This window comes from Amphiura filiformis, chromosome 3 (genome assembly GCF_039555335.1).
Source record: "Amphiura filiformis chromosome 3, Afil_fr2py, whole genome shotgun sequence".
NCBI classification, from domain to species: Eukaryota; Metazoa; Echinodermata; class Ophiuroidea; order Amphilepidida; family Amphiuridae; genus Amphiura; species Amphiura filiformis.
Window position 1 is genome coordinate 17,005,569 of NC_092630.1, and position 126,908 is coordinate 17,132,476.

Consider the following 126,908-nt stretch of genomic DNA (forward strand, 5'->3'; position numbering starts at 1 on the left):
TACCAGACCTTTAGACATTCTCTATTTGCTGGCATAGTGTATGTTAGAATATGGCTGTTGCTAGGTCAACTTGCTCACGCTTTCTTTGTTTATACGAACCACTGATCGAAATGATCACAACACAAATCCTATAGCACATCATAATTTGGAATGGGTGTATGTGCCTAGGCTTGAACAAGTCCCATTATCAATGGATATTAACGTGCACTACGTCAGTGAATAGACATTCCAAGACACAATTTAACAATTACAAGGTGCATGGTACGAATGCATGGTAACACATAGTATCTTCTATCTCACATTATGGCACATTTCCCAAACATTCTTATTCCAATGCTTGAGTTGCATGATTTGAAGTACCAGGCCTTATATCAGATTCTATAGACATCTCGGGACATAATTTAACCATAAAAATGTGTGTGATCCACTTGTAACACATGTTTTCTATCTCATTTGAAGCCCATCATCCAAACATTTTTATTCCAATGTTTGAGTTGCATAATTTGAAGTACCAGGCCTTATATATCAGATTCTATAGACATCTCGGGACATAATTTAATCATTAAAATGTGTGTGATCCACTTGTAACACATGTTTTCAATCTCACATTGAGGCCCATCATCCAAACATTTCTATTCCAATGTTTGAGTTGCATGATTTGAAGTACCAGGCCTTATATATCAGATTCTTTAGACATCTCAAGACATAATTTAATAATCTAAAGGTGCATGGTCCGATTGTAATACATTATGTTTTCTATCTCGCATTGAGGCCCATCACCAAAATTTTCTTATTTCAATGTTTGAGTTTAAATTGCTGCAGCGGTTTGTATTTTAGAAGCAAAAACACATTTCATCACCTGGTAAATTTTAAATTGTCATAATTTTAGTATGTGTTTATTTCTAATATTTTATTCGCGATAGAAAGCACCTTGCATATATATATACATAGTTGTGATCAAGTTAGTACATACAGATGACAAAACCCTAATTCATTTACATGCATATCATAAGCAAAACAAAAACATTTCATTTCACCAGTAATAACATTCATTTACCATTAAAAAAATAATAATAAAGCCAACAAAAAATTGTTGTGTTGCCCTCAAGTGGAAAAATGGGAAATTTGGGTAGGACGGTCGGATTATTGTTTTATTTTTTAAATTTTTTTTTCAGTTTTTAAAAATCCCCTCAAATATTAAATAATGCTTGTTCAATTAGGGGACATTTGTCAATTTTGACTTCTGGATACCTGTTAGACAACAATTAAAGACTAGTCTTACAATAAAATATTAATTTTAAGTGAAAAACATTGAGTTTTTGAACAAATCTGTAAAAATCATCATTCAAAAAAAAAAAAAAAAAAAAAAATTGCGACCCTGATTTTTTCAGGATTTAGGGTAGGATGGTTGAGGGCAACACAACAATATTTTTTTTGGCCTAATAATTTGACTATCAGTCTATCACAAACAGATCACAACACAATTTGCATGAATTTGGCACACAAAATATACTGAGTACAAAATACACTTAAATCCAAGCAAAAATACTTTATGGTAATGTAGGCTTTCATCTAAGACCATTTTGACAGCATTAATTTCAAAAATGACATAATTGCTCATATAATATTCTGGCATAATTTGGAAAAAGCCATCACACATCAAGAGAAGGGTAAAATGGATGCATCCAGAAACCATGTTACCCCTTGTGCCTAATTATCCCTCCCTTCCTCTCCCCTTGCACACTTAAACTTTTTTTCCTACTTGTAAAAAAGTTTTCTGGATCTGGATCATCTATACTCCCAATTAAGCAGTGAATTCTGCATCACACTAGAGTTGAATAAGTTTTGATAAAAAGATTGATGGACATTTGAAACATCAAAATTTAGCAAAATTTTATACCATGAGATTTTATCTAGTTCTCATTTCTTCAAAATGACAAAAACTTTTAAGGATGGTGTCAAAACTCAATCGCCAGTCGACCACTGATGCCTGGAAGAACTGGTGGTTGACCATATTCTATTAAATCAGGCCCAATAATTACCGGTTCTGTGAGGGCGTTGGCAGTCAACCGGTGGTTGATCTTTGAAGGGACAACAGAACATGGTTAAACCATCGTTTCTACCATGGTACCTGCAATCAACCAGCGCTTGGCACTGGTGCAGATCGGGGTAAATCCCCCAATAATGTGATAAGTGGGATGGTCCATACAATCATCCCCCAGACTTCTGACCAAAATAACCTCATATTTGGCCATTTTAGTGCAAATTTTTTGCACTCTTCGTGCAAATTTGATCCACTTTTGTACCATGCTCACTAATGGGTAATCTATTCTATTGAATTTAATATGGATTCTATTTGTCATAGTAGATTCACCTCTCTACTTTTAATTAGAGATAGAATTATCAAAGAAGGAACTTATGAAGTCAACTACCGTATTGTTTGTAATAAACGCCGGGGGCGTTGCATTTTTTCCAAAAGGGGGCGTTTATTGGAAGTGAATTGTCAGTGAAAAAGCTTAAAAATCATGTTCAATTTCCCGATGGTGCTCCTATTAAAAGGAGGGATTCACACTATACATGATGGTGGCGCCACGGAAAATGATATTTTCGTGGGAATACAACAAAATTACACCTGTAAGTGCATGGAATTAGTGAAATTCTACCATAATTAGGCAGTGAAATGGATGGGAATTGAGTCATAATAGGTTTTGTCCATTCAATTTAGCGATCGTGACCGACATGACTGATGCAAGTTTTAAGCTTACCTACACGATATGTCATGGAAATGTTCGCATTTTTGTAAATTTTTCACAGAAAAATTGGAGGGGGGCGTTTATTAGAGGGGGAGCGTTTATTACAAACAATACGGTATATCAATAATATGCATATTTATGATATTCCATGTACACACTTATGATGGGAGAAAACAATTGATGATAATCATGAATGTCATCTAAAAGTTTCCTAAAAATTCACTAATATTTGATTAGTACATATATAAAAGACATATTAACGTACTATTATAGTGTTTGCAAACAATTAATACCGTTGCACAGCTTTTAAAAGCTTTTTAGTAGTTGACTAGTTGCCACAATACTCATACAGTTGTGACTATAAATATGATAACTACAATTTTCTTATCCATGCACGTTGAGCACATTTAGATCACCCTAGGTCACAAAAGTCACAGATACCATTAATAATCGCAACTGTGACTATAGTCAACTTTGATATGCAACCATATAGAGAAATAGTACATTGACACAACTTTGGCATTTGGAAAACTTATTTTATCATTTGAATACCTGAAGTCCAAGGGTGAAAATAAGAGAGCTTGAACCAGGGGCCACTTTGGCAAAAAAAAGTGGCCCATGGTTCACCAAGATTTGGAAGAACCAGGGGCCATTTCCAATGACCAAGGGGCCAATAAAAATAAAGATGTGCTGGATGAGTTAAATAAGCACTACATGTATATGCTTGTAATTTGATATTTTTGGTTCACTATCAAGGGACCAGTTTTGTGAGAAAAGTGTCCCCTGGTCAACTAAAATTGAGATGGAACCAGGGGCCATTTCAGAGTTTCTGGGGGCCAAACGGCTCCCGTCTCCCACTTAATTTCGTCCCTGCTGAAGTCGTGCACAAATATGTTTCCAATGTGGCACATTTTGAAAGCTATGTGAAAAATATGCGCGCTGGTTGATAAAGGATTGTGTCTATATAGTCCATTTCAAATTCATTTGGAGTAATTGTTACTTTTGTGCAGGTGTTATTATCAATTGAGGGATTCACCAACTCCACACAGGTTAGGAACAGATCAATAATACTTATTCTGTTACCTATTTCGGACAATGGTCGAAGTCCAATGCCCTATTTATCCCAATGCTCCGATGTAATATGGAATCTTTTATAATGCATACAAAGCACAAAATATAGCCTTAAATTAAAATATGTTCTCAGATTGAGGTAAACATGGTATATTTGGCTATTCCAGTTGAAAGACATGACCTTAATCCATTTTAAATCTGCACAGTGTGAGATTAAGGTCATGTCTTAGCGGTGTATAAGTTTTAACTGGAACAGCCCATTTATGACTTCAAGATTTCCATAAATCACACACACTCAACATGATTGCACCATACTTTCTATTACAGAGGTCATACAGCCATTGGCAGTGTAATTTGCTCCTCCTCCTCCTCTTCCTCCCTTTCCTTCCCCTCTCCTCCTATAGGTCCTCTACCTGGCGGAAGTTGTGTCTGGATACGTTGGACTCTTCTAAGTGGCCACACAATGTGGGAAGCTTTGGCATGTACTAATCCAAGAGATACCTTCAAACAAGAAAGAAATGTGTCATGACTCATGATCACAAAATTTCAAGGGATAAATGCAAGTTTTATATTGGATCCACAAGTTCCCCCTAATGCTTTTTGAAATGAATGGAAAAATATTTTACAAAATGTATATGTACAATGGTATGTGTAGCCTATTTGTTTTACACATCTGGACCAATTTATAGTGTAACACATACATCATTGCATTTGGTCACAATGATTCATTATGTAAAAAGATCATTTTAAAAGTTGCACCTGAGTCCATAGGAGTCAACTCTCAAACAATACAGTAGGCCAGGTCTATTCATGTGTTTGTTAAGCGTATAGGAGTTATTCGTAGAGTAAAGCAATACCTTCCTTTGAAAACTGTCAAAATGCTTTGCAAGCCCTTGTCTTTCCTCATTTTGACTACTGCAGTTCTGTTTGGTCCAATTTCAGTGCCTGTCACAAAAATGAGCTCCAAATTTTGCATAATAGGCTAGCCCGTGTTTTGCTCTCCATGAGACATCAGAACTTCAGTAGACAATATGATGAGGGACCTGGACTGGGTTAAACTTAGCTGTAGATGGGAGCATCAATTACTTATTTTAACTTTTAAATGTCTCACACAAATTGCTCCTGAGTATCTTTCTTCTAATTTTACCTTCACTCATTCTACACATTCTAAATGTACAAGGGGTCAATCTCAAAACAGCTTGGTTGTTCCAATATGGAAAACCTCTTCTGGAAAGAAAACTTTCCTTTACAGATCTTCAGTTGCTTGGAACAAGCTTCCTCCCAATCTTCGTATCAATTTTAATTCAATGAGTTTGGGTGAATTAAAAAATGCAATTGGTCTGTAAGTTTTGTATAATAATTTGAGCTCAACATTGCTGCATTTTTGTTTTGTATCATGTTTGGTTCTTTCATTCTGTATAATATATTTCTATCTTGTTATTATCATGTTCATGTATTGTATATAGAATTATAATCAGGTCTTCCAGGGAGACCAGTACATTTGTATTGATGGAATTTCCTGAATAAATAACGAATAAATAAATAAATAAATAAATAAATAAATAAATAAAGGAAAGTGTTACATTATGTCACATAAACAACTTGCTCAGGCTAAGTACGCAACTTATAAACTTGACATCCACAGAGGTACTATAGTAGGAAACTAGGAATTTCAATTTCAACAGCTGTACATGATCTAACCGTATATCGTGTATTTCAAACAACAACGCGAACACACAACCATGGATACAATAAAACCAATCACGAAAGCGTTGGCATGGTTGGATTCACTTCAACACTATGCACGCACAGTCGCACATGCAGGCATACATTGCGCAGGCTGTGTTCATTCAATTGAAATTTCCACTGTAGTAGAAGGTACATAGATTACGCCATGAAAAGGGTAGTTATATATTTGCTAACATTAAACTTAAATTACATATATGTTCAAAATGCTACATTAATTGGTAATAATAATAATAATAATAATATGTACACTTGTAAAGCGCGCAGATCCGCAATAAACGCTCGTGGCGCATACAGAGCAAAACAAAATATACCAGCAGGAAAAATGGAAACAAGGAACAAATGCAATCAACAATAGTACATTTCAAGATACATGAAGTAAAAAATAACATAGTAAACTACAAATTAATCCAGCTCATAAGCAAGTTAGAAAAAATGTTTCTTGAGTGAGGATTTGAATGACTCGATTGACGAGCAACTGCGAATAAAATTGGGAAGACTGTTCCATATGCGAGGGGCTGCCACAGAGAAGGCGCGATCACCCCATGACCGAGATGATTTAGGTTGAACAAGGAGGGTTTTATTTGCGGAACGGAGACCGGGGCGAGAAGGGTTGTAAAAGTCAAGAAGTTCATATATGTATGGGGGTACACCCTGTAAAATACATACACCATTTATTTTGTACAATACAGATGGACATTCTTGCCAGTTCTATGTTTAATTCCAGCTGAAAATAATATATTAAAATCCAGTTGAACTTTACACAAAAAAATGGCTTTAAAATTGTTTTGAATTCCAGTGTATTCCAAACCTTTTCCACGTTATATCGATAAAAAAGGTTTGAATGTGGAATTATTTAAACGATTGAATTTGGGTTAGCCCATTATTATCTAGATCTAAGACAAGGTAAAATGGGATATTCCGGTTGAATTCCATACACCCCCTATAAAAGACATGACCATAATCTCCCACACAGGGGTGTAGATTTCAAAGGAGTCAACCATTCACATATCCCCATTTGAATTTCTCACTCCCTGTGTGGGAGATTAAGGTCATGTCTTCCATAGGGGGTGTATGGATTTCAATTGGAATAGCTCAAATAAGATACTTACAGGACCAAACACATTGCTGTCCAGACTAACACTATTATGATCACCTTCAATCCAGCAGTGGCCTTCAGGAACAACAAGATAGCGGTTCTTATAAGTCAATGTCCTAAAAGAGAATTCGATATCATCATAGAATCAGTTCTGTTAAATTAGGGAAGAGTTATTTATTTTTTCTATCGTGTAATCCCACTCTAACCCATACCACATTTTTGTTAACACCATCTAAAATGAAACATATCTATTTTAGTCAGGTAGTGAGAAAAATATGAGCTTTCTTCTGATACCAATTAAAACCTCAGTTTTGATGAAGAAAAATGGGGGATGAGGCTATCGATTGGGTCACACCCCTTGAAAAGTTACAAAATATATTACCCTTTATGCTGAATATGTTGTATGTCCTTTTATATTTCATTATACTTAGAATATTGATTGATTGAGTAGGTTACCTGAATGGGTGACTCCATTTGAAATCTTTACCCCCTGTGTGAAAGATTAAGGTCATGTCTTCTGCAGGGGGTGTATGGGATTTCAACAGGAATAGCCCATTTCCACTCTTTAATATTGGTAAAATAAAAAGTACATGTATTCCCTTGGACTTCCAACTTACTTAATCCTGTCGCCTTCCAAAGCAATAACACGCTTGATCAGAGTCTCATTGGCTTGCCGTGGAGACCTAAGAATAAGAATTATAACAAATTCAGTGGTGACTGCTTCCAAGAATAATTTCTACACCAACTCCAACAAAACCCCAAACAAGTCGCCAGATATTGTTTGAGTTACAGGCCTTTAAGGTGGTGTGGTACTACATCACTGGAATTTCAGTGACTCATACAAGACAATCGGTGCATTATTTATGATAAAAAAAGAGGTACAGCTAGAATGTACCTCATTTCTTGACATACTGTATATAATGAACCACTTGTCTTGAATCACTGAAATTTCAGTGAAGTAATTGATTCCTTGCCCCTATAATATACATAACTTTTGTTACCAGTGTGTAGTTATTTTTTTGACAAAAATGCAAAATTGATCACAAAATTTATCAGGTTGGTATATACATGTAATAGTACCACCTTACTGACCTTAAAGATGACATTCCCATAAAAAAAAAAAAAAAATTGGAATTCTTAATTTCATGGTTTTAACTGTGGGAGTAAGTGGACTTTCAAGTCAATAAATAACAGTTGAACTATGATAATCCCTATTCAATCCTGTGTAAGGCAGGAAACTAATTGGCCCATTACCCAGAATAGCTATTTGGAAAAAATATCAAGGCATCATTTACAAATTTATCCATATCTATATCCATATCAGGTATTGATGCTATTTATATAATTTTGGTATCATTTTAAAGCTTATTGTTTAGTGCTTATATTTTTATTCAAATCATGAAATGTCAAAAATGAGGCTTGTTCCTGGTTTTATCAGAGTGGGTCACATACATGTAGTTGTAAAAGTGGTAATTTTTGTATACATGTGTAATATTTTGTGCTCTGCTGAGTGCTGATTTGGAATGACTTTGCCTGTTTTTAAATTCACCACATTGGTGCATTCTTATCTTCTATGGAAAACGTACCCTAATCTCCCACACAGGGAGTGTGAATTCCAAATGGGGTTACCTGAATGGACGACTCCATTTGAAATATACACCACATATGTGGGAGGTTAAAATCATGTCTTCCATAGGGGATGTATAGATTCAACTGGAATCAGCACATTTTACAAACGGACCAAGTGCCTTAGAATTAAAGCCCTGATTTGTTGCTTAAATTTTTTTACTTACGCTAAAGACACAATATCACCTCTCTTAATGTTCCCATCTCGTACTCCCATTCGACTAAGAAATACCACATCTCGACTTGGTGATGAGCTGGGGTTGAAAACAGGCTGCAAAGAAAGAAAGATAATTGAGTCTTATTTTATTTTGAAAATTCTTATTCAGGAGGGCCATAGCAAATGGGTGGCATACCCTGGCATGTCCATTGTTGAGTTGAATTGTTCTTTATTCTAAGTTTCTTTATTTTCTAAATGTCATATCAAATTTAACACAGGAAATGTATCTTAGCTGAAAGCACTCCGGTGAGTGTACCAAATTTGAGTACCATAGCGTGGAAGTATAATTTTGCTTTCTATTTACATTTACCACTACATTTTGAGGGTATTTTTTATATGACCCAACTGATGTTTTTGGTCCACTTTCCCTCATATGGCAAATTTTATAATCAAATTTGACTTTTATTGCCAGTTAGTACTACAATGTAAAGGATTGCGACTCACAAGCTATGTTTCATTTGGCAAAACAGGATAATTAATTTTTAATTATAATTCTATACAATTTGTGCTGTATTTTTCTGGAATCGGGAGTAATTTAAATTACCTGCATTGATTTTCCATCAACTGTTGCAAGGTATCCCACATTATCAAACAAAGTCAATGAAGCTACTGCACCAACTGCAAATCCTCCAGCAAATATCTTGACCACTTTGCTCCCTGTTGCCGCCATTGCTTAAATCTAAGTCAGCCAACACATACGTCTGTCAGTTTGGTGTCTACAGCTTACACACTACCAAATGACAAAAATAGTAATAATATTATATACTAGGCGGTTACCGTACCCGTATTTGGCGGTTCTCAGCTGTCGCGATTACCTGGCTGATGGTGACTGTACCCACCAAGTTTTATGCCCATAGGACAGTTTTTACTAATTTGACCTCAGATGACCCCTTGTGACCTCAAAATGACCTTCCAAAATTTGGCAATGTTGACTGTACCCACCACGTTTCATGCCCATACGACAGTTTTTAGTAATTTGACCTTGGATGACCCCAAAATGACCCGTCAAAAATTTGACTCTAAAAGTTGACTGTACCCACCAAGTTTCATGCCCATACGACAGTTTTACTATTTTGACCTCAGCAGACCCCTGAATGACCTCGGGTGATCTTGGCCCACTTACTGAAACAAACTTGTTCTGTCTGAGGTCCAGATGCACCCACCCATCAAGTTTGAGGAACGTGCGACCCCTAGTCTCCGAGAAAATAGGCGGAAAACAGTTTGTACTAATTTGACCTCAGATGACCCCTGGGTGACCTTGACCCACTAACCAATACAAACTTGTTCCGTCTTAGGTCAAGATGCACCTACATTGTACCCACCAAGTTGCATGCCCATATGACAGTTTTTACTAATTTGACCCCTAGATGACCTCTGGTGACCTCAACCCACTAACCAATACAAACTTCTTCTGTCCCGGGTCAAGAGTCAAGACGCACCCACCCGTCAAGTTTGAGGAACGTGCGACCCCCCGTCTCTGAGAAAAACAGTTTTTACTAATTTGACCCCTGGATGACCTCGGGTGACCTTGACCCACTAACCAATACAAACTTGTTCTGTAAGGGGTCAAGCTGCACCCACCCACCAAGTTTGAGGAACGTGCGACCCCCAGTCGCCGAGAAAATAGGCGGACAGACAGACACACACACACACAGACAGACACACAGACGATGCGTATTATTATATAGATTATAATACAAGACATCATTTCTAGGATTCCATATCTTAGATTAGAGCAAATTTTGAACAGTGCTTACTGAACTTCTGTTGCTAAGTTACAGTGTCATCCTTCATCAATTTCTACTCTATTTTAATAGCTCGGTACTTTAGTTTAGATGCCCTTGAATTCTAACGGTGAGCAAATTTGAAGCTAGACTTCTCAAGCAAAAACCAATGCTCAATGCTCATGGTTTATTATGATGGCTCATGCTTAGCATTTTAAGATCACACGTACCATGAACAATAAAAGTTCTTACAAACAAGTAATGCCAACACAATCATATAGCAAACTTTTTTTAATTTCATTGTTTTGTATGTTTGTTGGGTGTTGATCAAGAAATCTATACTCAATCCAGGCCACTGACAAAAGACGATGGATAGAGCTTGAAGTTGGAGCTACCTCAAATCGCATCAGAATCAGCAAAGCATATCACCATGTAAAGCAATGGAAATTCGGAAGTAAACAACGCCAATCACGATGGGTATAGCGACCGAAAAGGTTGCTCAAATGACACGTCAGCAAATTGTTAGCATGGCTAATCTCTTAAAAAATCAAAATGAGCAAACTTTGCTCTGAACTTGACGATGCAGATAAGTCATCAAAATAAATTTCAGTAACATTAAACTTACACACAATTGTTTTAATGCGTTTGAAAATTGGAGACAATTAAGTGACTGAATTTATCGTTCCACACTCTATCTACATGCAGGGGCGGCGCCAGGGTATTTTGATAGGGGGGCAAAACAATTTTGGAAATTTGTTATGCAGCGCGACAGCGCTGCCCGTCGCGCTTGTCTGAGGGGGGATGTGCCCCCCTCAGAATTGGAAAAATTTTCAAAATGAAAGCACAAATGAAGCCATTTGATGCACCATTTTCACCCCCTTTTAGGGTTATTTATTTATTTTCTAACCGCATATTTTTATGGATTTCATTCACGGGCCCGACTTTCAGCCCGCTGGTTTTAGGCAAATCCAGCACCTTTTGGCAACAGAATAAGTTCATGGTACAAATGTGCGAGAAGTGAAATATGGTGGAAATGTAAAATAAAAGTCGTAAGCGTGAAAAAATTGGCACTTTTTGGTCTAAAATGGCCAAATATGAGGGTACTTTAGTCAGAAACCAGGAGCGTTGGAAGGTGCCCCTATGATCACTAAAAGCGAAAAGGTCCACTTTGCGGCGTGGCGAGAAAAAAAATGCTTTTTCAGTCAGAAAAGGACAAAATTGCCCATTCGCGAGTGTAGCGGCTTAAAAATTAGGTTCTTTATGCTTTCTTGGTCAAAATTTTAGGAAAAGGTCCAAAACAGGGCCATCATTTCAAAATCAGCCCCAATAAATCCTGGCTACGCCCTGGCCGTCCGTATGAAGCCAATTGCTTATTTACGCTCGTATATTGGTGCATAATGTTTACACTATTTCTGATACAATGTGATGAAACCCCGTAAAAGTTGTGTAATATCGGACTGAAAGTAAACTTATTTAAAATGATTAATTGCTGCATGACACAGACTTGCATGTATTGCCGCGCCAGGAAAATGACGTAGCCAGGATTTTTCCAAAGTTGTGGGGAGAAAAGGCAAGAGAGAGGCCATGCGACTTTTATGGGGAAAATTTGCGAAAATGGGTCCAAAATATAAAATCAACAACTTGAAAACCGCGTGGGTCAGCATTCCACAAGGGGCAAGATCCGAAGGGGGGAGTTTCCTCCTTTTAACCATGGCCAGGGAGGGGAATTTCTCCTTTTCTTCTTCTCCCTCCTCTCTTTCTCTCCCCTCCCTTTTCTCTCTCCTTCTCTTTCCGAGTCTTTTTCCTTTCGTTTACCTCTTTTTTGAAAATTATAGGGGGGGCAATTGCCCCCTTGTCCCCCCTGTGGCGCCGCCCCTGTCTACATGTACTGTACTGATCCACACCAACTATGTATAATTTGTGGATCCCATAGTAGACAGATTTCTCGGTCAAGTTGGGTGTTGCTCGAGAAGTCTAGCCAAGAATTTGCTCACCGATAGCTTTACATTCTAGGCTAGAGACCATTGCATTCAAAATCTAGTTGGATTCGCTGAAGCATGACACCGTGTAAAGCAATGGAAGCTCAGAAGTAAACACAGCCTAGTCACTGTTATTGGTTTTCCCTATAGCCGTGTACTCGCTGCGTAGTCCCTAGCAGTCTAGTGAGTAGATTTTCTTGCAATATTTGGCCTATTTACCTTCAAATTTGATCCTTACATGTACTTTGATTCCAGCACAATATCCAGCGTAGTAAAAAATAAATTTTTGGCGTTTCTGATCGTCACGATGAAGCATTTTTCAGGACAAAAATGGTTGTTCGGTTCTTCGTCTCATTTGTTTAGTCGTCGGTAAGATGAGAGGAACTTCCGGTGTACTTAATTGATGGGAATGTTCTATTATGCGTATGGGAGGCAGATTTATATTGTTGTGTTTCGCAAAGATGGCTTATTTTTTAATGTGCTATGTGCATATATGTATATATAAAGAAATACAGAACTGTATAAATTATTCCTGAAGGAAGCTGACAACACTTTATATCTCTGAAATGTCTATATCTGTTTTGTATTTTTCCCCTATGATGGTTACGATATCGTTGATGCTGGCATATGCTATTTTCGTGACACAACTATGTCAACAATTACATGAATTAGCCAAGTGACTTGCAATCTAGTAGATATAGAAATAGTACATGTAGGCCTACCGTATTGATAAAAGATTTTATTTAATCATAATAATATTATTGATATTTTGGGTGGTACACTGATTAAATAATGATATTGGTGTGTTTTCGATATGTGAAAATTAGGTGGCCATCAATTTTAGCGTTTATATTTTCACGCGTGACCTGGTTGTTAATCTAATTACCAGTCGTTCAAATCCGTACTTATTGCTGGCATTTTGGGCTTATTTATTGTTACATTTGGCAACCCGGATATTCCTTGTTGTTTCCCGCATCACGTATGTCACCCACTGAATTATGAAGTGTTCCTAGTTTATCTCACCATTTTTGGCGCTAACCTCAATGCTTAGCAATTAGTGCGACTGGTAAATTTTATGTTTGCGCATGCTTAATAGCATTTGTTGCATTCAGTTTGTGATCATTTTGTGGGCCATGGTGAGAAAGACGGCGTCGTAAATCATCTTTATTCGCCGAAATTCCAAATGATATTGCGTTTCAAGAAGTTGGTAAGAATCCTCGCAAATTTTTGATTCTCAATATGAGAACAGTTTTGCATAGTCCAAATTTCAAAGAAATTTGTTAAAATGGAAAAGCGGCGCAAAGTCTTAAGCGTGTAAATCAAATTTACACACAAAATGGGAAATACGAGGCTGATGGACATAGGAACGGCGTCCATGAGCCTCAGCGAGTCTAACACAGCCGATCACAACAGGCGACTGAATCAAAAATGTTGCTAAAATTACACTTCAGCAAAGTTTCAGCCTGTCCAAAATAGGCAAATCTTGCTCAAATTACAGTTGACCAATTGAAATAGCTTTCATACAAATTACAACCTCTGGTGCAAAAAAATGCACCGCTGTCCGAGTGTCCGACCTAAAAACGATAGCAAAGCACTCTAGCTCTCTAAATCTGTGTATTATTAATGCGTAACTACATGTATCGTGTACAAATTCAAAAGCTAGAGTTCTCGAGTATGAGTAAGTTGGGTGTTGTTCATTGTCTCATGATTAGCATGATTAGTGGCAGTAGTAGTAGATCGTAGCTCCTGCCTATATTAGTAGGCGCACCCCTGAATCACAGGGTAGTCTAAAAGTTTGTGTTAAATTAAAGCCAAATGGGAAAGGTTCAACAAAAAAGTAAACACAACATGTGTTCACTTTTTTTTTAAATCCTCTACCAACATGCACCCAACTCTAGCTAAAACACTAAGCTACATCACAAAGCAACATGTCCACTACTACTACTAGACAAAATGTATGGGTGATCAGCTTCAATTGCTGACTTCACATGAAAAACAAACAATAAATATTTTAATTTAATAAGCTTACGTGCAGTACGTGCACGTACAGCACAATGTATCCGCCGCTAAACTAATGGTAAATGGTTGTGTGCAATCTTGTAGTGCATTAATTTTTGACTCACCATTCAAATAGCTATTTGTTCCTTTTGGTGAAAAACTGAGCAATAAATCTACACCTGTAATTTTAGCTCAAAATATAAATCCGCAAAAAAAAATTTTTTGTTCGGTTTTCGAGGGTAAACACAGTCCGTCTCCCTAAAAGCAAAGCTCTAGCCGGACAAGAATTCCTTTAAAATGGTAAATTTAATTTACACTATTTTGGCCCATGAAATAGCAGGCTCCTGAGTCCCTAGCTTCCCTTTTCCATTTCCATTACCTTCCCGATTTTATTGTTCTTTTTTTTTTTTTCAGAATGGCACTTTTCTCATTTCATCCGGAAGGGGGGGGGCACTCCCACTTTGGAGGTGACGCGTTATGTAGGGCTCCCGGGGTAGGGCTGTTAAAGACCATAGATCCCGGGGGTGATGAGGTGATAAATCCCCCCCCCCCAATATTTTGCTGGGGCGGATGATCCATACAATCACCCCTCCAATGTTGATGCCTATATGTGGGTTTCTGACCAAATTAACCTCATATTTGGCCATTTTAGCCCCCAAAGTGCAAATTTTTGAGCGCTGCACACAAATTTATTCCACTTTTCAGTACACAACATTTCATCAATTTAACTTCAATATGGCAAATTTTTTCACGCACAGTTGTACCTTTAACTTACTCTGTCGCAAAAAGGTGCTTGATTCACATTACTTCAAGAATTTTTTTCAACCCCATCCCCCGGATGTCAAAAAGAAATCTACGCTACTGGTTAAGACCCCCTTTTTTTCAGCGTCGCTGTCACCCAAAGACCCCATTTTTTTTATGAACACATGTTCTGTCACCCTGAAGACCCCCTATTTTTTCATTTCATCTGTCACCCTAAGACCCTAACTTTTCATGAACAGCAACTTTCATTTATTACTTATTTTGAAAAACAAGGAAATTTGAAGCCATTTAGAACTAGAAATTCGAAGTTTGAGGTTTCTGTGGCCCTGTTTCAGCTCTCACCCAAAGGTTCCATAAAAAAAGAAAGTCATGCCCCCCACCAGTGACCCCATATTTTTTACATTTTGCTCTCAGTCTCACTGAATGCCAAAAATCATGCTCTCCCCCATGACCCCATATTTTTTACATTTTGCTCTCACCGAATGCCCCTTACTGCAAAATTACCAGCCTTACACCTATATCCATTTCATATTGAAGTGCCCCCCCCAGCTTTTCATTTTTTGTCAGGGGCACTCTGGCCCATCTGTGCCACCCCACCGCTGGCTACGCTACTGGGGGAATATGTTCCCCTCTTTTAAGTACCTGCCAAAAATCTTCCCCCCCCCCCCCCTTTGACTGCCAACAATTGCTTGGCCCCTTTTACCCTGCCAGAGATTGCTTGCCGCCCCTCCCATGGGGGGGGGGGGGACAAATAATTATTGCACAGCCCCTTAGTTGAATGCAAAAGTCTACTGGCAGTGGCAGCACCCAGTCGGAATCAAAAAACTCCCAATTGCTTCCCACCTTTTTGAATTGCCAAAAATTGTTCAGTTGGCTCCTTGTTTTTACCCAAATTTTACCCTCTCAAAAGGCTTATAAAACAGTATGAAATGCTCACATCATTATATATCAAGACCATATTGGGTTTGTGAATTGGGTTCCCCAAAATTTGGCATGTGCAAAAGGGGAAGATTTTTGGCCTCTGGATGATTGAAAAAATGGGGTCTTTGGGTGATACAGGGTGTCCCCCCAAAAAAGAGAACCCTCATTGTGTCCTATTTTTCTCCTATATCTGAAAAGTTGATCAAATATATTTTGGTATGTAAAGAAACCTTCAATCGTTAGCTTTAACAAACCAAAACAATTATTTCAATCGGCTTGCAACTTTTGTTTTGTTTATTTTTCCCTTCCCTTCTTTTTTGGTTTTGGTGGGGCGGTCTTAGAGGTGCCTGGCACCTGTTCGCTCCAGCCATTCACTAGACTTTTTAAAACAAATGTTCCTTTCATTATATTGTGTAATTTTTGATGTAACTTATGTGCAATATTATATATTTTTTGTAATTCTGTGCCAGTGATAAAGTGTAATAAATAAATAAAATAAATAAAATTTTGAAGATATGCCCAGAAAAGTACCAGTTTTTCACTCTGACCACGGATTGCAAACAGAGTGGTTGGATGGGTCATGCTTTCGAGTGGCCTGCAAGATCACTAGACCTCACACACTTGATTTCTTCCTTTGTGGCAAAATGCAAGATCTTCGCAGACATATTACTGCTGCATTCGCAAGTATCCGGCACACAAGGATGGTATAACACAATTTGATGCAATGAGGACCAGGGCTGAAACCTGTATTCGTTAAGGAGGCAACCAGGTAGAGGGCAGAGCAGCACAGTAAACTCACTTCAGAAGAACCAAGGACAAACCAAACAGCCCTTTTCAAGGCTACCTTTTATCCTAAAATTATGATATATGCGGGGATTTATGTTGTAAATAAAAAGAAAGCAAGAAACAACAAAGTAAGAAAGTAAGAAACATAATAAAAGGGTGCAATGAGGGTTCTCTTTTTTTGGGGGACACCCTGTAGATGCTGAAAAGAGGGTCTTAACAGTGGGAGTGGCTGGAGGGGGGGGGGCATTTTTTGGCAGGCCATTTTGAAATTTGCCCCAGGGGACAGATAATTATTGCTCACCCCTAATCCTTCTTTTCATTTTTTTTACTTATGTTCATTTCCTCTATCTCCTGCAATGTAATTTTTCGCACTTTTTCTGGAGCACCCAGCCTAACAACTCTAAGTCAGTCCTCAGGCAAAGTAAATGGCTGGCCACCCTGATATGTAAGACTTTTAGCCCCTTTTCATACTTTTAGCCCATTTTTGTTAATATTTGCCACCCTACTTAGTTGGCTCCCCCATCATCAGATGGTACCATCGAAAGAGGAAAGGTGGCCAAAATATCAATCAGTAACATTGTAATAGAATTGATAAATAACAAGATAAAAAGCCCAAGATCAAAATATAGGATATCAGGAAAAAGAATAAAAATACCAATATGGAACTCACATACACACCCACAATGAAGGGACACACCATTGCAATACCCACTCCTTTATGGCTGAAGACAGTGGGAAATAAAGAAGCAAATTACCAATCACTTTACTTCAATACATTTTGTCTTTATTAATGATTATATCATTTACACACTAGCTTTTACCATCTAACACATTTTTTTTCTCCAGGCTTTGATGTTAAGGCATGAAATCGTACGTCCATTAAACATCTATTTGTCAATAGTGATAACTAAGGCGTACAAATAATTATCATATTATCAGATGGTAGAAAACTATTATAGTACAGGTTTAGGTAGGTGTGCGTATGTGTTTACTGACAAACAAGGACACACACATGACATTTCACATTTCAACAGTGGATCACTCTGCAAAGGGGGACCGTCCTCGGTGTTGGAGGTCTGCAAATGACCACAATTGCATGTATTGTAGTCCTCTTGCTCTATGAAAAAGGATGTTTATCCAGGACCAATTACTAATAATTACCCCCTTTGGCCAATTTCACTCCCAGCTGGACAAGCCCACCCCAATGATAAATCACAGTAGACAAGCCAAAAGATAGAAAATTGTTAAGTACCGTAATAATGGTATTATGGAATCTGTTGGCACACTTTTCACACCATGTTGATAGCTATATAATAGGGCATCAGCAGGGGATAATTGGAGGGACCACAATATATAATGCATTTGTGAGATACGCCCTTTATTGTGCATTAAAAATACCGTCAGCATTTGCTAGGTAAAATTGCATCTCATACACATACACACACAAAATGGTGAAAAACGTCCATGGTTTGAATATTGAATGCGGTTTCAGACATCCGCCTTTGCATAGTCCTAATCTGTGTCCACGTTTGGAGGCGCACACCTATATGAATATGTGTGTTTGTGTGTCAGTGTACTGCAAACCATAATATTTCAAGACATAAAAAAAAATTTAATCACTTGATATCAGATCGGTGGACAAAAGTTATTTCAGTTGAGCTTTAACAAGAACTCGTGTTGTGCAATGTGGGAACTGTTAACAGAGCCAATGCCAAAGTAATATCACTGTGCCTGGAACTTTGACCCTCAACATAATTGATATGCTAAAAATGATTTATATATACACATGAGGTTACAAAACAGTGCCAACAAAAGGCATTACATTATTTTATAATAAATATATAACATTGCACTTTCCAGTAGCTACTATTTACATTGGGTAAGGAGGATTTCCTATACATCCCATCTACCATAGTCTTCAATATCTGTGTATCCTTGTGAAAGATATTCATGAGTTAGACTAAAGTTTGTTTGCTTTATATAAGGCAGAGAAAATAAGACTCATAACACCCGCCGCATATTGACATAGAATGGCAGGCACACTGTTGGGTGCAGTGCTTATGCTAGTTGTGTGTTGCGTAATGCATGACTGGTGCACGCTTATGTGAATTTACGCAAGCGCGAGTTAGGACTTGACTGATGCGCGCAGTAACAAAACGCAAATAATTTCCGCCTTATATAAGCCAAACAAACTTTAGTACAAAGACTCCAGTTTATGGAATAAAGCTGTATTAAAAGCAGCTTACCGAACAATGCTGTACTCTGTGCTAGGCTAATTCTGTGGAGTTTCACACCAAGGATAAACCTCAATCTGGTATAAATGCTTCTCAAAACCACACTTTTCTTCAATGTAATGGTGTGATTTGAATCTAACTTTATACTCTAGGCCAGTACCAAGTAGTGTTTGATATATTCTTAACATCATGAATAGATGCAATAAACATAATCCAATACATTACTTTTAACACACTTATCGCACACATGGTTGTGGGTTAATTAAATCTCACACCGACTACCAAGTACCTAAATTTTAATACGCACATCAATAATCCGCATATGCGTGTCTTTCCTCAGCGCAAAAACAAGCGCGCATAATCACTTTGCATAGCCCCGTATTATGCATTGAGTACTGAACATAATGACACAGAAGATTTAAAACCATTACGGTAGACCATAAATTTTATGGTCTACCTAAGATCCATAAACCCCATGCTCCATTGAGACCTATTGTTAGCAGTGTGGACTCGGTCACGTACAATGTAGCTAAACACATCGCATACATTATTGGACCGCTGGTTGGGAAATCACAACACCATATTATTAACTCCCAGGACTTCGTAAACAAAGTTCGCGATATTCGATTGGATGATAATGAGACTATTACCTCTTATGATGTGTCAGTGTTGTTCACCTGTGTACCACCGAAGGAAGCGATAGACTGTGTTAGAGAATTTCTAAGGAAGGATAACACCTTGAATGAGCGCACGAAACTTAGTCCAGACCAAGTTTGTGAACTTCTGGAACTTTGTCTTAATACCACCTATTTCGTCTATGATGGAAAATATTACAGACAACGCCATGGATGCGTTAATGGGATCGCCGGTTTCACCGATTGTTGTAAACCTGTTTATGGAACAGTTTGAACGGTTGGCTCTTGCATCATATACCGTCACCCCCCCCCTACGCACTGGTTTCGATATGTCGACGACACATGGGTGAAGATTCGTAAGGATCAATTAACCCCCTTCTTTGATCACATAAATAGTGTCAACGAACATATTAAGTTCACCCAGGAAGAACTCAAGGAAGGCAAACTTGCCTTTTGGACTGTTTAGTTACAGTGGAAAGTGATGGTCGCTAGAAACTTCTGTGTACAGAAAGGAAACACACACAGATCAGTACTTGTTATTTGATTCCCACCATCCACTGATTCATAAGCTCGGAGTAATACGGACACTATTTCATAGAGCGGACACGATTCCGTCAAGCGAGAACGCAAAGGAAAAGGAATGCGAACACCTTCAGAAGGCCTTCAATCTTTGCGGATATCGCGATTGGACTTTTCACAAGGCTCTCTCTCAAACCAAATCAGCTGATAAAGTGTCCACCGCACAAGCTACGCAAGGTGACGGTGAATCTAAACGTGGCAGGAACGTGACTATACCATACGTATCTGGACTGTCGGAGAAACTTCGCAGAATTTTCAAAGATCAAGGAATCCCAGTGTCGTTCAAACCTAAGAACACTTTGCGGCAAGCGCTGGTCCATCCCAAGGACAAACAACCAAAGGACAAACAAAGCAACATTGTGTACGCAATTCAGTGCAAGGACAGTGGATGCGATGACCTTTACATAGGGGAGACCAAACAGACTCTAGCGAAGCGCATGTACCAGCATAGGAGAGCTAGCACTGGTTGCGGAGACTCTGCGGTTTACACGCACTTAGATAGCACTAATCATTCATTTGACAACAAGGACGTCAAGATATTAGATCGCGAAAAGCAGATGGTTTGAGAGAGGAGTCAAGGAAGCGATTTATGTTAAACGGAGGAGCCTTCACTTAATAAGGGAGGCGGGCTACGACACAACTTGGCAGGGGCCTATTGTTCAGCGATAAAGAAGATCCCTCAGAGGTTGGGCTCATCTTCGACCTGTGACGTAACATCCTCTTCACAGGTCAACAAACTTTTGCCGCTTTAACATCAGTTGGCCTGATGATGCATCCGAGATAGGATGTGAAATATTGCCACTCACAAAAACGTAAGTCCAGTAGATCAGATTATAATAATTTCATAGTCATTACGGTAAGGTACAATTTGAAGAATACTTTAAACAACAAAATCTTCTTGTTTTTATCAAAGCATATTTCTGAAATGGTGGTAATGAATGACAATAATTACCGTGCACTACCTGTTTTGAGGTCATTTTGTGAAATAGTCGGGGTTATTTTAGACCCTGGTATTTTTCCTTAAGAATCCAAGCTCTCCGAAAATACCCAAATCGAACCCCTTCATAAACACAATCTATGAAATCAAACACTAAATAATTTTAATGCTCAATATCAAATAAGCTTGTTGTATCTAAGCAAGATGGACATTCCAAACTTGTACTTTGTCATCATAATATGAGCAGTGGCGGCGCCAGGAAATTTTTCGGGGGGCATTAGGGGGAAAAGTGCATTTCAGGGGGGCAAAATCAACAAAGTTTGCGTAAAATTACCGTAAAAGGGGAAATTTTCGTAATTTTGGGTTTTTTCTGGGGGCAACAGGGGGCAAGAGTTCTGACTGGGGGGGCATTTGCCCCCCCATGCCCCCCCGTTGCGCCGCCACTGAATATGAGGCCAGTTATAAATATTATCTTTTATCAAACTTGGATACACTAGTATGATAATACTACAGCTGTTATAATAGGGCAGGCTAATATGAGGGACTGAGAATATATGATTCCGGACAGGCTACAAAATCACACTCTAAGAGGTGATTAAAATCACATCTAGCAGTCCAGCACTGTTCATTATTTTAGAAGCGCCAAGATGTGCTTGTACTTTGTGTCCATCTTAAATAGGTATTTTACAAGATCACTCAACCTAGTACTGTAATACCTGTATTCCTAACATATTAACCCTATGGCTTGCATTCTCCACAGGTATGTTCCTATGATACAACACATATGTTAATGGCTTAGCGGCAAAAAGACATATCTCCATTAGCTGCTGTGTACATATGTCCCTGCAATATGCACAAGTTCACTAGTGCGCACTCAACAGGGCATGCACAGTGCATTGAATAAACTCGCATACCGTGAAGATTTGCCTAATGGTGCACTTGGGCTCCTTTGCCTTGGGGTAAATTTCATGTGAAATAGAGAGCTCTAAAATTCTAAAAAGAATAAAGGTTCTGTGTCCTTATTTGCTGGTTGGAATTTTACAGGAGGGCACTTTAAGGTTGAACCTAAAATTCCACTTATGTATCAGGAGCCCAAAATGTCATTAGGCGAATCTTTAAGGTATATCACATGTAATCATACACACAGCAGCCAAATGGAGATACATCTATGTGCCACTGAGACATTTATGTTATGATTAGCAATGGAAAAAACACAGTATATACATGCATGATCCTCACAGAGAGTGTGATTTAAGTTGCACAAACTTCACACCTCAAGGTAAAATACTATGACCAAACTTGCATTTGGAGGTTCACTGAGTGTAGACATTGGTCACACTGAATTCAGTGGATTGGTTACGTTGACATTTTGGTTCCATGGTTTGGTCAAAAACAAAAATACTCCTGAAAACAGTGAGGCAATCAAAGTTTCATCAATAAAACAGAGGAAAATGTCTTGTCCCAATAGATATTCATTGAACTATTCCATTTAAAGTCAACACCACCCCAGTTGAAGATGTTGACAAATATTCCACTGGGAGTATGAATTTCAAATGGAATGGACATTTTAGGCAGCTCCATTTGAATTCCACACACCCTCTGAGAAATAGTCCACCTGAATCTTCCACATTCAACCTGAATCTTCCACAGAGAGAGGGTGAGTTTTAAATAGAGTTGGTTAATGTGCTAATTCAATTTGAAATTCGTACTTCAAAAGATATTTCAAAATTCTTCCACAGAGGGAGTGTGGACTTTAAATGGATTAGCCCCTTACTAACTTGTTTTGATTTCACTGATGTCAATTTCACACATATCATCAATGTGACGAGTAGCATATTGTACTTGATCGGGAAATTTATATTCAGACGTAAGTCGTATATTTGTTGTGGCACAAATATTACATAATTATGTCCACGCACTGTGTCAACATCAACTCTGCAGTGACATCCAGAGTATTTGAGACACGTAAAAGCACTACGGTAGTGATGTCCCGGTGCTCGACTCCTTCAATACCTTCATATACATATTTTATCTTTAAGCAGCAAGTCCCAGTTGATTTGAGTAGAAAAGACTTCCCTGTCTAACCACACCTCATAAAATCTTTTAAATTCCTCACTTAGTTCTATTTTCTGGCTTAGTACGCTCTGTAAATTATTATCAAATGGAAGGAACTCGGGATCTTTGATGCCGATTGAGTCGTAGCGTCTTGCGTTGAACCTGTCTACGCATGCACGCAGGGCGCATTCCTCTGCTTGGAAATCCCACGGTCTGGCATCCATGTCTGAAAAAGGAAATGAGAATAGTCTTGAATGATGTTTCTGAAAGCATAACGTTTGCAGATGGGTAAAACTTCAAGCTACATCATGGAATTTTGTACACATTTGGGCTGTTGTTTGGCCCATTTCATCCAGATCACAGTGCTACAGTTTATTTGGATATTAGAATACAACCTTACAGGGCAAATCATATCAGATTTTAGATTGCCAATACACAAACATCACTCTGCCAGACCAGGACAGTTGATCAAATAATATAACGTTTTTGGTAAAAGTTTTAATGATAACAAGGGTTATACCAGTTTCCGATGGAAGCTGTATCCAGGGAGGTACAAAAATGACCATACCATGACCTTCCCTGCAAAGCTGCAAACCATCCCTGAAATAATGTTTGCTCCCTCTACTCCAACAAAAAATTTAGAGAACAAACCTTGACCAATATATTGCGTACCATTGCCATAAGCCCAGTCATCATTGAATCTGCGTCTCACTTTGTTATAGATAGCCGACACTGGTCTTCATGTTGCTCTTGCACTATTGTCCCTGAACAGGGGCTGCCAACCATCCCTAAAATACTGTTCCTCCCTCTACCCCAACAAAAATTTAAAGATACAACCCTGACCAATATAACCTACCATTGCCATAAGCCCAGTCATCATTGAGTCTGTGTCTCACTTTGCTGTAGATAGCTGACACTGGTCTTCATGTTGCTCTTGCACTATTGTCCCTGAACAGGGGCTGCCAACCATCCCTAAAATACTGTTCCCTCCCTCTACCCCAACAAAAATTAAGGAATACATCCATGACCAATAACCTACCATTGCCATAAGCCCAGTCATCATTTAGCCTGTGTCTCACTTTGCTGTAGATAGCCGACATGGTCTTCATGTTGCTCTTACGCCATTGTCGTCCCAGATACTTAGTCTGGACTTTGAGTAACTTGAGGACATAGAGTTGCATCATAGCTTGTTTGACCTTCAGAGCTCTCTTGAGGATTGGGGCTGATTTGAATACTACTAACATCTGTGGGAAAGAAAAATACAATTGGTGAATAGCATTAATTGAATCACCATGTATGTTATTCATATCAAACTGTCAACTTTTGCTTTTTAAAACCAAGTGAAGTTTACTCAATGTAATTACTAGTTTTAGAAAATCAGTTGTGGTAAGATTGAAGTAAGCATATTAAGCCTGTGCCAAATGGAGCTAATTGCACTAGCAGTTTTGATATTAGTAGCAAAAATATCTTTCACAACGGCTCATTGAACAGTATGGTGGTATCCAACCAAAACCGATGAGGATATCACTTTTTCGTTCACAACATTTAAAATGGAAAATACTACAGGCCTAACATTTCACTGGGATTATGAGAAAAATATGAGTTTTCTTCTGATGCTAAAATCTCCACTTTGATAGGATAAAGTGGGGATGATGCTGCCAATGTGATAACACCCCTTTAAAGGGAAAGATTGAAATTTCATCTTTCCCTGGGAAAAATCTGACATAAGGCCAGACCATGGCCAGACAGTAACATGAGCAGGTTCACCTTGGAAGGCATGGGTAGTTTTGCAAATATGGGATAACTTTCCCTAGGCCATCCAATATGCCTGAATTAGTAGGACTACGACTGGTATTTAATGGTCAGTTTATACTCTTATTTCCACATCTGTTAATTTTATGTGTGGCTTTAAGTTACTGTCGTCATCTAATATTTAAGCCCTTTACAATTATTTTATTTTAATATGTATATCAGCTTGTTTGATACATATAGCTGGCACTGGGCTATTTCAGTTAAAATCCATACACCCCTATGAAAGACATAACCTTAAACTTCCACACAGGGAGTGTGAATTTCAGATGGGGTTACCTCAATGGGTGACTCTATTTGAAATCTACACCTTCTGTGGGAGATTAAAATCATATCTTCCATACACTTTGTCCACTCTGAAGTACAAAGTGACAACGCACGCTTATACAGTGTGTTAACAGAGCCAGCACAAAGTCGGCACAATGTGTGCGTCGCGTCGGTACTTTGTACTTCAGAGTAGACTGATTGTAGGGGAGCATGGATTTCAACTGGAATAGCCCATGTGATGTTGTCAATTCAACCTTACCATAGTTCTTGAATGCTTCCATTTTGTCAACTTATTAAGTATTCTAAGTAAGTTGATACATGAGAAGAGATTCCTCCAACAGTATGGCACATTGTCACCAGCCTCCTACAGATACAATGAACACACACGTAACAGTTATTTTTAGGTTGTAAACTACGACTACTAACAGGAACTTGTAGTTTTGAACATAAATGTAAAGCCATGTATGATTTCCATCAAATTTTAATTTGGTTATTGTTTAATTAAAATGCTGAAATAAATAATACAAGTAATACCTCTGTATAATCATTAAAGACAATGGTTGTGACATATATATGGTACTTACAAGACTATCTGCTGTCAAGTCAGCCTGATCCCCAATTACACAAGAGGGAAAATCTATAACATGGATGCTGCAATGAACAATAAAGACAGGCAAATATGGCTGTTATCTTGAAGCTGCAGCCTATATCACTTTGTTCAGGGTTAGGGCCAGGATTTGGTTTAGGTTTAGGTCTTAAAGCGTTACAGTTACAGTTAGGTTTAGGATAGGTTAATTGATGAAATGACATGGACAAAATAGAGCATTCCCTTCAAAATCCGCAATACTCCTGTGGATGATTTAAGGTTGGTCTTAACCCTGGAATTAAGGAAACTTTTGGGGCTTATTGCCACATTATTGGTCTAAAGTACATAAAAGTAAACATATTTAGAATGGCAAACACTTGACAAATCCATCCATAGAAGTTGACTTACTTGTTCTTTGCACTGACATAGGCCTGGATGTTTTGATTGAAGAACTTTAGTACCAATGGGATGCAGTTGGCAAACACTAAATGCTGACTCATAAATTCAAACTGAAAAAAAAATAAGAGAAAATGAAAAAAAAAAAATTATAGCAATTACAAAATGTGAATTCATATCGCCCTAAATTAGTGATTTACAGTTAGAAATACACAAAGCGGTGATTTTCGTATAATAGCCCAGTGTGTAACACTGTGGGAAACCCACCAAATTGAATTGTCACACACAGGTACCAAATTACTCTTGCATATCTTGGTGAAGATCTGAAATCCATGTGCATGCATCACTTACCGTATAGGAAACAGGCACACACATAAAATCCAAATAGATTGGCTGGGTGCCTGAAGTACACAATTTTTGTCTCCATGTGGGAGTTTGGACTCTCTTGGAAAAGATTATTGAGTATCGTTTTTGGACCTTCTGACCACTATGCATGCTCAATTTGGCTGCTTATGGACCACCTCTATCTCACTCGCAAAAATAAATAAATAAATGACTGCTTTTTAATTACTAACCTGATAGACATGGTTGAGCTTGAAGTGTTTGAGTAGTAGCAGTAATAATCCAGAGATTGCCTTCACTATAATCTCTTTATGTCTGTTCACATCAATACCAAGCTTCATAGACTGTAGCACTGTGATCCTGTAACATAAATAACAACTTGTTCATCATCGTACTTCTAACAATCCAATACACACGAGACATTATGTTGTTGTGCTGTCATTTCCTGATTATGACATGAAATAAATGGAAGTAGCAGTCACATAACGTCGTGAACATTTCTGATCACACACACACCATGTCAATTACCAGGTTGTCATTATAATTTATAATAGTCAACATCATGGTTTGATGTGTAAACATGATTAAGGCGCCCAAATTGGGCCACACAGTAATTTTATGTACCTAATTAGGACATTATCATGCTACGACGGGCCTAATATGAAGTGTACATCATTGGCTGATCATAATACACCAACATCATCACGTGCCCCCCCGGGGTGCCCCCCCCCCATCGCATGCAAAATAAATCCCATAGGAAAATTGCCAAAAAATGGCTTGTGCCCCCCTCCATCCCGGTCCTCCCTATTATGGTCGGTGCCCCACCCCCAATATGATGACCTACGCTATAAGCCACTGTTCTTGGCAAAGACCAGTATAAAGACTTCTAATCAACTTACGGCATTTCTTCCGGTAGTACGTCGGCGAGGATATTGATGGATTCTGTCTTAGCTTTAGATGTAGGTGCTGCAGCTAATAGAATCTTGAGTAGTGAAATCTGTTAAGAAAAAAAGTTACATATTTCATGAAAAATGTAGGCTTTGACATCAGGAATTTTTAGAAATTTGTTAAGTTTTGCTGTGGTAATATTACTTTTAAAAGAAACACATACAATGATCCAGGCTGGGAATCAGGAAGCAAACTCAGGACCTTGCAACAGTAAACTGTTCAAACCTTGTGAAATGCATGGATTTCTTTCATAATTTGCAACAACCTGTGGCAATAAACCAGTTGAAAGGGTTCTCCATATGCCTATCAATGGAGCAATATTGGGATATGATGACATAAATTGACATCCAACCTCACATTTTCATCAAAGTACACAACTGACTTACACAATGTGCCTTTGTAACTTACTTACTTACTGCTCGCTTCACTGGCTTGGTCGGCGGGGCACCACTGATGACCAAGCCGGTTAAGGGAGCAGTAAGTAAGTAAATTAAAAAGGCACATTGTAACTAGATGGCAGGTAAAAGGACTTAGCGACTTGGATACGATAGTGGTTCTTTTCCGCAAAGAAATACATAATTTTTAACAAGGGTTAATATCCCTTTTCAAATCTTACCATGTATTGTGGTAGGTTAGGGAGCATAGCTTGGTACAAAACTTCTGTCGCATTCATTGGAATTTCTTCCTCACCCTGTATACAAACAAATATGTCAACAATAGATTATTCTGTGGCAGTGAAAATTACTTGGGCATAAAAAAGTTTGTTTCCTGCAGGTAATTGGGTTTTTTCTTCATTTGTTAAGGGGTACTACACCCTCTATAAATTTGTGTCTATTTTTGCATTTTTCTCAAAAACTAATAACACAGTGGTAACAAAAGATATGTATGATGTTGGCAAGGAATCAATTACTACACTGGAATTTCAGTGACCCAAGACAAGCGGTTCATTATTTATGATAAGAAATAAGGTACCGCTAGTATGTACTTCATTTCCTATCATATATACTGAACCGTTTGTGTTGAGTCACTGAAATTTCAGTGTAGTAATTGGTTTCTTGCCCCAATAATATACATAACTTTTGTTACCAGTGTGTTATTATTTTTGAGAAAAATGCAAAAATAGTCACAAATTTACTACAGGGGTGTAGTACCCCCTTAATAGAGTTGGGATTTATGATAACATATACCTCAATTTACTAAATTTTTATGTCAAATCAGTACAGAATAGGCAAACTATGAAAATTCTAAGTTCTAGGAAAATATATATTGTGAACAAATGCACAAGAAAAATTTGATGAAAAAGTAGTTTTCATTCATTTTTTGCCTGAAATCTTCTGTATTTCTCAAATAAAAATAAATAAATCTCAATTCAATTCACAACATTCAGACTGAGCCATCAGCAATGCTGGTCTAGTTTGATTCCTGTGTTAGCATATTCTCCATTATTATTTGGACTTTGCACCAACACTTGTTAATTATGTTTGTCTGAAGTTTTTAATTGTAACACATTGGATGGGTTAAGGTTAGCAACTATTTTAAATTGTTGCCCTTTGGTAGTTCAGAGCATCTTGCGAATGGCAGTGAGCTTTTGCAAAAATTGCATTGTTCATTTCATAGCAAGTGTGTAGAAGAATTCAAATATCACAGATATACTTTTGTAGGTCATGTGGTTCTTGAGTTATGTTGTAAAGAAGGCTGAAACAACAACACTTTTGTAAAATGTATATAAGTCATTAACAACAATAAATCAAGCAAGTTTTCAAAGTATATGATTTGTAGAATAAACTTTTGCAAAACATCAAAGTGTTATTTTTCAATAATATATATAATACAAATCGATACATCATGTACCCTTAAACTAGCCCTTTCTTATTTGTATTTCATTTTGATATCAAAATAAAAGTTGAATTGAATATCAGAATTTCTCACCTGTGACAGTGGATTTTTGTTGATTTCCTCCTCCTGTTTCACTTGAAGTTCTGTGAGTGACACATACACATGCTGAAACAACACACACTCAATGGTTAGTACTTTGTTCTGGGCTGGATTTACATTTCCAGGGCCCTGGCCAAAGCTAAAATTTAGGGCCCCTGGTTATCCAGATCAATGTGTATAATACCCTAATCCACCCCCATCTCTGTAACCTACACTACTCAAATTTTTTTTTTAAGAATCAGACTTATTAGTTATCATATTTTTTTCAAAAACAGCATTAATGTTGTAAATCAGATGAGCATCCATTTCATTTGTTAACGTTCAGACAACATAACACTTGTACTACGAGTAATGAAGTCCCATTACACTGAATTCTATTACCCCCACGACCCATTATTCAAAATCACGCACTGTGATTTGTTGAAACGTGTCACGTGACAGACCATTAATTAGCGATAAAGTGTCAAGGGCAACAAACTTTATGTTCTTATATCATCACAGCGCACAGCACACCTGCTTATGTAGGGGAGAATGGAATGCCAGGGGTGTGTTATTGTATGTGCATACCTGCTTATAGGGGAGAATGGAATGTTAGGCTGTGTTATTGGAATGTGCATACGCTTTGGCTACGTGTAGGCGCTACACCTTGAGGTAAACAACTTGAAATATTTGGGCAAAAAATGTGACATTTTCTCTTTAAATCGCACTATTTTGTGGTAATAGAATAGAATAGAATAGGCAGCATTATCCTTTACACGCAAATAATGTGTCCTCGGCAGTAAAATCGTTTAAATAATGGGTTCGGCTGCGCCTCACCCATATTTACGTTTTTACTGCCTCGGACACATTATTTTCGTGTAAAGGATCATGCATTACCCTTTATTTCTTAAATATACTTAGGGCACCATGAGAATAGATGAAGAATGAAAATCAGGATTGTCAGATTCTGATCCTTGAAATATTTTGAGAATGTACATCTCATTCTAAAACCAGTGCTTCATCAACTTTTTTTTAAAATAATTTTATTTACTTTATCCTATCAAATTTGTTTTTCTGCTATGTATTTGTATTTTATATATATTTTTTAATCGTCTGGATCAATTTTATGATAATAGTGTACAATATAAATGCTAGTTTATTACTATATTATCACTATATTATTATTATTGGGCCATGGCTTTTCATCTCCAATACATCCAACTGCAAAATTTTAGCAGAATTCAGTTAAAATAATATTAAACTTCCTGTACCTTTTTCAAAATCTGTACTCCTTCATGAATGGGTTGAGGCAGTCCTGCTAGTGTACTTCTGTCACTGTGGACAAAAAGGTATGCAAGATATTATATTAGGTGAGAAATGGGCTATTCCAGTTGAATCCATACACTCCATATGGAAGACATGACCTAAACCTCCAACATAAGGCGTATAGATTTCAAATGGAATTACCCTGCGTGGGAGATTAAGGTCATGTCTTCCATAGAGGGTGTATGGACTGGAATAGCCCAATATCAATTAGGCCAAAAAAAATAATTGTTTGTTTGTCCTCCACAGCTTTGAAAGAGGACGTGCGGGCGGGCGGATTTTATTTTCTTCTTTAATATGCAGTTAAAGTTATAATTTGTGTTCATGTCATAGTCTTTTAATGATTTTGTGGGCTTTTTTTATTTTCAACCATGAAAGATCTTAGCATTTAGCTCTAGCTAGGTCCAGAGATACTCCAAATCTGGAAAAAAATTGAATTTTACTTATTTTTTATAAAAAAAAAAAAATAGAAAATTTGGCCTTATGGAAGAGAATGCTACTGCTATTGTTTCATTTCTTTTCATTGGACAGCCAAGCAGGTGACCATAAAATGTCTTCATGAATCTGGTTGAAACAATTTGTTTCTATCAACAAATCGAAGGAATTTATTGATAGAATCAAATTGTCACAATCCCTCAGCAGCCTTTATATACATGACAAGTATGATGCAATTATACAAAAGACAAAACTCACAGAGTATCAACTCAGAATTACCCCAGGCAAAATGCTATGGTAAAGACACCATATTGGTTTGTCTTGCATGAAGACCAAAAATAGTGTACCTTCGGTGATTATCAGCAAATGCGATAGACGATCATTTGTACCTTTAGATTGAGCATTAGAGGTTTGCGTGCTTAGCACACTTGGTGTGTATCATCACCAGAGTACACATCCAATTTCTCACTGGATGTACTCTGGAGCTACTCCGGATTACCCCCAGGGCTACTCTATAGCGGTGTACCGTAACGCGAGTCAAAAATCCGTGGACTACTCCTATCCGGTTTTCCACGGTGTACCTCCCGTAGAGACATTCTATAGCGGAGTACCTCTAGAGGTACTCCGTAAAAAAATGTGTGATGATCTGTTGCCAGATTTAATGCTATTTTCTCAATTTAGCTTTATTGTATGCTTTTATTTGGATATATTAGGGATTTTTGTTCTTTCTTTCTTTTTTTTATTATTATTTTTCAAATATATGTTAATATTATAATAAATTAATAATCGAAAATAGTAAACAAGTAAACAGGCCTACAAAATACATAAACAAGTTCAGAAATAAGCGAGTAAAATTAATGAAGTAAATAACTGACTAAATAAATTTACAAATGAATAAACAAGTAAATAAAATAATATGTAGGCCTAATTAAATTAACAAGTAAAAACTACACAAATAAGAAAGTAAATAAGTAAACATGTAGGCCTAAATAAAACAAAATGAATAGTACTCGTAGGCCTAGGCCTATAAAATAATCAATAATAGAATGCTAATAATTATCATGAACTTGGTTGTTATTTAGCTTTTTAATTTGATTACCTGTTTGCTTACATGTTTTTTCATTTGTTTGAGTAGGCCTGCATTTGTATGATTTTAAGCATTTTTCTTTGCATATTATACTTGAATGATTGGTCATTTTATAGCTAATATTTATTTTAGGACCCCACTTTTATTCATTTATTTTTACGCTTTTATTAAATTTATTATTAGTTTTATATTTATTATTTATTTACGTGAATTATATTTTACTTATTTACTTTTTAATTGTTTAGTAACTTATTTAAATATTTACTTTTTAATAAATAAGTGACCAATCATTCAAGTATAATAAGCAAAGAAAAAATATTAAAAAAACAAACAAAATACGGCCTACTCAAACAAACAAAAAAACACATATCAAACACGTAAGTCAAAGTAAAAGATGAATAACAACCAAGTAAAAAAATATGAAAACTGTGAATAACATCAATGAAAGATGAAGACTAGTAGGCCTAAGGCCTAGCCAAACGAATCAAAACCAAACTGTATTGCAAGAAGGTGTAGGCCCCTATTATAGGCATAGGCCCACGCCTTAAAAGTAATGCGGTGCAAAATGTTAGGAAAACAGCGTAAGAACAAGAAATTGAAGAAGTATAAATTTTAACTGTAATAATAAACCCGGTACGGTAAATAAACAAACAACATGGGAAAGTGGAACCGCGAACCGCGCGAAGTATGAACACAGGAAAACAACGTCACAAAAGCATCTCAAGTTAACAAAACTAAAAACATAACAAGAAAAAAAAAATTAAATAATGATTGAAAATGATTTTAAAAACAAATTGAAAAGAAGTCGTACTGGTACTGTCGTAAACAAAAGAACAAGTTTCTACAAACGAAACAACCACAAAAGAGAAACAAAATGTCTCTGTGACATCGGCAAGTGATTCTCGCCCCGTCATGACGCCCTATGCAAACATGGTCAATCAATTAATCAAAACAACAAACGCTCGCTTTGCTAAAATAGCTAGGTACGCCGCACTAGTACGCGCCGCTTACGCTGCTTGGCGAAGTTGTTTACCGCTGCCGGTCAATGACCCGGTTGGCTGCGGTTGTACACCGGAGCTGACTTCGGTATTACTCCAGGGTTGGCTCGTGGCTGACAGCTATCAGATGTACTTCAGAGTAGCTTCTTAAGAGTACTTTTGGAGTAGCTCCGATATGGCGTATCCAGAAGTTGGCACTAGTGTAGCACCGGAGTTGGCTTCTAGACAGACAATGGATGGAGTAACAGCGAAGTATCTCTGATATGGTGTATCCACTATGGGGTTTGCTAAGGTGTAGCTACTTTGGAGTAGCTTCAGAGTAGCTCTATTAAGGTGTAGCTTCAGGGCTACACCAGGTGTAGCTGCGAAGGTAATCTGCCGCGGGGGTAAACCGTGAATGAGAATCTGGTATGTTACACGCAGAACAGAAACAAACCACGCTTAAATTCAAAGTTTGCTGGGCAAATGTTGAAGCAATACAGAGGTACAGTATTTTGCCCACCATGAGCGCCATGCAATCATGATGGAGTCAGTACTCTTTAGGTCTAATCTCTTTGTTTTTAACACCTTTCCTATCAAGTAATCCATGTTTTGAAGGTGAAGGAACATTTGGGCACTCAAATTGATCAAAATAGGTCATCCGACGATATGGGTAGTGAACGTCACGCAGAGTAAATATTCATGTGATACAATTTTTTATTTTTCATTTTCAAGTTGACCTCAAATGACCCTTCAGTATCCTTACCTTGGCACCTGAAAACCAACAAATTTACTTCTGGTATGATCCAAAAAAGTATCCAAGTCTTTTTGCCTGAAAAAAAAGAAATGTAAGCCACAATAGGATTTAGATAAGATTTCAAACAACACATACCAAATTAAAACTCATTGCCCCCAATGGGGGTTTGCGCCATGTTGCTAACCTCCATGTTTGGAATCTTATTCAACCTCTTGCTTGATGCCAAGCTCCTTCTCCTCCTTGCTTAACACCATGATACTGTCATCATTACAAAGAATGTAAGAATCTGTTGAAAAATGGAACAGCACATTGTGGAACTACCTTGCAGAAAATCTGTTGTTAAGGTAGAAACATCGGCTATGGTGTCATGCACAGATTTGGTTTAAAATGATACAGGATGTGTAGTTGGGTAAGAAAAACTCGCCTGCCAAATTTTAATTTTTGCCAACAAAGCGTTTGAGTTATGCCATTTTTTATCATTAGGAAACCCCATTGACTTTGCACATAGAGTGGTTTTGACACAAAGCCTTGTTCACTAAAATTGGTAAAAGTTTGAAAATGGATACTATGTTTAGATATTATTTTTTATCCTTTCTATCCCCTTTATAGAACTGCTTTTTGGATCTTTTTATTACAAAAATGTTACCAAATAATATTAATTACTTTTTTCCTATATATTGGCCAGTAATAAAGGGGATATTTGAAGGTAATGTTAGTACTTGCTCAAATTTTCTTGATTTGATCTAGAAACACTGAATGACCCAATTTCATAATTATTGTCTGAGCTAACCATAGGGCCAATTTTAACAAACAAGGTGTCATATGAAAGGTTATTAAATTTAGAAACTTTTCTCGCCAGCTTTTTTTTTAATAAAGTGTTTCTATTTTAAGTTATGGGTGTTTCTAGATTTCCCTAATTTAAAAATAGAAAAAATGATTTTTCTCAAAAATTAAACACTTGATCAAAAAAAATCTGGCGAGAGAATTTAGATATTAGGCTTATTAACCACCCCACAAACTATGGAAACCATATCACATTCCCTCTAGGCTAGCAATAATTATTAGTAGAAAAAATTAGGGAATTTTCAAAAAATAAAGAAAAACATAAGAAATGCTTAAATTTTCATGAAACGTTAAAAATAAGTGGAGTAAAGACTTATATTAAATTGGTTATATATTTGATATGGATACATAATTTTGATTTGATATAGTGGCTATTTTCCTGCATGGGCCTATTATCCGATGCTCCTACCTTAAATATCACACTCTTGCTTCCTTCAAACCTGATATACTTGCCTGACTTTAGGTGTCCACGGTAAGGCATGGCATGGCTCTCTGGGTGTATCAGGTGGTCTGGTGCCGTTCTCATCTTCCTCCTCACTCCCTCCGTTTCCATTGCCATTCCCATTGCCATCGCCGTTCCCATTGCCACCGTCATCTTCATCTTTGTGATCTGGGTCCTCTGGCATGGGTTCATCGATGCCGTTCTGCTTCACCAATCCCTGCAAATCAAAACAGCACACAATGTGTGTGAATTCCTGGGAAAGTGTTGATTTCACGCTACGTTATGGTAAGTGCACCGCATGAACCAAAATTACATGACAATGTTTGCAAGTAAAGGCTATTAACATGACAGGATGCATCACAACTCCCTCAATCTGTGTTATTGATTTAATCCATCACAATTATTCTCAAAAAAGTGTACATTTTAACGATGTGCCATTCCATACACCCCTAAGGAAGACATGACCTTAATCTTCCACACAGGGAGTGTGAATTTTAAATGGAGTTACCCGCATGTGTGAATTCATTTGAAATCTACACCCCTGTGTGGGAGACTAAGGTCATGCCCAATATCTGAAAAGTAAATAATGCACTTTTTGAGAGGTTTTTCTTTCAAAATAAAACAAGCAAATGCAGTTTCTAAAAGCAATTTCAGAAAACTTTCAATAGATCTTCCGTTTGATTTAATAGAGAGATTTACCTTCAGTAAATCATTGCCACACTGATTGTAAGTCTTTATAGAATTGGCCCACACCAGAAAAAGTTGTGATGCTTTTATTCAGTGTCTTCAAATAATTCCCAGTGATGTCAAAACTATTCAGTGCCAAGGTGTGCCTTAGGCGCCTAATTGGGCTGCTTGGCAATCTCAGAAAACCATGCCGCTACTTGCCTAAAATTGGGCAGTAATTTTATGTATTAACGTTAAATGTAGCCAAATTATAAAGATTATGAGTCTCTGAAGCTCCAAATTGCAATAATGATGGGTTTTGTTGATCAATCACTTTTTTAAAGTTCTTAGAAATTGGGCTACAATCAACACGGCCTGGCAAGCTAATTCCCTGTGCATTAGCACTGAAATAGTTTTGGCAACACTGATAATTCCTCCTACTATAATTCCTCCTACTAAAAACAAAGCTTGAATGTTGGTTCAAATTCATAATTGCTCAATCAAATTTCTTAACAATCAGCTTTCTCCATAAAGTTACCATCAAGGATGGATGTATTTACATAATATTTAAGGTCAAAAGCACATTATATCAATTCTGTGAGTAAAATAAATATGTTTATGATGTGCTGAAGTTGGCAAGGCATGGAAGACACAATTGGAAAGAAATCAACTGTGAGAATGACAGCACATTTGGGCTATTTTCTTTGAAATCCATCCACCCCTATGGAACACATGACCTTAATCTCCCACACAGGGGGTGTAGATAATCAAACTGAGTTAACCATTCTGGTAATCCCATTTGAAATTCACACTCACTGATTAAGTCATGTCTTTCATAGGATTGTATGTATTTCAAGTGGAACAGCCAAAAGTTAAAGGATGTCTCCGGCAATCACAACATTATGCCTTATATGTTAGAAAATTAATTATCAATGACGAACAACATGGTTTTAAACAAATTCATATTGACTATAAAAACGAATTAATACAGCCGTCTCTCAACACACGATATTCAAAATTCCCGGGCGCCAAAATTGTCCAGTGCAATGACGTCTCAGTAATACAATGAAGGCGGCAACAATTAAGCACAAATAACAATGACGTCATTGCACTAGACAATTTCGTGGCAGGAATTTTGAATATCGCGTGTTGAGAGCCAGCTGTTATTATTCGTTTTTTTAGTGTCAATGTGAGTTTGTGATTCATGCTTGATAATAATATTATTTTTCTAACATATAAGGCATAATGTTGTAATTGCCAGAGACATCCTTTAACCAACTTCAAAAAACTGAATGGACAAAATGTACTGCTTATCTGAAATTCTGTATGCAAGCGTGTTGATTGGTAATAAATGTGATATGCTGCACAATATCACATGCTTTCTAGATGCAGGTATTTTGTCCACTCAATTTTTGACTTGAGAGTTAGTAACATTTATGATCCTGTGTATTTACATATTTACAAATTCCAGCAAATGATGACATTTGCATGGATGTAAAAGTATGAGTGCGTAGGCACACTGATGAGAAAGTCAGCACTGAGACAGAAGTTTGTTTAATACAAACATAATTCAAAATGAGTGTTACAGCCAAGGGTGAAAATAAGTGGGAGACAGGATACCGGAGCCGTTTAGCTCCCAGAAACCCTGAAATGGCCCCTAGTCCCATCTAAATTTAAGCTGACCAGGGGACACTTTTCTTCAGAAACTGGCCCCTGGTCACTACACCCAAAAATTCAGTTCAATAGCCATTAATGCATGATGATCTTATTCAGAACAAATATTGGCCCCTTGTTGATTAAAAGTGGCCCCTGGTTCCATGTTGAATGAAGTGAACCACCATTTTGTGCAAAAAGGAGCCCCTGGTTCATCATTTCTTATTTTCACCCTTGGTTACCGCAGTGACAGAGACAGAGACGCCCAACATTGAGACCAGGAATAACAGACAAAGAGTCAGATAAGTGAGAATGAACGGTGTTGGGCTATTCCAGTTAAATTCCATACACCCCCTATGGAAGATGTGATCTTAATCACCCACACAAGGAGTGCAGATTTCAAATGAGATCAGATTTCAAATGGAATCTCATTTGAAATGCACACTCCCTGTGTGGAAGATTAAGATCATGTCTTTCATAGGGTGTGTGGAGTTCAACTGGAATAGCCCAAAAGAGTGAGAGAGCGAGACACACATAAGAGACATATAGATACAGACAAAGAAAGAGAGAAAGGAGAGAACATGAAAAAATACAACTACATACAAGAAACAGATGAACACAGCATTAATTTACAGCAGTTATATTGCAATTAATGAGAATATTAAAGTATAAAATTAAAATGTCAGAAACAAAATGTGTTCAATTTTTGACAAAAATGTTTGAAAATTTGTCTGCAAAGACAAGGAAGAGATTTTAAATAAGTCACGCAGAAGAGGACTGAAGATTCAGTTGAATGGATTTTTTTTCAAATAATGCTATTCTAAAACTACCATATCAATTTGAGTTTATCTTAAAAGCTTTGTTAGTTACTATTAAATATGGATAGCTTAAATACTTGTATCTTATACTTAAAATGTTAGCATGTTTAGCATGTTAGAGATAAGAAATTTTAGCATGTAAATATAAAGAATCATATGAATAAATAATACCCCAATTAAAAAGAAGCATAATGTTTTTATCCAAAAACAAACCCCAAGTTAGTAGGTTTTCAGGATTTGGAATGGTGGGTTTCAAGGTAGGAAGTACTGGATGACAAACACAAGCATTGTCAGAGGTTTGTCAAATGTCTTACACCAGGGCAAGGTAGAAATTAACCATTATACCCTTCTCCATTTCATGTAGTCTGCACAATAAATAAGATACTAGTTTATGAACTTTGACCTCACTGCCATTTTGAAGAGAGGATACATTTGAAAATCAAGGTGACCACAATGTGTGTAAGGAAGTTATCTTGAATATTTTGAGATATCAATGACAGCAAATGGTGCAGATATCACACAAAGTTATGAAACAAAGATTGATGGTAGGCAAAGATTCAAAATTGCACTTAGCACTTTCTTCAAGCTTTACCGCAGCAGACCGCATTGTCCGTACTCACCATACTTGGTACTTGATTGAGTAAGGTTATTGTCAGTATAATTTGACCAGCTCGTAATCGGCGATCCTTATAACATTGCGGACTAATATCAATATATTTCATTTCATTCATATTTAATTGCCGACTTATAACATCTCGCCAGAAGCATCACAAATTATTAATTCAAGTTGTATAATTTCTGCTTTCTTTAATACGCACAATATAGAGCAGATAGGTCAACTCTATCACTATTAGCATGGGTCTACTGTTTGGTGTAGTTGTAAAAGCCTAGCCGATGTTGTAAAGTTGTAGTTGTAAAGCCTAATTCCCACTGATTACGAGCTGATCAAACTGTAGGCCAATTATGATGTGTACAAATCAGTGTAATCCGCTACACTGAAAAACATGAAAAGTGCCACTTTTTAATCTATACAGTACCTTCCATCTGTTTTCATTGCATAACTTCCTTGCGCACATTCATGCATTGTGGATCGACATGATTTTTGAAATCTACCCTTACTTTGGACGGTGGGGTCACATTCATAACAAGGCACCTTATTTCTTGTGCAGACTGTAGTTAACATCATTGGCACCAATAAATGTTACACAGTCATGTTGGCTAAAATCAGAATGAACCTGGTGTCCACATCTTATGGAACATGCCCATTGCATAAACAGCATAAGATGCAATGGACTCAATAATGATATTGAACATAAATAAATAAATTTTGGATTTATAAAGCGCCTTTCTCCAGATCTTAGAGGACTCAAAGCGCTGTAATTTCGCTGCAATGGTGAATCATCACAATCAGATCGCATCAACTAGGCCAGTTGCTGCCGAACGGCGCACACCTATCCGCATTTAGATTGTAACATCCACCAATTATCTGTGCAGCTCCCCAAATTCCATTGGGTGAAGGAAGTTTTGATAACCAAACAACTAATCACCGATTTTTGCGATACAGGAGGAAACCGGAGATCCCGGAGAAAACCTGCAGAGCGAAAGCATGGAATCGGATAAACCAAGTGCACATGAGTCCTTGGGCGCGCCGGGCTTGAACCGGGACCTCAGTGGTGCAAAGCGAGGGAATTACCGCTGCGCTAACTCGCCCTCACAATAATTGAAGTGTACGCCTGCCAACATACTAGAAAATATTTTGGGAAAAGCACCAAATTAATCAAATTAGACACATTTTCATTGGCAGTGTGATTTCATTTCTGCCATAGCTTTTCAAATCTTTCTGACAATGTATTAACAGTAACATGTGTGTGTCCATCTGAATCTGCCATCATGCATGATTTGGGCTATTCCAGTTGAAATCCATACACCCCTTACAGATGACACGACTTTAATCTTCCACGTAGTGAGTGGCAATTTCAAATACACTCCATATGTGGAAGATTAAGGTCATGTCTTCCATAGGGGACAGGTGATCCATAATCCAAACTGGACTAGCCCACATTAATTTCCTGAAGGCATTACTCATTACTGGCTCCTGCACCAAGTCACCATTATATTGTAATGTAAATGGAAAAAGATGATGCCCAATTCCTACCTCGAGTAGTTCAGACAATTTGATAAACGCCTGACAGGGACACATTTACATTACTGTGTAAAACGAAATATTAGTACAAAAGTGTAAATCCATGCATTTATATTACCGCAACCATTTTCTTCTTTTACTGTAGTTTTTATATGCAGAAATTAACATTCCCTATTCTAACAAGTTTCTTTCATTCCTTCACCAACAAACACACGCACAAGCATTTAATATAACACACACACACACACACACTTCAATCTATGCTTGAATTCATCAAGATGCCTATCATGACATGAGCTATCTAAACTAAATTGGCATGCTGTACACTAAGTGAATAAGAATGGAACATAAACACAATAACAAAAACACTACTTATATTCCGATGTTCTACTTGGAAATACGGTGATGGAATTGCCCTGATCCATTTAAAGTCCACACTCCCCCTGTGGAAAATTTTGGAAATATTGCCAACAGGGGGAGTATAAATTTCAAAAAGAATGAGCACATTCACCAACTCAATTTGAAACTTTGTGGAAGAGTCAGGTGAGATCATTCACAAAGGGAACATGACATTTAAATCAAGTCACCTAATGAGTTCATTCCATTTTAAATCCACACTCCCTCTGTGGAAGATATTTTAATATCTTCCACAGGGGAGTGTGGATTTTAAATGGATTAGCCCGATTATTTCACCTTGAAGCATATTCCCCATCACATAAGGCATCATAATGGATAGAAGACTACTTTTGATTACGAGAAATGTCATCTAGGTAAAAAGCTAAAGAACAACTACTGACATTAGTCCACATGAAAAATGTTCTTCTCAGTCAGAACTTGTATGTTAGTCAACTTTAACTAAGGTTGGCATTTCGGGGGTAAACGGGTACCACCGAGATTACATTACCCGGTAGGAAATACCTCCCGGTACCAAATTCAAAAAAAAAAAGAGTCTAGGTCCAGGGACACTACAAAACCGAAAAAATAAAAACTTAAAAAAAAAACTTTAAAATTTTTTTTTTTTTTTTTTTTTTTTTTTGTATTGGTACCCGTTACCCACCAAAAAATGCGGCGGGTACCCGGGTACAAAATTACCCGAAAATGCCAGGCCTAACTTTAACCCACAAAATTTATCACATTTGCTTTCACTTGGACACATCAACATAATGATGAAGATGGCGATGATGAAAGTGATTGTGACCATTGCAATGATTATGCAGTCCAAAATTTGAATCTTCTTTCATCTCCTTTTCTTTTCCTGGTATAATTATTTGTGCATGCACAGCATGGACGAAATGTGCCGTGTATGAACATCACCTTAAGCTTCCAAGTAGAACAGAGAATATAAACAGCATATCTGGGCAGTAAGCCAGTGGCAAGAAGCTTGAAATGGGCTACTCCACTTGAAATCTCCCACACTCCTGTGGATGATTTAAGAAAAGTCTTCCACAGAGCGAATGTGTTTTTCAATTGAAATTGACAAGTGTTATTATTTTTGAAAGCCATGCTCCCCCAGTATATTGCTTTACATATACCACATTTGTTCCAATAAGCATCCATGCCTCAATAAGCGCCCACCCAGGGTATTTTCAATTTGCTAAAGGGTACCATTAATGTTGAAGTGACGGACAGACGTCGATACCGTGAAATACCTGGGGGATTAGAAGTCCTGTGTAAACTTGCAATACATTTCTGCATCGGAAAAGCTACTAGAACGTCTCAGGACCCTTTTATAACACTAGCGGGATACCAGGCTTCGCTGCTGGTCCCCGCTAGATGAGTAAATGGGAGCGTTCACTATAACAGGAAGAATTACTGGACAGGTAGAATCATCGAAAAGATACATTTTGATTTTTCGCTTCCATGTTATTTATTTATTTAAACCCGCTCCCATTTATTTCTAAATCTGTTATTTGTTACATTTCCTTTTAGCTTCATTTTTATTTGCTGCTTGTGATTTCCCGCTTCCATGTTTTTTATTTAATTCTGTTATCATTATTATAGCTTCATTTTTTTTTTTCTTACATTTCCTGATTAGTTTCTTTCCTTCTTTGTTTCGTTCCCGTTTCATTTAGTTAATTTAACCCGCTGGCCTAATTACTCGTACCTCTTTTGTCATTTTAATTTCATTTTTCTTTATAGTATAGGTCTACCGCTTCATTTTGTTTATACAACACACATATTTTTCCCGATAACGCCCTCTCAGAGCGTGTATGCGGACGTGTTCATCTTTATCATAATCCCGTCACCCGTCCATGTACCTTTTTGTCCTTTATTTTTTATTTTTCCTCCTTTCTGTATTATCATGTCCACTGGTCTCTGGCTCACAAGTCGCGTGGCTCTGCGCGTTCTTACTGCCAAGATTATGCATTACGCTGCATGCTACACGACGCGCTGCCTGCCAGCTGCAGTGACGCGCAGGTTGGTAACTGATTTTCATAACAAAAACCCCGTTTTTACCCATATTTTCACTGTTTTTGCAGCCAATTCTTAACCGATTTCAACCAAATAAAGTCGAGGCAATTTCCGTATATTCCTCGATCTCCGTATGAATTTGGCGACATGTGGATCGAAACTGACGGAGCCTTTTACAGAAACCACATACATACATACACACACACACACAACATTAGCCTATTTATAGTAAGATACATAAATTCGTCTCTAATGAACGCCTGTTAGGAAAAAATTAGGTAAACAATGTTAAACAATAAGCGCCCACCCAAAATGACTTTGTTAAGCGCCCTGGGCGCTTATCGGAATGAATATGGTATCTTCCACAACTGGAGTGAGTATTTGAAGTTTTCCCAATCAAATTTTTTCTATTTTATTTGACATACTGAGGAAGACTTTTGTTAAATCTTGTGGAGTGTGGATTTAAAATGGATTAGCCCAATCATGTATGTAGCTCTAAAAGACAATAGCAATAAAAGAAACAACACATATTTCTAACAGGACAAAATTTATCCCAAAAAAAAGAGCAGCACCATTGCCACTAAGTACTGTATTTTTGATGGTATGCAGACCAATACTTAGATGCTTTTCTGTAAAAACATTTTCTGTAATAGAAGAGGTGGCATAAAACCCTGCTGCAAAATTTCTACTGTGTTTGCTGCAATGGTGCATGTAAAACACTGAGCTATGTCCTGGCCTTAAAAGGACAGATTTGATGAAATCCATACACCCCATGGAAGACTTGCTCTTAATCTTTCACACACAGAGATGTATTTCAAATTGAGTTACCTAATAAACGGTTGACTCCATTTGAAGTCTACATACGACAGCGTTCAAGCTTTGACTTACGTTTGGCGGACACGCGTGTGAAAAAAGTATTTAGGGGTGAAAACAATAAAATTCTTGATTGTTTATATGTTTCCAAGGGTAAAATATCATCTAGTTTCAGATTTTGGCACTTAAAACTCCCTATCTTTTATAAATTTCAAGAAAAATTAAATTTTATGTCCGATTTTGGCCAAAAATAGCCGTTTTGGGGTGACAAAATTTTGACTTGCAGATTTCCTGTGAGTGTATGAACATGAAAACTATCAAATAGTGCCTAATTTTCTATGCTAATTGTGTAACAAGGGTACAATTGTTATATTAAAAGCATTGAATGGGATCCATATATTTCTTTATTTTTGTAGCAGGGGTAGAAACTTGAGGGTTCGGGTGACAATTGATTTAGAAAAAAATACAATATTCGCATCATTTTCGATTTGAAAAGGCCATATCTCCACAATGGTATGAGCTATAGGGATGCTTTAAGTGTTTGTTTGCTCAGTATTTCAATAGCTAAATGGTGATATAACAAACAAGTAATCTAGATATACAGAAAAGAAAATAACTTGCAAAATGCTACCCCCACCCCTAAGGATTTTGAGGTCGTGAAAAAGTAATGGATTTTGCAAAAAAAATAAGTCCTTCAAAACTGGGAGGTTTGAGGCTAAACAAAAGACATGTTGCCCTTACCAATGCCTCCCTCTAGAGCAACATGTTTTTTGTTTAGCCCTTAGTATCCCCATTTTGAAGGACTTATTTTTTTTGCACCAATTTTCGCTCAAATTTGAAGACTTCAGGCAGAAATATGCCTGTACAGTGCTATGGGGAAAATTTTCAAGTTGATAACTGTGCATTTTTTATGTCAGATTCAGTTTCTACACAAAATTTCACCCTATAAAATGTTCCTTTAAGTAGGATATCTTTCACTTTAAGTTTCCACCATTCTGTCTGCCAAACGCAAGTCAAAGCTTGAACGCTGTCATACACCCCTGTGTGAGAGATTATGGTCATGTCTTCCATTTACGGAGTGTATAGATTTCAACAGGACTACATGTAGCCCATTTTGATCAATAATAATTTGTGATTTTTTCCAGAGTTACATACACCAGTATAAAAGATTGAAGCAGGATGTACTGGTTTTGAAACACATACCGTCACCCTGCTGTGATAATTGCCTATCAGTTTTCAGCAGAATTGAGCTTTTTGCCAAAATCATTTCTGATGCTGGAATTTACATTGTCCAATCATAAAGAAGATTTTGGGGTGAGTTAGGCAATTTTTACAGGTGACAAATGGTGAGTTAGGCATTTTAACACCAGAATTTATGCCTAACTCAGCCAAAGTCACCGGCCAAAGTTACTAAAAGTCACATGCATAAGTTATGTTATCACCCTAATCATTTCTGATAATTACTTTTAATTTGGCTCATTATCATTTGTTCTTGTCCAAAGACTGGTAAATACATATGTTTATATGCATGCTTGAACCGTATTTTGTACCTTTTCTCAAAATTACCAAAAATATGTTAGGAAGTTATCGTAGCAGGGTGACGATATAAAGCAAATGAATTATGTCAAAAAAACAAAAACAAACAATGAGGACTGTTCTACTTCTCTCGTACGAGATGTAAGGACGAACGCAAGATGATAGGTATCGTGTGACCAGAGTTTACGAGGGACAGACGAAGCGGGCAGTTGTCGGCCGCAAGCACACACACAAGACCCCCAGCACCGGATGTCAAAGTTCATAGTTCAGAGGTCAACCAGGGTTGGCGCAACAGGGGATACAAGTTGACACATCGGTAGAAAATAGAAAATAGAAACAAACAAAAAAAAATATACGGGGCATTTTGTGGTTAAAATGACATGGAATTGTAAAAACAATTTAACAATAGCTAAATAGCGATCCACTCCTTTGTGCACCACTCTGATACAAATGGACTCTTCCACTTGAAACCCATACACCCCCTATGGAAGACATGACCTTATTCTCCTATACGCAGGGTGTGTAAATTTCAATTGCAGGCACCCATTCAGGCAACCCCATTTGAAATTCCCACTATCTGTATGAGAGATTAAAGTCATGTCTTCAAAAGGGGGTGTATGAACTTCAACTGCATCAGTCCAATCGCCGCTCACTACAAATGAGATATGAACAGAGGCAAGCATTATCATTAGAAAGGTAACGCATAATTATATGACCACAAAATGAGTGATTGTACTCTTTACATTCACCCTACCAGTAATTATTATTTTGTCTCCAAAATTTCTCGGAAACATTCCCGATGATTATCCTATCTTTTAGTATCAGTTAAGAAATGACATCTAACATGTGCACGGAGCTTGAAGATGTCAACACTGCACCTTACAACCACAGCACAAATTTCCAGCACACAAAGAGAGTGGAGAGCCATTTGAAGCTGAACATAAATATATCAACCTTTAGTACAACATATTACTCTTGAGCAACGTAAAATGTAATGTATAAAGAAAACATCAAAATTCTGGACTGGGAAATGCAATAAATACTTGCAAATATCTTCATAACAATAATATTGAAAACTGATGCAAAAACCATTTCAACCAAAATTGTATTATCCTTAAATTGGAGCAAATCTTGCAAAGAGGGTATTATTTTGCTTTGATGTCAAAATGCAAATTAGGCTATTATGCAAATCAGAATCATAATGCAAATTAGGTCATTATGCAAATTAGAATACTCTTTCTTAGCATAGCTTACTTCCCAATCCAGAAAGGCTCATGGTTTTAAGGAATGATAAGGATTGATTTTTGTCAAAACCCAGCAATATATGTTCGCACTTGATTCAACATGGGTACACAAAATGTACTACCATTTATCGGACTGTTGTAACTAATTGACTAATAAATATATATATAAACATGAGCATTCTAGAAAGCAACACTCTAAATTACTCAAATTCATGAACATAATTCGGACAAATTTTTCGCAATGTTATGACATATCACCAATGCAACTCAATTCTTAGGTGGATTTTGTTAACTTTATAGAAGTTGGCCAACATCTTCAACATTGTTTCTCTTGGTCTTTGTAAAAACAGTTTAACCCAAACGAAAATATATATCGAATTCAAGAATGTGGACGGCATTTGATATCTACTGGCGGAAAAGAATTGGAGGTATAGACTGACCTAATTAAATCAACTTTTGGGTAGTACTTAGTACCCAAATGCTTCCTGGAGCAACTTGGCCGCAACACGCGACTTACAGGTCACTGATGCATGAGTTAAATATCATTTTTGCAAGTTTTTTTCACAAAATGAGACCTGTTCTCATAAAATGAGCGCACTGAACGGAAAGTTGCCAGGAACAAAGGATACGGTTCACTGAACATGGCAAAAAACAATAGAAAACAAAAGAATTCTGCTTTGAAATATTGACCTTTGAACAGCAAGTCAAGGAGCAATCCTGGCAAGTTATATATCATTCCACAGCTTATGATCCAGAATCTGGACATATAACTCAAGATTAAAGACTTGCAACTTTCCTCTCATTTTGTGGTAACAGGTCTCAAATAACGTAGTCGTACTCACATGATCAAATTCCAACATGACGCAGCCACAGAGTATTCACTACAGTTAATCCACTTTGAAGTACGAAGTAAGGTAGGCACATTTTGCGGAAGCGTATCGTGCATCGCGTATTAAGACGCTCATGCATTTGTGTGCGGCTAGCAGTGTGTTAATTCCTTTTGACATTACGATGCGCCGTAACTGTGTAATTTACTGCGTACTTTACTTCGTCAAAGTGGACAAACTTTAGGCAGCACTGACATGGTGATATATCATATCATTACATACAGAATATTGAAACAGACATTGGTATAACAGAATAATTATCCTCTCTAAAACATGATAATTATCTGGTCTATATACGAGTTATGAAACATGTCCATAATGCATTTATCTGACTCGATATAGTTCACAGGTTGACATGTCTATTACATGTTGGTAATCCAGTTGAAATCCATACATCCTTATGTAAGAGATGGCCTTAATCGTCACACAGGGGGTGTAGATTTCAAATGGAATCACCCATTCAGGTAAGCCCCATTTGAAATGCATACTCCCTGTGTGGAAGATTAAGGTTACATCTTCAGTAAGGGCTGTGTAGATTTCAACTGGAATAACCATTATTTGAAGGTGGACTGTGGTACTCAAGTATGTTTTACATTATCATTGAAAAGGGCAATTTTATCATTTCACTTCAGATACTTTTAAAATGATGATACATGGAATTACTCCTATTAGTTAGATGTGTTTAGTTTCAACTTGTGTATTGTGCAGTGGGGTTAATAAATTGTGAAATAAACCTAAATGAAAGTTTAGTAAATAAATTCAAGAAGTCTGAATTTTCTGCTAGATTGAGGAAAAAAAGAAGAAGAAAATACTTCAATCAAAATTTGATCTGAAATTTCCAACTATCCTTCATATTGGAAATGCACAATGAGAGGGTGAAGTTAATAATAGGTTGGGGTTAGTTCAAAGAGGCTACACTAGGAGAGACCCCCATGTATATAATGCTATGAGAAATCTATCATTGGATTGTCATACATGGTGACCGAAATAGTGTACTCTGGCTCTAAAGCATAAGTGTACAGCAATTGTCACAATGTAGACCTTACTCTAGATCCCAGTAATATACAGCACTAATTTTTAGATTAAAAAAAATATTATCCAGTTTTGCCATATTAATGAAAAACAGGATATTTTTTTTAATCCAAAAAAATAAAAGCTGTACTTTTCTGGAATCTGGAGTAGTGTCAGTAATCTAAAAGATAAAGCTAATAATGCTCACACTTGAACTCAAATGGACACACAGTGAAATAATAGTGGTACGCTCTATATGTGCATCACACAAATGTGGCAGAGTGTTGACTCTCTAGTCGATCCTCCTTGAACACAAACATGGCAAAGTTCCGACTCCCTAGTCAAACCTCTTTGGGCATATAATGGGTTTGGGTTAATTCTATGGTTAAGGTTTTATGATCAATTCAATCATGGATCATATTACAAGTGAATTTGTTAGTACTGTGAATATGGATGAGTTTGACGCATTTCCAACATGAAGGAAGCAGTCTTGATGTAGTCTACTTTTAACTGTTAACAAAACTTTGGTCTTTAAATTGAAAGAAGATGAAAAGTTTATATAAATGGCAATAAAATGTGAATTAATAGGACAAGAGTCTACTCCTCTTATCAAGTTATTTAACCTTATGACCCTACAAAAACATGTTTAGGAATAGAAAATTTGATGAAGAATTGTAACTTTACATCTCTAGATTAAATGCTAATACCAAAATCACTTTTGGGGGGAATACATGTAAATCTATAAATTTTTGGTAATATTTGTCGAGCAATGTAAGAACATTTCAAGAGGTTTTTGTATTATTTCTACAAAGTAAGCCTTTGACAAGTAGTGATTCCACCTTACCCTCCTGTTTGGTCTAGGTCTTCTGGAAGCTTCCAAGATATCCCCGGCTGACGCCGGTGGGGAAGAAGCCCGCAGGTTTTTAGTGACTTCTACGGTGTCTTCAGATACCGCAGGGACACCTGCTGCCTCCCGAGCTGCTCGTTTCTTGGTGCTGTATTCGTCAATGCCTCCCAAGGACAACTGTGAATAAGACAAAAACATACAGCTATATAAACACACCGCTGAACAGTGGCGGCACCGGGAAGTGGGGAATTCCAGTCAGAACTTTTTCCCCCAGTAAAAAGCCCAAGCCACACTTGTACTAAACAATTGAAATGTGTGCCATATGAAAATTTGAGACCAGAGTGAAACATGGGTGTAATATATTTGAATGGACCGAATCCCCCTTGTATCTCACCCTTCCCCATTCTCAATCTTTCATAGTTAGAAAATCTCATAGATAGCGCTGACAACATGGCTTTGACCAACATTGGATTGGGGGAATGGGGCAGCGATACCAAAAGACAAGCAAGTGTACCATACCTGCCAACTACTCCGATTTTCGGCGGAGTTACTCCGATTTCGAAGTTTGAACCCCGAAAATCAAGTACTCCGATTTTCTGGAAAAAAAAAAATTAAAAAAAAAAAAAAAAAAAGAAAAGCAAGGATCATTCACAGTTAATTTGAAAACAATTGGAAAAAATTACAAAAAATTACAGTTTGTTATCTTAATATGCAAACCACTAACTAATGTTTACCCTTCATCTAGCACATATTATAAAATGCATGGAAAACCAATGCATGTATAATATTGTGATAGATGAAGAGGTAAACATTAGTTAGTGGTTTCCATATTAAGGTAGTATGAACGGCTACGGTGTCATGCTCAGATTTGCTTGAAAATGATACAGAATGTGGAGATTGGTGAGAAAAACTCACCTGCCAATTTTTATTGTGATTTTATTTTATTTTTATTGTGATTGGAAAACTCCATAGACTTTGCACACAGCATGTTTTTGGCATGTTGCCAAGTTCTTCAAATCAGCTTAATTTTTGAAAACAAGTAATTTGTTTAAATGTGATTTTCTCTCCTTTATACCCAATGCATAAATCTGTTTTTTAATTAATTTTATTGCAAAAATGCTACTTAATAAAGGACAGCAATTTTTTCCAAGATATTGGCCTTAACAAAGGAGATATAAAATGGTATAATTGAAGACCGAATTGAAAAGACTAGTTTGCGTATGACGTCCTGTCAACCAGACCAAAAATGCCGTACTCATGCAGGTCAGTAACCAATCACGTCGGCGCCTTTGCCCTGACGTCAGACGCAAACTAGTCTTTTTAATTCGGTCTTCAATTATAATGTTAGTACTTTTTTCAATTTTCTTGACTTTTTCTAGAAACACTAAATTACCTAAATTCTAGAATTTTTTTAGAGCTAACTACAGGTCCAATTTCAACAAACAAGGTGTCATATGAAAGGTAATCAAATTAAAAAAATTCTCTCGCCAGCTTTTTTAAATTAAGTGTTTCTATTTTAAGTTATAGGTATTTCTAAAATTCCCTAAAATCAAAAACTTAAAAATTTATTTTCTAAAAATTAAACACTTTATCCAAAAAAAGCTGGCAAGAGAATTTAGATATTAAGCTTATACACCATCCCTGAAAGTTTGGAAACCATAGCATACTCCATGTAGGCAAAAAAAATTATTATGTGGAAAAATTTAGGTAATTTTCAAAAAATAAAGAAATACATAAGAAATGGTAGAATTTTATGAAACTCTAAAAATAGGTGGAGTGAAGACTTATAAACTGTAATTTTTTTGTAATGTTTTCCATTTTTTTTTTTCAAATCATCTGTGAATGATCCTAGCACTTCAGAATACGTCTAGTGTTTCTCCAAAGTCAACAAAAACTTTGACATGTTTTTTGTTAAACGTTTTTTTTCTTCTGAATTTTTAACTTTGTATTGTGCATTATATCAGTGTCCTATCAGTCACGTAGGCCCTGTTATAAAGCCAAAAAAATCGCTTCAACGAATGATCGTTATGTACAAAAGTATAGCAAACTGCATTTTTTAAAGCACATTTTCTATGTGAAGGAAGCATATTTTTCAAACTTGTAAAAACAAGTCCCATAATGTTTTTACACATTTTTTCAAAGGTTGCAGTCATCAAATGTGTTGAAATTGTTGCCAGATATGGAGTATAAATCCTCCTCAAATGCAACCTTCAGAATAGGTCTAGAGGTTCTCAAGTTGCCAAAAACTTTGAAAAAATTAAGAAAAAATGGATTTTAAAAAAAAATTTCACCTTTGTACTGTGCATCATATCAATGTCCTATCAGTCACGTGAGGCCTTGTTATAAAGCCAAAAATCGCTTCAACGAATGATCGTTATGTACAAAAGTATAGGAAACTGCATTTTTAAAAGCACATTTTCTGTGTGAAGGAAGCATATTTTTCAAACTTGTAAAAACAAGTCCCAGAATGTTTTTACACATTTTTTCAAAGGTTGCAGTCATCAAATATGTGTTGAAATTGTTGCCAGATATGGAGTATAAATCCCTCCTCAAATGCAACCTTCAGAATAGGTCTAGAGGTTCTCAAGTTGCCAAAAACTTTGAAAAAATTAAGAAAAAATGGATTTAAAAAAAAAAATTTTCACCTTTGTACTGTGCATCATATCAATGTCCTATCAGTCACGTAGGCCTTGTTATAAAGCCAAAAAATCGCTTCAACGAATGATCGTTATGTACAAAAGTATAGGAAACTGCATTTTTAAAAGCACATTTTCTGTGTGAAGGAAGCATATTTTTCAAACATATCAATGTCCTATCAGTCACGTAGGCCTTGTTATAAAGCCAAAAAATCGCTTCAACGAATGATCGTTATGTACAAAAGTATAGGAAACTGCATTTTTAAAAGCACATTTTCTGTGTGAAGGAAGCATATTTTTCAAACTTGTAAAAACAAGTCCCAGAATGTTTTTTCACATTTTTTCAAATGTTGCAGTCATCAAATATGTGTTGAAATTGTTGCCAGATATGGAGTATAAATCCTCCTCAAAGTGTATAAAAGCCTAGGGCTTCATTTTCACCTTGTTGTTTTTCTATAAAATGTGTCTAATGTGAAGGGGCTTATAAGGGTTTTTACAGTGTAGAAACCCTCTAGTTTTTACAGTGTAGAAACCCACCGGGGCTTTGCCCCTGGACCCCACCAAGGACCCTTAAGCGGGCCCCTGGACCCCCCGCCGTCAGAGGCGATACTACAGGCGCGCCGCCCCACGTTCTCGCCATGTACTCTGTTTTCTAGGTTTTCAATGTTGGCAGGTATGGTGTACCAACACTTTTTTCCAGTATTGAATTTTCAAGTGGATTCAAAATCTTGAATATGGTTGTGAAAAACATTGGTCTGAAGAAGCTCATTTTCAACATTTCAGGATTACCCATAACTTATCAAACTGTTGGGCATACATCAAGTTAATGCCATCAATAGACAAATGGCTAATCCATTTAGAGTCCACACACCCACTGTGGAAGACTTCCAAAGGGGAGTATAAATTTCAAATGGAATACGCACATTAATCAACCCTATTTGAAACTCACTCTGTCTATGGAATAATCAGGTTTCATCGTTCTCAGAGGGTGTATGAAATTCAAATGGAGCTGCCTAATGTGTTCATTCCATTTGACATTCATACTCTATCTGTGAAAGATATTTCTAACAACTCCCACAGGAGTAATGTGGATTTTAATTGGAATAGCCCAATAAGAGTACTTACCAAGACTGTTTTCCATAATAACAGCAAGATCTTCTTAATAGGGAAATGTGGAGCATGCCCGCTGCAGAACTTAGTGACCATGTTGAACAGAATGATAGGAAGGGATTCCTCTTCATTTTCAGGATTGCCTGCCAATAAGAACAATTTGTGCATCAATGTTTGTTCCACATGAAGCTAAACGTAAAACATATAACAATGTGTTTTGTGGACATGATCTGGACAAGTCAGGCAAAACCAGAACAACTTTGCTTTGATTTTGAATATCTGTACATTTCTGGGCACGAAACCCTCTGACAGAATAGCTTGTCCGGGCAAAGCCTGGTCAGACCTGGACAAAAACTTTGTATCTTTGGATATAGGCTGTTCCTAGTGTATACACATTCTCCAAGATATAATTTAATATAAATATTGTTACAAGAATCCCCCCTGGATTTCTTCTTACAAGGAACAAAATATTCCATCCTTGTCTTTGGGCAGGAAGAAAAACCTCCTATGTGTCATTGGCCCCTGAACATGTTTAAAGCAAAACCTACTATGTAACCTGTTGGCAGTGTTGTGTTAAACATGTTCAGGGGCCAAAAGCACATAAGAGGTTTTTCCTGCCCAGCGACGCAATATGCTGCTTACCTAGTTCTGTTTTGAATTGTTGCTGCAATGCCTTCTGCTTATCAGTGTCATTGTCGTCTGCTCTATTCATGGTTTCCACCATTATGTACAATACTGTTAACATAACTCTGTAAACAAATCAATCAATCAATCAATCAAGACAGTGAATTTTAATATAAATCGACAATTTGCGATGTTATGAAGTTTCTTGCAGTAGAAAGTTATTTCTGTCACTAAATACTGTCAATAACCCCGCTCTAAAAGTACAGAAAAGCTCATTCACACCATTGTTTCAGCACCTTTGAATAGCTCAATCATAAGCTATGATCATGAGATCAATTTTAAATGCAACTTTAATAATTTAGGAGAAGCACAAGTATGGATGTTATGTAAGTTTTATGCCTTCATCTTCTTGACTAACTGTAAATCTGTGCTATCTACAATAGATAGTTTTCTCAGAGCTGCAGAAGCTACTGGAATCATGCCTGTGTGGGGGTGGTTGGGTGGTTGGAGTGGGGTGGGATTGTGTGGGTAGGGGTTATGTGTGTCATTTCCAACTTACCGTAAATCTGTGCTATCTACAATAGACACAGTCAACTTCCGCAGAGCTGTGGAGGCTGCTACTGAATTTCTGTACAAAATCAGAAGAAAAGCAATAAACGTGGAAATGAGAAATAAATTTCACCAAGAAATGTGACTGTGTTAAGATGGCACAAGATAACAACTGTACCATCTCCACCCTCTTCAGGGAAGGAAATGAATAAATCAAAGTACAGATATTCTTTAGTTTATGTTCAAAAGTTTGTGCTACTATCTACTTTCCAAGGATACCACAATGATTGAATAATATAAGAGCGTTATTAATGGAAAAGAAATAACAAAAGGGAAAATATTAATTTGAAATGAGGAAAATATTATTGACTGTTACAAGTTACAACGTTTTTTAGATATTTTCATGTAATATTTCTTTCTAAACTTTACTATAAAAGTTAAATCCTTCCCAAGCCTTTCGGCCCATTGGGCGGCGCCTATCTCCATTTCATAACCCGAGGCCACATGTCTGCAAGCAGAAAAGCTATAGCAGGGGGTTAGTCCATTGGTAGCCATGTGTTTAATTTCCCCTACTCCATTCTTTCAATGCCGAACGCCTGGCAAGAAGGCAGTAGGTACCATTTTTAAAGCCTTTGGTATGGCCCGGCCGGGATTCGAACCCGCGACCTCCCGATCGTGAGGCGGACGCTCTAACCACTAGGCCACCACGCCGGAAACTTTACTATAAATAGCTTATATTTTTAGCAACTTGTGCCAATAACATCACTCTTTAGCTTTAGTGTGTTACTACATACATAGCACTTTGATACAAAGCACTTGCAGTTTTCATTTGCTTTTCTAGCAACATAGCAACAAAGTTGCCTTCGAATCAATTGCTTGCGATTTGACGCTATGGTATGCTAGCAACTTATTGATCAGATTATTCACAATTGCTTTTCCGATAAGCGACAGAAGTTATGCCATACAAAAAACCATTACGCTCCTTGGTATTGCCTAGTATGTAATGGCCTTAACACATCTCTCGCTCACATGGAAATGGTTGCCATATAGACTTAAAAATAAGCACATGATGCCTAACATTTCATTATTGACCACAAGTGGTCAATAATGACATGTTAGGCATCATGTTCTTACTGACATGGTCCACTTACTCTGCTTCCATGCTAAGTAATTCCACAAATGTTGAGAACACACCACACTGATATAGTAAATATGTGTTGTGTCTTGTCCATTTCAGATGGTCCTCCTCGCAAGTACTCTCACCAAATACACCTGCATCAAACATTAAATGAATATCAGCATTATTATAAGCAGCACTGGGAAAACCCCTAATCCGAGGCAGATATCATGCTCTTTCAAAAATATGTGCAAAGAGGGTAGTTTATCACAGGCAAGTGATGTGTGCATACATCGTGTTGGGTGTCAAAAATATGAAAAATCAGGGGAAAAGGTGAGGTTGACAGGATCTCGAATGTGTAAAATTGTGAATTACAAAATGTCATAAAGTGGCAAACTTTTTCAGCTATTTTGTGTCCGTGTTATACTTTGTGGAAACAAAACCAAAATACTTGCTTTTTTGGAAGCCCCAGGAAAAGACTTGCTTTAGATATGATATCAACCTCTGAATACAAGTCCCCCTCCCTGGGTTACTATTTTGTCAGCATATAATTGCCTACCTTGTGTGAGATAGAGGATAGCCCTTGCAGCTTTCATCCTCTGTTCTCTCTTAGCACTCTCCACATTATTGAGTAAACACAGGATATGCATACGCCTTTTGTCATCACTTATTTGGCTCCATTTCTCACTACCTGTAAATACGATGATAGATATATGGAATGATAATATATATTGGAATAAAGTGGTCATGATTTGACCTAAATAAAGGCATAAATTTATCTTGATTTATATTCCTTCCCAAGAAAAGAACAGGTTTCAACCTGGGACCCCTGGGTATCTAGCCAGTGCTTTACAAAAGTGCAAGTTTTTCATTTTACAGGAGAAAACTCAAAATGTTCGGGAAAAGGGCCAAGCAAACCCAATCTTGTACTAACATTTTCTTCAATTCCTTTATATACACATTTTTGCCTTTAGGCACATAGTAGCTATTTTGATTGTTTATATTTGGTGAAGCATTTCTAGAAAGTTGACAAAATTCCCAACAAATAGGGGATTTTAGGGATTTCTACAAAAGAAAAGAAAATGGAATTTGACCTCTTAGAAAATGGAAGCTGGTAACACTGTAGTCTTTGTATCAGCCAGCTTGTGCTTCTTCATCTAGGGACACTCAGGTCAGTCAACAGTTCTGATTGGTTAAGTTTTAGTGGGGAACTTAGAACTTGTGAACCTTTTATATTGTAGGCCCAATAGTCAAACTACTATTTCTCCCTACTAATCCACTAACAACAAGTAGTACATATAACATAGTTTAAATATTTACAGAGATTTAACCATTTGAAATACATTACAATGACTTCAATTCATACTAGTACTTATATAATATACTTACTATTTGAATGAAAATCTTCTTCAAAACACTTCTGGCCCAAGGCAAACTCACACTCTTCAGTGTAGCTATAAAGCTCTGTGCAAGGAGATAAACATAAACATATAGAGTAAGTTAGTAACTATTTTATTTAATTTTGTATCAATTGATCATTCCCAAATTTCCATTGTATCTTTGGTTTTCAGAATTTATTCCTTGATGACAAGATTTGAATGCCAATAACTTATCACTTGGGTTGCACGACTAAGCTAAGTGACTGAAGTTGTAGTCGCGATTCTTATCTGTACTTGTGACTTTCCACTATGATCTAGTGAAAGTCATGTCAACTATCTATTTTGTTTCCATTACTTTTATGAAACCTGGCAGGTATTGCCATCTGGCACCAGAGAAGATTTCTTACCCTTCCCAGAATCCTTTGCAACATGGTGCATCACCTCACTAGGAAGGTGACCGGATATATTTGGAAAATCAATAAAACTTATGTATGACATAAACTGTCGTTCCTATCAAGCATTCAAGCAAAAAGAACATGTAAATGTACCTTGTAAATGTGACAATTCCTTAAGGAATTACTGATATTTTATTCAGTGTTTTACTTGTAGTCTACATGTACAGTGTTTTTATTAATGATAATCATGATGATCGTGTAATAAATTGATATCAAATGAAATCAGGAGTTCCAAATCGGTGTATTTCCGAAGATATCATCAAAAAACTGTCAAATTATTCTCAAACGTGGTATACCAGTTGGGACTTTCAATTTACCTGCTATTTCTATTGAGTACTTATCAGCATCTCCATACTCAAAATCTAGATCAGGGCTATCATTCTGGCTCTGTAACAAACAAACAAACAAACAAATGTTTACTTCTTATTAGCAACAAAATTTCACCCAAATCCATATACTTTTGATTGTAAACTTGTGTACCATTATACTTAGATTGTAAACTTGTGTACCATATAATGACTTTGTGTCTGTGGGGTGTGTGTAGGTGGGGTGTGTGTGAGATGTGTGTATGTTTGGGAGTTTAGTCGATAGGGATTTAGAAAGGAAATGCAACAGCACTCAGCATCACTGCAGACTGATTATCAATCATCTTCTAAAGACATGGATGAGAAACAGAAATTGGGGTTTTGGTTTGTGTAATTTTTAAAGTAAGGCCTACATGTACATCTTTATTTGGTAACATTACTGGACCAGAACTGGTCTCGCTGTCACATTGTGTTTACAAATTAACCATAACCCAACCCACAATTTTTTTGCTATTTATGTAATTCAACTCAGAAGATTGGCCCAATTTCTCACTTGCCAATCTGGAGGGGTCAACAATTAAGTTTAAACAGTTTTAATATTATTATTAATTGATCATCAGATTACATAATTTGTAGTATGTCAGGTTTTCTTCGTAATTTTTTTCATGACAATTGTCTTGCTTGCTTTTGCCGATATCTGGCTGTTCCATCTAGCCCCCTCGGACACAAAGGGGATGCTTACCATTGCACTCAATGGGGTAAATCACAAAACATTCTGTTGGTCGGCATGACGTCACATGCGATAGATCGCTTCTTCCCATTAGTTGCTTTTGCCGATATTTGGCTGTTCCATCTCGCCCTCACTGACCCGAAGGGGTCAGTTACCATTGCACTCAATGAAAGAAATCATAAAACATGCCATAAAATAAATCCCTCTTGACAAAACAATTCCAAAATTTGGATTTCTTATCAGGGAAATCAACTTTGAATAATTACCAAAGACAATGCAAACTGGTGCTTTCTGTGCTGAGAAAATTGACTTGAATTAAAAGGTCCTTTAATAGCAATTCATATTGAATACGGAATTCCCGAGCGAGGCAGAGGGTGTCCTGTTTGACAGAAGTAAGAAGTGGGTAAGTGCTAGTCCGAATAATCAGACCCAGAACAAAATATTAATTTCTGACATGGTCTGAACTTTTTCCATTTAAGCGTTTCCATACGGTTTTCCTAAGCCCTTTTAGAGCGTTTTATTTAAAAGGCACCCCAAGAACGTGTGCCAAAAATCACTTCCCCCCCCCCCCCTCGACTTGCCAAAATTGCTGCCCCCCCCCCTTTCGGCTCACCAAAAATTTCTTGCCCTCCCCAGGGCTCATAATTATTGCACAGCCCCTGACAGCTTTTATTCCCTATTCATGTTAAGTGAATCACGCAATTGTGGACCATCATTCTGCTACTAGAGTGTTTGGACAAGCGGAACGGTCTTTTGTCTACCTCTCTGTTTGTAAACAGACAAGGAGGTTAAAAACAAAATTGTCATCCTCGCCGAATAGGAAAGACAGCGTAATAGTCTAGGTATTAAAGTGCACTGGATGGAACAACCCCGACCGAAAGAATGCCATAAATTAAATTCTGGATGAAACAATTCCGAAAGTTTGATTGCCTATCAGGGAAATCAACTTCATAACCAGGTAAGGCAATTTTCTGTGCAATGAATAGATCACAGTAGACTCGCTTGCCAGTCCTATATACGCCATACCTATGTATATTAAGGACTGGCTTACACCATTTTGGATGTCAATGGGAAATACACACTTAACGATTTATGCCGGTTAGAAACTTGAAAAAAATCTTTAAAATTTCATCAATGTATATAAAAGTGGTACCAACCTTATTGTGCTTGCTAATTTAAGACTCGGTTGAAACAAAATTAAGGATCGAATGCATTTTAGTGTCCAAAAGGCAAAATTATCGTCAAAGTTCTGCGAAATCGACACCCTTGCGAAGGGTTCAGTATGCGAATCGGGAACGAAAATATCCGAGCTTTGCGATCAAAAACACAAACTTACAACTTTAAACATACTATTGGCAAAATACATTATTACCAAACAATATAGAATAGAAAATTTGACATCATTTTCTCAAAATATTGAAGAAATTTGCTCACTAGACATCGAAAAAGTACGCAATCCAATTCCCGTTCAAACGCGTGGGAAACTAGCCCTAGAACTCTGGCCATAGTATCCGTTTTTACTTCCACTAGGGCCAGAGGCACTTACATTGAAAAATTTGTTGGAGATGCTTGGACGATCCAGTACAAAAAATCAATGCTTGATCGAACCAATACAAATGTGTGTCAGGTCACTAATTAACATGATAAAACCCACTTGAGAACACACAATCGCCAGTCATTTCTAAAGACGCATTTATACTCAATCGCTTTTGCAGAAATCTGAATCGCACGCATGATCAGTGTACTAAATCGCCGTCGATTTGCCTGCTGAGCATGCGCATGAATCGCTGTTTTTCAAAAGCGACACGTAGGCCTATATTGACACCCTCTGTCGGTCAAGGATTCAGTCTGATGATGAGCAACCCATGGGTATAAACACAGCTTTACACAATGACTAATTTACATAGGCACAAAAGACCGTGTTCATGTATTGCGTTACTCAGCCAAACATGGCAGAGTAGGTCCCGGATGACGGTACATGTTCCTATCTCCTCAACGTTATACCTTTCCAACAAGGAAAGAGATACGAAAAGCGAACGTCTATGGGAAACTGAAAGTGCATAATTCCCACTGGAACAGCCCAAGTCCATTGCTGGCATGCAGATCATGGTAGAATACAATTTTATTAACCTAATCAAACTAAATAAATAAGCTAATATCACAAGTCATCTCAGAATAAAACATTTAATGACAAGCGACTAGGGGACGCAGGGGTAACCTTGTCAATCAAATACTTCATCTATTGTGTCCAATACTTGATCCGATAAGTGATCGATGTATATCGATAAAAAATAAGATCAAGATCACGGAATAAAGCTACGGCGGCGCGCTTTAATACTTTACGAGGTGATTCAGCCAGGTACCTGGATTCAGCCCTCAATAACAAGATGTCATGACTTAATGATTACGATTTTTAAAAAAATAATAAAAATAAAAATAAAAACAAAATAATGATAATATTATAAGAATATAAGGTATATAAGATTTCTTTTATTCAAGAAATTAAACATTTTTTTTTATCATAATAGGCCTAAATATGAATTCGTAACGTTATACCAGAGAAATGTTATATTAAAATGCACTTTGTGATTTTTTATTTGGTTAAAACTAAGCAATTTAATAATTCTCATATTGTTAATACAAATAAGAATGCGTCTTTTGATTAGGCCTAATACGTATTTATTAGTATTATAGTTTTGCAATATTATTTTTGTTATTATTTATTATATTGTGTTATTCAATTTTGAATAACGCCTATGTTCAATTATCTCAGCAAAAACAAAATGTTTTCGAGTTTTCGACATCCGCAAAAGGTTAGAAAAGGCTAGTAGAAATTTTTTAAATGTCGGGTTATATATTAGGTTATATAAAGGGAATAAAACTTATTAATAACATTCAAAAACATTTTTTGATAACTTACTGCAAATATTCTCAAACATATCATTATTTAAGTGGTGACAAAATATTTGGCAAAAAATGTTGGCAGAAAATATTTTTCAATAACATTTTGAGAACATTTAAAATTATTTGTGTAGTGTTTCCATGCGTACAAAACGTTTTAAAATGTTTTCATGACCTTTATTTAACCCGACATTTAATGTTATTAAAACGTTTTGACCAAAACCAAATAATATAGGCCTAACCTGTTTAAAACCGGGATGGCATTACAGACCTTCACATTAAAATGTACATTATTTGGTAGTTTATAAATGGTCAATTATTTAACATAAAAGTTATTATTATTATCATTATTTATAACATTGTGATGATTTTTCATTATTATTATAAATTTTTATTTCATTTCAAATTGTAATATTTATTCCATGCAGATTTCTGCGCACACACGTTAAACTTGGTCAATTTCGCACAGTGATCCACTTGGGATAATTGCCTATCGATTGGATTGATCATGGATATAAACATATTGGTGATGTCAAGCTTAACTTTGGTGGACAATAGAATAACCATTGATTGACAAGGTTACCCCTGCGTCCCCTAGCCGCTTGTATTTAATGTTAATTGGTGAGAAATTAAGACTCTCAAACGCTCAATTTTGGCTATCAAAATTTACATTCTTGACAGGCTGCAGAATTTTGCAATTTATGCAAAAATGGCGATTTAGGCCATATTTTCCAGGCATTTTATAGGCACTTCCATTTAAGTATATGTCTTAAAATCTTAACATATCAAATAATAAACATATTTACATCAGAATCCCGTCTTTGTCTTCTTAGAAGTTCACGTAATTTGGGCAAGCCACCTCCTCTTTTGGCAGCTAGTCCTCCTGCCATAGGAACTTCCATCTTTTTCCATCAGCTTTGTATAAATATCGATAGAGGGCGCTAATACAGTAGAAAAAACGTAGTGGGATGCAAGACGCGATGTTTTATTTCAGAGTGAAGGAAAGAAAAGAAGGGGAGAGACAAGGCAAAAAAGGAAACAAGAGCAAACGAGAAAGAAAGAGAGAAAGACAAATGATAATGAATGATTTTGTGAATGAATTTATGAATTTATAAATAGATATTTCGGGAAAAATGTGTTGGCCCTATCATCAAAAATTTTTAAAAGATGCATAAATCCTCAATGGGCTATTATATCCCCACTGTGGGCTATCCCAGATAAAATAGGTATTTCGGGGAAAATGTGTATCATCAATACAAAAGGTCAAAATTTCCAAATGATGGACGGCTTTAACTATCAATAGATTTATAAAGTTTAGTTCAAATGACCGTTAAATTTTCAAACATTTCGATTTTTAAATAATTGTTCATAAAATTTGTATTTAGGGGCCTAGTCGCAAGTTTCAAAATATAAAATTATTTGATATCAGAAGGACATTCCTATTCAGAATGCAATTGATGTATCTGATCTGATCATGTGATATCTATCAGATCCCACAAAAAATGCAAACGTTGCTATCCGTCCCATTACTGAAGAGAAAACCAGTCAGTTTCAACAATTCCAAATCCTGGTTCCAAATATGGCGCATCATGATCTTTCAAACTTTTAAAAATATATAGAAAATGTTCAACAGCGTCCATATTTTTTTTTTTTTATCTCTGGGAGTAAAACACCCGTTTTTGGTTGACTTTTTACTTTAAAAACAAAGATGTTAAAAAGACAAACAACAATATCAACATCAATTATTATTATTATTAATAATTAGCAACTGCATTTTTACTCATGAAGAAAAAGTTTTTACACAGTTCAATTGTTTATTTCGCATCTTCGTTTCCGTAAACATCAATCTTCTGTTTATTTTATTTGCTCCAATTATGATATCATTTGTCAAATCAATGATTCAAATCGATATAATATTACATGTACTAATAGTAATAGTATTCTTTATTGATTTTATTGCTCATTATTTTGTTTCTGATGATTAGCGGAAATGCGCAGATCTCACTCATAGGGTTTTACACCAGATTACTATTATTATTATATTTGGGTTGAATACAATGAAATTGATTAAGTGTGAAAATCAAATTCTTGAAAATGATCACATTTTTCACACAATTTGTTTGCAACTAATTTCACGTGAGAACTGATTGATTGATTTACACGTTTGTTACATTTGTTGTTGTTGATACACTCTTGGTAAAAGGTCCAAAATGGTTCTAAACTAAAGTGCCCTCATATAGGAAAACCGACAAATTTTTGTTTCTAGAAGGCTGAAACACAAACTTGTATCTATATACACTGTAAATTGGCCAGAACACATGGAACGCGTTCATTAATTAATGTAACTGTTTTTTTAACACATGATACGTGTTCGAGAACACTAATGTGAACTAATGTTAATTCAATGCATTGAAATAGAATTGAATTGAAATGAATTTTGGGTGATTTTCATTTCAATGCATTGGAATTGAATTGGAATTGAAATGAGTGGGCTTGGGCATGAATTGAATTGGATTGGAATTGAAACTAGTGGCAAATGGTGGTCATAGACCACAAACCTAGCTGGGGCGTGTTGGTGTTGTGGAGGTATCTGACCCCTGCAAAATGTTCCAAAAATGTTCCACTGATCATGACGTTTGTTGTCTGTAGTTTGAGTCTCGTACTCCTTACAGATGTCCAGAAAATGCAATTTTAAAATTTGACCCCAGATGACCTTTGACCTGACCCCTGCAAAATGTTCAAAATGTTCATCAAGTCTGTTGTCTCTGAGTTTGAGCCCGTACCCCTTACAGATGTCCAGAAAAGCTATTCTAAGATTTGACCTCTACATGACCTTTGACCTGACCCCTGCAAAATGTTCCCCTGGTCATGAGATTTGTTGTTACTGAATTTGAGCCCCATACCCCTTACAGGTATCCAGAAAGTGAAATTCTAAGATGTGACCCCAGATAACCTTTGACCTGACCCCGGCAAAATGTTCCCCAGATCATTAAGTTTGTTGTCACCAAGTTTGAGCCCAGTACTCCTCACAGATGTACAGGAAATGCATTTCTTAAATTTGACCTCTGCATGACCTTTGACCTGACCCTGCAAAATGTTCCCCTGGTCATGAGATTTGTTGTCACCAAGTTTGAGCCCCATACCACTTACAGATGTCCAGATAATACAATTGTAAGATTTTACCCCTTAATGACCTTTGACCCCAATTCTGTATGCAAGTTATAAGCGTGTGGTATAGCCGATGCATATATGCAAATGACATCATTGTACTATATAATATGTGGCAGAAGAAGCATTTTGAAGATATTTGGTTAAATGCCGGAAATGCCCTTTAATGACCTTTGACCCCAATTCTGTTTAGACACTATGGGCACTGGATATAGCCAATACATATGTGCAAGTTACGTAATTGTAGGGTGTAACATGTAGGAGTAGAAGCATTTTGAAATTTATTGCCAGAAAGAAAGAAAGAAAGAAAGAAAGAAGAACTAGTGGCAAATGGTGGTCATAGACCACAAACCTAGCTGGGCGTGTTGGTGTTGTGGAGGTATCTGACCTCTGCAAAATGTCCCAAAAATGTTCCCCTGGTCATGAGGTTTGTTGTCACCGTTTGTCCCGTACTCCTTACAGATGTCCAGAAAAGGAAATTTTAAGATTTGACCCCAGATGACCTTTGACCTGACCCCTGCAATATGTTCCAAAAATGTTCCCCTGGTCATCAAATTTGTTGTTACCGAGTTTGCCCCCCGTACCCCTTACACATGTCCAGAAAATACATTTCAAATATTTGACCTCTGCATGACCTTTGACCTGACCCCTGCAAATGTTCCCCTGGTTATGAGATTTATTGTCACTGAGTTTGAGCCCCATACACCTAACAGATATCCAGAAAATAAAATTATAAGATTTGACCTCTGCATGACCTTTGACCTGACCCCTGCAAAGTGTTCCAACATATTCCCCTGATCATTAAGTTTGTTGTCACCAAGTTTGAGCCCCATACCACTTACAGATGTCCAGATAATGCAATTGTAAGATTTCCCCTTTAATGACCTTTGACCCCAATTCTGTATGCAAGTTTTAGGCGTGTGGTATAGCCGATGCATATATGCAAATGACATCATTGTACTATATAATATGTGGCAGAAGAAGCATTTCAAAGGTATTCGGTTAAATACCGGAAATGCCCCTTTAATGACATTTCACCCCTATTCTTTTTAGACCCTATGGGCACTGGATATAGCCGATACATATGTGCAAGTTACATAACTGTAGGGTGTAACATGTAGGAGGAGAAGCATTTTGAAGTTTATTGCCAGAAAGAAGAAAGATCGGATAGCATTACCGTACCTAGCTGGGGGGTGTAAACCCCCAGCTAGGTAAAGATCGGATAGCAAAACAGTACCTAGCTCGGGGGGTTGAAAACCCCCCAGCTAGGTAATCATCGTGAGCAATGAAGAATTGAATTGGATTGGAATTGAAATCATGTTGAGTGATGAAGAATGAAGTAGAATTGAAACTAGTGGCAAATGGTGGTCATAGACCACAAACCTAGCTGGGGCGTGTTGGGGTTGTGGAGGTATCTGACCCCTGCAAAATGTTCCAAAAATGTTCCCCTGGTCATAAGGTTTGTTGTTACCGAGTTTGAGTCCCACATTCCTTACAGATGTCCAGCCAGAAAATGCAATTTTAAAATTTGACCCCAGATAACCTTTGACCTGACCCCTGCAAAATGTTCCAAAAATGTCCCCCTGGTCATTAAGTTTGTTGTCACCAAGTTTGAGCCCCGTATCCCTTACAGATGTACATTTCTAAGATTTGACCTCTGCATGACCTTTGACCTGATCCCTGCAAAATGTTCCCCTGGTCATGAGATTTGTTGTCACAGAGTTTGAACCCCATACCCCTTACAGATATCCCAAAAATAAAATTAGAAGATTTGACCCCAGATAACCTTTGACCTGACTCCTGCAAAGTGTTCCAAAATGTTCCTCTGATCATTAAGTTTGTTGTCACCAAGTCTGTGCCCCATACCCCTTACAGATGTCCAGGAAATTCATTTCTAAAATTTGACCTCTGCATGACCTTTGACCTGACCCGTGCAAATTGTTCCCCTGGTCATGAGATTTGTTGTCACTGAGTTTGAGCCCCATACCCTTACAGATGTCCAGATAATGCAATTGTAAGATTTTACCCCTTAATGACCTTTGACCCCAATTCTGTATGCAAGTTATAGGCGTGTGGTATAGCCGATGCATATATGCAAATGATATCATTGTACTATATAATATGTGGCAGAAGATGCATTTTGAAGATATTTGGTTAAATACCGGAAATGCCCCTTTATGACCTTTGCCCCCAATTCTGTTTACACACTATGGGCACTGGATATAGCCAATACATATGTGCAAGTTACGTAATTGTAGGGTGTAACATGTAGGAGTGGAAGCATTTTGAAATTTATTGCCAGAAAGAAGAAGAAAGAAAGAAAGAAAGAAAGATCGGATAGCAAAACAGTACCTAGCTCGGGGGGTTGAAAACCCCCCAGCTAGGTAATGAAATTCAGCTTTGATTTCAATTCAGCATTTCAATTCACAAGCAGATGTCTGTGATTCCAGATCATTCCACCTGTAAAAAGTGCCCTTCCCCCGTTCTGAATTCTGATACACTTCCAGGTCTATTCACACAAGAGACACACATTAACAGTTTAGCATCAATAGTGTTACAAAACATATATATTGTAACTAATTATTCTGGAAAGCTTTCATTAAAAAATGATAGCATAAAATACATATTGAAGTAAATTAAAAGTATGACATCATTTCTCATACACAGGTATAGTTAAACTTTTTGAGAGTTTTTTGGAATTCTTGATCTTTCTTTAGAAGAATATCTACTGTCTCTTTTGTCATGTGGAAAATAACAGGGATATGTTCAGAAATACACTAATATCTTCTAATATGATGCAAAATTGATTCTAAGCATTTCCAATGTTTTAAATGGCTTGATATTATCGATAATGTGAGTATGACCCCCCCCCCAACTTGCCAAAGATCTCAAACTTTTGGCACTAATCATAAAACTCCTATTTTTCTCAAGCTCCTAATTTTTATGCTCAAAAGTCATTGTACATTTGAACAAATTGTGAGAAAACCATTAAAGAAAATGCTTATATCTTTGACAGCTTTTTTCACACTTTTTCAAAAGTACAAGGATTTTGGGTGTAAAATTAAAATCTTAGGAGGAACAGGAGACAATTAGTGGCTATCTAAAAGTAATAGTATCAAAACCTTGATTTTTGACATCTTTGAGGTCAGTGTGGGGACAGGGTCCCATTATCGATTGTACCACACACCTTAAGGGCTGTATGAACGTTTGGACAGTATTTATTTTGGGACATTAAAGCACATCAGACATATCGAATTGCATTCTGAATACGAAGAATGTCATTCTGATATCAAATAATTTTGAATTTTTGAAATTCGCAATTTAATACACATTTTATGGCAAATCATTAAAATTGATATTTTTGATATTTAACAGTACTTGAAGTAAACTTTATAAATCTGATGATTTATACTTAAAGCGTATGTAGGTGGGTTGAAAAGCCGACGATCAATTGAAAATTTTGACCTTTCGTATTGAAGATATGGATTTTTTCCCAAAACACCAAAAAAAATTAGGTCTTTTTGGGAAAAAAATCCATAGCTTCAATATGAAAGGTCAAAATTTTCAATTGACCGTCGGCTTTTCCTCCCTGCTACATACACTTTAAGAATATATCATTAGATTTATATAATTTACTTCGAGGACTGTTATATATCAAAAATTCGAAAAATATCAAATTTTTATAATTTGTTATAAAATTTGTAATATATTGTGATTTTCAAAAATGAAAATTATTTGATATCAGAAAGACATGCTTCGTATTCAGAATACAATTCTATAGGTCTGAGGTGCTCTCATGTGCCACAAAAAATACTGTCGAAACGCAATAAACGCTCCTTTTAGATCCCTTAAGTTTAGAAAATAATGTGCATGGTGGACAAGAAGTTCAGACAAATATTAGGAAGTCAGTCACCTAAGAAGAACTAAGAAGTTCTAAAGTTTCATAAAATAGGACCCAGAGGTAGGTCAAGGATCACTCACATTGTTTGAATGTGAAAAGTGAGTTAACATAACAATAAAGTATCTTCTGTTGAAATGCTTTTGTGACAAGTAGTGTACTTGATTTTTACTTTGTGTTGTTGACTCAAGTGTTATAAAATTGTTAGCAAAATTTGTCTAGATATTAAGCACCATTTTAGACACCATCTTGTCCTCGATTTGTAAACATGTTTAAATGGTAAACATGTTCAGTTATTTGATGCCTTGTGTTTAGATATTAAACACTTGATGTTTTGAAGTCTGACATTTGTGTTTAGATTTTACATGTGTTTACAAATCGAGGACAAAAAAGTGTTCAATCTCTAGACACAGTTTTTGCAGTGTGCCTTTGTTCAATTAACACAAACTGCAACTGTATTGGAATTGGATTGGAATTGAAAATGAAATGAATGACTGAATTGAATTGAAATTGATTAGCTGTTAATTTCACTGCATTGAATTGGAATTGAAATGAAATGATTTTGAAATTAAAAAATTGAATTGGAATCGAATTGAATTAATTCTAAAGCAAGGTAGATTGAATTGGAATTGAATAGGAAGACTCCAGATGTATAGAAAGAATTGAATTTGAATAGAATTGAAATCAATTTTCTGGAGTGAAATAACAATACTGTGAACACCTGAGACGTATTCATAAGATACAATTGAACACATGGCACATGTGTATTACACATTGTGTAATAAGTGTTCTAAAATATTCCAGAACATCGGTGTTCAGACTACAAGAACACCAGTGTTCAAATGAAACAAAGAAAGACATAAGGAAATAAAGAACACGTGTTCAAAAGGCGTTACATAATAGTTTTGAAAATGTTGTCTTATTTTTCAAAATCAAATATTAATGTTTCCTTTTTGTGATAGTAGGAGCTAGTAGGTATTTATTTAAGGCAAATTTTAGTATGGATATGCAGACATCTTTTCATAACTAATCTTGGAAACAGAGACAGAACCTCAAGTGTTCTATGACTTTTACAGTGTACTTCACCGATCTACTTGTACTTTGAGTTTGAAAAATGAACAAAATTGCATCGAAATGGTCTCACGCGATTAAACTCGGTTTTTCTTTTCTGTCCCTCAAAACTCCGGAGGGGTACTCAAGTTTGATTTTGGTAGGGGTGTGCCGCTGAGAATTTGAAAGTGGACCCATAAATATACAAAATTTTCAAAAAATTTGGACCCATTGATATCCCAAAATTCAAAATTTTCGGCCAACTTAACCCATAATCTTAGTTTTTACATATTTTCCCACATTTTTTGGACAATTTCAACATTTTGGCTAGATTAAAGCAAAATTGCGCTATTTTTCGAGAAAATGGGCAAGGCTGAAAATGCTACCCATATTGCGGCACGTCCCTGTTTGGTCATTTGTACTAAGTACCCCCCGGGCTCAACACCCCTCAATATAGACTTCAATAATATATCATGGGTTCCTCACCAAAACGTGCCCGGATGAGCACATCAATTTTAAACAAGTATATAAATACCAATTTGGTTGATAAAATACCAATCGCTTGATTTCATTTCGGTTACCGACCCCAATAAAACGGAATCATACAAAAAATAGTTGACTTTTCATCTTAGGATCAAAGCACCGCTAATCTTGTTAATCTGGTAACCTCTTTGTCTTATTACAATGCACGTAATCATGGTAATGGTCGGAATGGTGAACCAACAACGGTATTTGCACTCAAGCTTTCAAGTTGATCGAGTTAGCGAGAACCAAAGAAAACCGAGAAATCGGAGAATGGGTTTTTAGTTTCTTTACAATGTAGAATAAAGAGGCTATGAGAATGTAGAAGACCTTTTTTTGCCCTTCTTTCAAGCTGAAGCATCCTGAACAGATAAAAAGAGCTCATAAATAGAGCAATTCGTCCAAACCATGGTCTCAGATTCTAAGAACATTAAAGCTGGAAGTGAGTGTTCCAGGCTGGAACAAATGTATTTATTTATTTTATTTAAAGTCATTTCATAAAAAGATATAGCCTATTAAACTATGAGTCTACTAATGCCAAAATATTTCTTAACTATTTAAAAAAAAATTAATATCTTAAAAAGTTAAATGTGTATTTATTTTCCCTCATATTCCGTGCAAGAGTATACTTCATCTTCACCATATCCTCCTCGTCCTCGTCCTCCTCGTCCCCTCCCCTCCTCCTCCTCCTCTTCCTCATTTCTCTCCTTTTATTCTTAGTCTGGTCTTATTCTTCCCCATTTCTTCTTTCATTTTGGTCACCTTCGCGTTATCATGGTTATCTTCCTCCATCATCTTTTTCCACTCTTCTTTTTGTGGCGCCCTCTACGGAGGGGCCACATATAGGCATGTACTTTGTGAATAGCTTCTAATTTCACTCTTGCTAGATTTACTCCTTAATTGTTTTGCTAAAATTATGCCCAGCTCAGAAATAAAACCACAATATGCTAGGATTTTATTTTATTATTGTTTTCTGATATGCACGGGATAAAATGATGTGTGTATATTCTTTGTTTAAAATACAAAATTAATGGAATAATAAAAACACCAAATAACCCGTGACCTTTGTATGGTTTAAACCAGTTTACCGCCTCTTAGAACCCGATAGACGGTGACATTTGACCATTCTAATTATGTATGTTTTGAACATGTTTGCACATGAACTAGTTGTTTACAGTGTGAAGAATCTACAACATGCTCATCTATCAGGGCACAGTTCTTTAACCCCAATACATTTGTGCATTCATTGAATGACCTTTGAAAATGTGAGTACAAAAACTCATACTTTGCAAATTAAGGTCAAATTTTGCACTATGATTGTTTAATTGAGGTTATTGATAATATAGTGATTGCACACAGTGCACCTAATCCTTAAACCAACACCAATTAATTATAGTTGACCAACACATCCACTGTCCAAACATGAAATCACTAATGGTTTATGTGCTTGAATACAGCTCAGTATCTTTGTGGTGACTATCTCTGATAAAAAACAAAACATTAATTAACGAAAATCAATCCTGGTCAGCAGAGAAAGGAATAAATTTGGAAGACATGACTGTGTTGAAGGTCAGAAGTTTATTTGCAAAAATAATATTTATTGTAATATGCCTAACTGCTGGGAAGGGTTCCTAGCAAGGTAAAGTGAAAGAAACCCCAATGGCTATTTTGTCTGTTTAAAATAGAGTTCTATGGCCGACTTAAAGTCATAATTATGACGTAATTTTGTTATTTATTAATTAATTTTAGCAGAATTAATAACATAAAAATGGGCTGTGCCTGTTTCATGAAGAATAACGATCGATCTTACCCTTGATTTAACAGGCCTGTCAATTTCTTGGTATTGTTTGATATGAAAGGAGGGTATGATTGTTTTGTATTAGTTTAAGTATTTCCTAGCCTCTCTTAGCCACATGGTTGGCTACAAAAGACACAGAGTAGCCTATACCTTATAAACTGGCATGAGTGCGCCGACCCCAAGTTTTCAACATTTTAGGATTGTTTCTGGACGGAGGTCGGGTGAAAAACGAAATTACGTTTACATGACTTTGTCGAAATTCGTCGTGTGACAAGAATGAGTGTATAGATGACTAGGGGGAAGCTTACTTATTTGTGTCTTCTAGTTATCCATCATATACCCTAGGCCCTGATAACGAAATTCAACAATATTCAATATCCAAAGCAATATCCTCACTACAACGGCCCCCAAAACAGAACTCCCACCCCACATAATCGCAAATTGACACGAAAGCTTCATTCCATGAAGCATTTCTCTCGTATTTGATCATCTTCTACTCTTCCCTAAAAAATCATTATAATACCAAATCTAATCACCATGGAATTCACCATATCCCGTCCAGCTCACATTGGGCGCCACATTCCTTTTTTAAAGGAATTTTTATCTTCATCCATCTTGTTCATCTTCTGCCTAATTTTTTTGTCCCAAAAAATGCTAAAAAGTATACCAATGTATTCAGTTGAATGTTTCATCCAAAAAAAGTCAATTGTGACAACTTCCTGAAACCAAAGGTATTTGAACTTTTTTGGACCTTTTGAAATCAAAGATCGTCATAAAAATGCACATTTTGGTAGTTTATTCCAAAATGGGCCAAAATTATGCAGTTTTGCATGATTTCTTATACTGCTGTCACAAAACTCAAGATTTGGCAGAAGTTGGCACACCTTTAGGCATTCTGAATTGTGAAAATAGGCTATGAGTTTGCTCATAGTCATAATTTTAATATTTTATGTTGATTTTAATAATAATTGGTTATAAAAGATATTAGAATACCGGTAGGGCCTATGTGTTTTCCAAAAATTAGAAAGCACGACCTGAAAATAGTCTTGGGATAAGTATATTTGCGCTTGATTGTCACAGCATATGGAAAACGCATATTTTTGGCCCATATTTCCAAAAATTAAAATTGGACTTTTGTTGCCATGCAGTTTGTGTCAGTTCCTGAGAACTGACAGCTTGACGATCATGTGACAAATCGAATCTGTGATGTCAATATTGATATCGATATCAATTAGGCTGTTCCAGTTAAATTACATACCCATTGGTCATTGGCTGTTCCATTTAATTTACATACTCCCTCTGAAATAATTTTTAATTTTTTAAAACTCTTTTTTAAAGAAATTTTATTTATTTATTTATTTATTTATTTATTTATTTATTTATTTATTTATTTATTTATTTATTTATTTATTTATTTATTTATTTATTTATTTATTTGTTTATTTGTTTGTTTATTTATTTATTTATTTATTTTTTTAATGGGGGTACTCCTGAGTTTTAATATTGTAATTACTAGTATTTCCAGATAAAGTATAAACATTTCAGTTGAAAACCCCTAAGGTTAAATAAGAAATTAAATAAAAAGAAATGAATGCCAAATGATGCAAATCAGCCCTTCAATACAAATTCTGCAATACATGTATATTTCCATTAAAAGTCTGCTTGTTATCTCACGCAATTGAATAATAATATATAATAACCGTGTCCGATTGAACTGACACCAATTTTTGTTTCTTGTTTAATATTTAAAAAAAAATTATTTAAGTTTTATTTTCTTTCAAAATGTCACCTGCGAATGAAACGAAAAGATCATTGCATGTAGAATGCTAACACCAATTTTGTCTAATAAAAATCTTGCACACAAATCTCGAAATCGCTATACGGCCTCTCTGATAATACATTCATTTGTTTCAATCAAAAACTGAAATATTTTGACCACCCATGTACATTGTAAAAGTTTTATATCGAGTTGTAAAAAGGAACCCGCGTCGGTACCATGACTATTGTTTTTTCACAACTTCATTGTTTTAGCCAAGAGTTTTAACGACGAATCAAATCTTTTTATAACTTATATCAAAATAAAATATAAACTTAACATTTGAGTGGCATGCCGTAACTTCCCTTAACTTCTGTGTAACTTCCTGGTGGCACTTACACCATTGTACACGGCCCTTAACAAAACTATTGAAACATTAGCAGGTTATTTGAGTCATGCCGCCGTCATTGTGATCATAAAGACATATAAACTTGAAATTGTGTTTTCCCATGCTGGTAAAAACCACGCTTACTAATTGGCTTATTTCTTTTCATTATGTTTAGACCTGAAGTGCATGAACAACATTAGAACTTGAAAAAGTCCAAAACAAAAACATAAAATTGCTTCGTCTATTTGTTCGCAGTAGGCGGTGTCTTTTACTCCTTAAACTTCAGATATTCCTGGTAGTGATGTCAAATAAACATACACTTGACGTTGTTGGTGTTTAAGATTCGGACATTATAAACAATAGAAAACAATACAAATAGTCATGTGATATCTTTTAGTTTCAAAAGCACCCGAAAATTATATAAGTGATAAAAAAGGTGATGATTTTGAAACTTTTAATTGTTTAAATTTATATCACAAATCACGAATCTTGATCTATTTTTAGCGATGATGGTCTTTTTCTATAACTAAGTTTAATGATCCATCAGAGAAGATCATATAGCGAAGTTTCACCGATTTGTATCATAGGGCTAGGCCCTAATTTACCCCCGGGGATGGGGAGGGGGGTCACTCAACTTAAATTTTGGTAGGGGTGTGCGGCGCGGAGCACCGAACGTTGGGAACTAAGAACTGATTTTGGGGCAAAATAAGCTGAAACTGAAACTGAAATTTCAACATTGTTGTGGAGGTCTATGGCCAAATTAGGCTTTGGAACTAAAAAAATCAAAATATTTCCAAATTTGAGCCATCTCGATGTTTGAGCTAAAGAGCTAAAATTTTCAGAGTTTTAGGCTCAATGAACTGGAGTATGATGCAAATGTGGGACTTTAGGAACTGTCAGAGGGCCTGGGACCCTTGACCGTCGCTCATACCCGTACCACCATATAACATGTGAGTGATCCCCGGAATTTACCCCAACCCAATGATCTTGTATATAAGTTCCTTGCCCCAACCCGCTACGGTGGGAGGGCATTCTCAGAATTTTTGTTTCATCATGATCACTCCGGACCAATACGAGACTAGCCATGGCATGATCCATGGGCGTCAATCCTGGGGGGACAGGGGCCGTGTCCCCTCCACCTTTTGGCAAAATGACCCATTTTTTGTTCTTTTCCGCTATAATTTTGATCGGTTGCCCCCCTCCCCACATTTAAAGCCAGATTGGCGCTAATGACATGATCCATTATGCAGAACTACCACATCCTAACGGTACCAAGGTTAGGAGGGGGCATCTCCCCTCCCAAGATTGACCTTTCCTCCGGTTTCCCATATTCAGAACCAAAAATCATTGAAAATCCCACTTTTGGAGGCAAAAATGTAATATTTCAGATTTTCCCCACAGATGCAGATTTCCTTTTCCTGCCCACTTCCCCTAAAAAAAATACCCTGGTGCAACCTCGCCATTGACCACAACATTTCCCAAGTTGGCAATTGCACGATTTGTGCTATAAATCTGACACTTGTGATAATGGAATTTGGACTTCGAGCTAATTTATATATTGAGATATATTTCATCTGACAAAATATTAATATTTCTTCATTAAAAAAAATGAGTACTATATTCTGGAACCGGGAGTTGGCCTAATATAACGAGGGTACAACATTCAATCAATGATCAAGATGGAAGAATAATCCCATTCCATATTCAAATTCTATCGGAGCTATAAGAAAAAAAAACACATTAATAATCAAAACAAATAAACAAAAGCAAACTAAGGAAATAAACAAAATATATGGGCGTAGCAAGTGCCTCGGGGCCTAATTGTTACTTTTGCTCGGCCCCTGAACCCCTCGGGGCTCTTTCTTTCTTTCTTTCTTTCTTTCTTTCTTTCTTTCTTTCTTTCTTTCTTTCTTTCTTTCTTTCTTTCTTTCTTTCTTTCTTTCTTTCTTTCTTTCTTTCTTTCTTTCTTTCTTCTTTCTTTTCTTTCTTTCTTTCGCTTTCTTCCTTTCTTTTTTCTTTTGTTTTTTCTTTCTTCCTTTCTTTCCTTCTTTCTTTCTTTCTTACTTTCACTTTCTTCCTTTCTTTTTTCTTTCTTCCTTTCTTTCTTTCTTTTTTTCTTTCTTTCCTTCTTTCTTTGTTTCTTTGTTTCGTTCATTCTTTCTTTCTTTAGTTCTTTCTTTCTTTCTTTCTTTCTTTCTTTCTTTCTATCTTTCTTTCTTTAGTTCTTTCTTTCTTTAGTTCTTTAATTCTTCCTTTATTTCGTTATTTATTTTATTATTTCCTTCTTTAAATTTGATGCTGTACTACGGTACGCTTTTAATGAAATTTAGCATTTTAAACTGTTTTTATTGTTATTCTATTTGTTACTTTATTTTTAATTCATAATATTCCTATAATTTGAGAAACCGCCGCGCTTTTAAACGAAGTTGCGGAACCAGTTTACATTGTTACTTTTTTTAATTTGATTTTAATACAGGATTCCATCATCCATTGCCGGGAAACGAGACATTTCGGAGAAAAGTCAACCAAACCAGTTTTATGAGGTCGCTGCCCTATCTCATCATCTCACCAGTTGACACAATTCTCACCACTAAACTTTATATGATCAATTAATTAATTCCCAATTAATTGCCCAGATCAATGCCGCCGCGTTTTGATCTCCTTATCAAAGGTGTAAACACAACAAACACACCTATTGAGAATCAAGCGATCAGAACGACACACTTTGGTCGGGACGCTCCGTGGGCTTCTTTGAGCATCTTCCGACTGAAGAGCGTTATCCAATAAACTCCTTGACGAACATAAGAAACCGGGTAAACACAGGTAAACAGAGATCGATTACATTGTGATACAAAGAAGCGCCGCCTCATCTTTGAGGTAATAGGATCAAGATCAGAATAAATTGGGTGAGAACCAATCTTCAGTCATCATTTCGCTTCGAGACATCATTCTGATCACATCGTGTTAATTTCAGCTCCGCAAGTTTTAACTCACCAAATTTGATACAAATATACTTCCATCAGTTCTGCCATTTTACGGATACCATCATGCCTGCCAATGTGATAATGACTTCTGCATCATCAATGGAGCCGATCTCTTCTCATCAGATGACAGCATTGCCCGTGCCCAGCAACCAACCAAAGCTGAGCCCCTCATTCAATATGGAAAGCATTCTTGGACTTCCAAATCAAGGTAATTTAAGAAACGTTTTTGATGTATGATATTATTTTATCGTAGGTTCAAAATACATGGGCAAATTAATAGTTATATTAGTGAAAAATGTTCAATGAAAAAAGTTCCATTTCATTTTCTTGTCGAAGTATGCATGTCCTGATCGCGATCATCGTCTTAAAGTTTTTATAAATTATTGTAAATCATTTGGAATCAGTAAACTTTTAGAGGCCTTTAATTTAAGGAAATGTCAACATTGTTGATGGTACAGAAGCAGGTTATATCTGTGCAATATAATTTTCTTACTATATTAATACTTTTATATATTTGCAAGGTTGATGTCATGGTGTTTTCTGAGGTAACTTTTTTACAATTAATTGTTACCAATGTTTAATTAAGCCTGCTTTTGTTAACGTTCCGTTGTTTTCAGTAGTCGTTCGTGCCATTCAATTATTATGCATGGAACCTACAAATTCAAAGAAAAACTGAAATTATTTTATCAACTAAAAAATATAATTTTTATACGGAAATTATTATCTTATAGAAGACGCGACGCTCTGCTCCTTCAGCGTCCAAATTTCGGCATTACATTAAAGTTCTTTTAAAAAACGGGGTACGCTGTGCCATAAATCATGATTATTGATAAGATATTTCATTTTAGTGAAGTTTCGCAGAAAAGAATCAAAAACGTTTACAGTATGGACATATCATTTTAGCTTAGAGGAAACGTGTGAAAGATTTGATCAAAATGATTGGAAAAGGTATTTATATCATAGTCATGTATAGAAGCAGGATAAGACGCTCTGCTCTGCTCTGCTCCTTCAGCGTCCAAATTGCGGCCTCGGGATTGCCATTTGATTCGTTTGTGTTGATTTTAAAGTTTTTTTGAATTTTAGCTCTGTTTTGTTTATAGTATCTGTGCCCAAAGTTTGTTCGTATTTATTTCTCATTTAATCATAATTTAATTTTCTTTTTTGTATTCCAGTTCCATCATTCCCTGCCGTTCCCGNACCATCAGCCATCATGCCCTCCTCACCAGTTGATGATCGCCAGTTTGCTCCCCGTAACAGGCGAAGACGAACCCGGACCATCTACACACCAGAACAGCTAGCGAGCATGGAAGCAGTCTTCGCGAGCAACCAATATCCTGACATCAACTCACGGGAAGCTCTTGCTGATGCTATTGACATGACGGAGGCCAGAGTTCAGGTGAGATATTTTTTTTTAAAATAAAGTGTTAAACTTGGGAGAATGTTTTGAAATTTCACAGTACTGTCAATATTAATTTAACTCTCTTCACGTGGGTGTCGACTGCAGACGACAAGTTTAAAATATTTGTTAAAAATTTAAAACAAATATAAATTTTCATGACCATATTTGAAATCCACATGAAAAGTGCATTAAAATGAGTACAAACAAGCCCAGTATTGGCTCAGTGGTTCTTAATTAATATAGCTCTAGATATTTTGAGTAAATATTATCTCAAAATTTGGACTTTTATGTTGAAACCTATGACTAGAACGAAGTGCATTCAGCATTTTGACGTTTGGGCGAAGGACTGTAATCATTAAAAAAAAGGAGCTAAAATCAATAACATAAAGCGATTAAAGGCCCATTCAGTGATTTGCTCATCAGGACGATCGTAAAAGTCATAAAATAAAAGATTTTGGTACCTTTGTCATAGATGTGCTAACATAGCCTGCTAGAGCCAGAAGCTGTGTATTTAAGACAAAATAAGACATTTACATGAATCTGTAATTTATCTAAATGACATATAAATTAGGTAGCCCTATTTGAATGGGGTTCACCATCGTCAATACTGCTGTTTTCTTCGTTTTTTGCCAATTTTCATTTCAAAAATACCAAATGACAACTTGAATGAACTTATCTTTCACGTTTAAGCAATTTATAAACAATTTTAATTTTTTTACACTTATGCTGGGATCACTGAATTACGACAATTAAAAACTTTGGAGTCATATAAGCGCCAAAAGCTATCCACATGATAGTTACGCTCTCGCTTATTTCAGAATTTTTATCATCTTATGTCTTTGTTGTTGTTGTTGTTGTTGTTGTTGTTGTTGTTGTTGTTGTTGTTGTTGTTTGCAATTATAGTAACAGCTGTTCCCAGCAAACACAAAACGTTTTATACAGGTTATATTTTGGGGTTTTGGTTTTGGTAAAAACATGTCGGGTTATGAAGGTCATGAAACGTTTGAAAAAGTTTTGTATAAAAACACAGCACATAAATATACACAAATGTTTATAAAATGGTTTAAAGATGTTATTGTAAAATATTTTTGGCAAATATTTTGTGCCAAATATTTTGTCAACACTTAAATAACATTATGTTACTAAATTGTTAGAATATTTTGCAGTAAGTTATCATAAAATGTTTTTGAATGTTATGAAAACGTTTTATACGCTTTATATAACTCGATTTTTAAACGTTTTCTGGCAACCTTTTCTAACCTTTTGCGAATGATGTTGAAAACGTTTTGTGTTTGCTGGGTTGTTAATTAGTCCGAAAACTCAAAAGATTTTTTCATTCATCCATGTGAAGCTAACTATTTTTGTCTCTTTATTTTTCTTGTTTTCTCCAGGTATGGTTCCAGAACCGACGTGCTCGTCAAAGACGCCAAGGAAAGCGCCAAGGTACAGATACAGAGAGCGTATCATCCAGCAACACGCCATCAGAATCCAGCTCCTCTTCACGCCCACCAAGCATCGCCTCGTCCACCGTCTCCTCAGAATCCGCTTCGCTTCATGCACCAAGTCCAGCTTCATCACCTAAACCAATGGTATCTTCTAGTCCATCAACACTTCCTACTTCAACTGAGAAGTCTACCAAGAAGACTACAGAAGACAGTAAGACTGTTCCGTCTCCATCATCATCAGGGGTCTGTGCTCTACCTTGCTGTTCGCCACCCAGTATCTACACCGCGTACCCTTCCTTGTATGCACGCACGCCTCAGTCTGATTATGTTCCGTCTACAATCCCATCTTATGGTCAGCTACCAGCTCCAGGTTACTCTTATTCCAGCATCCCACCCACATACGCCTACCCTGGTACCGCCGCCGCTGCAGCTGCTTTCTACTATCCAACAGCTCTAACCAGTATGACATCTGCGTATCATCGCCCGACTGTCTTCAACTTCCCTCCAGTCGCTGGTGCGAATCTTATCAGCCGTGTTCAGGAGATGCCATCCAAGACATCTGCTCCTCCAACTGAGAGTCTCAAGATTTCTGTTTGATGGATTTCTGTGATAGAACTCAGAACTCACGTATAATGAGAACTCACTAAAATCAGAACTCACTTGAATAAAAACTCATCATCATGAACGTGAACTCGCTTGAATCAGAACTCATCATCACTTCAATTATAACTCACTTTATCATAACTCATTTAATTCATGGGTTTAGAACAATAGTTGTATAACTGTAATGTGATTTAATTGACTGAGTCCGTCCAACACGAGTAGAGTATATTGTATATAATGTGAAATGTTTTGTATTATTTTGTTTCATATTTTGGCCTTAACATTGCCAGTGGTTCTTAGTGCTATACAACTCATGTGACGTCATGTTTTGGCTTGATGTGATCTATTTACTGATTGGAAACGATAATTATGTTATTCAGTTTTATGAACGAGTTTAGAAATGGTACAGAAATCTGGTCTTGATTTTTGGCAACATTTTTTATTTTAATATCTTTCGAGCAGACCAATTTCCTTTTTTCAATTTTTTCAAGGCTGTGTAGCCTGTACCTCTACACAGTATTTTTTGTGGGATCTGAGACTTTTTGAGAGCACATCAGATGATCAGACACATCAAAGTAAGTGCATTCTGAATATGAGGAATGTCCTTAATATCAAATAATTTAATATTTTGTAATTCGCGATATATACAAATTTTATATCAAATTATTAGAAATTTACATTTTTGACATTTAACAGTGCTCTAAGTATAAACTTTATAAATCTATAAGATGTGCACTTAACTTGTATGTAGCCGTGCACTTAACTTGTATGTAGCCTGGAGGAAAAGCCGTCCATCATTTGAACATTTTAACCTTTTTTTATTGAAGATACACATTACACATTGTTTCCCCCCAAAAGACGTAAGCATTTTAGGTCTTTTTTGGGAACAAAATGTATATCTTCAATACGAAAGGTCAAAATTTTCAAATGATAGACGGCTTTTCCTCCTCGCTACATACACTTTAAGCACACATCATCCATATCATTAGATTTTAATATAGGCCTAAAGTTTACTTTTAGGACTCTCAAATATATAACAAATCAATTTTCAATAATTTGTCATAAAATTTGTATTATATTGCGCATTAAAAAAAATCAAAATATTAATTTTTAATTATGAATTTGATATCAAAAGGATATTCCTCGTATTTAGAATGCAATTTGGTGTGTCTGAAAATGACGAAATTTTAGCATGTTCGATTATTAAAAATTGAAATGACTGTTTTAAACATGATCAAATAAAACGAGAACAGCTTGCTGACAGGACGTTGTAGGTGTTCACAAAGCAAAAGTTTCTGAAATTAAATATCCCGACTTGTTCCTAATTATGCTTGATAATGTCATAATAATTTGATTCAATCAGTAATGAAGGTTATAATCATGTTCACCAAACGTGAAATCGCGTCATGGTAATTATAATTAATATTATTTTATGTGTTTGGAAATGTGGTTTTACCACTTGTAAACGTTGTGTTGGTGTCTTATTTATTACTTTTATACTTTTTTATACTTTTTCACAGTTTGTTTTGTCAATTATTTTGTTATGTTGATAATAAAATATCAAATGTTTGGTACAAACGATATACTTGTTGGCGTTTCTTTTACTTTGTGTAACCATGGTAACTTGATAGTTTTAGCAACTTGGGCTATTCCAGTTGAAATTCATACACCCAGGGGCGTAACCAGTGGGGGGCGGGGGAAAGCTGCCCCTCGGACACAAAAAAAAACTGGGAAGGGGAGCAAAAAATAGGGAAGGGAAAAGAGGGAAGGGGAGAAAATAGAGGGAAGTGAGAAGGAAAGAAAGAGGGAAGAGAAAGAGGAAGGGAGAAGATAAAAGGAAAGAAGGGGAAGGAAGAAGAGAAAAGGAAAGAAAAAGAGGGAAGAAGAGAAAGGGAAATTTGCACTCTGATTTTTAGCTTCTAATATGCTAAAAACCAGGAGCTTCCGGGGGCTTTGCCCTGGGACCCCACCAGGGGCCCTTAGGCGGGCCCCAGGACCCCTGCCCTTTACGCTTCGCGGCAAGCCGCCTCGATCGCGGTGGGGAATACTACATGCAACTTTTCCTCAGAAATTGGGAAAATTTGAAAGCTTGCCCCCCCCCCCCCCCCCGGAAGGTCAGGTCTGGTTACGCCCCTGCATACACCCCCTTATGGAAGACATGATCTTAGTCTCCCACGCAGGTAAACCCCCTATATTTGAAAATCACACTCCCTGTGTGGAAGAAGATAAGGTCATGTCTGCCAAAGGGGTATATCATATGAATTTGAACTGGAATAACGGGACTATGGCTTCAATATTAAACTAGAGTCTCGGCAAACACAAAAAATATTTGTAAAACGTTGTAAGATAAACGTGTTATTTGGTTTGGTCAATACGTTAAACGGTTTTAGAACATTTTACATCAAAAAACATCATAACATCATTTAAAAAATGTCAAAATGTTACTCTAAAATATTTTTTTAACATACGGTATTTTGACAACACTTAAAGATAAAATTAGAATATTTTGCAGCAAGTTTTCACAAAAGTTTTTGAGCGGGTTTTGAATGTTATTAAAAGGTTTATAGCCAACCCTTTTCAAATTTTGGCACTTTTGTTTGTGTCATAATGTGTTAACATAACCTGGTAGTGGTTAAGCTGAAAGCCTTGTATAAAGTAAAACATTAATACGTTTTAAAAATACCTAATGGCAATTTTAATGACTGATCCTTCACTTTATAGGCAATACACAATTATAATATTTTTTACACTTTCACTGGGATCACTGAACTTAGCCTTTAACAGTGTGGAAAATAATATTATTCATGACCTTCCGTCACAATTTAAATCAATCAAACAATCAATCAACATATCAATCAATCAACATATCAATCAATATATCAATCAAAACAAAAACAAACAAACAAATAAACAATTAATCTTTCAATCAATTTACCAAGCAATCAATAAGAAGTCAGTCAGATATATTAATCGATCGATCAATCAATCAATTGGAGTCAATCAATCAATTGGAGTCAATCAATCATCAATCAATCCATCAAACGATGGATGAATAGATCAATCAATTAATACCACTGAACCAGCAATTAATTTATCAGTCAATCAAATAACAATATATCAATCAAGTAAGCATTAGTTAGTCAAGTAGAGTCAGTCTGTTATTCGACCAAACAGTCAATCAGACTTTGGAGGAAACTTGTAGTCGTTTGCTCCGCAGCCGAAGGATGATGATGATGATGAAAATCAAACTCAGAGCGGGGACTCAGAGAAAATTAGAGTGCTAGCGCCATCTCTTGGTAAAATCTGGTTAGTATTGTTTTGTTCGCCTGTCTTGTCAGCTGACTGGATTTGTCAGCATATTCTGTGGTGGGCAAGAAAGCTTAAAGGTTCTTTTCTAGCTTATCCTGGACCGAATCATTTTCTAATATGGAGCAGGTAAGCTTATGAAATTCAGGCACCAGTATTTGTAAATTATTTTCAATTTAAGAAGCTGCCTCTGAAGGAGATCAAAATAATTGCAGTCTGGAAACAGTGCAAAATTCTGCAGTTCCAGTGTTTGTCATGTTTTGTGTTGAGGAGGAAGCTACAATAATATTATTTTTATCGTTTTTGTTTTGTTTTGGTATCTCGATGTCTGTTTCTTCTCATCTTCTCTGATCAGATAAAGGCGATCTTTTCTTTTAGACTACCTGAGTTCAGTTGTAGTAACTACAAATTTCGAACGTTTGAGGACTTGTTCTCAAGTTAAAGTTGTAGACTAGAAGGTGCTACCCTGTGTAAAGATAGTCACTTGTGCTGAGCATGAAATTGGTCACTTATCGCTCACTGTTCAAAATGTGACATCTACACCAATTACAGTCCCGAAACTGTCTACTTTTTAGCCGACCTCAATTCAAACATTTAGTGATAGTTAAAATGCGATCCCCAACCCTTTGGTTACCTTTGGACGAATTTTTCAAATCTCCGCTGAGTCTCCGTGTCTGAAATTCCCCGTACAAACATCGAAAATGTCGCAATTCTCAGTTCTCGGTGATGATACTATATCCGCATCGCTGTTTTCATACATGAATATGCATATCTCTGACCCCTGTAAGGTCAAAAACGTGGCGTTGATTTCAACCAATCCGATCCACCGCTTAATAAGCAGCTTGATACTGACGCCATATCTGAGGTGACCAGGAGGCAGGAGCTACCATTTTGGTAAACTGAACTCGACTCGTATGCGTTCTTTTGGTTCACATAAATCGAACAAAATTTTCAATAACGGGTAATAGTATGATTTCAATTTTTTATTAATGAAGTTACTTGTAGTTTTGAGGAATGACAAAGTTGTTTTTGGAAACTTAGATGTTTGTTTCAACTGATGATGTAGGATCGCAAGGTGAGTGAATTCGTGAAGAGATTTGCTTGTTTGAGTGATAGTAGGATACGGGATGTAGGCTAGTCCTCTGTGTTTGACCGGCTCCGACGCCTCAATTCACAACGTCTCAATTGTACCTGCTTACCAGACAGCAATACTGCGCGATTGCTGTATGGAACCAGATATAAGAAGGTGCCATAGCCAGGTGTCATCACTCAGTTAATTGTTTTCATTATAAATGTCGCAAAATATTAATATTGACAATAATTAACAACCTGTTTGACCTCGCCATATAATGATATATTCATACATTGCTCACCTGTGTTTTCATATTATATTTTGTTGTGAAAAATGATTACAAATATGTGTAATTTGCAATCATTTTTGGAGCAACGATTTCTTCATACTGACGGCTAAGTGTGTATGTGAATGCACATTAAACACATACAACCACATACACAGCATTCTGTTGGAACTCCCGGTCGGAGCCGGAGTTTCAATTATTGAACTGACCCGAAAGTTATATATAGGTTAAAATTACAAATTCATCAAATTAAACTTTCGCATCAAGTGTTTTTAGCTATAATAGTTTCTCGATCATGAGAGCTCACAACAATAGGCACGCAATGACAATTGTGTTGGTGTACAACGCCTACCACACACGCTTCGGGTAGCGCTACATTTCCTGTGCATGCACAATCGATCGCGCTATCGTGTCATTCCACTATTATGTCCAGCGAGGTCATGTCACACTTCCGGTGTGACATGTCCAGAACTCCAATACATTTTCGGAAGCGACAGACAAATTGCAGAACAGCGTGCAAATTTAAGCTTCCTGTATAAATATCTATTGCACATAACATACGAAGTCACAAACTTATAAACTTCAATATGAACTTCAAATACACCAGACCAGCTGTTAATCATTTACCGATCCTTCAGAACGCTTTTACTCTTGCAGCTGTTTGATGTAAAATGCGACTTCGCTATCTCCATTTTCCCTATCGAAACGTCAGGTGTTGTTTACAATTTGGCGGAAATGTGGGAAAATGCCAGGCCTTCTTCTGGAAAATGCGCAAGGCATTGTGGGAAATTGTCAGATCTGTGCACATTGTGTAGCCTAAGTTCCTTGGCCCCGCTCTCGAAACAATAAACATGGCGGAATAAAATGACCGTGCGTAAGCAGTAAAGGGACTGGTGGATGGCCCATTTCACGGTTAGGCGCCACTTTTGGTGAAAAAAACTCGAAATTTTCAAAATGGATTAAATTTCATTTAATGGGGGTTTTCTTTTCCAAATTAGACCAGATTTTCATACAAATATCATTTCCCAGCTTAAATCTCTCTACTTGAAGAAAATTATGATTTATTATCTCATGTTATGTAATTTTTTAACAAATTGGATAAATATTGAGAAGTGAATATTTATACTTTGACTGTCCAATACATATATAATAGATATTTAAAATAAACAAGTGTGTCATAGGCTCTCTTCTGACCAAATTTGGGCAACTTTTGTTGTGTAATGACAAATTTATGGCCACTTAAATGTAATTTTTGTGGTAAAAAAGGGAAATTGACATGAAAAGGTTTACTCAACAATTTTAATAATCAAGGAATGACTCTGATATTCCACAGCTTTGAAGGTCACAATATGGGTAATGTTCACAAATAATATCAGCCAGTTTGAAAACACAGGTCAAATTCAAGATTCTGATGTTTGTTCAATTTTGGATGTGACTGATGTCAATGTGAACGGAAACCAGACACTGTAAAGCAGAGTATATTTCAGAAAATAATGCTTCAACGAGTTTTCACACCCCCAGTAAATTAAATGGGATATACTGAAACATATCAACCTGGGTTAGTGTTCATTTTAAAACATTGTTTACAATTTATAGAAGCGGATGTGACATTTTCAATTGTGAACAGAATATTTCATTATTACAAACAGTTTGCTTGTCAAAAATATAAGCTTTAAGCACTTCTAACACATATATTTTGTGAGATTCTATTGAATTGAGCAATGCTAAAATGTTTTTCCTGACCCTTTATATTTTTGACAAGCAAAATGTTTATAATACTGAAATATTCTGTTCACAATTGAAAATGTCACATCCGCTTCTGTAAATTGTATACAAAACTGTCCCCTAACGACAATCAACAAAGCCATGAAATAATCATATGTGACATGTATGAAATAATAAACCTATTTTAGAAAGTCAAATATCATGTTGTTTAAGTATTTTGACCTAAAACTACTAATTTTGAGGATGTGACATGTGAACGGAAATTGAAGCTTTTTGAGTCCCCTGTCACAATTAAAGAAGGCATACTGAATTAAAGATTTGTTGTGCCTTTTGATCCCCACAAACCTGTAATGAAATAACTTCAAACTGGCATCCTAGTCCCATTCCTGTCTTAGTTCTTTGAAGAAACTATTTTGGATGTGACAGGTACCATGGATGTGACACATGTGAACGGAAACTTTGAAATGACATCTGTAAGCTAAGTTGATGAAGGAGTTTTCATTAAATGGTGTCATTAGATAGCTTGTAGCAGGAGATTTTTAAAAATCAAGGGGAAAAAATTCTGCCACTTATTTGTTAATAAATTATACTATTTGGAAAATTAATCGGATGTGACAAAACTGTGAACGGAATTTGTTGGCAAAAATTAAAAATATCGCTGTATCTACATATTAAGAGCAACAAGTGTAATTTGTTCAACAAATAGTAACAAGACTCTGAACTTTACTAAAACACACTAGTTTGCCATTCATGTAAATTATTAGTTGATCTATTCCACATTGAATAAGGTACATAGATGTGAACGGAAAATGTCACATCCGAATTCAGAAATTTAAATGGTTCTCATGCTAGTTTAACTGACAACTACTACTTTGTTCATGTATGGCTGTATAGTGCAACTTGTTCACTACATAAAAACAACAAAAGCAGCTGGTAGGCTCAACATAGTTAAAAGTGGCAGCATTGGAAAATAAATGTCTGTTTCCAGGTTGCTAGTAAAATGTGGTTTTTGACCACTTCTTACCCCTGTGCGCCCTGAAAGATAAAAGCAGAAAGGCCGATTAAGCTAATGGAGGTAGGCCATACAGAGACAATGAAAAATCACCAACAGTCAATTCTGTAACCCCATTATTTTTTACACACCAGGCCAGATATGTTGAAAATCAAAAAGTGGCGCCTAACCGTGAAATGGGCCGGATGCAAACCTATGTAACTCATCGGTCTGACAAGGTCAGGTCATTACGCATCATCAGAGTTGGTAAATACGTCATCTGCTTAATTATTCATAGCTACGCTTGAACCGCTGGAATACACGGATTACGCCATTGTTGTAGCCGAGAGAGCAAACGTGAGGTCTGGACACTTTTCGTGTTCTGGACACAAATTTGTCATAAATATATTGGCGATGTCCAGTATTTAAGGGCACTTTTTACATACAGGTACGTTTGCTTGTGATAGCGTAGATTCGATAGCTGTACAAATTGTACAAAATATCAATTTCATACTGACCTCAAATTGTTTACAAAAATATTTTGGTCCACACACGTTTATCATTCCACTACACTTGCGACATTATGTACATGTAGGTATGCCAGGTGAATTCAAATTTGCCATCAAACTGCATCATTTTATATCAAATTAAAGCCCTTGGGTAAAGAAAGCCAACACTGAAAACCTTTTTGTCATAGCACTTTCCGTAGCAAAGTTACATCTAGTCAAAGATTGACTTTCATCAAAAAGATTGCTAGCAAAATTCCCCAAAAAAGCATTTCGGGGGTGTTTCTAGATCTTAGTCTCATGACGATAGCAGCTTTTTTAATGGAACTGCTATCAAAATCCTCTGAAATTCTATGTGCGTAGTCTCTCATCACCAAAAAAATCATATATTTGGGTCAAGTGAAGTATAGGCAACATATTTATGTAGGTTTCCTTGAGCAAGCGGTTCTTTTAAATTTCAATGTAAATTTGTATTGCCGGTTTAGGCCATTTTGCTTAAGCTGATTTGTGTGGGTCCAAATTGCACTTATGCATCCGATGTACGGAAGGCGGAACACCCGGAAATGCCATCATCACTCACTCAGTACTATACTGGCGCACATGAAGTATGTCGAATTCGGAAACCAAAACCTATCCAAGTCAAGCCGAATTATTGGATAAAAGACGACTTACCGCGCGATCGGCTACTATTCTCAATAAAACTACAATTACTACCAAATAATATTGCACTACTTTAATCATCTAAATTATTTGTTATTTTGCTATATTTGCTCAGTTGAAAATACATCTACCGCATAAATATGTTTTCAGATAAATTGTCACCAGGAAATGTACCACCGACATGACCGACTCAGCTCAGTCGGCTCACAGCATATTTTTTAACAACTTTTCATTCATAAATTACATACAATTACTAAAATCGCTGCTACATGATACACAGTGTGGACTCACTCATCGCTATTTCATGCACAGATGTTTGATTAGTGATACAAGGGGAACTGTAGAATGGACTTTTCTTTGGATCGTGCAAATATTACGTTACAATAATGTCGCCAATGCTATTTCCCATGTTTACAATATTTCTTGGATGGGATTTTTTCCGGGTCCAAGCACAGCCTGCTGGACCCATTCAGGTTATGTAATCTTACTTTTTCTGGGTCCAGTGAAAACAAAAAGCGTCCTGGACGCGAAAACGCGAAAAACTGTGAACCCTGATAAGCACAGTTATTTGCTTCGAGCGCATTTACGCAAAGACCGGGCGCCACGGGTATAAAACACAGCTTTTGAGAAGTGACTAATCACACGGTTGTTGCTAGGCAAGGTCAAGGTTCGGCCATGCAGGTTGCGCGATCGTGTTATTCTATGAAAAGTACGCTGACACAGAAGGTACATGTACATCCTCTTATGAGTCATGATCGAGAATTTGTTATGTTTTCTTTTACCACCCAAGCTAAATTACGAATTTTAATATCAAATTAAACTTTCGCATCAAGGTTAAACATGTTTTTAGCTATACAAACATACCTTTTATTTTGTTGAATAAGCTTTATTTTGTTCCAAAATCCATGTTTTTATCGCAATTTTTGAAGTAAAAGAGCTGAATGCAAAACCGTGATGCATACCGTATTCGTGCATACATTCCCATACAAGCATGGTTTTAAAAGTGTAATTTGTCTTATATAATTATATGTACCTTTTTACTGTAGTCTCCCCTCAACATCCCCATAGCTGTATCGGACAGAATCTTGTATCGTAGGCCTAGAATAAATGCTAGAATTGATTGTTTAATGGTTGATTACTGCTAAATTATCACTTTTCTTTGTTGTTTTTTTGCAAATCAACACAAAAGTTAGACATTTTACACAGATTTTCACTACTTTGTGGCATTTTCAAATTTCCGTGAGCAAACCCCAAATCCGTGAATTTTTCAGTTTTTCCGTATCACAGAGAAATCATGGCTTTAGTGATGGTCCCCAGTAAGTATTATCCGCACAGCATGCTAAAGGAACCAACTTGACACAGAAACCTGCAGATTTTGTCCGGGGTCCATTGAAATTGTGTGTGACTAATGGAAAATTATACACATTATGTTCCCATTGTAGCACGATAGACACCCATAATATGCAGTGTTCGATTTACCAGAAAAAAGTTACTTGCATTTGTGCAGGTAATCATAACATAGAAAATCTACCTGCACAAAGTGAAATAACTTACACCAATTTAACCATATAAAATAAGAAGTTTGTGCCGTGAAATTTATCATCTTTTTTTCAAATGAAAAGTTACAGGGCCCCTGTATATAGCAGATTTATCTGAAGGGTAACCCTGTATAAATATGGTTTTAATAAATAATAAATAAATAAATAAATGAAAAGTAAAAATTGGTGTCATTTCGTGAGGGATATTTATATTACTTCTTTGATTTAGAGACACATTGTAATTTCCAACTGTAATTTACGACTAAAATTCTACATGCACTTGTGCAGAGTACATTTGAAAAGTTACCTGCACAGAATCAAAGTCACCTGTATATATGTGCAGGTGGTAAATCAAACACTGCCCACATGATGAAGGACACAAAGGATGTTTCTCACTAGCTTGAGAGCTTGTTTTGATGGATACTGACATAGGAGAGCAATATTGTCATTTGTCAAGCAGCTGTCACACATGTGCACACACCTGGCAACAGAGGACATCATCCCTGGATTGTGTTTTTAGTACTGGTATCCAACACACACACATACATTTCATCCAATTTTGCCTTACCATGGACATGAAAGTTTTTACAGTCCAAGGTCAGACTCACCCTAGCCCTGGCAAACTTGCAGTCAATGGTTATACGGTAATGTATTTTTATAAATGCTGTTTTGAATCTAGAAACTCCATCTAGGAACCATTGGCAGCCACCATGGTTCTTGTGTATCCATTGCACTCTTAAGCTGAATTTTACTCGATCACCCTGCGATTGCGATGCACTGCTTCTGAAAAGCGATGGACAATCGCCGAATTTTGCGATGCATCGCTCATCACTTTTGCATTTTGCGATTACAGACGACAATTAAAATATTCTAAACGCCACAAAATACATTTTTTAGAACATCTTACGATGTCAATAATTATTGCTTTGAATTAATTCATCTCTGAAAGTTAATAATCGATAAAGTTAAATTAATTAGCAAAATAATAGATCCAGTTGATAGGAAATGATTTTCTGATGCATTCACGTGTCATCAAGCGATATTGCTCGGAAGTTGAGATTTCTTCAACTCTCAAAAGCGACATCGTTTTTGCCTCGGCGATTTGCATCGAATGATCGGCTTGATGCTCTGAAAACGAAAGTAAACATTGAACATTTGGAGAATCGCTTTTCGATCAAGTATAAATTCAGCTTTACTAGTATTACACAGATGTTTCATGTGTCCTTGATTGACAAAATTGTATACCTCTAATGTCACCAATACAATGTACCCACACACGTGTACGGTATTGATTTTCTGTTGTTATTTTCAGACTGTGGACTCATTACTGGCTACCTTAGCTGGCATGGGATTTGAGCTGGATCGGTGTCAAGCAGCAGTAAATGCAGGCAAACTCAATGTCCAAGAAGCAGTGGATTGGTAGGTTGGCACTTTAAAGAAACAATGAGACCCTAGATTCACACATTAAACCGTGGTCCAACCCGCTCCCCCCCCCCCCCCCAAAAAAAGAAGACTCTTTTAGAAAAATGAAAGTTCTGATTCTGTTATTTTTGCTGAACCATGAAATGGATCAGCCTATAACTGCATATGTTACTAGGTTACTAGGTTACTAGGTCCCTAACTAACCATTTGGTCTGAAATGGACATATCTCTAAATCAGTTCGGGGGCACTGCTAATTCAAAGACGTCTCTGATATCAAAGACGGGTCAGTGATTTCACATACGGGGTCTGTGATATCACATACGTCGTGCTTTTTTTACAGTTTGGGGCTAGATGCAGCATATCGGAAAGAAGGTGACTGTATCGGAATATGCTTTCCTATGTTTAGCAAATATCTGCCTGTGCAAACATCATATCTATCTGTGCAAATTCTGACAAATGGTCCCAGAAAACACTTAGATTGGCAAAATCGAGCCATATCCAACGTTTTGAAGTAACAAAAATCCCAAGTCATGGGGAGTGAATATTTTGGCAAGGCAAAAAAGGAGGGAACAATGAATTTTGGCCAGTCAACGAGGGGAGGGGAGCGATTTTGGCACGCATTGTATGCAACTTTTCAAAAATATATTCAAAAATGACTTGAAAATGGTAGGCCCCTACGGAAACGTTCAGGCCTAACCTCGTGGCCTGACTCTTGCACACGTGCATGGGATGAATTCGAGAAATATGGACACTTGTATTTTATTGATAGGGGTAGGGTTATGTTATGATTAGGTGGCTCAAAATAGATCAACAAATTACGGTAAACCAGGCGCGTGCCCCAGGGAGTGGGGCTTTGGGGCCTGCAGCCCCGGTCTTAAAAAAAATGAGGAGAAAGAGAGAAGGGAGAGGGAGGAGAGGAAGGGAGTGATAGAGCAGTGGCATAGCCAGGCCCGTTTTTTTTTTTTTTGCTGATTTTGAAAAAGTGTTTCTTTTTTTTCCAGGGGGCGATTTTGTAAAAAGTGGACCTTCTTCACAAACTTTGGACCTTTTTTTGACTAAAAAGCATAAAAAACATTTTTTTTTGTTCACTACGGTCGTAAATTAGCATGCTTTGAGGACTTTTGCCACACCGCACGGCCCACTCTTAGTACGGGCCTGGGCAGAGCCAGTGGGGCACTATAGTGCCCCTACAAAAATTGAAGGGCGGAAAAGGGAGGGAAAAGAAAAAGGTCTACTTTCGCGGTCTGATTTCCCAAAAATTGAAAGAAATAACCCGACAACTGAAAACATATATAAAATAACTGCCAATGCCGGAACGAAAATGTTACAAAAATCAGGACAAAATATGAGCAAAACTGGGTTGAAAATTTTGTTTTGCCACAGCCACCCAGGCTCATTTCAATATCCGGGGATTTTTAGGCAAACGAAAGGGGGGAAAGTGGAAAGAAAACAAGGAAGAAAACAAGAAGAAACGAGGAAGAGTAGGCCTACGTTCTGAGTCATTAGCATCATAATTATGTTCATGCTTGAAATTTGTGACGGAAGTCGCATCCACTGGAAATCCATTCTAAAATACATATTATGCATTATCATGACATGGTTATATGGCCTATAGGCTATGCTTAATCATGATGGTCGGAAAAATAAGTTAATAATAGGGGCCTGATGCAAAATGATGCACCAATTGGCTTTTAGTTTGAGGATAATATTCCCCTCACAAGTCGGGTCCGTTGAAATCTGTTATGCCCAAAATAATACGAATAATAAGTGTAAACTTTTACACTAAATGGCTTTATTGTGCCTTTCATAACTTTTTGAAAATAATTCTCCAACTTCTGAGGGAGCACATCCCCCTCAGGCACCCTTCTCCGTCAAAAAAGAAAAGGCTAACTTGCATTTATGCATATAGGCCTAATTGAGCAGGTTCATACCCATGCAGAAGTCAGGTCCGCAGGAAATATGTTAGGAATTATAGGCCTATCTTTCATAGATATAATGACTATAGGCCTATTATAGCACATCCCCCTCAAGCAAAACAGAAAAGCCTAAACTTAGGCTGAATTGAAGGAATTATTGAGCACGAGTGTTAAATATAGGCGGAGACTGGGGTAAGTGTGGCCCCGGGGTAATTGTGGCCCCTTTGTCTTTATCAGGGTGTCTTTATACTAAGCATTGGTCTAGGTGACTTAACTTTGTATTGTATGAAAGAGTGGTCTTTATGTTACTGTTTGGTGAAAAAATATCGCAAATGGCTCTAAAAAAGTGGTAAGTCCACTTTTTATTCATAGGGGTGGTACTTATTGGTTGTATCACTGACTATTTTGTATGTGTTTGACATGAAAGGTAATCATAACAGTTCCCATTGATATAACAATTTGATAAAAAAATGTTTATTTAATGAGCTAAATTTGCATATTATGTAATACCCGGCTTGGGGTAAATGTGGCCCCTGTTCATGTCTTAAGCAAATTACTTGCATCTGACCCCCTAAAAAGCTATTTTGGTCATTAATCTGTTATATGTTAATCAAATTAGCCATTTGGGGTCATTATTGAAACAAAAAAGACTTAGTATGTTTTCAAGCAAAACAAGGAAGTATAATGAACAGTCAGATCCGCCGCAGTTTCGCATGCAAAAGTATTTTACAAAATGCCTTAAAATGCCTTTTTCTGGTAAATAAACCAGTCCAAATGGCCTAGAATTATCGCGATGACTATAAAACATGTTATTAATAGTTATCAGGAAGAACTGGATTCACAATATACTCTTTAAATTCTTTATTTTGTTCAGGGGCCACAATTACCCCGCTTGGGGTAATTGTGGCCCCTAAAACATTATGTTAATTATTATGCAAATTGCAATATATTTATGATTATATTTATCACATCTTATAGGTACCCATTGCCTCTATCCACTCATGCAGAAATTTTACTTCTCCAGTTCATACTAAAAGAATTACATGGTAAAAATTCAAAAGGGGCCACAATTACCCCAGTTTCCCCTAAGCCTAAAACTAAAATTCGCGGCTCAGTTGGAAATCTGTAAAAACTATATGCTCGAAAATAACCAATAAACAGTTTTGATGTGTCCGGAGAATTGAAAGTCTGCAAAATGTCGTCGAGGGAGCAAAGTTATTCTGCAGCATTTAAGCTCAATTATGAAAAAGAGCAACATTTTTTTAGCATTCTCCGATTTCTCACGTTCACTTGAAAGAGTGTATCCCGAGCCCGCGATTTAATTCATAAATTGGATAGTAAAATTAGCAGGAGCTAGCGGGCACTTGGGCTAGCTACAACCCTGATCATGCTGATTAGGCCTACTCGCAAAATTATTCCCGTTGCGCCAGTTCACGTTCACAATATCGTTTGCGGCTGGGTTTTGAGACTAGGGAGTATGTTATTTATGAGACGTCTTTGAATTATGATACTGTCAGGTGACTCGGCACTGAAGAGTCTTTGATATCAGAGACGTCTTTGAATTAGCAGTGCCCCCGAACTGAAATGCCACGAAGGTATGACCCCATGAGTGGTGTCATATGAAAGAGAAAAACAAAAAGAATATAATTGAAATATTTCCAAACGTCAGAGGTCATCCAGGGGTCACAGGGGTCAAAAAAGGTCATTTCAACCAAAAATGCTCCGATTGAGCTTAAATTTAAATGCAATGATCCTTATGACAGTCTAAACATTTTTAAATTTAGTTAAGGTCATTAAGGGGTCCTGAAGGGGTCAAAGGTCAAGTTGTTCAAAATGCTCCAATTGAGCTGATATTTAAACGCAATGACCCTTATGACATTCTGAACATGTTGCAAATATTTTAAAAATTCATTTAAGGTCATTAAGGGGTCATAAAGGGGTCAAAGGTCAAGTTTATCAAAATGCTCCAATTGAGCTGAAATTTATATGCAATGATCCTTATGACATGCTAAACATTTTAAAAACATTTTAAGATTCAATTAAGGTCATTACGGGGTCATAAATGGGTCAAAGGTCAATTGCAAAATACTCCGATTGAGCCGAAATTTAAACGAAATGATTCTTTTGACATTCTAAACATGTTGCAAATATTTTAAAATTCATTTAAGGTCATTAAGGGGCAATACAGGGGTCAAAGGTCAAGTTTTCAAAATGCTTCAATTGTAGGTATAGGCCTACCACAATATACTGACGAACCCACATGGTTCAGCTATGGTGCGGTTATCGCTCTAGTTTTGTAATGAGTGCAGTCTGTAGGCAGTTTACCAAAATTCTAATATTTTGGAAACACTAAAAGATCATTTTCTTTTTAAAACATGACCCTGATTGTAATGCTAACTCAGCCCCTAACCCTAATGCTAACCCTACCTTAACCTTATTCCTAACCCTAATCCTACATGTAACCTAAAATGCCCTAAACCCTACCATTCAGGCATGACAAGTTTCAGCATTTTAGCTAATTTCAGCATTTTTTGTTATTGTTTTTCAGCCTATTTCTAAATCAAATTCATAGAAAATGGTAAAAAAAACATGGGTTTCAGTGGTTTGTTTTCAAGACCAGTTTTCATGCCTGAACTTTACAATGAACCCTTTTAGAACAAATAGGCTATTTGGTCATGGGGTAAGCTGTTTTAACTAATGAGTCATTCCATGTCAAATCAACCAATAGGTTGGCAGGTCATCCCCTCAGATTTTGCTGAAAATCATTTCTAGCATACCTCTATGGCAATAATGAACACATGGAAAAAATTAGCGCTCAACTCCAAGCGGTTTCGGAGATACGGCTTGTCAAAATTTCACCCAGACCCCCCCTTTTTGCTCTCGCGAGTTGCGTCATTGAATTTGTCGCGTTTTGGAACACTCATATTTGGTTTTAGGAAAAAGATATTAAGCTGAAAATTGCTACCTACATGTAGAGTGACTTTCACCCAAATAAGCAGCATCTGGCCTTCAAAACAGTGTAGTGCTTCCACTTTAAAAGTTATGGGTCTCCCAAAACCCCTTTTCGTTTTGTCATTTCACCGTGTACGGTTTCCAGAGCCCACTCGTACTTGAAACTTACACAACACATACTTAAACATTTGATATTTACCTATACCAAATCTTAACTATGTAACTCCACCCCTTCTTGGTTAGAGTGGATTATGAAAGTGTGAAATTTGTGAATTTTGAAAAGTGGAGTTACAAAGCTAAGATTTGGTACAGATGTAGAATAAGTGTTTAAGCATTCATGGTGTAAGTTTCAAGTTTGTCGGAATTCATCTGCGGGGTCAAAGGTCAACTGGTGGGGACGGTGTTTTCAGGATTTCATTCTGCGGGGCAAACTTTGGGTCCAAGCCACAATTTAATTAAAGGTATCAGTGGTCTGTTGATGTTTCAGGGGAAAGATATTGGCGAATTAAGCATTTTTATGAAGTTTGAACATTCTCGCTCTGATATCTATTTAAGAGTACGAGTGGGGTCTGGAAACTGAACACGGTGAAATATGACAAAACGAAAAGGGGTTTTGGGAGACCCATTACTACACTGTTTTTAAGGCCAGATACTGCTTATTTGGGTGAAAGTCACTCTAGGTAGCAATTTTCAGCTTAATATCTTTTTCCTAAAGTCAAAATATGAGTGTTCCAAAACGCGACAAATTCAACGACGCGATTCGCGAGAGCAAAAAGGGGGGTCTGGGTGAAATTTTGACAAGCTGTATCTCCGAAACTGCTTGGAGTTGAGCGCTAATTTTTTCCATGTGTTCATTATTGCCATAGAGGTATGCTAGAAATGATTTTCAGCCAAATCTGAAGGGGTGCCCTGCCAAGATTTTCAGCAAATTGGTTGATTTGACATGGAATGACTCTAATGGGCTTTTCCAAAAACATGCAATTATTACATGTATGTAATTAAAAAAATAAAGAAATATGACAAGTATTGAAAATGTGTATATATGTGAGAACTAACTTTAGACAACACCATATTATGTGCAATTAAAAAAAGTATAACAAATATACAAGTACTTAACCCTAACGCTCCTGAATACTACAAATTACTACTTGATATATGCGCTGTTCGTGCATGCATCCCATGTGGTGTGATGACGCAATCGCCCTAAGTGATATATAGGCACGGTTTCGCTGGCCAGCGAAGCCCAAGACCCGTGGCAAAGTGTCTCCGACCGAGTGCTTGGCATGCGAGGGGTCTCGGGTTCAAATCCCACCCAGAGCAAACAACTTCTTTCCTTCTTTTCTCTCTTTATTCTTTCCTTCTTTCCCTTCCCGTCGCCAAAAAGCCCCCAGGCGGTTAGGGTTAATGTGTGCATATGTGAGAGTGATTTCTAGACAACACCTTTCCATTGAGAGTTTTGATTTTCTTATTTAGGTTGCTTCAAGGAGGCGATAGAGATGTGATTGCTTCTAGGGCAACACCAGCATTGAGTTTGCGTGCTCAAGGCAATCCGCAGGTAAGATTACATAATTTCTGCGTACATTTATATATACAATTATAGTTAATGTGACATCAAATTTCAGACAAGTGCTGGGTACATTGAGACCCTGTACCTTCAAAACTTGTGCCAAAATATAAACATATCAAAAAAAGTAACTAACCCCCCTTAAATAATGACCATTATTCAAAAACGGGTGATTGTATTACAAATCTGTAAAATGCGTTGGGAGCAGAATTTATTTCTCCACATTTTGACACCTCATTTGCAGCAATTGTATTGATTTTGTATTCAGTGTAATGGAAGGAAATCTGTGTAATGATATCTGAGTGTTTTTGTATTGTTAAAATTTGTGTGTAAGTGTAACTTTCAAATCTGGACCTCACTACATTAAATTGACCGGTGTTTTATTGTTTTCTGGGCTATCGTATCAAATGAGGTGTCAAAATGTGCAGAAATAAATTCTGCTTCCACCGCATTTTACAGATTTGTAATACAATAGCCCGTTTTTGAATAATAGCCATTATTTAAGGGGGGTTAGTTACTTTTTTTGATATGTTTAAATGAAAGGCATTAAAGGCTATTGGACAGTGAAGTGGACATATTGTCACAAACCGTGCAGTCGTGCACAGAACTTCGAGTCACTTCCGGTCCTGCTGGGCCTCAAACTCACAATCTTGGGATTAAAAAGCGAGCGCGCTAGTGCATAGACCAAAGGAGGACTTCCCCCATCTGGTTTATGACACTAACACACTTATACCTCTGTGACAATATGCTGTTACCCTCAAGCATGGCGATGTGTTTTTAGAGGCCCTGTGTGTGACGTAGTTACTCGCTATCATGGCCGAATGTTCATCTCCATTCAACATTCAATATATTTCTAACATACACACCAGTTTATTCCACAGAAAATATTTTGTATCGTAGGTTGATCCCCAGATTGATCCAAACAGTTGAATAGACTGCTTTGCAAATGTATAGTATAGTATGTGACACCAGTTACAATCCTTTGTTTGAAGTCAACAATAAGAACATGTAACATGAAATACATTGAATTGCATTTTTAAATTCATACAAACTCATAGACTCAAAGTTGATTTGGATAAAAGAAGGGAGATTATCCAAATTAATTTTGAATCTATGAATTTGTATGAATTTATAAATGCATTTCATTGTACATGTACACATTGTAGTTGAAAGTTTTGTTGCTGCTTAAAAATTCCAAGAGGGAATTACTATCATATTTTGAGTTTGAACGCAAGGGCTAGTACATTTGGAGTGAGTCGTATGAGTAAAAATGTAATAATATATGGTTCAAATCTGGGTGAAGGTTTTTGTTTTACATTCCTTGTGGGTTTCTCTATTCTTGTTCTATCTATAACTATTTCAAAGAGAAACGCGTCGTTTCGATCCCCAATATGATGAGTGCTGCTAGGTCTTTTTTATCATTATTCTGTTTACTGATATTTGTACTTTATATTGTTATGACTTTCCTGTTTTCTTTTTCTCAGAACACTACCAGTTCATCAGAGAGCAGTTACCTCCCATTCAGCATACCTCCAGCTCCCATCACATCTCAGCAAGCATCTCCAACCCCATCATCACCACCACCACAACAACAAAGCCCATCAGCTACTAGCAGCACGTCTCCATCTAAAGCTACCACCGAAACCAGTCCAGAGGACTCCTCCAAGGTGGTGAGTCGCTTCAACCTGACGGAGCAGAAGAAGATGGAGAAGGAAAGATGGGAGAAAGAGGAGAGAGAGAAAGCCCAGGCTGAGGCTAAAGAAACAAGGAGGAGAGAAAAAGAGGTAATTAGTGGTGTGGGTTGTAAACACAAATTACTATGTTTAACTTTTCTTATTTCTCACAAACTTGAAATTGCTTACCGAGATAAAGCTTTCATCCAGTATTCTCTTGGACGTCTTCAGCCCCAATATTTGGCAGCTTTCTCAAGAGAGTAACATCCACACGTAGTACAAACTATTCAAAGGTTCAAATCAATGCCATCGTTATGTAACAATGATTATTTCAATTCCCTTTGTATATTTACACCAGGCTAAGAACCGAATCTTGCGTGAGATACAGGCCGACAGGGAAGCTCGTCTGATGAAATCAGGCAAAGGTGCGCAAAGTCCATCAAAAGCTGGCGGTTCAACAGATGATACTGCTGCATCAGGAGGATCAAAGGCATCAAGTCAATCTCAAAACAAGGAAGAACAGAGTAAACAAGCACAGGCTACACCACCAGCCGCCGCAGTTGCCACAACTTGCACATTACAGGTAATATTAGGCTTAAAGAATATACTTGTTACCCTTCTCAGGGCCGGATTTACAAACGGAGCCACATTCTAGGGAGGCCAAAATTTTAAGAGGAAAAAAATAATTAAAAAAAATAATAAAAAAATGAAAAAAGAGGAATTTGGATTATCATAACTCACAGTCAACCCCTTGCGAATTTTGGCATTAAAATAGCAAATTTTTGAGGGCTCACCTTTCCCAGTAAAGTAGTTTTAGCTTAAAATTAAAAGCGATTTAAATTTTGCGGTAAACTTTTCCCGGTAAGTATTTCTGGGGACAGTCAGCTTGGGTTACTGTGGTATCCAAAGAGCCAGGGGCCAATCATGTTGCTGTCAAGCACAAGGTTAATCTGGCCCTGAGTCCTGACCCTACTAACCCTGAAAAATTAATTCTCAATGTCAAAAAAACAAAAAACAAACAGTGTCCGAACAATCCAGTCAACCCTCATATCTTTGGTCCAGTTGAATGACAAACAACATTTTGCTTCATACAGGGGAGTAAAAATGATTTGCACCTATTCTAGCTCTGGTTTTAACCACGGTTTTAACCACTTGTCAAAAACAGTTTTTGCCAGTTTTTGACGGGAAAAATGGCAAAAAATAAAAAAGTGATAAATAGTTCAGTTTTTCATCTCAAAACAAATTATTAAGTTACAAAAATACTTCCCTGAGTGTAACAAGGCCAGATTTTGTAATTATAAGTAACATATTAAGAAATAAAAGGATTGGGTTTTCATTGCTCACTTGTGCATAAACTTAAATGCGGCTTACCAAATTCAACGGAATATTTCAGAGAATCCATTCTCTGTCTGCAGCTGTGTAATGCTGTTGATAGACTGATATGTTTCTAGGTGTTGACAACGTGTAATTGTTTTTGTTGTTTGTTGGTAACCATTCATTGGATATTTGTTATTTTGTCAGATCCGTCTTCCATCCGGTCAAAGTATGCGTGAGAAGTTTGATTCATCTACCACCCTCCAAACTGTCAAAGAGGAAGTGTGCCGTAAACAGCCAAATATTCCCGGTATTGGCTTTATGCAAGTAAGTAGATAATGGGAGTTTGAAGAGCGCTTTGAAAGGGCAGTATATCTGCTCAAAATATCAATTATCAGTGTTTAGTAACGTCCATCCATCCATACATATCGTTATGAATTCGGTAGACAGCCGATTCTGGATTCCTCTTTTTGTTAAATTCATGTTGCACATACATTATTTTGATTTAGAGAATAGTGCTTTAGCTCAAGAGGGCAGCATATCAAATATTAATGGTGATCAGTGTTGACCGTGCTGTGCTGCGCTGCGCCAGTAGCTAACCCTGTATGCCTTCTTTCACTTACTTATCATGCTGAACACCTTTAAAAAAAATTGATATGCTGCCATCTAGAGCTAAAGCGTTTGATCTATTGTTCTCTACAAATAATTCATGCGTAATAGGAATTAAACAAGAAGACGAATGCGGATTTGGCTGTCTGCCGAATTCATAACAATGTATACAACAAGCTTTTATTATATACCACTGTTTCATTAAGACTACAGCGGGTGTGATGATACAATGCAAGAGATTAAAAATATATACCAAATAAGATAAACGATCAATCAGGAAAAATATGAGACTTCAGACCCTTTTTGAACTAATTCATGAGAGCGTATGATGAGCAAAAGGTCTGTGGAAGGTTGTTCCACATCTTTGTACATTGAAGCAAAATGGATCTATCAGAGCTGATTTGGGCGTTTTTGAGTGCATTCTTTGTTCAACAAGCTGGGTGGTGTTCAGAGATGGGTGTAAGCCAGTGTGAGGTGGAATGCAAGCAAGAAGGTTGGAGGAAAGATATCATTTAAATACTTGTAAACACAAACCAGAAGCAGAATTAAATCCCAACCAGGGTTATAGCTAGGCAAATTTTAGTGCCGGGTAAAATTTATATGAAATGGTAAAAAATTGAAATTTTGATAAGAATTGCTCATTTTTATACTGATTGTTCATTGATTTTGAAACATTTGAGACTGGAGTGCGGGTATTTGGGCTCAAAATTAACTTGAGTGCCGGGTGGAAATTAAGAGTGCCGGGCAGGGCCGCCCGCCACCGCCCAGCGTAGCTACAACCCTGATCCCAACATGTACATTAATTCTTTGCATTTCTCTATCTGTTAGCCTTTCCCACACAGACTGTTCACTGAAGCTGATCTTAGTTCCACCCTGGCCCAGCTACAGCTCACACCTAGCGGATGTCTGGTGGTCAGAACTGATACCCAAGGTCCACCAAATAAATGTAAGTATTGAATTTGTTTACCAACACTCTTCTGTTCCGTGTGGTGCATATGTGACCATCCACCAGGTGTAAAGTTACCAGGACCTTTTCAGAGATATGGCTTAACAAACTAAACGAAATTCAATAGGTATAACAGAGGATTTTTGATTGAGTGGCTAATTTACCAAGCAATTATCACATGTGATACGTCATTTTATTTTTTTGTTCATTGTAAATAATTCAACTTTTCACCTGGTTTGTTGTAGACGGTCATATATTATGCATTACCACATACTTGTCTATGATTGGTCAGTTTGCGATCTGCTGTTGCTGACTGAATGGCATGTCAGCATTGGGCTATTCCAGTTAAAATGGAAGACATGACCTTAATCTAAAGCCAAGAATTCTCCGCGTTGCGGAAATTCCGCGAAAATCGCGGAATTCGGAGGTAAAGCGGAAAATGCATTTCTGAGAAAAAATTTAAAAAATAAGCAAAAATGACCTAGAAAAAGAATAAAATACATTTGAAAAGAAATAAATAAAATACTAAATGAAATGGGTCTTCAAAATTCATCAAAATAAAGTAAAATCCGTCATAGATTTACCGTACAACGCCTGTCCTACCTCCCATTGCAGCCATGATACCCAATCTAATCACCCATCCCAACTTTGCAACATCGCAATGATCGTCACATTGGCGGGCTGCAAACATACTGCAATCGTCATTTTCACAGATTCTTGTGAAATTTTATTATGTCAGAAATATGCTAAAATTACAAAGCGGAGAAAAGCGGAATTTAGCATTTGTAAAGCAGAAAATTCTTGGCTTTACCTTAATCTCCCACGCAGGTGTGTAAATTACAAATGGAATCACACATTTGGGTAACCTCATTTGAAATTCACACTCCCTGTGTGGAAGATTAAGGTCATGTCATCCATGGGGGTTGTATGGATTTTATCCAGAATAGCCTATTGCTGGGCTCACATTAATAAGTCTTTGATAGCGTGCACATGTGTGATACAGACCACAGAAAAAAGAATTTTGAACAATATTTTAATATCTTTTTCCCATTGTTAATCTTTGCGAACAGTTTTATGGCTCATATAGTATACAAATATTAACTGACTATGAGTGTGATGGTCGAAATATAATCACGAGGTGAAAGATGGATTGTTCCATTCCACGAGCCGGAACGTTAATATAATAATAAGACAGTTAATATTTGTTTTATATCACTCATGCATAAATTCTATTACTAAAATACTATTTAAGGTAGGAAATACATTTTTTCATCAACATAACACCATGTTTTGCCGTGATATACTTCACATTTTGGGGTCCACCCCATAACTAAATCGGCGAGTCAAGAGTCAGCGACGGCTTGGCGCAGGCGCACTCTGACAGAGCACATGATGGTTAAGACTATCACATGGAGAGGGTGATAGTAAAAATGATAAATGGTAATCAACCAATGAACTGTCTAGAATTTATGTATGAGTGATATAATAAGTTTTATGGCTCATTAAGTTAAACCAAAATCCAACTGTGAAGTACTATGATTAGTTTTTGAAAAAGAAAAACAGTACAAAGCAAATAAAACAGCAGCAACGACAGTAACAGCAACAAAAAACAATCATTTTATCAAACAAAGATCAAAAGTTCTTGTGTGCTTACTTTATTCCAGCCACAGTAGTCATGTCTATTAAACTAAAAAAAACCCAACCTGATACCCGTTGTATTAATTAACTGGAAACAATTTAAAAGAGCATTGTTTTTGTTTCTTCTCTTAGTACAAAGAAGCGAAGTTGACAAGTCTCCATCAGATTCACAACCAAGCTGGCCAGCAGGGCTCGAAGTAGGACAACCAGGGGGATCTGTTTCAGGGCTACGATCCGGCCGTGGCCCTCGACCTTTGGCTCCTCCAAATCTACCGGGCATGATGCCGGGTCAACCGCCCATACATCCGGGTATGAATCCTTTAGGAAGAAGTAATCCTGCTATAGCTCCTATGGGATTCATGAGGCCTCCTATGGCCATTAGTCCTCCTATGGGAAATCCTCGGGCTTTAGGACATGCATGGGGAAGGGGGCAAGCGTTGGCTATGGATGAGGGGGAGCAGCAGGGAAGACCACAGGAAGGTGAAGAGCAACAAGATGAGCAACCTGAAGTGGAGGAAGAGGAAAATATGGAAATGCAACTAGCTGAAGGTAAGCTTATTATTGTCTCATCTTTTAACTGGAACTTAGCTAGTACTTGGGCGCTACTTCCTTTCTTAGAGAGCCGCTGATTGGTTAATTAACATGATATAATCATCCCAGTAACCAATCAAAACAGAGCTTTTAGATTATTCAGCAATTTTTTAGTTTAATCCCCTTCAGTCCTACTGACTATTCTAATAATATCTCTGATTGGCTCACAACATGATATACGCCTCTTTGTTACCAATCAAAACAATTCTTGGAGGCCGTTTACTTGACTGGTACCGTAATGTCAATGGGATTAACACAAACTTGCTGTAACTTTGGTTTGCACATAATCATAATGCCGTTTCGCAGAGTCTTATAATTGAACGTAGGATTGAATTAATAGGGATTTACATCTGGTAAATATATTATAAGATGAACCATAAGGCTGCCTGATTACACTTTGAATACAGCTATACAAAAAAGTTTTGATGAATCTGCTGCATCAGGAGGATCACAGTAAGATAAGTAAGTGAGTAACATTGGGAGGGTGCACTAAACTAATTCAGATAATCACTCTTCAATGTGGTGAAAATTAATGATTTTTTTCTCTTACACTTGGTATCCATTCCTGTAGGTGACATAGGAGAAGATGCAGAGTCCGATGATGATGATGATGACGACGATGAGGATGAGGCTGGTATCTACCCTAATCAACCTTGGGGGAGACCAGCGAGGCAAGGTGGTGATTGGGGGCGCCATGCACACTTTGATTTTGAAGGTAAATGAAGGTCTGACCAGAGAGAGTTGCATAAAAGCAAGTGTATAGTCTTGAAGTTTCGGCCTATGCATGTGTTTTTCCATTCATTCACCCCCGTGATCGGGCTAATCCATTTTAAGTGCACACTCCCCCCGTGAAAGATTTTGGAAATATCTTCCACAGGGGGAGTGTGAATTTCAAATGGAATTAGCACATTAGGCAATTCTATATGAAACTCACTTCCTCTGTGAAATATTCAGGTTGCATTTGAAGATGAATGAAATTCAAATGGGGATGCGTAATGTTTTGATTCCATTTGAAATTCATACTGCCCCTGTGGAAGATGATTCTAACATTTTCCACAGTGGTAGTGTGGATTTGAAATGGAATAGCCCATTTTCAGCTGCTATTTTCCACTGAAATGATCAGCTTTGTTTTGAAATCAAAATTGGCACCGAGTTTGTTTCAATAGAAGAACACGTCAGCCAAAACTTGAGACTCTACTTTTTATACAGTTACATAATAGAATTGCATAATTTTTCTGTACATTCTCAAAATATCCAGCATGAAACTTATTATTATCACACAAATCAAAGTCATGCCTCCACCAGAGGTGTGTTGGTTTGCCTGTTGTCTGTCCGTCATTCCTTCCGTTGGAGGATGCGAGTGAATTTTCCCAAAGTGCAAAGTCCCTGTGCTATGTATGCAATAAGAATTCTCACATATTTATGAGGGCCGATTGCTTTATCGACCATGTTTAACAAGTCTCGCCTGCACACACCTCTGTGTTTACCCTAAACGCTATAGAGTGTTGTGTGCCTTCCCATTTACGCAAAAGAAAGAGTATGCAGTATGTGTGTGGCAGTTTCGTACACGTATGTCCCACTTCATTGAACGATTGGCCCTCATTAACAGATGATGCTGGGACATTACCAGTTGGTGAAGCATCTGTAATTTATTAGTCTATGAATGGCTTCTGGGTAAAGAAAACCTCATTTGCCCGTAGCATTATTTATAATTCATATTTTGTTCAAATCATTTGATATTACATCTTATTACCCTCCCTTCCTACATTTCTGCCACTTTGAATACATTGTTATCGCCATTTGATTTGTAATGTGACAATCATATCGTTTTTATAGGAGGAGTTTCACGTGACTGGGGTAGTGGTAATAGACTTGGAGGAGATCTGCATAATTTTGAGTATGGTTTTGGCGGCGGTGGAGGTGGCGGCGGTGGTGGAGGCGGCGGTGGTGGTGGTGGCGGTGGTGGAGAGGGAGAAGGAGATGATGATGTACCAGATCCACAGAGGGCAGGTAAGATGATCGGACATGTGTTTTCTGACCATTACAATAAGATATCAAGTGAAAAAAAATATACTCTAATTGCTTGACCAATCAATTGACAGGCGTACCACATTAATATGTATGAGGTGTAATACAGTCTTATTGTGTCACACTTGATCACCCAATCAGTTGGCAAGATTACCTCATGAATATGTATAAGGCCAAAAAAAAGGCTTTGTCTCAAAGCTCGCGCGCGCATTTGTAAAATCATGCGATTTGACAAAAAAGAAATGTGGAAATTTTTTTATTTCAAAAAACATTTTTTATAGTTTTTCAAGAAAAATTGGCGAAAATCAGACTTTTTCAATACCATAAAAAATTGGGAATAAAAAAAAAAAAATCGCATTTCACGTTTGTTTTCAAACCACTCGTGAGCTTTGAGACAAACCTTTTTTTTTTTGGCCTAAGGTGTAATAAATCCCTATATTCTTCACACAGCACAAGCTGCTTTACAGAGACTGGCAACCCGTTCTCAACCCTCAACATCATCAACCCAACATCAGTCCGATAAGCCTGTCACATCACTACTGAATTCTTGCCTCAAATGTGTGAGTAAAAGATTTGAGGGGCATACCAAGCATCCGGTTACGGTAGTTGAAGCTTTGCCACCACAGCTAGCCTTGAGATTGATCGATGAACTCAAGAAAGCTGGTGTGCTGAGACCAAAGACCCTGCATCTATTCCTGCCATGGTGAGTATGAAACGAGGACACACACTCGCCCTTCACATTTAAACTGTGGACCTCTCTGTAATGGGGAACCATCCTCAGGTGAAGGATCTGCAAACGAATGCAGTTGCATGTGTAATGTATTTGCATCGTACATGAGATATAACGTCTGCAGTTGCTAGGTAAAATTTCATACACCCAAAAAAATGGCAGAAAATGTCCTCTGTATGTGTCCTAAACTGTGTCCGTGTTTGGAGGTGATTACATGTGGGGTTGTGTGAGTGTGGTCATAATCACCCATTTTCAGACGCTATGTGTGTTTTTGCATTGGCAGAACTATGGCAGTCAAATCACCTAAGCCAAAATACCATGAAAGTTTTACCCAGGGACCCTACAGGGGTCTTGTAGAGCGACCTTAGTTGGTTGATAATGTTTGTTTCTAAGTTCGTAAGTTTTTGTGAGATGGTCATTTTGTTCACCACTTTCCTGATTAAATACAGAAACACAAAAAAAATGCATGTGCCTGGTTTTCACACAAATCAGATAGGGTTGCGCCCACTTATGTATGTCATATATACTTGGAATAATTTCACCAATCAGTCAAAACGACACTAATTTCCTTTCTTAGTTTTGCCAAAGTTATGCTTGAAAGCTACTGTATTTTGCAAAGATCTATCATACTGGCCGACTGATCGCGTAAAATCATGACTGCGTCACACGATGCTACACAGACTGATCAGGGAATAATAAACTGCGCCAAAATAAAAATTGCGAAGGAATTTTGCGAAAAGTAATAATAAGTATTGTCTATAATGTCATGTTTTGTTGCAGTCACTTACAACAGTTATCACTAGATTCCTACAAGTATACAACTAATGAGTTAGTGCAGACATTAAGGTATCACACCAGTCTCACCAGGCTTAGTCTCAGTGCCTGCCAACTCATCACAGACCAGGCTGTGGCAGTCATCACATGTAAGTTAATCGTTTGAAAGAAAAAAACATTACAGATTTATAACACCAGAATGTGTGTATGGAAAGTTGCTGGCAAATCATTGATCTAGCCCATGCAGGGACACAGCTCTATAGGGGCAGTGGCACAGTACCCTAACCAGCCGATATGTAGATTAACCATGGCAATGGGTTGTTCCAGTTCAAATCCAATACATCCGCTATGGAAGACATAACCTTAATTTTCCACACAGGGAATGTCAATTTAAAATAGGGTTACCTGATTGGGTGACTTCATTTGAAATCTTGTCTACCTCCTCTGGGTTGGAGATAAATGTTGTGCCTTCCATAGGGTGTATGGATTTCAACTGGAATAGCCCAAATTAGATCAACTCTCCGAGTTTCATACAGATAAACGCAGACAATTAATTAGCTGTAAGTTCTTTGTCCATTAAATAGTCCCGTCACATAGATACATACTACAATTATAAACACAAAACAAAAGCTCAGAATCACAGACACAAAAAAGAAATGGAGTAAAATGTTAATTTTAAAAGAGGACGCAGAGACAAACTTTCTTATTGTATTTATTCTTCTCATGACACCCAGAAAAATGTGACGAAGCTTTAAGCTACCATAGCATTATTCACAGGCCTTTGATCACTGAGTCTACCTTGTTAATCAAATTATACTGGGGAGGGAAAGCAGTGGATGTATGAACATGATGAATGATTGTGTCTTTTTTGTTACAGATCTGAAGAAACTTCAACACATAAACCTGAGTAATAACAAACATCTCACTGATAACATATGCCAATCCTTAGCAGGTAAGCCAATGGGCTATTACAGTTGAGATGACTTGAAGACTTAATTAATATGACGTCATATTAGTGTGTGAGCCTGACCCCTCAGATGGGGTGTTTGGTACCAGTTGGGGGGAGCAAAGCTGCACTGTTACCAGAGATAGTTGACATCATGGGCTACACAAAAATGCCTGATAGCAATTGAACTGGAGTAGCTTTTGGCGGGAAAAGGTCATCAAAGTGCTCTGCTTTTGCCAAAAGAGATGTCACATTGTTCACTGACTGGGGTGTGTGTGTGTGTGGGGGGGGGGGTGGAAGAGGAGGAGAGACAAGGGAGGTAAGGGGAGGGGGAGTGCAGGCAATATGTCTATATCTATGGGGGCCCAAAAGTGCAAAAAGGGTCTAAAGTATTCCAGTTTAAAAACAGGTTGCTTTTTAGAGGTCTAGTTTATACACCTTTTTAATATGTCGAACATGTATGTTAATGGTCTTCAAAAGCATGTAATTTTCATACCTTGATCTGATACAAACATGTTTTCATCTCTTGTTTTTTCTGTTAGAGTTATCCAATCTAGCGACAGTGGTATTAGAAGGCACAGGAGTAACAGACCATGGGGTGGAGACCATGGCCGTAGCATCACTACAACATCTTAGTAACCTCAACTTATCTAGAACAATAGTCACTGATGCCATCCTTCCCCTTTTAGCAGGTAAGTTTGGGCTCATATTATTATGGATCCAAGAATTTGTAGCATATTTAAAATTACTATCAGTGATCAGATAGTTAATGGATAAAGTTAATCTGGTCAAATTTAGAAGTTTATATCTGCATGGACTCTGTAGGGTAATACGCAATTGAATTTCTCAGTTTTTTCCAACACAAGTGACCTTTCAAAGTCCATGCGCTTGACTGCGTAGCTTGCTGAAACCATTTTCACTTTTCCCATATATATAACATTTGTTCTTCTCATTTTTTCCAGGATTCCCAAGCCTGAAAAATCTTGGTCTAGAAGCTACAAAGGTAGGTTGAGCTGTTTTCTTTCCTTCTCAATTTCGTGAATAAAACACAACATTTTAAAAAATAAAATTTGTACTGAAATGTTGATGCGTCTAATGCACGAGCCCCGAAGGGGGGAGTGCATTGGACGCATCAACATCTTAGTACAAGTGCATTATTTTGTACAATTTTGTACAATTTCTCGAGCAACAAGTGATACGCATTTATTGACCTATTTCATACACGACTAAAAAATCCTGTGACTTTTGCATTTTTATAACAAAATTGTCACTAAACATTTGGAAAATGCAGGCAAATATAAATGCAACAACCCGCAAGTAAAATGAACGCGTCCGAAAGCACTGCCCGTACTACGCAGAGTGCGCGTCCGTGCAATTGTACAACATTTATGCACGGCTAGTAATTTACTAACGGAGGCTCTGATTGGTTCTCACTATCTAGGAGTGTATGAACAATGCAAGCAATTCTGTTCAACTTACTATTTTAAGATGACTGTGGTGTCACATCTAATTAGAGAATAAAGATAGGATTTTGTCTTTTGCCTATCAATATCGTGTCATAATGGATGGGCTGGCCAATAATTTGAGTAGTGGATACCGGCACTCACGATAAAAATATTGGCCAGCCCATCCATTATGACACGATATTGATAGGCAAAAAGACAAAATCCTATCTTTATTCTCATTCTTATTCAGTTTTAATGTAATTTTTGAGAGAAAAACTGCCTTTTTTCAGAAAAAAATAAAGTTACTTTTTGAGGACATCCCCTTTGTTTTAAATGAACGAAACCATCACGAACATCTAAGCCGCCCGAATCGCGTTTTAGTTCTCGCGACGTGTATTACGTGAACGCATTATTGCGCGATAATTGAGGAGCAACAAGCGTGCCGCCGTTGCGTGGCGGCGCGCGCCCTGACTAATATCACTATCAACTATTGTGAGATATTATACACCAGAAAACCAATCAAATTACATGAATTCTTTACAAGACGCACCCATTAAATAAGAATATGCGATGATCTTCAGGCCGAATAGTATGGCTCTGGTAGTAAACTGACCCAGCTCATCAGGGGTGAACTACTCAGCAGTATATACTTGCCTCATATATTCAAACACCAATTTTGAGAACAAGGACTTGTTTGTACTTGATAAAGAACACAAGTGGTCTGAGAGAGAGGGTGGAGGTAAAAGGGGCCAACATGAATATGTCTGGCATTAGGAACCATCTCTCAATTGAGGAGTTATCTACGCTTTCTAGGACCTATAACACAGCCATCAGATAAAGTCCTTGGCGAATCTCCTGTGATGTAATTTCAACCCTATCATGAGTCAACAGTTTATTGGAGAAGCCATTGGCTTGAAGATGTCTCCCATATGAGATGTGATACCAGATCCATCTTAAATGTAAGTCTAGATGAACCCAATTGTCTACTATTTATTATACACCTTATCTTTACCACAGGTTGTCACCTTGGAAAATCTAGAGCATCTTACTGGTCTAAAGATACTCAACATAGCAAGGAACTCAATCAGCTTAGAAGGTCTGCAGAGAGTGAAACGATTAGCTGGCCTTATTGCACTCAACATCTCAAAGTTAGAAGGCATATCAGGGGATGACGCATTGCAGTGTATTCAAGGTAAGCAAAGATACACAACATAGCAAGGAACTCAATCAGCTTAGAAGGTCTGCAGAGAGTGAAACGATTAGCTGGCCTTATTGCACTCAACATCTCAAAGTTAGAAGGCATATCAGGGGATGACTCATTGCAGTGTATTCAAGGTAAGCAAGATACTTAACGTAGCAAGGAGTCCAGTCAATGAATGTCAACAGAGAGTGCGACTTTTACTTGTCCAGAAAGAATATGTATACTATATAGTCTGTATGCCTTTTTCGAGGCAGTAGTTAAGATATTGTTTTTTATTGAATCTCTAAATGTAATGATGATAAGTATACATTTTTAGAAAGGAAATGATGCAAGGAATCCAACTAGCATACAGATTTGTGCAAAATTAGCAGTTTTTGGGAAAATCACAAAATTGGACTTTATTTCACTGCCTCGGGAAGGCATACGGCCTATAGTATTTCATTTTCCATATCCTTGGTACCTCATAGAGTAGGTGTTGGTCAGTAGTAGACCCAAACCGTTGTGTGAGTGCATGAACAACTGATATGATGGATCACAATGCTATACTTTAATCAAATTATTAGATTTTTGTTTACTGCACGGAGTGAGCGTATCAATAAAATATCACAATTTCGCATAAGTGCACACCAGTCAAACATTACTACTCCTTATTCCAGAAAAATACAGCACTAAGTTTTTTGGATTAAAAAGAATATTATCTTGTTTTGCCAATTGAAACATTGCAAAATCCGAATCATTTAGTTAGTTCTAGCTGGCAGTGAAAGTTATATTTTAATATGTGGTCAATTTCTGGAAATAAGGGCGTAAAACATGCAAAATTTCATGTTTTTATGAAACAACTTTTATTGCCATTTGGAACTAACTAAAGGATTAGGATTTAGCTCTGTTTCATTTGGCAAAACAAGATAATATTTTTTTTAATTTCTGAAAATTAGTGCTGCATTTGTCTGGAATCAGGAGTAGGTGCTGGGCCCAACTATGTGCACACCATTCTATCATGGACGTATAATAGAGCACGAAGTGCGATGGACTTGCAACTCCGTTCGTCGATGTGAGGTCAGCGATCGTCACGCTTGCAACATGTGGACGTAGATGGCAGCAGCATTTTTCTTTAATTAGCATAAGTCTACACAGCACTACGCATATTTTTTTTACGTAGCTTTTAGTACTATCGTGGTGGCAGCAGCATTTTTCTCTACTTTTCCAATATGGCGCCGCCCTTGAATCAATTTGGTGCCTGTTGGCGACGCCATCGGACGCCATTTAAGCGCAGAGTAATACACAGGGAAAGCCGACGCTGTCGCCACCTTTTTGTATTGCGCTAGTATACGAGTTGCAATGGCCTGATTCTATATCAAACCACAATGTTTCAAGTCTTGCCACTTCTGTGCTGGTCAGAGTATAGAGGAACAGAGACACTTTGTTTGAATGAGCTATTACTTTGTTTTAAATATAGGTATGGAACTGAAACAACTACAACTCCCAGACAGACACACAACAACAGACCAAGGTTTACTGTGTATTGCAGGTAAGCAGATCCAGGGTCAACATTCCATGGCACATGTGGTAGAGGCAACTTTGTCATTGGCACAAATGCTGTCTCTGGGGACACAGAAGAAGAAAACCGAAGGGGGGGGGGGGAATTATATATGATATGGTAAAATCAGATATATTATTTAGACGAAAAAAGGAAGCTTATACCATTCAGCAAATTACTTCAGCGGTGTCCGTCTGCCCTGTCTGATTATCGCGTAAAAATAACTAGGTCACGTGTTGCTACGCAGCTTGACCAGCGAATGAGGTACCGATGTGATGATGACGTGATTCAATTAGGCAATCAGAATCCCACTTGAATATACGCCATAAACTGCACCAAATTTACCGACCGCTGAAGTTCTTTGCTGAAAACTATAGTTTGGGTAGAGATGTGTCTCGCAGAGTCAGAAAGTGGAACCTATATTTACACAAACATTTATATAAAATATGTTCTCAAAATTTTTGTTTGTTTTGAGGAACGTTGGTGCGAAATTCATTAATTTGGGCAAACTTTCCGATAAATGTAAGAACATTTGAAGAAAAAAAATAGCACACTATATACCAATTTTCACTAAAAAAAGTAGTCATCCTTATGTTACCAGAAAGTCAAACAAGAGACAGATTTCAGCAGTACATCCCCATATAGCAGTTCGTGCTGAGAACCACCTAGGTTTCATTATCATTGAGGTATGGTAGGGCAACTACTTGATTATATTTCTACATGTTCATACTACATACTCTGAAAATTTTAGAAAATTCGCACAAGTCCGTTTTTAAAAATCACATTTTGTTCCTAAAATGGGGTTATAGCACCCTCAACGGGCACTCTCTCCATAGGGCTACATGTAAAGACCAGTTATAGACAAATGGCCCTAAAATAAAAGCGGACTCGTCATGAATTTCCTCAAATTTTGCATATGATGTAGATTTAACATCTGGAATGTAATGCAAGTGATGTCGTTGCTGCTCTTCTAAATTCATTTTTAAAATGTCCGCCCCAGACCAAAGTGAACCCCTATGGGTGTTGACCATGTATGTCATGTGAAAATTGTGGGAACACTGCACAACTTTTGCTTAACTAAATCCAAACCTTATACCTCGAGCTCTAATCCTAATCCTAAAACAAATCATAATCCTCCAAAGCTTAAACTATCCTTAAAAAGTAAAATTGCAATGATATTCTGAAAGGATGTCAAAATTAAACTTGGCTTTGTTGTGTTGCAGGTATGCCGTTAACAGGTCTTGATATGACGGACTACATTCACATCACCAATAATGGAGTTCATCACTTGGCTGACATGACAAGGTAAGCTTTTTATCACATTTTTATAAAATATATAACATGATAATAAAAAACACATTATTAATATTTGTTGTGTGTTCTGTTCTTATTTTATGCCTTTACTTTACATGATTATCAATGAGTAGGATTTAATCTTTTGCTAGAGAAGTCCTTTTCATAGTATTTTTCACAAGGTCATATCTTAAAATCCTCTCCATAAAAATGAACAAAAATTGCACACAGGATTACTTCAATACTCTACTCTAAACACTGGTCAGTAACCAAACAGTTGTCCAACTGACACAACAGCAAAATGCACTGACATGCAACACCTTCCTGGACCACATTCACAGCGCAACATATTTCTTTGGCTGTGTTCCAATTATTCGCATGTACATGAATAAAAATTACACACAGGATTACTTCAATACTTTACTCTAAACACATGTCAGTAACCAAGCAGTTGTCCAACTGACACAACAGTAAAATGCACTGACACAGAACAGCTTCCGGGATCACATTCACTGGCGAATAATTGGAACCCAGCCAAAGAAATCTGTTGCGCTGTGAATGTGGTCCATGAAGGTGTTGCATGTCAGTGCATTTTGCTGTTATGTCAGTTGGACAACTGCATAGTTAGTGACATGTATTTAGAGTAGAGTATTGAGGCAATCCTGTGTGTAATTTTGGTTAATTTTGATAGACAGGATTTTAAGATATGACCTTGTGAAAAATTATAAGTTTCTTTTTTGGCTTAGTGTATAAGGCACTTCATCTTGTTTATTCAGCTGCACTGAAGATGACACTTGCTAGAGTTATGAAAGCTCAGCCCTCTGAAAAGGACTTCTATAGGGAAGGATTAGATCCTATTCATGTTTACGGACCTAGAGTACTAAGTAATTTCAAATCATGATTATCGATGTTAAGGCAATTTACCCCATCTACAGCAGAATTATGCCAAGTAGACAAATGGTCTAGGGTTTGGAGTTAGGACTTGAAACAATGGATTTACAAACATATTTTCATTGCATTTGTTTTTATTTCAGCCTGAGAAAACTGTCCATGAGCAATACCAAAGTCACAGATTCTGCAATGACATATATCCAAGGTAATATATATTATAAATGAAGATGAAGTTAAATGTTTACCTAGACATATACCTACTGACCTTAATTTATTGACGGAGAATTCAACAACTCTTCCTATGCCTATGTTAAACAGTGATGAATCCACCCTTGTACAGTACCTTATACGCTAACACAAGTCAACAGAAGTGTGTAAAATCTGTTGTGCTTGGAACTTGTGTGTGTATACATGCTTACATGTTGAATTCATTATGTTGGAAGAAGTGGCTAAATATTGCTGTTTTATTCTGTAGTTTTATTGCTGATAGCAATAGAGAAATCAACTGAACCTGATCTATGTTTTTGTAATGTTGAGTGGCTATGACTAATTGACATTCATTATGAAATATTCCTGTAAATTAGACAATTTTTAACTTGTTTTATTTGTTGAAAAGGGATTCTATCATGTTACACAGTGGTTCATCAGAAATTAACAATGATGCACCCAATGGATCCACATATATTTTATATCACTGCCCTCACGATGTACAAAAATGCGGACGCATGGGTGCATCATTTTTAGTAACTGATGAACCAATGTATATCATGATCGAAATTTATGTATACTATGATGGTAAAGTGAGAGAAAAAACAAAACAAAATTTCAGAGTGTCTGCATTTCAAGAGTTTCAGAGTGCCTGCCTACTGTGCGCAAAACCTCAGAGCAGGGTTCAGTTTTTGCTTGGGAAGTGGCAAAAAAACTGTTTTTGTCTGGTTTAAACCAACAACAAATGACAATAACTCATATATAGTCAGTTAAATATTAAAAAGTAACACTGGAAGCTCATAAACAGTAACGCACAACTTTTATTGAATCATCCAACATATTTTTTGTCTCATCAAGTCCTTCAAATGAAAAAGTTTTGAATTTGATATGACACATTCACCAGTTACATTCACCAGTGAGCAATGAAAATCCATGCATTGAATTTCTTAATATGCTACTTATAATTACAAAATCTGGCCTTATTACACTCAGGGAATTACATTTGTTACTTAAAAATTTGTTTTGAAATGAAGAAAGTGAAACATTAATTTTTGAGTTATTACCATTTGTGCTGGCAAATAAAAACTTACAACATGTGCATAAAGTTCAAAATTGAGGGTTCTGCATCATGACTGGAATATTATGATATTATCGTTTTTGCATATTATATGCAAAAACTCCCAAAATTGGAGGTTCTGCGACGGACATACTAATTTAAAAAAACAGAATTAAAACCAGAGAACCAGGACTCGACCGCCATCTTGATACAGGCATGGAGCAAAAGTTGGGGGTATTCGGTTTCCCTCGGAATGCGCTCGAGGCATTCAAGTTGTCATGCAAGCGCGACATGGACATGCAGCGTATTTGGGGGGACTTTAGCATAAGCCCGAGGTCAAAGTAGAGGCGGCAAAAAGCGAAGGCGGCGGAAGAAGAAGGCGGCAAAAACAGGGCGGCAAAAAGCGAAGGCGGCAAAAGCAATTAGCAAATAAAAAGGCGCAAAAAATTGAAAAAGCATAAAAATTTTTGAAAAAGGTTGCTTTTAGGGGCTAGCGCCTAAAACCGCTTTTTTTTTTGCTCTTCACTTTTCAACGACCGTGAAAAAATTGGGTCAACCTTTTCGGGCTGTTAAGGAAGGCGGCAAAATTGTTTCTTCTTCAGCCCCCGGGTTGGGGCGGCCACGGCACGCCACTGATGGATGATGGGCGCATTTGAGAGACGCACTTGATCGACCTCCACGCTTGAGTACCAAGGCGCTTCAGATGTGACTTAGAATTGTTTTCGTTCGTCTCGCGACCGTCGACAAGGACCCGAATACCCCCAATTTTCTCCCCATAGCTGACGTGGCGGTATAGGGAGTCCCGGTTCTCCTTCTCTAATTCTGTGGTGTAGCTACATACATGACTTTCCATAAGTACAATCATGGAGAACGATAACTAGATCGTTTATGAAAATGAATGATCATGCCAAAGTTGTATCATAGAATCTTAAAAAAAAGTTAATCTATTTGTTGTTATTGTTTCCTTAGGATTAATTGATTTAGAGGAGTTAGTTCTGGATAGAACAGCTATTACAGATGAAGGTGCCAGGGTATTAGGAGCATTCTCAAAACTACAGGCGCTTAGCATGGCTGCAACTCAGTAAGTATTCAGACATAATACAAAACACAAGTTGACAGTGACCTTTGCCCATTGTAAACACGGTGTAATTAATGTTTGAAACATGTTGATAATAGAGTAATAGGAAATAGCCTATTATGATCAGATTGTTGATTGCTACCTTTATTTCCATGTTATTTTCACAGAATTACAAACCAATTCCTGTGTTCTGGTGTTCTGAATGCATGCGTACGATTGACAAGACTGAATCTGTGCAGAGCGACTGTTTCTAATCCAGGTAAGGATGGTGTTTGGGAATAATTCAGTAGTTAGATGATAGGAAATATAAAGTTGCCAGAATCTTTTTAGGATTTGAGGGTGTGTGGTTCATATTTACTTGGCTCACAAAAATATCCCGAGTCCGTATTAATGGTCACATGCCAGTGATTTTATAGTTATGGGAGGACAATATGTTTATTAGGCTATGAACTAGAGTATTTTTATGAAATACCTCATACTTTTTAAACCTAGTGACTGTTTCAAACTGTTTAGCCTATTTTGATAGAGCCTGTATATTTATATTTTTATATTTATATTTATAACATTTGGCCGAAGCCAGGCAAAGCCCAATGGTATTCAGAGGATGCTAAATTCAAGGGTTACCAACTGAATACGACGGGACAGGGTTATGAGAAGAGGTCAGATTTTAGATGCAGGATGAAAACCGGAGGACCCGGAGAAAAACCTGCGAGGAGGAGCATTGTAACAGCAATCGTGTAGCTATCCATAATCTTGCTTATTCTCTCTAATCTTCTCCAGGTGTGTTGGCTCTGAAGCTCCCGTATTTGGCGCTCCTCAACCTGGACAACACCTGCGTAACAGAAGACATAGGTCATCAGCTAGTACCAACATGCCCATCCCTCAAAGTTGTCAGAACCAACAACTTGAGGCCAGCCAGGGAGGCCGACGTTGAATAGACACATATGCTGTGGTGGTTTTCTTATACTGGCAAAGCCCAGATAAATAGAAACAGTATTGCACTGGCTGGAAGAGGGCAATGTTCAGGGTAAAATAAATGATAAAATATATGTGAAGGTGAATTCTTGGAATGGCAGAATAGAAGTGAGGTCATCCATATAGACGGATATAAATCAATTTTTGCACATTTAGGCTATTCCAGTTGAAATCCATACACCCCCCCCCCCCCATTGGAAGGCATGCCCTGTCTCTTCCACACAGGGAGTGTAGATTTCAAATGGAATCACCCATTCAGGTAACTCCATTTGGAATTTGTACTACCTGTGTGGAAGATTAAGGTCATGTCTTCCAAAGGGGTATATGGATTTCAACTGGAATAGCCCAGGGTATGTTAATTTTCTGTTAGCGGCCTTCCTGTTGATGTTGAAAGTTTGATGAAAGTTGATTTTGATGATGCTATTGTATCATTCATGTTACCTATTTTTAACAGCCTAAGACCTAACCCTAACCCCCTAAGGGCTTTTTGGCGACAGGAAGGGAAAGAAGGAAAGAATAAAGAGAGAAAAGAAAGAAAGAAAGAATTTGTTTGCTCTGGGTGGGATTCGAACCCGAGACCCCTCGCATGCCAAACACTCGGTCGGCAACACTTTGCCACGGGTCTTGGGCTTCGCTGGCCAGCGAAACCGTGCCTATACATCACTTAGGGCGATTGCGTCATCACACCACGTGGGATGCACGCACGAACAGCGCATATATCAAGTAGTATTTTGTAGTATACAGGGCGGGTTAGGGTTAAGGAAGCCTATACCGAGTTTCGATAGTGGTAACCTAACCCTAACCCCCTAAGGGCTTTTTGGCGACGGGAAGGAAAGAATAAAGAGAGAAAAGAAAGAAAGAAGTTGTTTGCTCTGGGTGGGATTCGAACCTGAGACCCCTCGCATGCTAAGCACTCGGTCGGCGACACTTTGTCACTTAGGGCGATTGCGTCATCACACCATGTGGGATGCACGCATACGAACAGTGCATATATCAAGTAGTATTTTGTAGTATACGGGCGGGTTAGGGTTAAGTTGAAGTGCTATTTCAGCTACTTTTTTATGCGATCGGCAGTTCTTTTACTTGATAAATTATAGTATTTGTACAAGTAATATTCCCATTGAGAAAGTGTATCTACTTATTTGTTTTACTTGCTTTACACGGTGTCGCGCATCATCAAACCTGCCAACTAGTATGTTTTCCCGTATTTCATATGTGAAGTTGTTAAAAATATGGGCGTACGTTTTTTTCCAGAAACAAAAAAACAAGCCCCTATCATGTAAGTATGGGCAGACACACATTTTGTTATTGCCAGGGACAGGCGATTTGCGGGGAACTTTTTTTCCGCGCAATTGGCTATTTTTTTCCTATGGGCAGGGATACATGATTTGCACTGAAAAAAAGTTCCGCGCAATCTCCGCGCAATTTGCTATTTTTTTCCGCTCAAATCGCCTGTCCCTGGTTATTGCATATGACAACAGTATATTATTTCTCAGCATAGTTGCATCATGTTGGGTCAGCGTCTTGGGTTCCACGCACACCAACAACTTTGTCAGTGAGATTTTGCACAGGGTCCTAAGGTTTGTGCTTTGTTGAAAGATTTTAGTTGTGTTTAATAGAAGTATAATAATTATTTATATCGTTAAGAATTGCAATAAGCAAATAATTGTAAGATGTGCAATCTTGTATTAAAGATTAGGCCCCCCCCCAAAAAAGGTTGGTTGTACCCCACCAAACAACTCTCCCTGAAAACCAGGGTGAAAGCTTTTACTCTACAAAGGTGTTACGGGTGTTTTTTTTTCTTTCAAAAGTTTCACATTAATTATAACGCAAAACAGTTTCTTCACACTTATTATACTGCTTTAGAACATATAGAGCATGTATGAAATGATACACTTGTGATGTATCCCAATTGAAACATATTAAGACTTTTTATTAGGCAAATTTGGCAAGTTTTGACTATGATAATGATCAAAAATCTGACGAACTGACCCTGTTTCTATAGGTGTTGGACAAGTAATTAATATTTTGACACTCAGTTGTCACTATTTCATTTGAGAACACATTGAGACAGGTCATTTAAGGTCAAGTTGTGAAATAGTCTCATCTTTACTATGGCTATTACAAATAGCACTAGGATTTATAACATGCGCTCAAGGACAGTAGCCAGGATTTATGGGCGTGGGTGTGTGCGGCAGGCTCAAAAGTGGACCTTTTGTGAATTTTTCCTTCAAAAAAGGGCCGATTACAAAGTTTTGATAGAAAAAAGTGGACCTTTCATGAATTTTACTTACAAAAAGGACTAATTTCAACGTTTTGACAGAAAAAAAGTGGACCTTTTTATTTGGATTGGCATTTTTTTGTTGGGAGAGGGGGTGCATCATACCCCCTGCACCCTCTTGCTATGGCTTTGTCTTAACCTCAATATGTTAGTACACACTACTCTGAATGGGGTTGGGTGCAAAAACTCATACTCTATAACATGAGGTCAATATTTGAGCTATCATATTGAGCAGAGGTTATTGAACAATGCCACTGGCTGTTAGGCTAATATGCTTGCTTAATATGTGCATTGAATATCACTTTTGCTTACATGCACAAGACCAAAATGAGATCAAATAGTTTGATGAAAACACACTTGGCTTGATGTTTCATTGGGACACACTGTAATATGAACCATGTTGTTATCAAAAAGGTAATCTTGCTTTTGCACTTTCTTCCATTCTGTTACCCTAAATATTTTCATATTTATTCAGTATGTTATGATTTTGGGTTAGCGAGTTTATAAATTATATAAAATACTACTCAACAAAATTTAAGGATCGGACTAAAGCGCTCCACAGACTCCGAGTATTGTACGTACAATATTGTATGCAACATATCTACGTTATTTAATCTATTGCCATTCTATTTCCAGTAATGTTTAAGTTCTAACGAATGTTTGATGACGAAAAATCGATAATATGTTACATGTAATACCTAGTAGAAATATATTATCGATTTTACGTCATCAAACATTCGTTAGAACTTAAACATTACTGGAAATAGAATGGCAATAGATTAAACAACGAGATATGTTGCATACAATATTGTACGTATAATAAAAAGTCTGAATACTGCTTAACACAAGCTCTGTGCTACTCCTGATTCTAGCAAAATACAGCACTAATTTTTTTGAAAATTAGAATTAGAAAAATATCTTGTTTTGACAACGGAAACAAAGTTGAATCCTTATCCCTCAAACAGTTTTAACTGGCAATAAAAGTCAAATTTGAATATTATTTGAGGGAAAATGTGGGCTTGCATGTTTTCTTGCAATTGTAGTCTAAGCATTAAAAATCTTGAGTATAGGGCAGGAGTTACCTCATAATTTTAATATTTTAAGTTATTTTTGAGAATTGGTTATGAAAAAGTTTTGTTTTCCATAAATTAGAATGCATAACTTGAAATTAGTCTTTGTACAAGTCTTTGGGCTTGATTATCATAGCATACGAACAATGTTTTTTTAGCTACGTTTCATTTGGTAAAACAGGATAATATGTGATGCGATCAAGCAAAATCAGTCGGAACTCGGAAATATTAAATTTTCAGTTTCTTATAGGCTACTAAATAGCATTTACAAAGCTGCTTTTGCAGAAAACCCCATTGAAATTGGACAACCAGTTCCAAAGATATTAGCAATTAAAGTGTTTCCAAAACAACAGGAAACAAAAGGAAATATTCGCTTTATTTGGCTATATCTCAAAATCAATATTGCCGAGTTCGACTGATTTTGCTTGATCGCGTCACATATTTGTTTAATCAAAAAAAAAATTGTGCTGTATTTTTCTGGAATCTGAGACCTGTATTAGACTAGATGAGATGGATTTTGGTAAAAGCAGTATATATGTCTTATATTGCCAATTGCTGAATCCAAAAAGCATGGATACCAAGAATAATTTTAATGTTTTAACCCTCGAATTTGCGTAAAAACAAAATGGTTGCCAAAAATATTAAATTTGTTTGCACATCTTGAACAATTTTGCATTTAATTTTTTTTTTCAAATTAGAAGGTCAAAATAGATTATTTTTGGTATCCATGATTTTTGGATTCAGCATACCCAAATTGACTTTATAAGACATAGATACCCTACCTTCAACCAAAAATTGCACCTTGATGGCTTATCCAGGCCCCTGTGCCGAGGCTTGTGGATCAACGTCTAGGCGTTGTGCCTGTGCGTAGCGCACTTTAAATCACTGCGCTTTTTTTCTCCAGAAATCGGATTAGTCTATGTGATCTAAGATAGTCCAACAATAATCACATCGGCTATTTGAGGGCGTCACAGGATTAGCTCTAGGATCAGACTTGTAGTGCATTGTAACTTGGTTTTTTAGTGTAACATTTCTGTTGCTGTAAAATACCTTAAAGGAATGTGACCTGATATATTTGGAAAATGGAATTGTTTAAAATTGATGTATAACATAAAATGTCGTCCCTTTCAAGCATTAATGCAAAAAAGAACATGCAAATGTTTCTTGTAAATGGGACCAATTCCTTATGGAATTTACAGCGTGATAATTATGATAATTATAGTCTACAGTGGTTTTATTAATGATATTCATGTAATAAATTGATATGAAATGAGAGATCCTATTTTTCTCATTAACATAATTTAAATCAGGAGTTCCAATATTGGTGTATTTCCGAAGATACCAAAAAAACTGTCGCATTAGTCTCAAACTACCACAGTTAATGCAACAGTTTTTTGATGATTTCTTCATAAATATACCGATTTGGAACGCCTAATTTCAACATGTTAATGAGAAAAATATGAGCTTTCAACTCATACTAAAATCTGCATTTTGATGGGGTAAAGTTGGGATGAGGCTGTCAAGGCGGTGATGGAAGCGATATCGCCAATTTTGAGGTCGCCATTGGATTAACACATAATCATGAAATCTTCATAAACAATTCTAAATTTGTTATGCGGTGTCAAAGCAAAATTATCTTACTCTAAAACCGTCGGGGTACGACCGTGTACCACACTGCAAGTATGTTAATTTTCCATTTGTAATTGCTAACCGTGTATTTTGAATGGGGCTGTCAGCCCTGTATCTTCGCCAGCCTCGTACGTCACGTGTTGCGCTTCCTACGCCGCCTGAGGCTGTCAAGCACCTTTAATTGGAATGTTCCTTTCTTTGCAAAAGATATTATAAACATGTTTATATTTATCCTCCATAAGCTTTGAAGATTTGAATGCATTATACAGTAATTTGTAAACTTTCTGTGGAGTAATGTTTCTAAACTTGCAATTTTAAACATTTATGTTATGTTTTATAAACATATAATGTATAAAATGCAAAGATATAATAAACAAATTAAGATGAAAACAGAGGATGATGCGGGCTGCTGTAGTGATTAATTTGTCTCATAGAAATGTGTTTTTTCTATTGAATATTTGCAAGCAAACCCTTGATATAATTTATTGCATGTTGCTAATTATTGTAAGACACACCAACTTCATCAAATTCCCATATTATAGCTGATATTACACTGAATTCTTTATCATTTTGAAAGTGCCCGCCTGTACTATAACGAGGAATATGGGAGTATAAACGTGTTTTCTTTTTTTTTTCTTTTTTTTCTTTCGTATAGACCTATCAGTCTTTCTTTTTTTGATGACTAGCATAGGGGTAGATTCCCCCAATATTTTGCCAGGGGATGGTCCACCCCCCCAATGCTGACGCCTGTATGTGGGTTTCTGGCCAAATTAACCTCATATTTGGCCATTTTAGCCCCCCCCAAGTGCAATTTTTTCCACTTTTGCACAATATTTCATCAGTTTAGCTTCAAAATGGCAAAATTTTTCGCGCTCGCGCGCATAATGTATCATCAACTTATTCTGTCGCAAAAAGTGGCCGGATTCACTATATTTCAAGAAATTTTGCCACAATTTGCATCAAATTTTTCTCAAATTATCAAAAGAATATATCAATCAACTCAAAATGCCAGGCTTCCTAATGATGATCTTAATATCACGGGCGACATCATTATTTTTGGCGTTTTACTTAAAATAATGATGTCGCCCGTGTTATATGAGACGATAGATGCACGACAACGACTAAAAACAATACCTTTATTCTCTAAATCCCGTTTTAGGTATTGCCTATATTAACACCAGTAACGTTTGTAACTTAACAATCAGTAGTCCAAATAATGAATATAACGAAGATATAACCACATCCTCCTTGATAAAAAAAATATTATAAGGGAATAAAGAAACTGCCGTTGCTATCTTCAGTAGATAGCAGCAGGGAAACCATACGTCTAAATGGAAATCGAACTTTAACATGGTGAATGAAGTGGGCCCATAATATGCATGTATTATGTGAAAAAACGGGACCATGACAACAAAGATTCGTTTCTCAGTGGATTTGTCTTCTATGGTGTTTGTCCCCCTTGAATGTTGCAGTTAGTTGCCTCCCCCCTGCCCACCCTCTGATAAAGTGCTACGCCACTGTATATGGCACCTGTATATTATGGATTTCTCGCTCCTGGACTTCGCTCACATTTTTTGCGAGGGGCATGAGGCTAAATTTTCTATTTTGAGTTTAGCTATTTTCAACTGTTGTGATTTGGTCATTCCAAGCATCCTGCGAATGGTAGTGAACTTTGGCAAACATTGCATTGATCAGTTCATAGCGAGTGAGTAGAAAGATTCAAATGGCACAGATATACTTTTGTAGGTCCTGTGGATCTTGAGTTATGTTGTAAAATGGGCTGAAACCACATCACCTTTGTAAAACGTAACTCATTAACAACAATAAATCAAGCAAGTTTTCCAAGTATATATATATGATTGGTAAAATATCAAGGTGTTATTTTTCAATATTAATGTATTGATTTAGACAATGAAAATCAATATTTTGGGATGTTTCTTTATAGTTGAAGACAAATCTACTGAGAAACGACGGTTGTGTATTTTTTCTTACAACTTTTTTTCCTTCAAATGTATTTAATGATCGGTATGAGGCTAAAGGTAAAAGGCTGAAATCAGCTAAAACGCTGAAACATGTTCATGCCTGTGGTATGAGCGTTGCATGTTTTTGTGGGACATGAGAGCACATCAGACATATCGAATTGCATTCTGAATACGAAGAATGTATTCTGATATCAAATAATATTTTGAAATTCGCGATATAATACACATTTTATGGCAAATTATTAGAAATTGATATTTTGATATTTAACAGTCCTCGAAGTAAACTTTATAAATCTGATGATATATACCTAAAGTGTAGGCCTATGTACGCTCGTAGCTGGGATGAAAAGCCGACGATCAATTGAAAATTTTGACCTTTAGTATTGAAGATATGGATTTTTTCCAAAAACACCAAAAAAAGTTAGGTCTTTTGAGGAAAAATGTATATCTTCAATATGAAAGAACAAAATTTTCAATTAATCGTCGGGTTTTCATCACAGCTACATACACTTTAAGTAGGCCTACATATCATTAGATTTATAAAGTTTACTTCGAGGACTGCTATATATCAAAATAATTTGTCATAAAATTTGTATTATATCGCGAATTTCAAAAAGATGATTTGATGTCAGAAGGACATTCTTCGTATTCAGAATGCAATTCAATATTTCTGATGTGCGCTCATGTCCCACAAAAAATGCAACGCTCATACCACAGGCATGAACATTTTCAACGTTTTAGCTGATTTCAGCATTTTTTGTTATTGTTTTCAGTGTTTTCGGCCTATTTTGATCCAAAGTCACAGAAAATGGTAAAATAACATGGTTTTCAGGTTTTTTTTTCAAGACTAGTTTTCATGCCTGATACCAGAGCCCTTAAGTGAAGCGGCGGATAGGTATTGAGAGCCGGCTCAGTCTTGTCTTTCCGGTTTTATGTTAACACCAAACTTACACCATCAAGATACAATCATGATATTATC

The 126,908-nt window shown here is 36.9% G+C and overlaps 4 protein-coding genes, 1 long non-coding RNA gene and 1 other non-coding gene across 7 annotated transcripts; 3 read left to right on the top strand and 3 right to left on the bottom strand.

The window, feature by feature from the left end:
* Window positions 1–2,618: 2,618 nt before the first annotated feature.
* LOC140148130 (mitochondrial inner membrane protease subunit 2-like) lies at window positions 2,619–14,457 on the bottom strand. The gene is made up of 6 exons (XM_072169987.1): window positions 14,339–14,457; window positions 9,057–9,242; window positions 8,463–8,566; window positions 7,287–7,352; window positions 6,683–6,785; window positions 2,619–4,325 (listed from the first exon to the last, which is right to left on the bottom strand). Exons 2-6 carry the CDS (start codon window positions 9,180–9,182, stop codon window positions 4,155–4,157), a joined length of 570 nt encoding a protein of 189 aa, XP_072026088.1. The 5' UTR covers window positions 9,183–9,242; window positions 14,339–14,457; the 3' UTR covers window positions 2,619–4,154.
* A 7,889-nt stretch (window positions 14,458–22,346) lies between these two features.
* Window positions 22,347–62,021, bottom strand: LOC140148137 (striatin-interacting protein 1 homolog). Of its 2 annotated transcripts, none has more exons than XM_072169995.1 (21): window positions 61,891–62,021; window positions 57,466–57,535; window positions 56,704–56,778; window positions 55,874–56,005; window positions 55,349–55,469; window positions 54,208–54,276; window positions 53,667–53,773; window positions 53,040–53,167; window positions 49,276–49,455; window positions 35,260–35,450; window positions 33,973–34,038; window positions 30,656–30,719; window positions 29,400–29,471; window positions 28,087–28,161; window positions 27,422–27,519; window positions 26,756–26,882; window positions 26,193–26,293; window positions 25,783–25,849; window positions 25,458–25,562; window positions 24,162–24,366; window positions 22,347–23,348 (listed from the first exon to the last, which is right to left on the bottom strand). In XM_072169995.1, the coding sequence occupies exons 1-21, from the start codon at window positions 61,984–61,986 to the stop codon at window positions 23,083–23,085; spliced, it is 2,415 nt and encodes an 804-aa protein (XP_072026096.1). In that variant the 5' UTR covers window positions 61,987–62,021; the 3' UTR covers window positions 22,347–23,082. The 2 variants fall into 2 exon arrangements, with proteins under 2 accessions (XP_072026096.1, XP_072026095.1); XM_072169994.1 differs by having other exon boundaries at window positions 35,260–35,465.
* On the bottom strand, window positions 54,836–54,908 carry Trnav-cac (transfer RNA valine (anticodon CAC)). The gene has a single exon. It is a non-coding gene; the product is annotated as a tRNA-Val (tRNA).
* A 14,561-nt stretch (window positions 62,022–76,582) lies between the features above and the next one.
* LOC140148132 (uncharacterized) lies at window positions 76,583–81,680 on the top strand. The gene is made up of 3 exons (XM_072169991.1): window positions 76,583–76,856; window positions 77,821–78,044; window positions 79,439–81,680. The coding sequence occupies exons 1-3, from the start codon at window positions 76,712–76,714 to the stop codon at window positions 80,087–80,089; spliced, it is 1,020 nt and encodes a 339-aa protein (XP_072026092.1). The 5' UTR covers window positions 76,583–76,711; the 3' UTR covers window positions 80,090–81,680.
* A 1,720-nt stretch (window positions 81,681–83,400) lies between these two features.
* On the top strand, window positions 83,401–119,897 carry LOC140148133 (uncharacterized). Its single transcript, XM_072169992.1, has 22 exons — window positions 83,401–83,530; window positions 91,492–91,598; window positions 97,944–98,025; window positions 99,519–99,818; window positions 100,066–100,290; window positions 101,229–101,348; window positions 102,459–102,576; window positions 104,347–104,763; window positions 105,377–105,520; window positions 106,642–106,815; window positions 107,284–107,536; window positions 108,344–108,486; window positions 109,215–109,289; window positions 109,826–109,975; window positions 110,246–110,286; window positions 111,746–111,920; window positions 113,386–113,457; window positions 114,690–114,771; window positions 115,794–115,855; window positions 117,884–117,995; window positions 118,160–118,251; window positions 118,773–119,897. Exons 1-22 carry the CDS (start codon window positions 83,522–83,524, stop codon window positions 118,928–118,930), a joined length of 3,111 nt encoding a protein of 1,036 aa, XP_072026093.1. The 5' UTR covers window positions 83,401–83,521; the 3' UTR covers window positions 118,931–119,897.
* A 2,146-nt stretch (window positions 119,898–122,043) lies between these two features.
* On the top strand, window positions 122,044–124,342 carry LOC140148135 (uncharacterized). The gene is made up of 2 exons (XR_011858447.1): window positions 122,044–123,833; window positions 124,111–124,342. It is a non-coding gene; the product is annotated as an uncharacterized lncRNA (long non-coding RNA).
* Window positions 124,343–126,908: the final 2,566 nt, after the last annotated feature.

Coding starts and splice junctions, on each gene's coding strand:
- LOC140148137 (XM_072169994.1), bottom strand. CDS start 61,986: ATGGAAGTTCCTATGGCAGGAGGACTAGCTGCCAAAAGAGGAGGTGGC. Junction 57,536..61,890: donor GACAAAGACGGGATTCTGAT/GTAAATATGTTT, acceptor TGTTTGTTACAG/AGCCAGAATGATAGCCCTGA. Junction 55,470..55,873: donor TATCCTCTATCTCACACAAG/GTAGGCAATTAT, acceptor TGTTTGATGCAG/GTGTATTTGGTGAGAGTACT.
- LOC140148130 (XM_072169987.1), bottom strand. CDS start 9,182: ATGGCGGCAACAGGGAGCAAAGTGGTCAAGATATTTGCTGGAGGATTT. Junction 8,567..9,056: donor TTGATGGAAAATCAATGCAG/GTAATTTAAATT, acceptor CTTTCTTTGCAG/CCTGTTTTCAACCCCAGCTC. Junction 6,786..7,286: donor TTGGAAGGCGACAGGATTAA/GTAAGTTGGAAG, acceptor ATTCTCTTTTAG/GACATTGACTTATAAGAACC.
- LOC140148133 (XM_072169992.1), top strand. Junction 101,349..102,458: donor CCGGTATTGGCTTTATGCAA/GTAAGTAGATAA, acceptor TCTATCTGTTAG/CCTTTCCCACACAGACTGTT. Junction 114,772..115,793: donor CACTTGGCTGACATGACAAG/GTAAGCTTTTTA, acceptor TTTTTATTTCAG/CCTGAGAAAACTGTCCATGA.